Source organism: Equus przewalskii, chromosome 15 (genome assembly GCF_037783145.1).
Source record: "Equus przewalskii isolate Varuska chromosome 15, EquPr2, whole genome shotgun sequence".
NCBI lineage: Eukaryota > Metazoa > Chordata > Mammalia > Perissodactyla > Equidae > Equus > Equus przewalskii.
This window is the reverse complement of record NC_091845.1, coordinates 74,505,434-74,642,565: the sequence shown is the minus strand read 5'-3', so window position 1 is coordinate 74,642,565 and position 137,132 is coordinate 74,505,434. Positions and strand designations below refer to the sequence as shown.

The following is a 137,132-nucleotide window of genomic DNA, read 5'->3' as shown; positions in this document are numbered from 1 at the left end:
TAAATTGTCGTCGGCGTGTGGGAGCATGGGCCGAGCCAGCAGGCTCCATCGCATCCCTCCCCCATGGGGGTCCACTGCAGCACGGGATGGCAATGGAGGAGGACCCACGCTATGTGAGCTGCTGGGAGAATATGCATTGAGAAGGTTAAAGCAGAAACTTAGGTCACCCCGAACACCACCTCCACCGTGAAGCCTTCCCTGACCACTCCAGATGGAGCTGATTCTTGCCCCGATTCAAGTATCCCTATTAAAGCAATGGTCTTATTCCATTGGAATTGTTTCCCTGACATGACCACCTCTCTCCCCACTCACTCTCCATTCATTGAAGGTGGTGAGCAATTAGGTCTTTTCATGTTTGGTGTTTATATTCTGTGCCTCTGTCTGGGTGCTTGGTGTCGGAAGTGCTCGATAGACATCTGTTGAGTGACTAAGCCCTTTATCGGCCACACTTAGTCCCTCACAACCTAGCGTGTGCTGTTCCTCCCTTAACTGGTTCCCAATGCCCTGGAGGAAATTTTGAAAGGAGGGGCATGGGGTAGAAGGCAGAGAAGTGGCTGGAGGCTGTGGGCCTGGGGTGATGGCCTTAACCTTGGGCACACTCCTAAACAAAGCCCTTGAACACTCTCGTGTCTCTTGAGAGAGACTAATGTCGCGAAGAGGGGTCGGTGGTTTGCCCAGTACGTTGGTGCCGTGTTCTAGGGAGGAGAACTGGTGGCCGTGGTTCGCGGTGCAAACGCCCCCCTGCTGCAGAGAACCATCCTGGACCAGCTGGAGGCCGAAAAGAAGGTGCTGGCCGAAGGCAGAGAACGGAGGGTGGTAAGGAGGTCACTTCTGCAAGCAGCAAACCCACGAGGGTCCCCTCCACTTGCTCCACCCTTTTTCTGGCACCGTCGGTGGGAAGTGTGGTTAAATGCCCACCCCTGCATTGCACCCCACTGAGGCCTGGGAGGAGGGTGCCTGCTGACCATGACAAGTTTGCCCTTTGAAGCTTCTTTTAAGAAGTCGTCTCCTTCCTCCAGAGTATGTTAACTTCTTTTATCCATTTCCTTTTCATCCCCCCTTTCAACTCAACAGGCATTTTTGGAACCCTAACAATGAATTCCGAAATGGAAACACAGTTCTGAATCAAGTAGTGGGAAGGAGGCGTCAGCCTCAGGGTGACATCTCTCCTGGGTCACCTCTCATTCCTGACGGTTCTACTTGTGGATCCCAGAGGGTTCATTTCTTTCGTTTAGAAGTTAAGCTCTGTCATTACCAGGAGCAATCGGATCAGCATAGCTTGTGATTTTGATAAATTCTTTCCATGATCACACAGACTGCAAGTTTTTCACAAATAATTGGCTGCCTTTGGATATGGACACACCGTAGGTAGAGAGAGGTACTTCCTGGTTCTCTGAGCATCTGCCAAATGAGCCTTAACATTGTTCAAAGTTCATTGTTCAAGTTTGAAACGTTCCAAATAGTAAACCCTATTTTTATAGAATGGATTAGAATGAAATTTTATATTTCCCCCAGAAAACTGGCAATTTTCCCCCAAAAAAGAAAATCACAAATGCTTTTGCCTTCTCCAGGGAGCATCATCTCTCTCTTCACTACCTCCCTGCACTGGGTAGCCAATTGCTTCTATGTATTTCTATTTCAGCTCCTCCTCTGTGTTCTTGCCAACTCTCTATCACATTCTTCTCTTTCCTTAGTTTTGACTTGATGTTTGTGAAAACAGGCAGAATCTAAACCTTCAGATCAGCATGGATTTCCATGTCTTCAAATGCTCTTACCCCACTGTCATCTGACTACTAACAAGGGTCTTGTAAAGTTTCCAAGACTGATAATCTTTTTTTTTTTGAGGAAGATTAGCCCTGAGCTAACATCTGCCACGAATCCTCCTCTTTTTGCTGAGGAAGACTGGCCCTGAGCTAACATTCATGCCCATCTTCCTCTACTTTATATGTGGGGTGCCTGCCACAACATGGCGTGCCAAGCGGTGCCATGTCCGCACCCGGGATCCAAACTGGTGAACCCTGGACCGCTGAAGCGGAAGGTGTGAACTTAACCGCTCCGCTACTGGGCCGGCCCCAAGACTGATAATCTTGACGCTTTTTTTTCCTCTGTATTTTGGACCTTTATGTTTTTGGTTTCTGCAGGTTTTGGAAGGTCTTTGTGGTAATTTTAATTAGCTAATTACTTTCTGTTCACGACCAATCTGCACTAGATTAAAGATGAGGCTCTTTCTGATGAAGATGAACATTCTTCTCATGAAAAGGACGATGGTGAAGATGAGGATGTGGGTGAGTACAGAACCAACAAGGAAGGGAAAAGGGCAAAGCAGACTCAGATTTGGTGGGTTTTCCAAAAAATATGTGAGTAATCAGTTTATTGAACAATCTGAACTCTGGGAAGATTAATCATAAAACGTTTTGTCCCCAATCACCTGACTTCAAACACACTGTGTCAGTTCTCCCTTCTGCCCCTTAATGGCGTCTTGGGCACCATTCACAGCTTTCTGATCATGTTCAGACATAACCAGTGTGGCTTTCATGGCAATTACCGGGCATCAGGAGAAGCTCCATTCAATAAAGTGGAGGGTAGTGGCACTAATAATGTAGAGTCATGATGCTGGTGTTTCCTTAGACCTTATTTGAGCTGACAGCTCAAGTTTCTGTTTTCACCTTTTTTCTGAAGTGTCAGAAAGTCAGCTGTACTGAACACCTCCCTCCGACAGCCCTGCGCCCTCGTCCCGGGAGTCCCAAGCATCCCTCACCCCTGGGCGTCACAGTTCTTCCTGAAGCTTTAATAGGAAGAGAACAGCTTTATCTGACAGTGCGCAGAGACGCCGGAAGTCAGAAGGGCCCTTGCTGGGAAGGTGCTCTTGATGGTGGCTGAGACACCAGGGACAACCAGGGTTAAGTTCAGGAACGGAGCTGGAAAGAGAAGGAAGATTTTTATTATTGCACGAAGTAGAAAGGCTGTTTATTGGAGAGTGGATGAGGACTGTTAGAGTTGGATTCTAACAAGGAAAGAGGCTCAGTTTAGAGAGCAAGGAAACGTCAACTGTGAAAAGAAATCAGTGATTGGGCTTCTGCAGGAAACAACTTTTGCCTCCTTTTTGGGTTATCTCCTCTTTCTTCCCTCCCAATTATTCCCTCTCAAATCAAGTCTCTCCATCTAGAAAACATCACAAAGCCTGCCCTGCCCTTAGCCTTTCTCTCCTGCACAGCCAAGCTTCCTGAACTTCGTCCACACTCGTGGGGCCACCCCTTCCCTTTGAATCCTGTCCCCACCTGCCGTGTCTGGCCTCTGTGCCCGCTCCTCCCTGAGCAGATGCTCATGGGGGCACCAGAGACCTTCTTGGTGCCAAATCCACTAGGCAACTAGGCAGGTTCCAGTCGTATCCTGTGGCATCTTTCGGTGGACTTGGATGGTGTTCACAACGTCTCCCTTCTCAAACCCTCTGCTCTTTTGGTTTCGGAGACCTCACGACCTTTCTCGTTTTCCTTCTACATCTCTGGTCTCTCCTCAGCCTCCCCTCCATTGCCTTCTTTTCTTTCGCTCTTCTTTCAAGCTGGAGTTCTCTGGGCCCCTGCTCTGGCCTCTTCTCTTCTCCCTCCACATCTGTAGGTGATCTCATTAACTGGTCAGTTTATAACAGAATTTATTGTGAGTCTCTTTAAAGTCTAAGTGTACATGGGATGTTAGAAACAGTACTCACAGAAAAATGAACAGGTTTGTTGCTGAAAATGTTTCACATCTTTGCAGTACACGTTTTGAGATTTTTAGAGTAAGAAGCCCTCCTTAAATGCAGACATTGTCATATTTTATTGCAACCCAATAGATGTAAAAGCTGCGAACGGGAAAATAGGGGAATACAGAGTCAATGGAGAGTGCAGGTAGCGCCCCAAGGCCAAGTTCGTCCAAGCAGGACCACACCAGGCATGGCCTCCTGGGCTGGACACAGGGCTCTACAGCTTCCACTGGCCTGAGCAGTGGCAGCTCCCTTAACACCACTGCTAACGGGACCTGTGGACACTGGCCAATCAGTGCACTGGTCAGTGGGCTATGACTGGTGCCTTGGCTCCAAATAACGAGCTGGCCAGTCCGGTCTTCCCTCAGGAGAATCTGCACTGAGCCCTGGAAGATGGAAGCTGCAGTTTGTTGTAGGTGGTGGCACTGGAAAGTTGTGGGGACTCAGGGCCTGGCCAGCCATTCTTGGCCACACGCCAGGAAAGCTAAAAAGCAGCATTGGTAAAGGAGCCAGTGCCGTGAGAGAACACAGTAGACCGCGGGCAGAGGCCAAGAATCACAAGAGTGTGACAGGAAGGGACAATAGTGGCCAGGCCTGCACTGCCTCTGCTCCAGCTCTCCCCCATCCAGGCGACTCTTTCAGTTGCTTCCGGGTTTCTGCTCCTGAGTAGTCTCTGATCTTCTCCCCAGCCCCCCTCCCTCTCCTCAGCCCCTTCCTCCCAGGTTTATGTCCCCTGCATGTCAATGTCCCTTGCAGCCAGGTTGAGGTTGAGGTCTGGAGGCAGACCAGGGCATCCACTAGAGTCCAGGTCTGCAGGGGCACAGCCGGGAGGCCAGGCGAGGGAACCCCGGGAGCCGTGTGCAGAGGCTGCCTGGTCCCTGCGGGTGGCCTACCGAGAGCCTCAGAGACGCTGACAGCACTGCCCTCACTGACTGCAGTTTCAGCAGCGAAGACCTGCACCTTGGCCATCATTAAACCGGATGCGGTGGTCCACGGCAAGGCCGATGAGATTATTATGAAGGTGAGAGAGACCACACTTACCCTGCAGACTGTCCTCATGTCTTCCCGGTGGGAAAACAGGCGTGGGGGCTCATGCAGCAGTGTCCTAGTGGGAAAAGAAGGCTTCTAAGGACCTTTAGCCAAAATTCCATTTAAGTAACTTAAAAATTTTAAATCTAATTGGGAAAGATACCATGAGGATCAGGGTCGCCACAGCTTTTAATGTTGCCTTTTTTTTTTTTTTTTACTTTTTACTTTTTATTAAGATTATGATCGTTTACAACCTTGTGAAATTTCAGTTGTACGTTATCGTCAGTCATGTTGTAGGTACACCACTTCACCCTTTGTGCCCACCTCCCCACCCCCGCTTTCCCCTGGTAACCACCAATCAGTTCTCTTTGTCTATATGTTTAACTTCCACCTATGAGTGGAGTCATACAGAGTTCGTCTTTCTCTATCTGGCTTATTTCACTTAACATAATACCCTCAAGGTCCATCCATGTTGTTGTGAATGGGATGATTTTGTCCTTTTTTATGGCTGAGTAGTATTCCATTGTATATATATACCATATCTTCTTTATCCAGTCATCAGTTGATGGGCACTTAGTCGCTTCCACGTCTTGGCTATTGTAAATAATGCTGCAATGAACATAGGGGTGCATGGGACTTTTGGAGTTGCTGATTTCAAGTTCTTTGGATAAATACCCAGTATTGGGATGGCTGGGTCATATGGTATTTCTATTCTTAATTTTTTGAGAAATCTCCATACTGTTTTCCATAGTGGCTGCACCAGTTTGCATTCCCACCAACAGTGTATGAGGGTTCCTTTTTCTCCACAACCTCTCCAACATTTGTCACTTTTTATCTTATTTTTGCCATTCTAACAGGTGTAAGGTGATATCTTAGTGTAGTTTTGATGATTTCCCTGATGATTAGTGATGATGAGCATCTTTTCATGTGTCTATTGGCCATCCGTATATCTTCTTTGGAGAGATGTCTATTCATGTCCCCTGCCCATTTTTTGATCAGGTTGTTTGATTTTTTGTTGTTGAGTTGTGTGAATTCTTTATATATTGTGGAGATTAACCCTTTGTCAGATATATAACTTGTAAATATTTTTTCCCAATTAGTGGGTTGTTTTCTTGTTTCAATCCTGTTTTCCCTTGCCTTGAAGAAGCTCTTTAGTCTGTTGAAGTCCCATTTGTTTATTCTTTCTATTGTTTCCCTTGTCTGAGAAGACAGTGTGTCCGAAAAGATCCTTTTGATACTGATGTCAAAGAGTGTACTGCCTATATTTTCTTCTAGAAGCCTTATGGTTTCAAGTCTAATCTTTATGTCTTTGATCCATTTTGAGTTTATTTTTGTGAACGGTGAAAAAGAATGGTCAATTTTCATTCTTTTACACGTGGCTGTCCAGTTTTCCCAGCACCATTTGTTGAAGAGACTTTCTTTTCGCCATTGTAGGCCCTCAGCTCCTTTGTCGAAGATTAGCTGTCCATAGATGTGTGGTTTTATTTCTGGGCTTTCAATTCTGTTCCATTGATCTGTGCACCTGTTTTTGTACCAGTACCATGCTGTTTGATTACTGTTGCTTTGTAGTACATTTTGAAGTCAGGGATTGTGATGCCTCCAGCTGTGTTCTTTTTTCTCAGGATTGCTTTAGAAATTCGGGGTCTTTTGTTGCCCCATATGAATTTTAGGATTCTTTGTTCTATTTCTGTAAAGAATGTCATTGGGATTCTGATTGGGATAGTGCTGAATCTGTAGATTGCTTTAGGTAGTATGGACATTTAAACTATGTTTATTCTTCCAATCCATGTGCATGGAACGTCTTTCCATCTCTTTATGTCGTCATCAATTTCTTTCAGGAAAGTCTTGTAGTTTTCATTGTATAAGTCTTTCACTTCCTTGGTTAAATTTACGCCAAGGTATTTTATTTTTTTTGTTGCAATTGTGAATGGGATTGTGTTCTTGAGATCTTTTTCTGTTAGTTCGTTGTTAGAGAATAGAAATGCTACTGATTTATATATGTTGATTTAATGTTGCCTTTTCCTTTATCGTTTATTTTTCAACTACGTTAAATGTAAATTTGGGGTTGATTTACCCTTTCAAAATATGCATATATATATTTTACAGATCCAGGAAGCCGGCTTCGACATTTTAACAGATGAAGAGAGAACCTTGACAGAGGCAGAAATGCGACTTTTCTACGACCGCACAGCTGGAGAGGTCCGCTCGTCCGCTTCCGCGTGTCCCACACACTCTCCTTTCTTTCTCTTCCTCTAACATCATGCTTACAGACTGACATTAGTTTGGGAGAAAATAGAATATGATGGAGAAGAAGGATGTGAACAGCAAGTGGGCCGTGAGTTTGCTCTCAGCATAATGGTTGCAAGGAAGAGATTGTGACTCTAACTTAAGTAATGAAACAAGGAATTTATTGGTACTCCATAACTTCCAGAATTGAAGGAAGAGAGCTGAAGGAGTTGAAAAGAAGGTCTTGGGGAGAAGAACTAAGACAGGTGCAGGGATCTAGGAGCAAAACCTCAAGGCCAGTCACTTGAGGTGCTGCTGTTGGATAAGTCAGATTCAACCACCCACCATTGCTTCTGCTAATGACTCACCTACTCAGGAGGGAGGGTCTAGTTGACCGAGCTTGGGTCAGAGCCCCACGTCTCAGGGGAGGTGTGTGCGGCGAGGTTGGGGGGTGACAGGCATCGTGGTGTCAGGCAGACCAGGACCAAGTGAACTGGGGAAGGGCTGCTCCCCAAAGGGAAAGCAGTGCTGCTACGGGAAGAAGGGGGAAGGGTTGCCAGGCTCTGCAAAAATGAAGTCTCAGCTCCATCCCACGCCGTGGTTGTCCAGCATCTGCATGATTGCCATGCATGTGGTCTTTTAGATGCCCCACCTAATTTATTATAATCTCACATTCAGTCCCAAACGAGTCACCTCCAAGTCTCATCTTCCTGCCTTTAATTTATATCTGGGTTCTCCGGGTGTGGTTGGGCACCCTCCCCGCCCCTCCACCCTGGGGCCCTCCATGGCATCCCTGGGCCCTCCACGGGCATGCTGGCTGGTGGCAAGACTGCCCACTGTCCCCCTTCCATCCTGTGGGGGGATGGGCCCGCTGACCCTCTGCAGGCCCCACGGCCCCTGCCCTGGGTCACTGTTTTCCCTCCCTGTGCTAGGAGGCATTTGAGAAACTGGTACATCACATGTGCAGTGGACCAAGCCACCTCCTGATCCTCACCAGGACTGAGGGTGTCGAGGACGTGGTTACTGCCTGGCGAACCCTCATGGGGCCCTGTGACCCTGAGGTGGCAAGGAGGGAGCAGCCTGACAGGTGATGTCGCAACTGTGGTCCTTTCATACATCTCAAAACCTGCACCCAGGGAAGCTGAGAGCCCCGCTCGATGTTGAGCCCAGAATCATGGGTAACACAGAGGCTCTCTGATGGTCATGAAGCCCCTCTTCGTTATATATTTGGAGAGACCCTGACCTCTTTGTTACGTATTTGAGGAGGCCCTGACATGCTCACCCTGTGATCCAGTCCCCAGCCATTCACTGAGTGCCTCTTGTCATCTGCCTCTTTGCTGCCTCCTCCCCCTCTGCCCTCTTCTGAAGGCTGCTGCTGGATCCAGTCCTCACTGCTCTTTCTGCAGCCAGAGGGGCCCATAGTGTGGTCCAGGAAATGCAGATTCCGGAGCCCCACCCAGGCCTGCCAAGTCAGAGACGCAGGGAGGGACCTAGGATCTGCACTGTAGACTTGTTGCCCACCCTCCCCAGCCCCAGGGTGTCCTGAGGCCCCCTAGGGTCTGAGCACCCTGTTCTGCACCCCACACTAGGCTGCAGTGGTCTGCTCCCTGGCCCTGTGCATATTTAGTCTGGCCCCGCCAACGCCAAACCCACTGTGTGTTGCCTTTGAAGCTGACAGAGTCCAGCCAACAGGAAAGAAATTAGCAAGAGACTAAGTAACTGCAGTTGTACCTGTAGTTGTAAGGGGCCGGGAACATTCGTGAATGAGGCAGCCTGGGCAGTGAAAGGCAGCCCGGGGTTCGATCTTAGGTTGGCGCATACTCAGGCAAGTCCCTTCTCTGAGCGTCTGTTCTAGTCTGTAAAGAGGCGATATGAGCACCTGTGATAGGAGGCGTAGAGTGTCACGGTTAAGAACACAGACTTCAGGATCTCTCTTCTCTCTTACTGACTGCCTGGCCCTGGGCCGTGCTTTAATCTCTCTGAGCCTCAGAGTCCTCATCTGAAAAATGCCTACTACAATAGGGCCTGCCTCCGCCGCTGATGAGAGGGTTAGAAGAGTATATATACGTTGAAGCACTTACGACAGTGCTTGACACGCGGGGAGCGTATTATCTTGTGGGGATCCTGGGGGATTAACTATGCAAACCTGTGCCAAGCCCCTGGCAGGGTGCCAGCCCCTGATAGTGACATCCACCAAGGGCAGCCCCTGGGCCTATGCTGTGCCTCACGCATATTTAAACTGGGGGTCAGGATGGAGGCTCCCTCGCAGGGCTGTGGCACACACGAAGCCCCAGGACACGTGCCCAGAACACTGCCATGACAGACGAGACGTCAACCACGGTCCTCCTTGCTGTGGTTCTTGGCTTTTTCAACAGAGAGAAAGCCAGTTCACAGAAATGCAGGGTGCTGAACGGTAGCTGGGGACCATGTTGCCAGAGAGAAAAACATTTCTTTTCAAATGAAACAACCGTTTCTTGTACATTTTGCTAATGTTCCCAGTCTCCGCGCTCAGTATGGCACAGAAATGCCCTTCAATGCGGTCCATGGAAGCCAGGACAGAGAAGACGCCAGCCGAGAACTGGCACTGCTCTTCCCCGGTTTTAAGTTTTCAGATGAAGTGCTGGAAGCCCCTCGGGGTAAGTCACCAAGGCGGACTGGCCTTCATGAAACCTGCAGGGAGTGAGCGGGGCTGACAATAACTCTGTGGTGACCCCGTCTTCAGATGAGTGAGGTCCTGTTTGGGAGACGGGCTCTTACATACCTGTAGCTGCAGTCCTCATCTGTTCTGTGTTTTTATAGACTAAGTGTTGCTTTTTAATATCGCCATTACATTTTTTGCTCCATTCTTACTCTGGAGCCGTATTTTCGTTGCAAAGTTACTTTGCATTTTCCTGTGGAAACCACTGGGAAATGTAACTAACTTTCTGGAAGCCTACTTCGAAGCCATTCAGAGGCCAGATGTCACCCCTCACTTCCTCTGCGCTCCGTGTGCCCCACACTAAGCCCTTGGTGGGGATGCTGAGAAGCGGAGGGACACAGAAGGGGCCTCTGCCGGAGCTTGCTGTGACTCTCGGATCAGCCCCCACAGTTTGGGAAAAGCGTGCTGGGTCCAGGCTCCAAATCTGGGTAAGACACCCAGGGCGGCCGGCGCGCGTGACTTACCGTGTTCCCCAAATCGGAGAACCAGGCCTCGGCCGGCTGCTCCTGCCGCCAGCCGCGGCGTCGGCTTGGAGCCCGAGGTGAGGTGGAGGGGCCAGGGCTGAACATCCTGGGAAGAGCAAAGGACGTGACGGTGGGATTCCTGGGAGATGGCTGCGTGCAGATCTGAAATGGTCATGACCCAGGTGTACCTAAATGTTTAGGTTTGAAGCAGTATGTTTACCCAAATATTTGATATCTTCATGGTCTCCTCCAGATTGGAATGTGGCCACTAAGAGCAGGGACAGGAGGGCGGGCTGACCTGCGCTGGCCCGCTGCCAGCTGAGGGCCAAGCTGAGAGCAAGCTGTGGTTCAGGGAGTTGAGAAATCAGGGAGTGTGGCTCTCTGTGGGTCAGAGACCCAAGTTTACACATCCGAGTGTGTGCTGTGGTCGTTCAAAGCCATTCCCCCGCCGGGAGGGACTCTCACTCTGGTCATGGTGGCATTGCTAGGGCCAGCTTTCCTCTGGGGACCTGCCCTCAGAGAGAGCCCACGATGCATGTCCTATGTGTGCAGGGCCATGGGCCGTCTTCGTGCTTTTGGAGTGATTGGAAAGAAGGGGGTTTAACTCAGGGCCGCAGCTGGGGAAGAGGAGGGCGGAGCAGCTGGGGAATACTCCCCGGTACTGGTGAGAGTGTAGGGACATCTGAGCCTGACTTTTTGGCCTCAGGTGATAATGAGCAAAGAGGACAATTCCAGATGCGTCTGAGCCCAGACCACATCCCGGGAATGTCACGGCCTCCTGCGGGCATGAACTTGCAGCGGCCTCGGTGCGATTGCTGATGCTCTGCCCATTTGTTTGAGGTGCCCGGTCTTCTCAGTTGTCAGGAGCAGAGTGTGTGTTCAATGTACCCGGCACTTTTCGTGCTAAGGGGCAGGGGTCAGGGCACTGGAGACACACAACCCTGGGTTTGAATCCTGGCTCCACTCTTTACCAGCCCAATAGCCTGGGGAAAGTTACTTACCTTTTTTGGGCCTCAGTTCCCTCATCTGTGAAACGGGGATAAGGATAGACCCGTTATAGCCCATAGTAATCATCTTCCTCCAGGGCTGTTGTGAAGATGGGAGGAGACGAGGGAGAGGTTCTCAGCCCGGTGCCTGGGGCTTAGTAAGTGCTCCACAAATGTTGCCCTTCTCCTCATTCTTTCATTCCTGGTCCCTGACACGCGTACTAGGACCTCTCTTTGCTGTCCCTTCCGCCCTGACCCCTCACTTCATCATCTGTGAGGTAGTTAGATGCCCTTTTCCTGTTTCTTTGTGGATGGTGTGTGGGACAGAGGACTGGGACAGGGCTGTGTTTCAGAAATCCTACAGAACATCTGTCATCCCACAGGCCACGGGGCCGAAGGAGCGAGTGGTGGGCCCCACGAGGCTCAGGTGCCCTGAGCATGTGGATGGACAAGGCCGTGACTGAGGTGGGGCCCGAGATGAAGTGCCAGTGCACAGAAGGAAACCTCCAGAACCAGAACTTATTCTTTGAGCACTGATACTTTTTTGGTTTACCTTTCATGAACAATAAAAATAACAGTGTGTACTTTCCTGACTTATTAAACAGTATATAGAACATATACTAACACTTTTTTTTTTTTTTGCTATCTCTGGGATTTTACAAAATAAATGGACATCAGTTATTGTCCTCCGCTGTGATATGATGTCATCCCAGGTCAGTGTTGCCCCAAGAATAAATCTACTTTATGATTTAAACAGTTTTCGAGCTGAACTTGGTAACTATGAACTTGAAAACAGTGCAACAAGATGGGACATGACGCTTCCAGGCAGAGTGACGTGGAGGCAGGTACAAATCGGCTTTACATCTTCATGCTGCCGCCCCAGCCAGGAGGACAGTCCTGTGACGCTGCCAGCTTTGCCATCTGTGGTCCTCCACGGAGCAGGGCACGTTCATAAAGCAACACCTGGGGTTTCATTTGGAACCAGGATCCATCTAATTTTCTTGACATGCCCCTTCCCTGTTTCTTTGGTTTCTGATTCTGGCTAAAGCCTGGTTTTAAAAGCTGCAAGCTCCTGGGAGCCAGGTTGCTGCGGCTTCCACTGAAGCGCCTGGTTTAGCCGCCCCTGCACGGTGTGCCCTTGAGGGATACAGGAGGTTTTCAGTACAAAGTAACTGTTATTAGCCCCGTGGGTATTAACGTGCACAGCCGCCCTCTCTTACCAGCCTGCTCTTGGGTTTATTTGTAAATTCGCTAAGCCCAGCATACTCCTTCCTCTCCGAGGGAAAGGCTGTGTTCTGCATCACAAGGCAAATGTCAGCCATTTCCTTCTCATTTGCTGGTTTTCTCCAGAGGACTCTGTCCTTATGACTTGAAGAAGTTTTTTTTTTAAAGATTGGCACCTGTGCTAACATCTGTTGCCAATCTTCTTTTGTCGTTGTTTTTCTTCTTCTCCCCAAAACCCCCTAGTACATCGTTGTATATTCTAGTTGTAGGTCCTTCTGGTTGTGGCATGTGGGACGCCACCTCAGCATGGCTTGATCAGTGGTGCCATGCCCGTGTCCAGGATCCGAACCAGCGAAACCTTGGGCTGCTGAAGCGGAGTGCACGAACTTAACCGCTCGGCCACGGGGCCGGCCCCAAAGAAGTTCTTTAAATGGGCAGTTAGCTCCCAGAAAACTGCTCTTCCTGGGCACGTTACTCTTCCTGCCAGCGTAGAGCATAAGGCACCCTGTGCTGGCCCTAGGGATAGAGGGATGAGTCAGGCTGTGTGAAGGTGGGGACCAAGGCCTGTGACACTGGGTGGATGGCTGCGTTTCCCATGACTTTGTGTCACCTCTGGAGGGAAACATGCAAGCCTACTGTGCTCGTCAGTATCTGTACAGTCCCCGTGAGAAACAATGTGCTCAATGGAGCTCTCCCTGACAAGATCGGTTAGAAGTTGAATCCACTGTTTCAGACCCCGAGACGTGCAGCCCACCATGGGGCTATGTTCTTCCCTTTGTGAGTGGGCTCAAGAGGGGGGACTCAAGTGGTCTGTGCCCACCTCTGGCAAATGCCTTGGAGGAGCACTAGGGCCCTATGCCTGGCCTTCCACACCACAGGTGCTGTGTGGCTCTGAATGAGCTGCTCGGGGGTGCGCCCAGCTGACAGATCTCCCCAGAAGCTGGGGCCCAAGGATCTTCCATCACTGGAGAGAAGAGAAATGGAGCGACCAAGGCCTCTGAAAGCAGCAGAACAAGGGGAGAAGGTGGGAGAACTGGACCTGCAGGGGGAGACGTGCGCTGGTGTCTGGGAATGAATGACCTTGAAGCCTTCCCAGGAAGTAGCTGGAGCGGCAGGGCTGGGAGGGGGAAGCAGGAGGGGCACTGAGTGATGGGGCTAGAGTGGCAGGGGTGGTGACACACCCCCTTCTTCCATTACTTGCTTGGGCATATCTTGTCTCAGAGTCCAGAAGGTTCACGGCAGAAGGAATGGAGGTGGGCGGGGGAGGGTGGTGGTGGAAAGAAGGCTCCTAAGAGTGGCCAAAATGTCAGCCCACGCTCTGAGGATGGAACTCCTCGGCGGAGAACCTGGGCCTGGCTTCCTCTGACAGGAGCAAACCCAGGACTGCAGGATGGGTGCCATTTTGGGTGTTAAAGCCTCTCAGCTCCTGGGTGTCAGGGCCTGAAAGGGTGGAGAGCAGGCCAGCCCCATGAAGTCAAGGAGGGTGGCTCCCTCCTAAGGACTGGCTCTGGCCCTCCACTCAGCGAGAGGGCTGACTGCCTGGCAGAGCCAAGGCCAGGAGCCAGGCGCTGCAGAGCTGGAGGGTGGGGAGGCGGCTCAGTAGGTCATGACGTGGCCCTTGAGGGGGCTTCCCTCAGCTTTCTCAGAAGCCAGGTCATAGACCAAAACTCCCCTTGTGCTGGGAACTGACACGTGCCTCTCCGCCCAGCAGCGAGGGAAAGTCAGTGCGAAGGGGCAGGACTTGGTGTTGGGACCTCTCTCTGCTGGCTCTCCATCAGGATCTGGGGTCAGTCCTCCTTTCCTCTCCTTTCTCGGGCCTCATTTCCCAGTTTCCCCTGTGGCAGGGGAGTTCCCTCCCCTGTCAAGCACCTCCCTACCCTCCCCCAACACTCTGGGGCAGGTGTCCTTGGCTTTCTCTCTTTCTATATTTTCGGGATGGGGAAAGGAAGGCAGCACACAGTGAGCAGGTGAAGAGTGCCCGTGCACCCCTGCGGAGGGAGAGCAGCCGCGTGTGCTGTGCAGCTGGCCGTTTGGCATCCTTGCCTCTTCCCTTTATGGATGCCGCACCTCTTCTGGGGGCAGACTGGATGGAGGGGGTGGACACAACTTTGGGAGGTCCTGGTGGCTGGGAGTAGCCACTTGTAAAGGGTCTTCTAGTCTTCAGGAGGCCAGGAAGAAAGGGGTCTTCAGACGGCTGCAGATGCCCCTGGAAGCCGGAGTAATCTTAGGGCCCCGGCCCCCAGCTGAAATGCAAAGTCGCTTCCTGGTTTCTCATTCACCAAGAACCATAGGTTCCAAAAGCCAGTACACATTACCTCCTAATGTTTCCTAATGTTCTAGACATTTGGAAAACAGACTCCTTTTTAGAAGTTGCCGTGATTTTTCTTGGCTTTTATTAGCATGTGTTAAAATCATATTATCCAAACACTACCAGAAGAACATGTATTGTTCCGCATAAAGTGCTTAAGGAAAAAAATGCAACTTATTAAATTGGACATTCTTTTCTAGTTTATAAATTTTGGGTTACAATCAGGGCACAAAAAGGAGAAACAGAATGCAGTATTAGAGAGAGCGAGAAGCTTGGTTAAGAGCTTGGGTGGAGACGCAAGACCACGCCCCCTTCCCCCCACTTCCTTGCTGACTGAACACTGCACCTGCGTAAAGCAGCAAACAGCTTTGTTTTAATAAATACATTTTCCTTCATTCAAATCAGAAAGGTTAATTATAGTAAAGCACTTTTTCTTCGACCAACTGTTTATAGCCAGAGGCAAGATTTACCCACAGAGTTTAAGTGTGAAAGTGTGATTTCATTGGGCCTTCAGCTTTCTGATGCTACCTGGGTTCAAGATTGTCTCAGCAATTCATTACTGGTTTCTTTATATTTACCTGGTACTTTTACATACCAACTCTATAGTGTTTTAGGATACAAATGCCGACCATGGATATTTTCTCAGGACTAGAAATGTCAATGAGTGGCCTGGATGAGGCTTCCCCAGTAAACTAGATTTCCCTTAAACTGGCTTCCTCACACGGGCACTCTGAGAGCTGCACGAAACCCAAGTCCCTGACGTGACAGACTTTAAGTCAGTGATGTTCTGAAAAAATAACAACTTGGAAATCTCTGTGTTTGAATCTTGGGTGGTCATGTTGAAAACAGGAAAAATTGCATTAAATACATTTTAAAACATTCATTTGCAATCAAACATATGTAAATCTTCCAACGAAGGTGCAGGTTGGTGACGGGGCGGCTGCAACGAAAGCACTCCCATCAGGAGTGGCTGGTGGGCGTGGGACCCTGTTGGTGGCACGCACTCACGGCAAGCCTCTGGGCCGCAGACCTCACTTCCTGGCCACAGTCCCTTTGACCTTTTAGCAAAAGGAAAAGGAAGGCTGGTTCTACCTTCAAACAGTCAAGAGCAGCCTCTGTTGAGTTCACCTTGAAGCTGACCCAGAAGTTGGAGCGGGCGCCAAGCTGAGGGCTGTAAGGGCCAAGCGGCAGTCGCTGTGAGAAGCCACCTTCGGTCCTCCTGGGGAGAGGCCCTTGCCTTCTCTCAAACTTCGGCGCTTTGGGCTTCATGCAGGAAAAGATCTTTGCTGTATCTCTCACTAAAATCTCGATTTCACTTTACAAAAGCACACTGAGCAGCAGTCCTGAGTGACTAGCATGGAATTTGCTGTGTATAGCCAAAGCAAAAACAAGCTTTCTAAACTATCCTGTTCTTTGCTTGTTTCTACAGATGGGCCTGTAGGACGTTCTTTAGTTTCACAGTGATAAATGCTGTTTCAGGAAGCACAAGGTGATCGACTTTGTTTCCAGGAAGCGGTGACCTACTTTAGTTTCAGCATAAGGTTCCGTGACTGGTTCTAAATCCTGCCAGATATTGCTACACCAGTGACAGGATTTAGGGCAGCCGGCAGGCTCTTGGTGCTCCGTTCCTGCCAAGGGTAGCCCACTGGAGTCACGGCTGGGCTTTCACTTCAGTAGTCCTATTTCCCTCTGATGTTTCAAAAAAACGTGTGGTGAGTCTGCTGCCTCCCTCCACTCCACCCTGTCCATCGGACCTGGAAGCCTGAGAGCTGACTGAGTTAGGCTGAGAAGAGGCCCTGCACTCGCTGACCTTGACGGCAGTAAGACGCTAGCTTACTATTTTGCACAGCACCATATATCATGCCTGTTATTCAGGCCAACTATAGCCAACCTTTTCTTTTTCTTTTTTTGTTTTTGTTTTTTTATAAAGAAAATCTATGTAAGTTGAGGTTCAGAAATGCATATATTTTTTACTTACAAATATTCATCTGACCAAAATTCAACATAACTTTTATGGAACACTTAACAATTGTTTTGTTTTTAAAATAACATTTCATTCAAACTGTATATAATTCAGTAAGGTTTTTTATACAGCAAGCAATGCTTAAACCCTGGAAAATCTGTAGAAAAGAGATTTTCACACAAAATAAGAAAAGAAAAATTTGAGGTATCCCTCACACACACACATCCATTCATTCTGACCCACATGCGCGCACACACATACACACACACTTGTGTGTGCACAGACACATTCATTCTCACTCACAAAGTGGCTGCAGCATAGGCAAAAAATTGTAGGTCCAAAGGAAAATGATTGATTGTTCTAATAAAGAGTCCAGGTAGCTCAGGAAAAACCAAACAAAACACAACAGTCCTCTGAGGAAATTACTACCTCAAAAAAACGTTCTCAAGATGAATTTGAGATCTAAGCCTACCAAATTGCTTTTGCAAAACAGCTCCCTGCAGTCCAAGGTGACTTGTGCAAATAGAAGGAATCCAATGAGGCTAGTTCCTGTACTTCCTGTAACAAGGACAGGGGATGCTCGCAGGTGCCAGGGCGCTCCCATCACGCCAGGTACTGCTGCAGTGCCATCTTTGCCCTGAAAGCACAAAGTCCCTGTTAGCCATCGTCTTGGCAGGCTGCAGTTACCGGGGGATTTGTCTTCTTTAACGCACTGCATGGCAAGCTTCATGGAGGCACGGGCCCTGCTCTGTGTGTTCCAGTCTGGCACAGCTACTCACTCGAGGACAGTTACCAAGTGCCTCTTCCCTTCAGAGGGGCAGACAAGCCACCTGCCATCATGACCCAGGATGGTATGCTCTGCGGGTGCTATGGGAGCAGAGGGGTCCCAGGCTAAGCCTGTGGAGTAGGGTGGAGAATGGATCAGGCAAGACTTTTTGGAGGAGGTGACAACCTGCTCTGAGTTTTGAAGGATGAATGGCCATTGTCCAGGCATTTTCTTCTCTTGCTTTCAGGACACCTTAAGTGCCTGGGTCTCAGCCTGCCTCGTTGATTGTTCCTTCTGCTCCTTTGCTGGGTCTTTCTCATTTTCCCTTAAATGCTGGAGGGCCTCAGAGCTTGGTCCTTAGCCCTCCTCTCTTCTCTCTTATTCTCCCTGGGTGACTTCATTCAGCTCCAGGGCTTTATATACCATCCACATTTACATCCTAAGCCCTCATCTCCCAAGTCCCGTGGCTATCTAATAGGCATCTGAAAGCTGGCACACCCACACAAGGACTCTGACTCTCCCTATCAACCACCTTCTCTTGTACTCCTCACCATCTTGGTAAATGGCAAGCCTCTATCCAGTCACTCTGGCTACAACTCTAGGCAGTTTTCCTTTCTCTCTTTAACATCCTACATCGAATCCTGAGCAAATCCTGTTGGCTCTACCTTTAGATTAAATCCTGAATCTGACTTCTCCTCCATACCTGTGCCACTACCACCTGCCGTCTCTTTCCTCCACGCCTGCAATGCCTTTAACTGGCCTCCCTGCTTCCATCCTTGCCCTCCTGCGGACGATTCCCTACAAGCCACCAGGGTAATCTTTCAAAATTCAAATCAGATGGCCTTCTGCTCAAAACTCTCCCACGACTTCCTACTAACCTCTGAATAAAATCCAGAGTCCTTACTATGGCCTGCAAGGCTTTTCACTTGCTCCCCCATCACCTCGCTGATTCCACTTCTTATTGCTCACCCCCATTTACTTCCCTCCAGCCCCACTGGTCTTCCTGCTGTCTTGTGAACGTGCCAAGCTCATTTCTGCCTCAGGGCCTTGAAGTCACTGTCCTCCCTGCCTAGAATACGCTTCCTCTGAACATCTGCCCGCAGACTCTCTCCCTGCATCCAGGTCTTTGATCAATGTCACGTCCTCAAAGAGGCCTTTACTGACTAACCTGGAAGACAAGAAACTCGCTTACTCTCCACTCCCTCACCTGGCTTTCTTTTTCTTCATAGTACCTCTTGTTACCTGCTCTCGTATTACACTTTCATTTGCTTACTGTCTGTCTTCTGTACTAGAATTTAACTTCCACAAGGGCAAGAACTTCATCAATTTTATTCACCAAGATAGCTCCAATGCCTAAAACAGTGCCTGATAGAGGTTAGTATTAAAAAATATATATCCACTGAATGAATGGGGATTGAGAGGAGAGAGGCTTGGGATGGCAAATCAGAACAGAATGTGTAAAGGCACAAAGGTGTGATACTGTAAGAGGGGAGGTGTGGCTGGGGTTTAGGGTGGCAGTGGGGGTGTGGGGGAACATGAGGGCTGAGAAAGGCAGAGTCAAAGCAGGAAGTGCTTCTGAGCCCCGCTCAAGAGTCCGGAGGATGAAAGAGGTGGCGTTCCCTGCTGCTGTTACTGTTAGGCAGGGAAGTGAGCTGGAAAGTGAAGGCTGTTATATGGGAGCGTTCACACCGAGGGAAAGCATTTTTGGCTATTCTGAGGTTAGAGGGCTCTCTGATGATGACTCTTGCCTCTCCCAGTAAATGGTGAGCTCCTTGAGGACAGGGACTCCTTAGTGGTCACTGCTACAGCCCCAGCAGCCAGGCCAGGCTGGCAAAAGGCAGGCACTCAGTGAAATTTTAACTTTATGAATGTTTTTGTTTTTGTTTGCAGGGGTTTGCCCTAAGCTGACATCTGTTGCCAATCTTCCTCCTTTTTCCCTTCCTTTCCCCCACCAAAGCCCCAGTACATAATTGTGTATAGTTGTAAGTTCTTCTGGTTCTTCTATGTGAGCTGCTGCCACAGCATGGCAACTGACAGACAAGTGGTGTGGTTCTGCGACCAAGAATCAAACCCGGGCTGCCAAAGCAGAGCGTGCTGAACTTTAACTGCTAGGCCATCAGGGCTGGCTCTAAGGAATGCTATTATTGGCCATCCTTTCTGCTTTCTAAAAGGCAACGTGCATTTCTATTCTAATGATCAAGGCAATATAAGGGAGTGGCCTCTGGATCCTGCCAGATACCCCGACCAAGATGGCCCAGGCTCATGTTCACTCAGAGTAAGATGAGACTCTTTAATAATTTGCTAATTATTAGTTTATCTCTTACTCAAATGTCACATAGTTGGCTCACAGAAAATTAAAAAGGAATTCAAGAATCTAAAAAAATTTTAAGTTTGGTCATGTGAATTATGAAGCAATTTGAACTCTTTCATAAAAAGATCCAATGTACCCCAAAGCAAGGCCCTTTTACTTTGATACTCACTTGTCACAAAGGTTTGAGTCTGGTGACTGACTCAGTTTGTGTAGAATGTCTACGATGCCCATGTCTCGTAATTTATCCTGGCGTTCTTGTGAGCCTAAGAGGTGAAAGCTAACAGTTACTGGGAACACGACCCAGGCAGTTGCTCTCCTTGATTACAATCAACTATCTAGAGCTCTACCAGTGCCCTTCGCTCCCCACCCCATCCACCCCCGCCGTCCTCCACTCTCCCCCAGTGTAGGTGGATCGCCCTCATGCTGGGATTCTCCAGCAGCATTTTAACAGGTCTCTCTGCCTCTTGATTCTCCTTCCTGTAGTCCATCCTGGGTTCTGCTCCTGGAATAATTTCTCCACGGACTATAGGGTCAAGGTCAGATTCTTCAGCCTGGCACAAGGCACTCTGCCACTGGGCCTCAGCTTCATCACTTCTTTCTGGACATACCAAGCGGGCTCTTCCTCCTCCAAACAGGTCTTGTTTCCCCCCTTCTATTCTCTTCCACCCTCCCCTGACCTTCCAGCACTACCTGCTGCCTCTTGGTTAGCATGTGGCAGTTCCAACTTCACGCCACTCTGTTCTATCTTCCAACTAGACTAGGACCTCCATGAGGGTGACTGTGTTTTCCTGGCTTCCGGAAAGTACTTGGTCTCTAGGCCTGTGTGCTGAGTCCAGTTTCTCCTCCCTCCACGTTGCTCTGAACACAGCTGCTGAGTAGAGTAATCCTCTTGGAGTCTTTCCTCCCCACTGATGAGCTACAGTGACTCACTCATGCAGTGACCTCGTCTAGACCCAGTGACCCAGCATCTCCAGGGGTGAAGACCAGAAGTCTGCATTTTAAAAAGTTCCACAAGGGATTTCTATGCAGCCGACCCAGCACTGAGACCCACTGCTCCCCTGCACCTGTTTGCTACCTTGGCTATACATTGGAATCACCTGGGGAGTTTTAAAACATACTTAAGCCTGGAGCCCACCCCCAGAGATTCTTATTTAATTGCCTTCGTGCAAAATTCCCAGGGAGATTCTAATATGCAGCCAAGGTAGAGAATCTTTGATCTACAGAGGCCTCCTGCCAGACTGGCCACTTCCCCAGTAAGTGTATTTCTCACTTTTCACCAGTGCATCCTCTTATCCATTAAGCTTGTATGCCTCCAGTCCTTATATGTACTTCCTCTGCACACAATGACAGGCCTGTCCTTCCACCTGCTCTCACCTCTCATCTCCTTCAAGTGCATCTTACCAGCCTCCTCCTCAGCTCTCTCAAGGGCAGGGACTGTCACTTACTTCTCTAGGGTCTCCTCCACCCACATCCCTAGTAATCTGGTAAGTGTTGACTTCAAGGTGGGGGCTCAGTGTTAACTGTCCAGCCGACTCAGGCTGGACCCACTGATTCTCATATCAAGGCAACTCTATTGGGTGCTTGGGGCCCAATGAGCAGTGCCTCTACCCAGGATCTCGGGTACCTGCTGTCTTCTCTGTGCAAGACTTTCTTCCCATAATTTTCTTCAGAACAAATCTCACCAATCTCTTACCTTCCTCTTCATTCCATACGAGGTTTGATATACAAAACATAGCGGCAAGCTGCAGTTTGACATGCGAATGACCCTATTGTTGCAGAAAAGGAAAAAAAATGGAGGTAATCTCATTTGAGATTATTTTTTGTGACATACCATAAGAAATCCCAATAGCCTAAAAGTTTGAAGCAGGGGCCTCAAACTCAAGTGTCTTGAAGGGCCACAAAGTTAATACTAATGGGTGAATGGGTTGGGCTAAAGACAACAGGGAATGGTGGGGAGTCTGGAAAACTAGGGGCTGAAGCTTTGCCAAAAGACATTTACATTCCAACTTTAGAAACCCTCTGGGGCTGGCCAAACAAAACACTTCTTGGGCCGTAGGTGTAGTTTGCAATTTATCATTCAACCCATGCACACAGAAATACTGGTATAAGACAATTCTATGCCTTTGACTTAGGCTGTGCTTTGTCTCTGTTAGGAAACTTTCAGGTCACTAGTAGCCAATAAGTTGGATGGATGTGCATTTGGTATTTATCTCTTCCGCTATTGATTATCTGGTTCAAATTACTCTTATTTTTATAAGAACATCCCCCAAAACTTGACTGAGTCTCTACTTGATTCATCTTGAATATCTCTACTACTGTTAAGGAGCCTCCTATTCTTCTGAAACACAATTCTTATTTATTTTTTTGTTTAACTTGGATCATTTATCCATATAGGGTGTCTTCTCTTAAACAAAAGAAGACCCAGTGGTAAAACAATCTTTACAGATGGTTTTCCTATTGGTCAAAAAAAAAAAAAGTCCCCAGAATATTTAAATAATTTATGTAAATCTGAGGAAATACCAGTGGTATGATACGCTCGACAGTTTCTTAAAGGCTAGGAAAGACTTATCTTGGCATGTAAGACTATGTCCTAACTAAGTAGAGACAAGGAAATGGATGTGGCTTCCTCCAACAGAATTCTATGGTTGGTGATTCTTTTTTCCTTCTACCTGCCAAGACCTGTTAGGAGATGTCCAGTTTGGATTCTATTAAGACAAAACAATACAAAACTTATTTGCTCCTAGCCTCAGGCCATCAATGAGTACTTACTGAATAAATGAACTTGTATACAGTACAACTATGTATAAGTCCACTTATTATTCACTCAATAAATATTTTTTGAGGAAACAAATTTCTGGGATAGAGAAAACTGGAGGGAGGAAACCTAATTTAGGTGGAATGTACAGAAAAGATCTCTTTGAAAGAGGCAACATTTAAGCAGAGACTTAAAGAATAGGAAGTTGCCAGTTGTGCAAAGCTAGGGGTTAGGGGTCCTGGGAGAGAGGAAAAGTTTCTGGAAAGATCTGAGGTAAGAAGGAGCTGTATGGCCTGTGCTTACTGAGAAGGAAAAGTGGAGTAACATTAGTTCAGAGAAGCAGGCATGGCTCAGTAGGCACTGTGGGCCCTTGTAGGCCAAATAAGGACTCTGGATTTCATTCTGAGTTGGTAGGAAGCCCCTGAAGGATTTAAGCAGTGGAGGGACATGACCAGATTTACACTTTTAGAAGATCACCCTAGCTGACAGTGCAGGGGTGTCTAGCAGGCTGTTATGGTCAATCAGGAAGGAAATGCTGTGGCCTGGACTAGGGTGAGGGCAGTGGTGACACAAAGAAGCAAACAGAATTCACATCAGCTTTGGAGGCAGGGCTAACAGGACTTGCTGCTAAATTGGATTAGTGAGGTGAGAGAGCTGGAGAAATCAGGACTGACTCGCAGGTTTGAGTAACTGGGTAGACGACAGAGGAACTATACTGAGACAGGAAAGCCCAGGAGAGCAGAAATTTAGGTTTGGGAGAGTTATTTAAGAACTCATTTTTAAAGATCAACTTCAAGAGGTTTCAGATGGCTACATGGAGATTGTGAGTAGGCAGGAGGATACACGAGTCCAGAGTTCAGAAGAGAGGTCTAGGTTGGAGGTACACATTTAGAAGTTACCAGCACAGAGAGGATAGTAAAAGCCACAGGAATGGACAAGACTCCCTAAACCAGTGGTTCTCAACTGTGGCTGTACATAAGAACCACCCAGGAAACTTAAAATAATCCTGATGCCCAGGCTACCTCCCAGACCTATTAAATCAGAATCTTGGGAGGAAGAGGACACGGTAACAGTCTTTGAAAGCTCCCTAGGAGATTCCATTGTGCAACAAAGCTTGCGAAGCACCGATCTCTGGAGAGCATGTAAGAGAGAACACAAGAGAGTCCTGAGCTAAGCAGGGAACTATGGTGTCATGGAAACCAAGAGAAAAGAATGTTTCCAAGAGGAGGAAACGGTCAGCTGTGTTGAAGTCTGCTGTAAGTGAGGTAAGATGAGGAGAGAAGACTATGCTTTGGATTTGGCATCACGGAGCTCATTGGTGGCCTTAACCAGAAGAGTTTCAGTAGAGCAACGGGGGGTGGAGGCCAGATGGAGTGGATTAAAAAGTGAATTTAGAGCTGAGGAAGGAGACAGCACATGCAGAAGATGCTTCTAAGAAGTCTGGCTTTGAACAGCAGCAGAGAAATAGGTATACCTTGATGGGCATGAGACATCAAGAGATACTTGTAAAAGATTAGAGATACTATATGGATCTGGTATTGGATAGATAAGGGGGTGCCTGGTTGAAGCAGCAAGGTTTTCATTCAACAAATATTTACTGAGCACATATTAAGGGTTGGCACTGTAAAAGGTGATAGATATATAATTGGATATATTATACTGGATGGATACAAAACTGATACAGTCCTTGTCATCACGGAACTTACACTCAGTAGGCACACAAGCAAACTATAATTGAGCTAAGTGTTCTAATAGGAAGACAATGCAGTAACAAAGAATAACACACACAGATAAAAGCCCACGAGGAAGTGTCAGTTGAACTGAGATCTGAAAGGTGAGAAGGCACACCATGAAGAAGTGGGGAGAAAGCGCTCTAGGCAGAGGGGTCAGCTTGTGTGGAGATCCTGAGGCAGGAAAGAACATGCATGTCCTTTTCAAGGAACTGAGAGAGAGCTCAGTGTAGTGAATGAAGGGAAGAGGGAATGAGTGGGGAACATAGATGAATCAGGTCATGCAGGACTTCACAGACCATCGTAAGGGGGAGGGGAGTATGGATTTTATTCAAGGTGTAACAGGGAGCCATTGAAGCATTTTGGCTTCTATTCTCTTAATAAAACAAAAAGGGAGGTCACCACGAAGTGTGAAAACGGAGAGAAGAGGTGAGGTCTAAAGAAGGAGGAGGTAAGAACCGACACTTGTAGAGAAGGGGGGCAGCAGCTCACTGGAGAAGCACAGGAGGGGACCAGGCAGTGTTGAGGGCCCACCTGAGTTCTATAAATGTGAATTTAACATGAAACCACTCAGCCTGGTTCTGTGCCTTTCTCTACAGTTGTTCACTCTGACATGTAGGCAAAGAGAAGACAGGTTCATCCATGGTTAGGGTTTTTCTAGAAGACACTGACCAACTGAAAAGAGGAGGGATGTTTGATATCCAGATTTTGGCAATGGGCAGTTTGGGTGATAAGATCCAGGGTATTATGGCAGTTGGTGGCTGAGGTTTTTGGAAGTAGGTGGCAGATGGTGTTTGAAAGCAAACAGGTCAAAGAACAGGTGCCAGAGAACTCGAGGGTTTATCCACATGGGATTGAAGACTTGAGAGAGAAGACAGGCTGGAGGGCGCTGAGAGAAAGCCAAGAGCCTAAGTCTTCCCTGAATAAGAGGAAGGCAATCAGGAGATGATGAGGGTGCTGAGCCAGGGGGCAGGTGGGAACACTGCCAAATGGCACAAGGCTCAAGGCCTTGTGTTGCTTCTTTCTCTTCAGAATGGAAGAGAGTTCCTTGAATCTGTTACAGAGTAGTCTCTTCTTTTTTTAATCTCTGCACAATTTGTTTTGAACTAACAATGCCACAGTCCCTGACTTCTAATGTTCGGCTAGCGGAGAGCCGGGAAAGGGGACAAAGGCCTACCATGTAGTACTTGATTTTCTGCAAGATGTCATCATTGGTCATAATAAGTTCTTTTGCCGTTGTCCCATCTGCTATGTTGGCTAGGATGCACAGTGTCTGGAAAAGAACAAAGGCCAGCAATCAGGAAAGCTCTGAAGTCCCCATACTCAAGCTCGCTTAAGAAATTGGGCAATTTCCACCTGAAGTGCATGGATTCTCACAGCTTCCACGATGAATGTCTTGATTTTTCACCTCCTGGCCTCACTGCCAACAAAAATACCCACACCTAAGGAAAGCCTACCTTAGGCAAAAAAGAACCCAAACATATCAGTGGTTTCTTTCTGGGCACACGCCATATGGGCAAAGGCAGCCATGTCTTAGAGTTCATGCTATCACATAAATCAAAGGGAAAGCGTAATTTATCATTTTCTTGAAAACTCCGTTTCTAAGAGAAGCTCTTGTTACTAACTCACAAGGTTTCTTTAAACAGGGGGAAACTTCATAGGTGATGCAACTTCCTTCCCTTCCTCTTCAAATGCTACTTGCTTCCAAGCACATAACCTTCTGGGTGAAGGCCTGGACCCTATCCACCAGCTACACTAGCCATGTGCAGTTAGGACCTCTTCACTTTTCTGAACCCTGTTAGAGGAACACAAAGGGAGCAAAATGTGTGAAGGAGCCTAGTTCAGCTTGGCCTAACGTGGGGACTGGAGGAGCCTGTGCCAGCTGGCAGGACAGGGCATCTTGCAGACAATCACCACACTGGTATGGAAGGAAGAGACTGTTCTTTCAGCTGTTATATTCTCACAGCCAGACCAGCAGAAGGCAAGAATTAAGGGAACGGTGGAAGGACTACTGTAGGGACACTGAGCCAGAGCCAGACTGAACAATTCAACAAACACTTCCTGAGCACCTATAATGTGTGTGCACTCTGCAGGGCATCAGGGTGACACAGGAGTAAGACACGCTCCCTGACACTGCTGTCACACAGTCACAGTTCACTGTGGTGTGACTGAGGTAAAAACAGAACTGAGAAAGCACAAAGTAAGCAAGCTTGTTCCATACTGCAAGGGTCAGGGAAGGCTTCCTGGAGGAAGTGACACTGAGTCCTGGTGCATCATTCAAAGAAAGTGATGAGAGATGGGAATGGGGTCTAAATTCAGATAATTTCCTCCATCTTTAATCTTTCCCTTTGCTAGACTTAAGTTAATTAAGCTTGCAGGTTATAGCTAATTGAGGAGATTGTTTTCTCACTTTGTCCAAACCCTCAGATATCTTAAAGGGTATGTGGTCTTATTTCTCCTAGATTAACACACTGTGGTAACTAGATTATTAGGGAATGAGTCCTGAGGTTTGAACCAAAAACAGCTGCCTCTGGGATACAGGAGACATGGAAAATGCAATTGATAATCCAAGTCCTGAGCAGGCCCTGGGAGACTATTTATTCCATAGCACTTAAATCATGATGAGGAGACCTCCACATGGCCCAGGAAGGGAAGAGAGATGACCTGGGGAAGATGTCATATTTCAAATGATCTGGTATGTGGTGAGCCATTCAGAAGTCTTGGCAGGTATTACACCCTTGAATTTCTCAGGACTGAGGGGACAGCAAGGGGGATAAACAGGTTTGGACTCTCACTATGGATAAGAATTTAAAAGGCTTTATGACCAAAGCATTCCTGGGAAGAGGAGGAAATGACAAACACCTTTATCTAGGGAAGAACCACCCTTCTTTCACCCACTAACACAGAATAAAAGGGGGGGTTTCAGGAAATATTCCTCAGAATAGACTAGGTCAGCAAGATAGGAAAGTGATTCCCTTTCTTGGAGTGTCAGAACACACCCACGCATCCTCCGGCTTGTACAGCATGGCAGAATGAGCTACAGTTCTGCTTGGAAGCCCATACAACCCCTACGTAAACATTCCTATGGAGACAAGAAGCCAAATCTTCAAGAGATCAATTAGTTTTTGGGCCAGGCCAGTCTAATATATGAGCTAGGGAGCAGAAATAAAAAGCTACACACACACACCCACCCACCCACACACACAGGGTCATGTGAACAACTGGAAATCAATGAGATAGAGTAGGGACTGGTAAATTATGGCCGGTGGGCCAAATCCAACCCACTGCCTGTTTTGGTAAATGAAGTCTTACTGGAAGACAGCCATGTCTCTTTGCTTACATATTGTCTATAGCTGTTTCCAGGCTGAACAGCACAGCTGAGTAGTTGCTACAGAGACCGTTTAGCCCACAAAACTTAAAATACCTATCTTGCCCTTTGTGGAAACAGTTTGCCGACCCCTGAAATAGAGAATAGAAAAATAATGGCGGGGGCGGGGGGGGGGGGCCGGTGCAGAATCAATGAAACCAAAAGCTGCTTCTTTGAGAAAATCAATAAAATTGATAAACCTCTAGCCAGGCTGATTAGGAAAAAAGGAACTACCAATATAAAGAATAAAAGAGAGGACACTCCAAAAATACTACAGATTTTTAAAAGAGAATACTATGAACCATGTTACGTTTATAAATATGAAAATACAGATGAAATGGACAAATTTCTTGAAAGACACATAATACCAAGCCTCACTCAAGAAGAAATAACTTGAAGAGTCCTATTTCTTTTTTTTTTTTTTTTTTTTTTTTTTTAAAGATTTTATTTTTTCCTTTTTCTCCCCAAAGCCCCCCGGTACATAGTTGTGTATTCTTCCTTGTGGGTTCTTCTAGTTGTGGCATGTGGGACGCTGCCTCAGCGTGGTCTGACGAGCAGTGCCATGTCCGCGCCCAGGATTCGAACTAACGAAACACTGGGCCGCCTGCAGCGGAGCGTGCGAACTTAACCACTCGGCCACGGGGCCAGCCCCTGAAGAGTCCTATTTCTATAAGAGAAATTGAATTTGTAGCTAAATACCTCTCCACAAAAGAAACACTAGGTCCAGATGGCTTCACTGGTACATTCTGCCAAAATTTAAGAAAGAAAGAATACCAATTCTTCACAAATTCTTGCAGAAAATCGAAGAAGAGGGAACATGTCTACCTCATTCCCTGAGGCAAGCAATACCCCAATATCAAAACCAGACAAAGACATCACAAGAAAACTATACACCAATCTCTCTCATGAATACAGATGTGAAACATTCCAGTAAATGTGTGAAAATTTCAGTAAATTGAACCCAACAACATATGCAGAGGATAAAACATAATGACATTTTAATATGGCATATCTCCCCATTTATTTAGGTCTTGGACTTCTTTCATTATCAACGTTTTGTAGTTTTCAGCATACAGATCCTGCACATATTTTGTGAGATTTATACATAAGCATTTCATTTTTTCTGAGCCACTGTAAACAGTACTGCTTTTAAAATCTCAATTTCTACTTATTCATCCTAGTATACGAAAATACAATTGATTCTTCTGTCTTGTGGCCTTGGTTAACTCATTGATTAGTTCTAGCTTTTTTGATGAGTTCATTCTCTACTTAGACATCCATGTTGTCTGGGAATAGTTTAATTTCTCCCTTTCCAATCTGTATGCTTTTGTTTCTTTTACTTGCCTTATTGTACTTGGTAGCAATTTCAGTACGATGTTGAATAGGAGTGGTAAGAATGGACATACTTGTCTTGTTCCCCATCTAAGGATGGTGATAGACATGTTCACTGTCTTGATCATGGTGACTGTTTCATGGTATAAACATATGTCAATTTGTATACTTTAAATATACATTATACATTTGTACACAATTAAATATATGCAGCTTATTGTATGTTAACATACATCAATAAAAAAGAAAGAAAAGAACAAAGAATTGATCAGATGCATTTGAGAACTGAACTTCCAGCTAATAACCAATTTAAGCCTCCCTATAGCTGCCTACTTCTGGACTATCACCAACATCTGTATGAGAGTACCATTTGTGTCCTGCCAAAACATGTTATTGTGTGTTGGTCTTTTGTTTTGCCCTCATCTAAATCTTGCTTCACCTTGCTACCTTGCTTCATTTTTCAAGTTGGTGGAATTCTATCTAGGTGAGCTGTCTTTATAGACAAAATTCATTCCTCTGCTCTCCAGGTAGAAGTCTATTTCGAACAATATGTCTTCATTGTTGTGTTCCAGTAGTGGATCTCATTCAACCTAATTTCAGTGATGCCTATGAGATTACAGTTTTTCTGTGTTAAATTTTTGTTCATCAAAAAACATAGTTGTTTATTATGAATTTTAAGAGAAATCACCTAAAAAGTCCATCTTAAAACCACTTTGTCAAATCTGTCACCTTTTTTGCTCACGAATTCAATCACAGCTCCTAGATCCTACCACTCTTACATCCTGGACTGTTGTTCTGAAGCCTGCTGAATTACTCTAACACAGGAGCACAGAGGATGAGGAGTATGGGCCCTCTAGTGAGACTCTGGGTCTAACTCTCCACTGATGACCTCAGGCAAGTTTCTTCCATGCATAGAAGTATAAAGCTCAATGAATTTTGAAATTGAATACACCCACATAGCCAATGTCTATGTCAGAAAGTTGAAGATTACCATTTTCTCAGATCTTGCATCAAAAATTTAAGTTCACAGGTGACGTTTCTTTTTGTAACAAAATATAATATACACTATGTTAAAAATCCTATAATAAACCTGAGGAAATATAGAAAAGTAATTCCCAAACTGTCCCCTCATGAATGCATAGCCTCTGTAATTTTTTTCTTTTTAAAGATTGGCACCTCAGCTAACAACTATTGCCAATCTTTTTTCTTCTTCTTCTTCTTCTCCCCAAAGCCCCTGAGTACATAGTTGTATATTCTAGTTATAGGTCCCGCTGGTTGTCCTATGTGGGATGCTGCCTCAGCACGGCTCAATGAGTGGTGCCATGTCTGCGCTCAGGATCCAAACTGGTGAAACCCTGGGCCGCCGAAGTGAAGCACGCGAACTTAACCACTTGGCCACAGGGCTGGCGCCTAGCCTCTGTATTTGTATGCCTACCCTAACCTTGCCCTACCAAAACACAACAGAAAGTAGGAGTATGGGATAGGAATAAAGAACAGGAATGTGTAAGAGTAAAGAAACAAAAAATGTCTCCAGCATAAGAGATTATTTTATTAGGGAGTTGCAGGAATTCGAGTTCAGAGCGTGGTAATACAGAGGGCTGGAAACAGTCCTGGAGAAAGGATTCACTCTAGAACAGGCACAGGTGGCTGTCACAGTGTATACAGTGCCTGACACAGAGGTTGAAATTATCATCTCTGGTCATGTTTTCTTCCACTCCAGGAGGAAGAATTCTTGAAGAGTTTAAGCGGTGGGGGAGGATCTTTCTCCTCAGACTTTTCTTGTCTCTATAGCACCTTCCATCTCAGCACCCTGTCTTTTGCAGATTTGACTATTTCAGGAGACTCCTAACTAGGATCTTTCTCAGGACTCACACTCAGAAGATATTCCTCAAAAAAAGGGAACACATACCTGCTCTTTGACCTCAATGTTATGCTCCCCTTCCAGAATAAGGGTGACGGCTTGCATAATTTGCTTTCCATGAGTACTCATTATTTTATCTATATGCTGCAAAACAATGGGAAATCCACAATTATCATCTGGGGAACAAAGAAAAAGACCATAGGAAAGAAAAGAAGGCTTCTAAAAGTTAAACAATACAATACACAATTGCTTCAAAGAGAACACCATAGCATACAGAAGTAGATGCCAAAGAACAGTGTTTATTATATTATGAAGCTGCATTTTGCCTTAAAAAAATTTTTTTTGATGACGAAGATAAAGAGAGCACAGACCTGGCCTGATAGAATACAGAATTGTCATCACTGGGTATCCTCAAGCCCAAAGATATTAAAGAAAAGGAAAGCACAAAAAATGGATGGGGGAGACAGGGAAGCCAGAGATATGGAAAATATGGTGCAGATTTACTAATACTATCTTGGGCCAAAAAGGTACAAAGAAGACTCACAAAACCTGAAGGCCACTGACACTGCTGCTCAGGGAAGATTAGAGAACAATGAGAGGGACCCCACAGCACGGCTCAGCCTCTCCTGCTCTGACATATACCCACTGTTCTCCACAGTGATATCTTCAGAGGTCAATCCAGTAAATGTGGGCAGGGAGGTGTCTATGGAATGGCACTGAGAAGGATTCTCTAAAGGGAAAGAAGCAGACGCCCCAGAGATAAGGGATTTAGGCAGATGTGACAACCCATCCTGGCCAGCAAACCAGGTAAGAATAAAGTAACAAATCAAAGCAGGTTCACATTTATCATGGAGGAAAGACAGGGAGACAGGACAGGCAGTGAAGGAGTGGAGGGGCAGGTGACTATATGGTGAAGAGTCAGAACACCTCCGAAGGTGACAGGTCTAGATATCAACTGCTTGCTTCTTCCAGGAAGGAGCAGTTTTTGAATTACACTTGTGGGCAGATGTTGATGGGAGCAGAGAGGGTGGGCACTGTTTTGCAGTGCATATGCAGGGGTAGCTAATCTGGAAACCTGGGTGATTTTACTTACAGGCCGAGTAGAGAGGAGATTTCTAAGAAGTCCCAATGTCTTCATCAGCACATTCAAATCTGAATCTGATAATAACCGGAATAGCTGTTCAGTACTCAAGCTTCGTAAAATATCTGCTTTTATTTTTTGTTCAGCCTGAAATGCCATATTCTGAAAGGATTAAAGAAGTTTCAAGAATCATGTCTACATTGGCTTTATTAAATTATATTTTAATAGTAACTCTGATAATTTCAAAGTATAAACAGAATCTGCAGAGTATCCTTAAGGATAAGTCATATTATTTTTCTGATTCCTGTTAAGCACCTATAATTCTGCCTGTCAAGAGAAAAACAACTGTCACTCCTACATATACTCCTTTACGAGGAATATGACCACTTCCTGCCATGGACATTTGAGAGTCTCAAGATTTTTCAAGTAAGTACAAAATCCACTATTACTTTTGAGAATATCCTTGTGGTGATTACCAAGTTGCCTTCTGTGCACTGTAATAACAAAATGACTACTAACGACTATACTATGCCATGCATTTTGAGAATGACTTAAAAGTACTCCGTTACCATGCATGAAAATAAGGAGTGGGTTTTGTTAACTTTACTGGCATGAAACACCTGATGTGTTCACAACACTATGCTAGATGTTGATATGGATGGTCCATATTATACAGGAAGCTCTCCACGGGGTAGGAGGTTTATACAAGCTACGAGCAATCCCAGAAGGCCAGTAGCTACTGTGCTCCTTTTTCTCCTTTCTGGACACATCATGGATTACCCCAGCTTAACCTGAAGCTATAATGACATGTCTAAAGAACAAAAAACCATGACAAATTCCAAATAACTCATAAATCAACTTTTAGTACAAAAATCACTTGTAAACTAGAGACTTATTATAATATGTGGCTATTGCCTTCCAGGCAATAATTAATTAAGGAGCTAAGACATATGAAAGATCAAGTAACCTAATGATGCAAAGTGGCATGGAAGAGCAAAGAGTCCTGGGCTAGGTGTCAGGAGACCCAGGCCAAAGATGATTCCAAGGTTTTATATTTTGTGGATAGAGAACATAGAAGCTGGTAGTATGGAGACTGATAGAATAAGATAGTTAATATGGATTTGAGAAGTGGGATAAGTTCAATTTTCTTTTCTTTTTTTTTTTTTTAAAGATTTTATTTTTTCCTTTTTCTCCCCAAAGCCCCCCCGGTACATAGTTGTGTATTCTTCGTTGTGGGTTCTTCTAGTTGTGGCATGTGGGACGCTGCCTCAGCGTGGTCCGATGAGCAGTGCCATGTCCGCGCCCAGGATTCGAACCAACGAAACACTGGGCCGCCTGCAGCGGAGCGCATGAACTTAACCACTCGGCCACGGGGCCAGCCCCGGGATAAGTTCAATTTTCAATGTCAAAACTGTACACGTCAGGGAGCTCTCAAATGAAGTCCCACAGGCTGTTTAAGTGATAGACCTGGGAAATAGGACAGTTATATGTGGATAAGTGTATTTCAAAGTAACCTCTTGTATGAGGGGGAGTTTAAACCATGAGTGTAGGTGAAGTCCCTAAAACTGAAGTATAAAGGGAATTAGAAACTGGGAACCGAAACTTGGGGAAATATCCCCTGAGAAGGGGATGGAAAAGGAGGCTACGTAGAAAGTGGTAAAAAAAAAAAAAAAAAGTCAAGTTCTGGGAAAGAGTTTCAGGAAAGAAAAGTGCTAAAACCTGGTGCAAAGTTAAGGAGAAAAACAAGTGTGAAACTGCTGAATTCAATGCTTTCTTAGAAGATGGTTATTTCTATCCCAAAGTTTGTGTGAAAAGACAGCAGATACAGCATGGAAAAGGGAGAAGAGTAGGCTTGGGACAGGTTCACAACCCATTTCCGTTGCTTCTTAACTGTGAGGCCTTGGACGATTCATTTACCATCCGAGTCTCAGCTTCCCAACTGTAAGGTGGATATATACCAACATAACTTAAAACAAGAATTAGAGATAACAAATATAAAACATCTAGCTTAGTGCGTGGTACATAGTAATTAAATTGTAACTATAATAATTATGTTTAAAAAAGTCCATGTAGGATTACTGTTTTCAATTTCAATAAATTTTATTTTAATAAATCTTAAGGAAAAATGGTTCTCTGACTTCATAGTTATAAAGTTTTAGAATTTAGATTATTATAAATTATTTACTAGAAACTGTTAAAAAATTATTAAGCATTTATGTACCAATTCTGTTTCCTTGGGCAAGTTATTTAATCACTCTGTGCCTTAGTTTACTCATCTGCAAAATATGAACACTCCCTAGCTTATTCCACAATTTTGTTACAAAGAGCAAAGGAGACATGGAAGTGCTCTGTCAAGTAGATAGCGTTAGACAGTTAGCAATATGTTCATGACGGGGAAAATGTTTTCCCAAAATTAGGTAAGTCAAATTTCAATACCTGTCTGCTTTTCTTAGCAATAAAATAGGAGAGGTGACGCACACAATGGCCAAGCAACTTGCTTATGGTCACATCTGAAAGCTGAATACAGAGTCTTCTAGGTCCTAGGTTATTAGAAAACTAGGCCAAACAGCAAGATTTTTTAAAAGAAAATTCCAGACATTTCAAATAATACATTCTTTAGTTTTAACTTTGATAATAGCTCTCTTTTCTTTGTAAATGATGATATATATAAAACAGTGAAACATACCATTAAAGCCCAAATTCCATTCACTCGTAAAGCAGGATTTTCACTTTGGGTTAATCCACAAAGCAGCTCCACAGCTCCTGATTCTAAAATTGGCTGTCATTGGGAAAGAAAAAAAGCCCCATAGCTTTAATGTCAGGTTTGTAAACTAAATGTGTATATATACCCTGGCATTCTGCCTATGATTTCTTTCCCACTCTTACCCAATTCCAAGCAACTTTCCCAAAGCAGGGAACGAGGCGGCCATAAAAATAATCTTGAGATGGGCAAGGACAAGTATTCTCTCACAAATCCCCAAAATAAAATAATCCCTATCATTTCCTTCTCCTTTGTAGTCCTGAAAGCCTCTCCTCAGCATCTGTACATTCCTCATAGAGCCTTATGATCCCATTATCTAGTTCCACACTCTCATTCTCACCATCCTGAGACTCCGTCACTCTGGGCTTACGCTGTGACTATGAAGCAATATGGCTGGTTTACAATGGAAGTTAGATAACCTAACTATCCTCCTTCCAAATTGTCCATCTTGTTCCAACCATGCTGTAGAATTCATCTTTTACAAATATTTTCAGGACTACTTATCAATCATACAAGCAAAGTAGCCTTGTACTTTTATAGTCCTACCACATTTGACACCTAAAATAGCATGCTTCAGCCTGACCACTTAAATTATTTATGATACTTGGCTGAAAATGGGTTTTGATAATTTCTAAAAAATTCAAGCCTTAGAGGATGGATTTACCATTACCAATGAATGCTGAAAAGACCATTTGTCAAGTAGAATCAAGAAATGTCTTAAGCAATTAAGATTTACATACCAAGAAAAAAACGGCAGTGCCTTTCAAGACCACATTTTCAAGAAGGGTACTCATTCCTTTACTTGTACTAATGGGTTTACTTTTTTCTTTACTTTTTATTTTGAAATAAGTTCAAACTTACAGAGCAGCAAGAATAACACAAGGGACTTCCATATATTCTTTTCCCAGACTTACCAATTTTTAACATTTTGTCATATTTGCTTTATCATTATGTTTCTCATTCTATATACCCACATCCACATTATTTATCTTTTCTGAACCATTTGAAAATAGAATGCATACATCATACCTCTTTACCCTTAATAATTCAAAGTCTATTTCCTAAGAACAAGGATATTCTCTTAGATAACCACAGAACAGTTACTCAATTCAGAAAAGTTAACATTAAAACAATATTTTTAATGAATCTATAGCTCATATTCCAATTTTGTCAATTGGCCCAATAATGCTCTTATAGCATTTCCTTCCTTTCCAGTTCAAGATCCAGTTTATTATTTATTTTTATTGAGATATAACTGACATATAACATCATATTAGCTTCAGGTGTAAAACATGATTCAATATATGTATATATTGCAAAATGATCACCACAAGAGTCTAGTTAACATCCATCACCACACAGTTAAAATTTTTTTCCCTGTGATGAGAACTTCTAAGATCTCCTCTTTTTGAAACTTTCAAATATACAATACAGTATTATTAATTATAGTCCAGTTTATTTATTTACTTATTTGTGAGGAAGACTGGCCCTGAGCTCACCTCTGTTGCCAATCTTCCTCTTTTTGTCTGAGGAAGATTGTCCCTGAGCTAACATCTGTGCCAGTCTTCCTCTATTTTTGTATGTGGGACGCCACCATAGCATGGTTTGAGCAGTGTGTAGGTCTGCGCCCGGGATCTGAACTCGTAAACCCCAGGCCGCTGAAGCAGAGCTTGTGAACTTAACCACTACACACCAGGCTGGCTCCTAGTCTAGTTTACTTTTAATACAAAAAAATCAATCATATTAATGATCTTATGGCTGAGCTTATCTACGTTACTTCCTAACTGAACCCTAAATATTCTGAAGGCCGGGCTGAGGCATCATAACAGCTGTTCAGGATGATGAATGGTGTTGCACTAACTGCAACTAGATCCTCATCAGACCAAGACCCCATCTCCCCACCAGAGGACAGAAGAACAGACGGAAGCTCTGGCGTCCTATCTGGCCTTTGCCTGCCTTCAGAATAGCTACCAGTCTCTCTCCTTTTGTTCCAAGATTTTCGCTTGTTGAACAACTGTCTCTGAACCCCTACCCTGTTATTAACACCTTTCTAATTACCAGTGAGAAGCCTGCGGGTGTTGCAATGTAGAAAAGAAATTCAATAAGAATGGGATGACCAAAAGCACACTAAAGGACAGTGTCTAAACCTCAGTTCTCGATTGGGCAGACCAGAGGTATTTTAACACGATAAAATTAACTCCATAAGGTTTCCCCCCCACTTTACTAAAGTTTATTTTAGTTTTCCCTATTATAAAAATAACACATGCTCACATAATTTATAAAATGCATAAAGGAAGGGAAAAAATACCTCCACATTTCTTTTCAGGAAGATTAGCCCTGAGCTAACATCCACCACCAATTCTCCTCTTTTTGCTGAGGAACATTGGCCCTGAGCTAACATCTCTGCCCATCTTCCTTTACTTTATATGTGTGATGCCTGCCACAGCATGGCTTGACAAACTGTGTGTAGGTCCACGCCCGGGATCTGAACTGGCAAACCCTGGGCTGCTGAAGCAGAGCACACGAACTTAACTGCGATGCCATTGGGCCAGCCCAAAATATCTCCACATTTAATCCTTCCCCAAACAACTACCATTAACACTAAATATTAAAAAGATTATTTTCCAATGCCAGCTGTTGTCTCCTTGAAATGACTCATAATCCTGGTTTACAAAACTGAGTCTCAATTTATTCTTTAGTAAACATAGTTTGAAAATAGTCTATTTCCTGTGTAATTATTTCTTAGATTTGCAGTTGCAGGCAATTTAGAGTACTGTAAGCTGTGATCTATTAAATGATTGGAACATGTCAGGCAGAATAAAAGGGATAACAGGAAAAGATAATCATATTTAAAAATCATTTATTTTGTCTACCCCTTCAAACAATTCAGAAGTAGTTTTTAAACCCAATCCCCAAATTTCAGTGTCAACTACTGTGAAAATTATTTGGCTAAGCTCTTGGTAGACTAGGCAAAGTCTAGGAAGAGAAAGTCAATACTAACCTCTTTGCTTGGAGAAAATTCAAGAAGAAGATTACATAGCATGGAAGATGCTACCACTAGGATTTCATCTGGTGCATTTTGTAAAACCTATGGAATTGAAAAAAGGGACACTTTTAATGGTTTGGAAACATGGAGGTGAGATCATAAGAATAAATGAGGACCAAAACAATTTATCTTTCAACCTGATTTCTCATATTGGAGAGACGATTAAGAAAGATCCACCTGATACCGTGTCAACTTTTACCTAGTGCTGTAACTATGACCGACTAAGGCCCTGACGTCTCTTGCTAGAGAAACTATAGCCCTGCTGCCAGGATGAGGGTTGCTGCACAGAAAAGCAGAGACACAAGTCAGGGAGGGGTGCTCTATGTGAAAAGTGTGAAGACCACCTGGGACAAGTTAGCTCATTCTACTCCATCAAATCAGGCCAATTGTGAAACCACAACATTGCCGTAGGGTGTGAGGCTTTCTGAGGTGTCTCTAGAAGGACTGTTTGACCAGAAGCATGGATGGATCAAGCTACTGCACAGGCAGGGTAATGTGGGGCACTGTTTCTCAGGACTGGAATCGCCCAGTGCTGGTTCCAACCCTCTCTCCTCCACTTCTAGACGCGTGCTCTTGAGCACATGTCTTTACTTCTCCGAGCCTGTGAATGAGGAATTAAGGAAACACTTGCTGGACAGGACTATCTACGATGAAATGTGGCACAATAATAAGAGAAGCAGTATAGCATGGTAGTTAAGAACACAGGCTGCCTGAGTGCAAATTTCAGCTGAACCACTAGATAGGTATATGAATTCCTGGGCTGAAAAAATGGAGATAACAATAGTACCTGCTTCATAGGGTTGCTGTGAGGATGTATAAAAAGATTGTAGAACAGTAACTGGCACATAGTAATGACTATATCAGTAAAGTTTTTAAAATTTACTTATTTATTATGGTCAACTTATTGCTATAATCACACACATAGTAGGTATACAGTAAACCAAAAGCCATGGACTCCTGCTGAGCTCAGAAGACAGCATGACGACAAATGTTAGTTGCCATTAGCTATTATCAGAGCCTGTTCTTTCTAGATTGTAAGAGAGAAGACTTCACAAATATTACCACTTACATGCAATAATCACTTCAACTAAATCCTCTGCATTTGGGATCAGATCAGCATCAAGCTCATGATCCCAAAAAGAGTCCTAAGGGGCTCTAGTTACACAAATTGGAAATAGATAATCACAAAAAAATTTAGAGAGTTAAATATATTATCTGCTTTCTTCAGCTAAATCAAGTCTGAAGTTCCCAAGTTAAGAATAAGCAAGAATTACAAAATAGACGCAGTTCTAAGATACTCCGTTTTAACTCTCCTGTGAGTTATTAGCTAGCTGATAAAGATCAAATCTCATACACTCTGCACGCTGATCTCTCTGTCTGCTACAACCCCCCTAAGACCCTCTTCACCCTCCCCTTGCCTTGCCCTTCCTATATCTCTCAGGTGTCCCCTCTACTCATGCTTTAAGGCTGTCCTATTCCAGAAGACTCCTTGGGGCCCTTCCAGTCAGAAGTCACTCTATCCTCCTCCAAGCACCCACTGCCACTGTTTCTGACCTCTCTCAGGATGCTTATTACTCTCCGTACTATTCAAATTCTATGTGCAGAAATGCCAATCTCCTTTTCTCTTAACAAATTTAAGCTTCTTGAAGGAATAATCTATATATCTATGGTCTAATTTATCCCGGCCTGTTTCAACCAAATGGCGATGCACAAAATGGGCTCAATGAATGTTTGTGAAATAGGAGAAATAATCATTTTCCAAAATTATCCTACTTGGAGTAGTAAGTAGTAAGTATACTACTATACTATTGGTTGAAATAAATAAGTGCCTACCAAGGCTTTAAAAAGTTGCTTTGTTTGATATGATTCATTTTTTAAAATATTATTTATTGTTTTATAGAGATTAATGTGCTCTTATCAAGTTTTGTTTTCAAATTACATAACAATTATAAACAAAAACAGAAGAGATTCTATGAAATTCTTAAAAGCATTTACTCAGCGCAGTGTAAGATATAACGTGAAATTCAGAAACTGACACCTAACACTGACCACATAGAATTTCACCAAAATAAGAACAAAAAATAACCACAAATAAAATCTTTAACTAAAATCAAATGGCTACTCTTCTGTGGTTTGCTAACCAACAGTTAAAAACATGGAAGAGCAAAAGAGGAAAAATCAACAGACATGCAAACAGTCTTTGAACTAAGAGGAACCTAAAAGTATCTGAAATAAATCATTGCTTACTTCCAAGCTTTTAAAACTATACTTTAAATGTGCAACAAAGTAGTAGTTTCATAGTAATTATACCCACGTGTACCCAAGTGCACAAAATTCTAAATTGCTCACCAAGTCTTTTCCCAGGTAGAACCAGTTAGAAACCAGACGCTGTTCCATTTCTGATTCATATGATAAAGAGGTACTGAGCTGAGCAATCAGAGAAATGGCTCCAGAGGAAATATTTGGAAGTTATTTTGGGGAACAGGGGAGCACTTTAAAAAAATCTTGAACGGACCAAATCAATAAATCAAGAGTAACATGCTATGAAAGAGGTGCAATCTAAGAACAAGAAAGAGTGACAAGAGTAAAATCTCTTAAGTGAAGAGAGCACTGGTCCAACTCCACAACCTGGTGCTCCTACCCCATCCGCCCTTACAGTCTCGAAGGCACCTCACGCTGCCCACACACCGGAACGTTTCTGTCCATACTGCTCCCATCCCTGGAAAATCCTCCTGCCTTCGAAGCCTACTCCAAATTCTCCCTGCCTGAAGCTCCCCCTGTTTCTTCCACATTGACGGCTCTACTGTAACCTCGAGCTTTAAGCTGAGGACAAGAGCACTGTAGCAAAAACTTTCGGCAGATTTATTGTGCCTGGAGGCTCTCACACTAGGTACTAAAAAACCAAAAACATAAACAAAAAAATTCTGCTGATTAAATGCAAGGTGTATGGTCACTCAAAAAAAAGAACCAGAGACCAAGTTGACCTGTGGTTCTGTAACATATTAGGGATGCTATTATTAGCAGCAACCTGATGCGTATTCTCAGCCTCAATTCAGATTTATTTGACCTGAACCACTTTTTTTTTTGGCCCTCAAGGGAAGACCTAAGATCAAAGAAGTTATTTTGGAGTAGAGAAGCAGGAGGTAAGAGTTGTGTTAAAAAATATCCAGGGATTGACAAAAGACTAAGAAGAGGCTATATCTGTAAGTGGCTGATTCCTTTCCTTCTTTTTTTAATTTGTTTTCAATTTTTGAAAATTGGCACCTGAGCTAACATCTGTTGCCAATCTTCTTTTTTTCCCTTCTTCTTCTCCCCAAAGTCCCCCAGTACACAGTCGAATATTCTAGTTGTGAGTGCCTCTGGTTGTGCTATGGGACGCTGCCCCAGCAGGGCCTGATGACTGGTGCTAGGTCCGCGCCCAGGATTCGAACCAGCGAAACCCCGGGCCACTGAAGCAGAGTACGCGAACTTAACCACTTGGCCACGGGGCTGCCCCTCCTTTCCTTCTTAAAACTAACAATTACAAAGATAACTCTGGACATAAGTCTAAAGTATAATACTAAACACACAGGAAGATCAGAAGAGTAACTGAAGTTTTATTTAAGAAAAGAAAACCAGGCATGTACTTCCCTGTCACAAATGAGATGCTGACCTCAGAAACATATTCTACAGATCTAAAGATGATTCTAACACCAGATTTGAGGAGATAACTGTTCAACACACTCCACACAAAAATCAGACAGACTCCTAGACCAGAGTGCTGTCAGCTCCCTCAGCTCACTAAAGGCTCTGTGGGAATGGGTGTTACTTGCTGACCCTTTCTTCTTACCTTCATTAAAGGTTTCCACACAGCATGATCCTGGAAACTGGTTCGAAGCTGCTGCACAGATCTAGATAAACTGTGCAAACATCTACAAAGAATAATCAAAATTAGCTTCACAAGAAGCCACAACTTTTACTTTTCAAATACACTGCTTGCCATTTCACAATTACTAATATACAATTCAAGTATATCTACAGACACTGTTAATTCAACTACTTAGAACATTTCATGGACTTTTCAGGCTAGCTTCTCTGTTAAATAAGGTTATACACGGAATTCACCTGAGCACACTCTGGAGTAACATTTGGATTCTGCGCTTACTCGGTGAAGGTCCAGAAAGGAACAGGTTAAACACACGGCAAAGGATTTTGTATTCAGACCATTTAAAGCTCATACCTGACGGCAGCTAACCGCACCTTGACACTAGACTCAGACAAGCCAGTCACAATTCGGTCCATCATATTTTCAGTCTCAATGATCTGGAGAAAAAGGTTAATGCTGCATAAATAACAACATGAAGATGACAAACTTCACTGCTCGTAAATGCAAGTATGCTAACGTCCTTTAAAAGTCTAATGTTTTTAGCAAGAGTTTTTATCTCTGGAACAATCATTTTGCGGCAGGCAGGGCAAGCAGCTCATCAGAAAGGTAGGGCCACCCCGCTAAGGACCTGTCAGGCTGAATGACAGGCTTAAGGGACAGCTTATGTTTGTTTTAAAAACATTTAAAACAATAATTACATGGCATAAGTATTGGAGAGGTGTTGCATAAAGAGTCTTGAGAAAAAGATATAACTGAACTACCAATGGGCAGGTTCCTGCCATGATGAGATTCTAGAAAAATCATGGCCCACACTCAGCCCTTATGAAATGAACTCTGTGGGGTTCTGACAGAGCTACCCTGTGGCTACAAGCAAATTGGAACTAAGTTAAATATTTAGAAAAGTAACACTCGCCACCTTTCCCTGTAGCATCAAGTCCTTCTATATGTCAATCATGAAACTTTATTAAAATTTAAAAACTAGATAGCCTACAATTTTACTTCATTAAGCAACGTATAGATACAAAATAGTGTGTGGAAGAAATTAAGTTTAATTTATGTGGTCCTATGGAAAAACAGTACATTAGAAAAAATGCTAATGCACCACAACACAAATATTAACAAAAACAATTAATACTTGTTGAGTATGTCTATGTGCGAGGCGTTGTGCTGATAAGTACATTACATTATCTGATTTAACCCTTTTGTGGGCATTACTATGATTATTCCCACCGGCATATTAGGAAACTGAGGATTCTAGATAATACAGATCTTGCTTGGGATCACAGAGCTGAGACTGGAACCCAAGCACCTGACTCCAGAGTCCTTATGCTGAGCCATGCTTGTATTACAGCCCTGGTTATAGGAGCAGTCCTTGCTCATCAGGTAGTTCCCTCTATGGACAACACATTAGGAGTCATTATTCCTTTGGGAAAATCATCTGTGGAGCTTTAAAAAAACCCCAGGCCAATTAATCAGATTTTCTGGGGTGGGGCCCAGGCATCTGTATTTTCTTTAAAAGCTCCTGAGGTAGAGTCCAATGTGCAGCCAAGGTTGAGGAACACTGACCTAGACTAAAATGAAGGGTGTTAGAAGGCTGACCTGAGAACAGGAGGGAGTGGGAAATCTCAGGATGTTCAATCCAAATGGGAAGAGAAGAAAATAGAGTTGAAATTAACAGTGATGGGCAGAAGAATATCAACTACTGAGAACAGAGAACCACACTTTAGCTATAGGGTAGGAACCATAACAATAGTGTTTGTAGGCTCCAAAGTGGTGGTGAAACTTACATACTGATCTACCCTCACCCTAGCCAAACATAATCTCACCCTACCTTTACACCAGCTACCCTTTGTTCCCATCATCACTTCGAGCCCCCAAATTCCTCCCTTTCTCCCTGCCTGCCTACTCCTTTTGACCCTCATCTGCCTTTCTCCCTGACCTGGATGCCCTGCTCAGACACTCCACTTAGAAGACAGATTCTCTTTTTCCACTGTCCTCCCACCACTCATTCCTGCTTCAGATCCCAAACTGCTGCGACTACAGTAGAAAAATCATCACACCTGGCTGCCTGGTCTTTCAGTGCATGCCGCCCACTTCAGTGGGACCCTCTCTGCTGCTCCACCAGCCTTGCACTCACCTTCACGAGACGCCCATATTCCCTGGGATGTTTACTTCCTACTTCAAATTCTTTCTACTTCCCTCATGTCCTCAGTCCCTCTGTGCCCACCTTATTTTTTGCAGAAACATGGTTTCTTTCTGGGATACAAATTGCCTCAACTTTCCTCTTCTTATTAAAATGTCTCCCTGGTTTTCATTTTCTTCACTCTTGTTACACTGAAGTTGGGTTCTTCAGGCTCACAGCCACCTTGATCCAGAAAGTACCTCCCACATCTCTTTCTTCTATCTTTATTTTGCCCCATCCCACTGGATCCTTTTCTTCAGCCTGCTCCACCTCCCACTTCCACTCCTATTTAAAAGATATAAATGCCCCAACTTTAACCTCTTTAAACTATAGTCCTCTCACCTCTTCTCTTTCTTAAATGGACATGTGTCGCAAGGCTCTGTTAATCTCTCACTCTACATATACGACAATGTGTCACTTCAAAATCAGCTTCATATGGGTAGTTGCCTAATCTAAAATTCTGTCCTACAGTTCTTTTCTGACCTCTTGCTCCACATTTCCAACTGCCTACTAAACACAATCTGGATGCTTGGTAGAACTTCTAACTCAGTATGTCCCATACTGAGTTTATCTGCCCTCCCCAAACCTGCTCTTTCCCTATGTCTGTTTCTCTCTCTCTGCTAATGGTGTTATCATCTTCCCAGTCACCCGAGCACTAAATTCTTGTTAACTTTGACTCCATCTCTTCCTGAATACCCAATCAAGTGACTTTGCACTACACCTTATATCCAATTCCATCACCATGCTCACTCCAATAAACTAGTTAGGACCTTATTACTATTTCCTTGGGGTAACAGTGATGTGTTTTCCAAGTTATCTATCTTCTGTGCTACATCAACTGTCAAAGACTGGTTGGCTGACAGCTGACTTCAATTAAGCACTAGTCAATGTTCTTGAAACAGAGAAGGCCAAATTAGGACCTTCAGCATGGGAAAGAAACTAAAACCTGGGGCAAAAGTCTCAGGCACCAGATGGTTAGATGCTGAAGCCTGAAAGCTCCTCTCTAGTGGCTTGGGAAATTATTACCTAGGAATTAGAAGTGACATTTACTTAGGAATGAGAATGACAACTTGGGAGAAACAGTTGTCTGTATTGAGTGTAATTACATTATCAGAGAATAAAGTGGTGGTGGCGGGGATGGGGAAACATAATTACTCTCCAAGAATTGAGAAATACTATTAGCACTGGCTCCAGGTGCTGAGGAAACCTGGACAAAGGCAAGACTTGAAAGAGGTTTCTGGACAATGTTTACTGGTCACATTCAACCAAAGATGTAAATCTGCCAAGGGACAGGACAGGTGTAGCAATCATGTAGGCATTCAGATTTGCTCTACAATCTTGAGCAACTTACTTGACCTCCTTGGGCCTTCAGTAAAGTGGGGGAATATTGCAATGATTATTTTACCTCCAATCCTTTGCAATCAACAGGTAAATAAAAATTGTGTTAGTCTGTTTGGGCAAAACTATCATGTTGTTCAAAAGCAACATGGGATGGGAGGTAAGTTAGAAGAGACTGGAGACAGTGCAGGGCTAGTTAGATAGGGGGCCAAAATCAGGGAGAAGGCAAGGAAGGGCAAATAGGGTACAGCTCCTATTTACATGCCCACATTTACTTATTAAGCAAATATCTGAGCACCCACTGAGTGCTAGGCAAGGTTTTAAAACTTGAAGCTACAGTGGTGGGGGAGAGAGCCCTTGCTCCCACCAAATTTACAGTTTTGAATAAGCAAGTGAAATTAACTGTTTAATGAGTGCTATGATTCTACAGCACTTGATTCTCTGTCAGCAAGAGCACTTCAGGAACGACAAAGGCCATGGGACTTAAGGGAGAGACTGAAATAAGCACCTACAAATGATAAGTAGAAAAAACATCTATTCTCAAGCATGGGAGTTTTAATATTGGTTGGGAAATAGCCATTAATGTCCTTACCAAAGAATATTCAGGCTCAGGCAAGAGGACAGTGGAGAACTACGTTAGTGGCCAATTACTGTAACATTAGAGGGTACCTTTGTGCTTTCTTCTAAGTTTTCTGGGGGTGTGGTGGCTGACACTTTGGGGATAGAGTACAGCTATAAGTGGCTGGTAAATCTTTCCCCTGAGTTAGCATATAAAGCAGTAGGACTACCTGGAGGCATCTTCCCCTCAGGCACAAGGTGACCCTTCTTAGGTCACAGTCTATCAAAATGTCTGCAGTAGGAGGCCTGGAATTTTAATTGACCTAGTTATGGAGGGACTTCAGTAACCCTGCTAGAGTTGCAGAAAGCACACTACAGTTATGCATACATAACAACGTTCTGGTCAACGATGAACTGGTGTATACAACAGTGATCTCAGAAGATTACTACCGTATGGCCCGCGTGTGTAGCAGGCAATACTATCTAGGTTTGTGTAAGTATACTCTATGATGTTCGCACAATGACAAAATCGCCTAAAGACACATTTCTCAGAACACGCCCCTGTTGTTAAGCGACACACAACTGTACTTGAGTGTCTGGTCTACCTTCTCCACCAAGATATCAGTCTACAAGCAAGAAGGAGAATATAATGGAAAATCAGAATATGAACCTAGGATTTCAACCCAAAAGGGATCTAACAGGGTTTTGTAGACTTGAGGGCATTGAGACCATCTGAGCAGGGATAAAGGAAGCATTATAGTGAATACATTGACCAAAATGAGGATAGAAATGTGATTACAAGACAGAGAAAAGTTTGGAATTGAATCCAGAGAAAAAATTTTCAGGTCAGCAGGGATGGAACTGGCAGTGGCTGCTGCCACAGTCCTTTGATTCACATGAAGATCTAACAGAGCACCAGATAAAGATCTGGAGTTGGAAAGCCAAGAGCAAGAAAACATTCTCCATGGCGCCTTTCAACGACCCCAGTACTGTACTATAAAGCCTGGATAGTGATGGAGGGTGCCGAGTCCTACCCCCTGCAAAGGATCTTAGGTCTTTCCTGAACATAAGAGCAATGCCAAATTGAGCTGTAAGTTGTTCTGCCTCAGGGTTCTTGTTGGGATTCCTTAGCCATAGCTCAGCAAATATGCCTGTGGTACAGCTTGTTGGATCAGCTTAAAAAAAAGAGACAGAAAGAGAGAGACAGTGCCCACTGTTACACAGACACTGTGCCCAGCCAGGAGTATTAGTGGTGGACTGAACCCTCAGAGTGGAGGAGACCATCTCTTTCTCTGCTCTTCTAGAGATGTGGGCTGTAAATTTAACTAAAGAATTAAATCACATAAAAAATGCTGCATCCCAAACTGACCCAGTTTTAGGTCATTGCACCAGGTGACGTGCACCTCTCTGCTGGTGTCTTTAGTCTTCATGACTACATGCTTTTGCTAAGCTTTTTGTCTCTGACATTGCAGCTCTTGCAGGGGTAGATGAGGATACACTGGAGCAGGATCTGAGGCCCCTGTCACTGAGACAGAAGATGGCCTGTGGGAGAAAGGGGCAGTCAGCTAGAGGGTCATGGAGAAAATGCAAAACCCAGATAATCCTAGGGCAGAAGTTCATTACACACATGGTAATGTTAACAAGAAGAAGATGGCCTTGGCTTATAAGTCAATTCCTCAGCCCTCCATGAGGTCTAGTGGACCCATAACTCAGTTGTGGTCAAGTCATGCATCACCTTTGCCTCAGAGCATATGAAGAACTGGAAGAGTCTGGAAGAACCGGAAGACATATGGTCTTCAAAAAAACAAGATCCAACTATTCTTCCAGCATGATCCAAGATGAAGCATTTTTTTAGGTACTAGAAATTTCAGCTTGGATTTTGAACAGTGATCAAACCAGGTCAAGCAGAGCATGTGGAAACTGGCACTAGGTAGATTCTTAGTGGTGTCACCAAACTTCTCAGACAATTCAAAGTGGGTGGGCACGGAGTCAAGGGAGTTGAATGGCAAAATGGGCATTCTGTTAACAAATTATGTATGCTAATGTGCATAATGGACAGGAAAATATAATTTAATTCCAAATGGGCTTTTGTGAAAGGTTCCCAGGAGTTCTAATAGAGGATAATAAGACAAAACTGGCCAAAAAGAGTGAACACTTGGAATTAGATGTCAGAAGAGGCAGCCATCTAAGATCTAAGTGGATAAGGTATCAAATCCAGAAAGTCTAGTTAAAGCAGCAGGGACTAAGCAGCCAAGCAGGGTGCAGCACAAGAAGGTCAGGAAAGAAAGAGTAGGTCTGGCAAGGAAAAAGGATCTACAATTGAGACAACCTGCGGGATGTGGGTGGCAATGCTTTAGTCTCATAAGTGTCAATGTAGATGAGTCCCAGGGCACACACTTGAGTCTTCCCCACTAGGGGCTACTTATTTAAGGTCTAGCCTCTTATCTAACTTATCTTTTTTTTAAGGAGATGAGCCCTATGAACACAAGGTCTGAGGTCAGTGCAGTCAAGAGACTGGTTTTAGAAATGGGGTAGAGGCTGGGGAGGAAGGAGGCAGGTTATGAGTGAATATGGTAGACACCAGAGTGAGACAAGCAAGTACAACCAGCTTCTCCAGTGGACTAAATAGAATCAGTAGGCCCTGGCAAGGGATCATTCTTAAAAATGGAAAACCAAACTTTTCCTAGGTTTCAGGAAGTGACATACTGATTTTGCCACAGAATACTTAACTAAAGGACATGAGACCATGCACATCATGGAAATTCTTGAGCACCTAATATTTATAATTCCTGAGTACATCCTTATGCCATTTCCCCTTTATTAAAACAAAGCAAAACAAAAAAACCTCAACAGCACATGGCCTTCCATGAACCAAGCAAGGACAGCTGCAGGGCTTGTTCCTAAACAGGTTTAATTGAGAAACCAATTCTCTTACTGTATTCTTCTTCATGTCATTAATGGTGGCAGATATAACTACCTGAAAGAATTAAACAAATTTATGACTTAATTTGGTTGAATAATGTCAAAATCTGAAGGGGTCTTGGAAGTAAACTCAACTAACTTCTTTAGGTGATCAGGGAAGTCTCTGAAGTTCAGAAAGACTAAGTCACCGGTCCTGGTTTTCTAGGTAAACTTGGGCAGACCTGGGGTTTCACTGCTTAAAATAGCTGCTTCCAGAGTGAGGTCCTTTCCACTCACTGTGCCGTAAGGATGAGTTTTTAGTTTAGCTTTAATAACTAAATGAGATCTGACTTTGGAAACTGGGAAAGAAGAGAAGAACTTTCAAAAGTTTTCAAAAGTTAGTGCTGTGGGAACTACAGACTACACACTGACATCCTAGACCAATAAAGATCAGTATAAGAGGCAAGAGAGGTCATCCTTAATAAACTGAACTGACAAGGAAAAAAAAGATGCAATTCGCAGGGCCTGCAAGAGAGAAAATGACAAATCAATGACTCAGCTTGGGTTGGGGTTACAAATGCCAAAGGCTAGAGGGGATGCAAGCCAATGAATAAAAGATAAGCCAAGAAAAAACTGTGAAGAAACCAAAAGAGTAAGTTCTGCTGACTTTTCAATTCAGTTCCCTGATGAATGATCTGATCTCCGTTCTAGAATCAGGATCTAGCTCCAGCAGATACTAACCAAATGGAACTAATATTCTACTGTTCTCAGGCCACAAGCTCCATCTGTTCTGAATGAGAACTGCAGACTTTCCCAACCACAGCCTATTTCTATGTAATATTTGCCCACTGCTCCAATATAAGATTTTCTGACATTTCCCTTATTTATTTTTTAAATACAGGGTAGTTTTTACCAAAGGCTCTTTTTTCCTGAAAGATACAGTTTCTCTTAGAATAGATCACTGATCAACATATTATTTTCTGGAGTCTCAGTAAACACTTTACAAAATATTTCTTCCCTTCTCTCACTCTTTCATTGTTATCCACTTACACAGTCATACCAAATTTCTCTAGCTCCACCATCCTGGGAGGCAGAGGGTAGGGGAAAACAGGGCATCTCCTCTCAACCAGAGAACCAAAAGGCAAAACTTCTTTAGAGTTGAGGCCTCTTTTTGGTCCTTTCTCTTGAAGGCACTGAACTAAATTAACATCTAGTCTCTCCTGGGCCTGACTGAGCCTGGGAGCAATATCATTTCACTTTAGGAGCGGAGCACAAAGAGGAGGCCTTCTTATTGTGGGCCCATTCTTAACCTTCTATATTTCATTCTTGCTTTTAAGCCTCTTTATTTTGCAATTTCTACCTCAGGACCTTTCAATCTTAATAAATGGGAAACTTCCACTTACATTAAATGTTTAAAAGAAATACTCAAAGTCCTAAACTTTTCTACGCTTTGGTAAAAAGTGGGAGCTCTCTCTTGGCCCAACTTCTCCTTCTCCTAAAACCAAAAACATAAACACACTGTGTCAGAAATACTTATAATGTCTAAAAATAGAATAACTCTTCCTCTATAAAAAAATATTTCTCTATATAAGAGTTCAATTTTTAAAGTTCAATCATTAGCTCAATGGCAGAATCGAACCTAAACAGCCACTGAATTAGACTCTTTTATTTTAACACATAAACAGAACCATTATAAAGGACTATTCAAACAAGAGAACTAGAACCATCCCCTCTATCTCTTACTGTTTTCCATCCCAGGGATCTGAACGATGCGCTTTCCCTGCAACACAGTGGTCCTGCTCAGCCCCTGCCCCTTTATAGTCATAGTCATGCATGCAACAGTCTTAATTATCCTACAGGTTAGCTGGCTGAATTTTAATGTCCAGACACACACAATTTACTCAATAAATACAAGCATAGCACCTACTGTATGCCAGGTACTGCTTTTACAGATTATATTCTAGTTACAAACATTATAGCCTGACAAGGGAATAACTATTAAAAGAAGGCCTCAGGATTTCAAAATGTTACCTCAAGTTTAAATCTACTCCATAAGGAAGCCGTCTACAAAATAAAACACAGAGATAGTACCTCTATGACATCATTAACTCTGGATGCTTCCTTTCTAGAATAATAGCTCACAATGGAATCACATCTAGACGGTGCCCTTAGAAAAACATTTTCAACTGATGTAAAAGAGACACAGATACAGAGATCCCTTATTCTGTGGGTCAAAACTTCTGAAATAACTGATTTTAACATTTTGGAAGAAAGTGAGAATTCTTTCAACTAAACTTTATAGGAGATGGACTTTTCCAGACTCATTCATAATAGGCTATTTCAATTACAATCACAACTTAATCATATCTGGGTGTATCTATCACGGCAAAACTGGATTTCAATGTAGATAAGACTTTTTATACACACGAGGCCCTAGAATTATTACCTAGCAAATTACTGTCTCATCTTCTTAACTACAATAAATTGTAAGCTCCCACAAGGTACACACCAGTTTTCTGCTTCGTCCCTGGGCACACAGGAGGTATATCACAAATGCCAGATGAATAAACTGATGTAATTAAAGCATCTCATGACCCAATTTGTACCAAGAACTATGTGAACGAAAAGACATGTTTTCTGAATCTGATGCTTTGCAACCAGCTAATACAAACTATTACGTTCTCTCAATTCATAGTTCTCTTTTGCAATCATTTCAGACTATCACACATTGTCCTGTGAAATCTCTTGCCATTCTATATCATAATTTGGCTCTAGTAATGGTATTTAATTCTACATGAGTAAAGCAATGTAATGGTTAACGGCATACACTTTGGAGTCAGAGACACTGGGATATGATGTAGGTGCTCTCACTCACTAGCTGGGTGGCTTTGGTCAAATTGCTTGTTTCCTGACCTGCAACAGCTATCTCACAGGGTTGAATGAGGTTTTAGGGAGACAATGTACTAATGCTTAGCACAGTGCCGAGCACATGGTTAAGTGCTCAATAAATGCTACTAGTTATGTTAAATTCAGTTTCCAAAACAGATTATCTCTTGATGTTAAGTGCCTGAATTATATGATTTTTGCATATTCCCCTACCATCTAACACAATGCTTTGTATGTAGCAAAGGCTGAATAGATATTTTCTTAATAAGTGAACTAATCTTAATTTTTCTCTTTGGCATGGTAAAGAATTTTATTCATGCAACTTTGCTAACCAATACACAGAATCTAGTAACATTTCCTACCATAACCAAAAGCCATAGTTAACATCCAATTTGTCTGGGGTCCAACACAGGCCAAAATCATTCAAATAAGGGAATCAGCATGTAGGAATGTATCCAGTAACAATGACAATGTCACTTGATAATGCCTCTTTCAGAAAGTCAGACAACTGACCTCTCCCTGCCCTGGCTTTGATAGTGCCCTATTTCTTTCTACAGTCCAGTACAAAGAGGCAAATGAGAAGTAGAGTTTTTCGCTAAACTGGCTTATGATCATTTCTATTTGGCTATGCAGAATTAGCACAGGGCGGGAAAACTTTTCTGTAAAGGGCTAGACGGTAAACAGTTTAGGCTTTGTGGGCCATACAATTCTGTCGCCAACTATTCCAGCTACCATTATTGTGCAGAACAACCATAGGCAACACATAAACAAATGAACATGGCTGTATTCCAATAAAACTTTATGGGCATTTTGTCTATTATATCTCAATAAAGCTGAAAAAATAAAGAAAAAACCTTCATGGACACAAATTTGAACTTACTTTTCACGTCAGGAAACATTTTTTTACTTTTTGTTTTTTTTCCCCATTTAAAAATGCAAAAACCATTCTTAGCTCATAGGGTAAAGAATTATTATACAGGTAATAAATAGCCAAAGGGTGTAGTTTTCTGACTCTCGTGCTAGCATTTTAATCACAGACGAGTGTAGCAATGGTCCTCAAACACAAACTCAATTTTCTCAAGGTCTAATACTTCACAAATATTCTATCATTCCAAACATTTCATTCATTCCCAGATAGAACATTCTTGAAAATCCAACTTAAGTCACTAATTTTAGCTCTACAGATCTAAATAAAGATTATATTTTAGCCCATTTCTTGGTTTATAAGACATCTGTATGAAATAGAGCATAAACAACTAACAAAATAACCAGTGTATACTTCATACTTTAAAAAAAAGAAAATGAATTGTAATGCAATGGTTTATGTAACTGTAATACCACAACTAATAGTGTAACACTCAATTTCATGTCTCCATTTAATGAAACTCTGAAACAACAATTCCTTACTTGATTATATAAATACCTCTATTGTGTATATGGCATTATCGCTCCCAGGTTTGCTTCTTTCAGTTTGCTGAAGCCAAGGGTCTCAATACTGTGGGCAAGTGGCAAAACCTGGTCCTGCCATGGTTAACTCTTGAATACTTACCATCATGAATGAATGTTGCAGAGTTCATTTAAAATTCTTTGGTAGATTAGCTTTAAGACGATAACTAACACTTTGACCACAGATTAAGTCAAGGAATTCTGAATTCCAAATGAATGTGTTGCCATTCAGTAGCAGAGCCAAATCCTGAAGGGTGCTACTTTTGTGGTACCATCGAAAACCTTCACAATGTTCAAGACGTTTGTTTCGGTACGTAGGCTAAGGCTTAGAAATAATTCCTCTGCCTCATATCATGACAGAGACAAATACAGAATTTTGACACTGTGCCTTTTAAATGACCATTTAGAATTACTGAACTTTTGCAAAATATTTAAAAACATAAATTCATGGTATACTTATACTGTTACCCAGAAGATCAACTAGCAATAAAAGCAAGCTACAACAAATGATGAAAATGTTCAAAGTGAAATGTTTAGCAAGATTTTGAGATAGCAAAAAGATATTTTTAAAAACTGACCTAAATTTACAAAGGTACTTTAAAGTCTTAGAACTTTAAAAATAAGAATTTACATTTGTCCAAATTTGAACATATATATTTGGGATATGGTTTCATATGAAGGATGTCCCTTTGGAGAAATGACGTCTATGGCAACCAAGGACGGTAACACTTAGAAGACCAAAGTTAGATAGAATTTCGCCTCCTTACTTTTCTCAAAACATCTATTACCTATGATTTTAACCAATTATTGATTTATATTCTATTTAACTCCAAGAAAAACAAAATTATATTTGGTGCTTCAGAGGGCATGCTACATCAACAAAAAGTCTGAAAACCAGTATTTTAAAACACAATTATAACAGTAAGAAGACATCTTGTCATTAATAAGAAAACTAAAGAAAAAGCCTATGCTTCTGAAGTATAAATTTACTTTTACCAGAATGAATAACTAACAATTCTGGAAATTTACAGCATAAAATCACTGTCTGCATTGCAAACCTTTTTAATTTACACCCCAACATTGTTCAGCTTTTCTCCCAATGCATGTAAAATCTATATTTATTTTTAATCTTCCAATGAAGTCACTTAACATATTCTAATATATGCTTCCATTTACGGAGCACCTACAGGCACCATGCTAAATATTTTAAATACATTCTATCTCATCTTAACAATGACCCTGCAGTTACAAATTCTTTTGCTAGGAAAGAGGGTAGAAGACAACTCCTCCTTCTTCTTTGTTTTCCTTTTCTTTTATTTTTCTGTGCCTATATTTCTCAAAAAAATTGTTCAATTAAAAAGCAAAAACATCCCACTCTCAGCTACGTTCTTCCTATATGTCATGTAAAACCACTGCGATTGGATGATTTTTTTTCCCCCACAACGAACAAAAACTTAAGATTTCATGTTTTCAATTTCTTTTTAATGAGGAAGCTTGGCCCCGAGCTAACATCTGTTGCCAATCTTCCTCTTTTTTTTTGCTTGAGGAAGATTGTTCCTGAGCTAACGTCTGTGCCAATCTTCCTCCATTTTGTATGTGGGATGCTGCCACAGCATGGCTTGACGAGTGGTGTGTAAGTCCGTGCTCAGGATCCGAACCTGCGAACCCTGGGCCGCCAGAGTGAAGCATGTGAACCCAACCACTATGTCGCCAGAACGGCCCCTCAATTCTTGAAAATATAAAAAGCCTTTAGAAAATGAAACATTAAACTATTAATTTCCAAATTGATACAAGGATAGCTCCACTAATATCACCTTGTTCATTTTAGTTGATTCCAAGTAATTCTTTGAATCCCTAGCAAATTCTTATTGGCCATTCCTTACTTTTCTCTGACTTACTGAAGTTTCGTTATAAATGCTGAGTTTTAAGGCTGTATCTTATTGCTCTTTACCTCCCCTCACTGCTTTCCCCACTCCCTCCACCCACTGGACAATGCTCACACATTGCAGGTAGTTTGATCAATCTATGTAGAATTGAATTAAATTACTGGCCTTAAAAATCTGACATTCATTAATTGGGAAGATAATATTTTATACAGGTGTATATCACTTTACAGAATAGGTTGATTCCTGAGGCTCAGGCTAATATCTATAAACCAACCATACTATTATCCCTAGGAAAAAAAATTGGTCCAGATTCAAACTTGTGAATGATACACATTTTTTTAAATCATACATTTAGAAAGGAAAAACACTAAGAAATAATGGTAAAAATTAACTCAAAATTAAACAAGTAACATACCATAAAACATGTTCTCTTTGATCTATATCAAAGTGAGTAGAAGACATGCCCTCGGGATTGTCTGCCTCTTGAAAAGTGGGAATTTCCTGTATTTTCTCTACGCTAAATATAATGAACCCTCTTGCCTATATGATCAGAGGTAGATTTCCCCTATTTTAAATTTCCTCTCTTCACATACCCACAGAATTGCTAGTAAAGTTACGAAAGTTCTCAATGTAGGGAGGCCCATATATAACTCAATTAAGGGTACTTAATAATGCAATTTTGCAATATGGTTCATTCATGCATTTGTTTGTCCATTCATTTTTTTCATTCATTCATTCTTCAAATATTTATTAAGTGCCATCTATGCACCTGGTAGTATTGAAGATACAAGGAATACAGTGATGAACAAAACATAAACAATTCCTGCCCTCATGGAGCTTACATTCTAGTTCCTTAAAAAGAGATCTCCAGCTAAAATATAAGCACTTGAAATCCAAGAGAAAAGCTTTCTGAAAGGCTCCATTAGTCAGATACCTCAAAGGAGCAAAGGCTACAATAAGTACTACATTTTAACATTTGTATTGTGTTTTATTTTTATCAAAAATAAAAACAACCTCTTGTTAAATTTATTAATTTCCTTCCATTTTAATTTATACTGACTACTTCTAATTTTCCTCAATTTACACTTTCTATTTCTGATAAATTCTACTAGAGTTCCTTGAAGAGAGTAAGAAAGAGACAACCCTTTTAAATTTCCAACCTAATTGATGATCAATAGGTACTAATCAAGCGATGGTCTCCATAAGAGCAATTCTTTGTTATAAAAGAATTGGCTTCACAGTCCCAGGATTGTTTGCCACTGCTGCCTCTGTTTGACTTAACCACTGACTGGGGCTTTGGCTGGGGATGCCAGGACTTGAAATTACTTGTTAGGTATCTTCTTTCTTTTTTACTATCTCATTAACTGAACTTACGCTTTGTAGGCAGCATTAATATATAGTAAAGGCCATCCTTAGAAACTGGACTTTCCCTGGGCAAAGAGAATAGCCAATTTTTACCTGGCATTGTTGTCAGTGCAGTTACTGCTAATGGACTCTGGACCCTTCTTCCACTGAGCTCTCAATTCCTGCCCCTGCCCTTGCTTTCCCTAACCAAAATCCTTGAATTATTCTAAGTTTATTATGGCTAGACCACATGTGGTCAAGTTCAGTGGTCCTTCATCTTTTCTTGGGCTTCTTCTGCCTCTTTGTGTCATAGCCAACGTTAACGTTTTCCACTCTCACCTGCAGAACTCTTTCTACCTTCTTTCACTCTATGACAGGACCCAACAGGAAATCAGGAAATTTATAAATACATCACACGGTGATAAAGGATGCAAAGTTAGGAATTAGGACACCAACTTTGCTCTGCACAAAAAGATACAGAAATATCCAGGTATATTAATGGAAATGTCACTCTGTGTATGATTTCTGCATTTTCATTTCTCTATTTTTCAACAAATATTTATTGAGTGCTTATTAGGTTCCACAGATTGTTAGACAGTTGGTTTCTTTTAATGGGAATAGACCAACACTGCTCCGAAGCAGGAGTGGGAAATCTCTTGACCTACAGATCATATTCAGTCTTCGGCTGAATTTTGTCTGGCCCAGAGAGAAGTATCAAGAAATGAAATACAGCAGGCCTTTAGAAGCAACGAGAGAGAGAGACAGACATAATTCTATGAAGAGAGAAGGCCTGTATCTTTCTCCTTTACTGCTGTGTATACCTCTCATCATCTCTACCTCTTTGCTCTGGTTTTCTCTTCTTCATTCTCCATTTCCTTAACTGGCCATAATAGGGTAATGTGATATATGTTATTTCCTGTATTTATTGAATTACATTCCCATTTTCAACTTAAAACGCAGACTAACTGAACATTTCACATTTTTATCCTGAAACAAAGAAAAAGCCATTTTGTTGCTGTTGTTTTGGTGGGAGGGGGAGATAAGTCTATAGTCCTTGAAATTTCTTTCAGAGATTCTCTACTCATTAACTCAGTAACCTGAAATTCCACCTGGGCAAGCATATATATTGCATTAAAAAAATAAAACAATAAACATTGTACTTCAAGAATCTACACAAAAAAAGGAATACAAAGTCCATAAGGCATAAATGTAAAAGGTAAATAAATATTTCATGCAGAAAGTAAATAAAAATCTATCCAAATATTATTTCAACAAAAGTGGAATAGAAATAAGCGCATTCAAAAGAAGAGTTATCGTTTATCATTTTTTATACACTGAAAATAAGGATTCTCCACTCCTAAGAACAATTTTCATGCAGATTTTATCACAAAATGACTTTATATTTTCCATTTTACAATTTCTCTCTTCAGTAGTTGCTATGAACTACAAATTATTCAAACACTTAATTTCCCAGAAATGAAATATCTTCCTAAAAACTCTATAAAAAATCCCCATTACATAAGAAAGTCACAGTATCTTTTCTTCACCACACAAAAAAACTATAATAATTATAACTTATTCTTTATTTGTCATCTTTCTACATAAATTATCAGGATTAAAAGCCTTACCAGGAAATTATACACATTATGAATACAAGTTTTAATAGACTGCTGATCATCAGACTCATGTTGCAAGTACTTCTAGAACATGATATCACAAATTAAGTCATTAATTCCAAAACAATAGTTTATTAACAAAAAAGTACAAATAAGTACAAATGGACATCCTATTTCCCCCCGTTATGGTCTATCTATCTATCTCCCTTTCGGTCCATGGCATGGCCTCCTTAAGCTAAAAGAATGGGTAAAATATTCCTTCTCTTTCCAATGGGCCCTAATAATCATCCAAAATCAAATCATTATGTATTTAAGTTTTACAGTCCATGTCAATTTTTAAAATGTTTTATCTATATAAGCTGCCATAAAAGTCTCCTCCCTTGCAATATACCATGTACCTAAATTTAATGAAACACATCGGCATCAACATCCATAAAGCATGCTTAGACATAGGGAATATCATATCACTAGCACGTTTGCCTTGAAGGAACAGTTTACAAATGAAAGCTTAGAGGTGTCAAAAAGGATTTTCATAGATATTTACTAAAAACACTTCAAGTCAAAAACATCTTGTTAACGGAACTAAATTGAGGTACACAGAAAACATTCAGCTTAGTTGTGTTCTTTGCACTAATTTTAAATCAAAGCTACTCATATATCTAATCTTACTGTTATTATTTCAATTTTCTTCAAGAATGGTTCCTTTTCAATTTATTTCAATAAACCTACAGTTACTCCATACTTCTCTCTCTACAAGCCCAAAGTAGTTCTCTGAATCTTGGTAAATTCCCATGTGATTTCTCTTACATGGTTCCTTAAAATACCAATATAGATGGGGAGATTTAGTAAATTGCCATGTTTAGTAAATAATGCCCAGTTTGCTCTTTCTGCTATGGCTCATTGAGACAGAACATGTGGATTAATTTACTGATGTTCCTAAAAGCTTTGTGTAAAATTTATTAGATTATATATTATTTGAGTGGTAAGCTCCATCTAGCCTTTTGGTTTGTGGAAGGAGCCAGGTCAGAGCTTACTCACTTTACTCCCTACTCAGAACTATTCTGATAAAGAACACGAACGAGTTCAGTGTTGGACTAGGCTGTAGTAACATAAGGTGCTATACCAGTGACACATTTTTCGGGAGCTGGAAAATTCAGATGACCACTCACTAAACATAAAATCATTATTCCACAAAGATTTTATTCACATCAAACTTGCACAGTAGCAAAAAAATCAAAACATAACTAGCCACATATCAAAGAACAATATACAATAGAGATTTGAATTTCTCAATGGCATTGGAAAGTATTTCCATAAATAACATTTACAATTCTAGTGTTAGGTCTTTCAAGGTGTCTGAAGCTTCACAGTGCTAGAATTGATTTTTATCAACACATGCAAAAATGTGCAACATAATAATCCATATTAATGACACAAAAAAGCACGCCAGTTATTTGTCATTCCAGCACGGCCATGCCACTCTATGTTCTAAAAACAAACAAACAACCCCCCAAATCCGGGTCCCATTCATTCTTCAATTATGCCTTTAGTCACTCTGCTTTATTATATTCAAACAGTCACTGTTAGTGCTCTTCACCACGACTTTCAGGTTGACGTCACTCCCTGCCTGCTGGCTGTCAGGACTGGGGGACGCCCCTCTCCCAGACTCACCTTCTTCCGGATGTCTTCATCATTTGCTCCGAGAGAGGCATAGAGCTTGAATGCAGCCTGGCGGAGTTCGTGAGCGTGTTTTAAGTCGTGATCAAGCTATGGGAGGGGAAAAAAGATATGTTCCAACTTAATCCACAAATTAAATCTTCAACAAAACTGAGAAGAGTTGAAGAAAAAAACTTAACTATAACATATTAGTGCTTTCACTGAATTCCTGATTATTTTTGGGTTCTGCTCACATTTGACTGAGACCTTGCTGTGCTTGTGTCAGAACGACCTGAAAGGCATGCAGTCTGCTTCTATCTAAAAGTGACCACCACAACATTTGACACTATAGTATAGGAAAAACCTTTGTGAACCCTTGACCCCTAAAAATTCAGTGTTCCTAGATGGTAGCTTTAGTGTTACTGACGCTTGCTTGCAGCAGCTCTTTGAAACGCTCTCTTCAAAACCAAGGCACACTCAGGCCTTTCTAGCCCCAGGATACAGCTGATAACTTGAGTGCTGCCGCAATGCAACAACGTCTTTAGGAGGTTCTCCTAAACATTGAGTAGTGCTAGCCTAATTTCAGCATTTATATAGCTTTCAGAAAAAGGGAAACCTTGTGAAAATCCCTATCAAACAATGCACTATCTATTACAATTACCTGAGATTTATGTTTGGGTTTTTTTTTGATAAATTTATTTAAATTACTTAGTGGTACGAAACAATTAATGCTATCTTTCCATATGCATAACTGGCTTTCTAGGTTATCAATTCTTCCATATACCTGATTTATCACCAGACTACCATAAAAATTAAATAGAAGCATGTTCTCAGGACACTTTCAATGACAGACTATGAACCAGTGAATATAAAAGCCCTATCAATAATGTAAATAATTTTATAACTAAGAGATATAACTTATTCATCCAAATGATTGCTACTTTCTCCAAATGAATTGCCTTGGAAAGGTTCCCCCTTAGGCAAAAATGTTGCTGTTGTTCACAACATTCTGAGATCCTCTTTTGAAATTTCCTAAAGAGCTAAGTGGCCTATTTCCTAAAGAGCTAAGTGGCCTATTAGCTAGAAAACCTGGACAACGATATATCTTCATGAACTAAGAGAGTCTTCAGTTAATTGTCACATTGTGTCAGATTGTGGTATGTGAATATGGGGAAATCCTGCTGGGTTGCAACATTTAGAGTAACAAAAACAACAACAACAACAAAAACACCATAATAAAAAACTGAAACTCATTTGGGGTGGTTCTCAAGGCAATTCTTAAGAGTAGCTACAAAAATATTTTGACCAAAGCAGGCACCGATGGATTATGGAAGGAACCTCTCAATATTCAACACTCATTTTGATGTGTGAGTTCTAAAATATCTATTATTAAAGTCTTAACTACTTTCTAGTCATAATATATATTAGAATACTGATTTGGACTAAGATACCATGAAAATCACACATTCATTAATATGTAAGAATTTCTCTCTACAGGTCTAGTATCTATACTTTCATGGTCAGAAATCAGTGGATAATCCATCATCAGACTTAAAGATGACAAAACAAATTAATATTCAAGTTTGGCATTAGGAGATAATTTTTGAAAATTATTATTATTCTAGTTTTACTGTGATGGAAATAAAATGGAAAATCCCAAACAGAAGGGATAATCTTCTACATACTAATTAAATGATTTGCACATGCATAGGCTAGAAGTTCCTATTAACTATGTTTGCTCACTCTCATGTCCATCAGAGCGTTCTATTTGCCTTGCTAGGATGGTTAGCTAAGGGTGTCCATGAGGCCATAGTTAGGACTTGCTCATGTATCTTTGTACCAATGAGATACTGTGTCCAGTGTGAGCAAGTAGCCAGAGAGAAAGCAGTTAGTTCAAAATAATCCATTGCCACTACTGGAAAAACACTACTACCGAAAAAAGAGCAGACACATAACTTTAATATGGAAAGGGTGGTGTACATTATTAATACAAATATCAGTAAAGGCTATTTTAGGCCCTTCCTAAGACAGAGAAAAGATAGCCTTAACAGTTTGTTTTATTTTCAATGTTAAATGTCAAATGAACAGTTGCCTGATAGATGAAATTTTCTGGAACTCAGGGGCATGGGAGAGGTCAAGAGAATAGTTTAAAAAAATTTTCCATTGGGACTACTGGCATCAAAAATAAAGTCACATTCATGGAACAGTACTGGTTACTAATTAGGAGGCAATGCTCTCTCTATCATGACCTCCTTGAAGCTTTCTCTAACATAATATTTATCTCTTATGCTTAGAAAAATGGATATGACAAACAGGCTGATAAGAACAAACTCAAAATATCTACCTATTCTAAGGAACTTCTATTTTGAGAAATAGTTAGCACAATTTGGTCCTCGGTGGTCTCAAACTAGAGGTTAAATAGCACTTTAGCTGTCACTAGCAGGCCCAAAGCACAGTATGAAACTGCAAAAAGGAAAGAGAAGAAGATGGCAGTAGTTGGAAGAAAAGGTAGCAGAAGAGAAAGACAGTGGTGGAGAGTGAAACAGGCTGCTCGAGGTGACCCTTGACCTAAAAAGGAGAATACAGCAACAGAGGTGATTCTGAGACCTTGAAGAGCATTAGATGATGTTGATATAATCCCACTATTTTAAAGTTTTAGTTGGGAATTCAAGGTGCAACTTTCTTTTTTCTCGATTATCTCCTTAGTAAAAAATTTGACAATAAACATGAAACAAATTGGATTCATAAAGCAACATCATCTATATTATCAGAGGAAAAAAATTCTTTTATTTAAAAAGGCTCTGAACTGTAGTTATCAATTGGTTCAAAGTTTTGAACAGTAGGAAAAACTTTTTAAAAATCCCCCTCTTGAACTGCTGAAAAGGAAAAGAGAACATACCCTTTTAATATCAGTGATGGCACTCACTGAGCTGGGATACTTGAAATAATCAGCAAGCATGGCAATGAGGTGATCAGTGATGCTAGCGATTCTCTGTAGCTCAACATCTGGTTCAATCAGATAGGCAAGGGTCTCAGCTCCTTCAACTCTCTCTTCTAGTAATCTCTCCTTACTGCACATTCGAACCAAACAAGGCAACGTCTAGAAGGCAGTGATATTAATTATTTGTTTTTTGGTAAAGGCAAAAGCTTGATGGAGAGCATACAGTGACTGAATCAACTCAATGGTTTTTCTTGAGAGTCATGTTTGTGATCAAATGTTTCAATAAAGACATTCAGAGAATGAAAGGTGTTTTTGGAATGTAAAAATAAAATTCAGTGCATATTAATCATTTATGCTGGCACACTAAATTCTAATCATACAATCAAAGCAGATTAATAGAAACTCTAATTAGCCTTTTGTGATCAATAAGACTGAAGCTTTATTGTACAACCTTATAAAAGACATTTAAGGATCCCTAAGAAATCACGTCTGATGCTTCTGCCCCATCTACATATTTATTTACCTAAAAGACATTCAGCAGTTTAATCAGGAATGATTCTGTCTTAGAAACAGTATGCTAACTTTTCCTTTGTGAGTAATATGGCTGGGATGACTTCTTTTGTTTGTACAGTTCCAAAAACAAAATACAGCTTTAAAAATTCAGTGATCTTACCATAACTCAGATTCCACCAGTTCTCCTTTAGTGTGGGTGAAATGCATCAATCAGAGTTCCTAGGTTTTCTGAAGAACTCCCTGGAATGACTGTGATACCTACTAGACCAATTTTACTTCTGAGGTCCCTCAAAAATCTTGGTATTGTCTTGGTAATTTATCCACATTAGGTTCTCAATAAAACTATCCCATTTATTTACTATTTCTAAGGCTGATGAATCCACTTTAAAAAGATAATGTGGAAGTAGAAATTGAAATGTTATAATTATAGGAAGCCTTCCTCAACTACTGTAGTCAACTGTGCTTTGCTCTTTTCCAAGTTCTTATTGTATCTTTACCAAAGACTTGCACTTTATTGTTCACTACTGATTTCCTATCAGGCTTGTTGAGCTTTACAATACAACCCTAGGCTTCTGAGAGGAAAGCTTTGTTCTTATTTTCCTTTGGACAGTTACTAACATTTATCAATACCATAAATTCATGGATTATTGAATTTAATGCTCACAACTACTACACGAAGAAGATACTGTTAACCTAGATTACCAATAGAGCAGTTGAGTTAATAAACCAAGGTCATGTGCATGGAAGCCCTCAGTATTCTATGCAGTGTTGTCTACTTAGGGGGTCCTCAGATCTCACTAAATTAACTGACTTGCTTCACCAAAGACTAAAGCAAACATTAGTCTTCTCAATGCTCTTTTATCCTTAGGTTCACTTTGAACACTGATAATGATAGCTCTCACATTCATAAAATGACACACAATCAATTTATATATATATTTTTATAGCTAATAAGATGTTAAATATATTTAATGTATTCTTATCCTCACAATAACACCGTGGAAGAGATGAGCAGGAATTACTGCCTGCATTTTCATAATTGAGAGTCTGAGGCACCAAAAGAATAAGGGATGTGCCTAAGGTTACCAAGTCAGTCAGTGGTGGGAGTGCTAAAACCAGAATCCAGGTCTTAGAACTTTTAGGTTACTTTTTTTTTTGAGGAAGATTAGCCCTGAGCTAACATCTGCTGCTAAACCTCCTCTTTTTGCTGAGGAAGACTGGCCTTGAGCTAACACAGTGCCCATCTTCCTCTACTTTACATGTGGGACACCTACCACAGCATAGCTTGCCAAGTGGTGCCATGTCCGCACCCGGGATCCGAACCCACAAACCCTGGGCCTCCGAAGCAGAACACACACACTTAACAGCTGGGCCACCAGGCCAGCCCCTAGGCTACTCTCTTATCTGGGTTTTTCTGTGTTCTAATTGCATTTGACATATCACAATGATCATGATTGTTTTCATGTTATTTACTTATTCTTTCTCAGTATGCCTTTCAATTATCTGCCATGAGGGTGATATAAAGTCTTCATCTGCAAAGATAGCGCACTGCTTGCCTACAAACACTGTGTTGCAAACTTAATGAAAATCAAGGATTAAAATATATTTTCTATTTCACTTGAATTTCACATAGTTTTACAATTTCTACATCCTCCCAATTACCATAAAAATGAAAAGGTGTGACAAGGAAAGAATTATTTCACTTTGACTTTCAAAACACATTGAAAACCAATTTTTTAAAACTATATGGCAACCCACTGAAAATAAAAGTATGGTGTTCTAATATTATTTTATCCTATGCACACATACCACAGTGATAAATGTATAAAAAGAAATAGGAATACCAACATTTCTATTCAACACTTATATGACTGGGTAATTTTCACAAGTTTTTAGAGAGAATTAGCTCACCTTTAACACAATACAGTTGTCATCTGTCCGAATTGCTCCAGCTCTACACATGTAAGTTAAACTGGAATAAGATGGCAGAAAGTAAATTTTTGCTTGTGTTTTAAAGCTTTAAAAGAAAAATTATCTCTCTTTAAGATTTTATGGGGAAAAAAGGACAACTACTCTTACTTATTTGGAGGGAGAAGGTTTTGACATTCCTTTATCTGAGGTTCTGTTAACTTAATAGTCAAAGACAACTAACTGATATATATATATAAGCCAGATATTTAAAAAGAAATACTGACAAAGTTGTTTTAAAAATAAATGGCCTAATGAGTAGATAAATTTTGAAGCTAGGTGCTATGCACCTTGGAGTCCTTTATACTTTTCTCTATACTTTTTTGTGTTTGAAATTTTCCATAATAAAAAGGAAAAAAACATTAAAAATAAAATATAAAGTATCTAAGTTTAAATGAAGTTAAATTGGGATATTCCAATTTGTTTTTGAAACCAGTTCCATGAGAGCATTACCTTACTAACAAAGAGGCAAACACTCAGTTTTGAAGTTAAGACAAAAAGCAAACAAAAAATACAATATAAACAAATAAAAAACAATTAATGGTGTGTTGAGTAATTCACTTGAAATTCCTCATTCTTGCCAAAATATCAGAGAGCCACAGCTTCCTAAATCCTGAAACTAACCAATCCATTTAGCACAGAACCCTACACAACAGGAGCTCACCCCATCTGCTAATGTATTGATAATTACAGAACTAACGTGTGTTGAATGCTTGTATGAGCCAGGAACTGTGCTAATAAGAACTTTACATAACTCTCTTATAAGCTGTCACATCTCTGCGGGGATTCTGTTTTGTTTTTCTAAAAGATGAGGAAGTCACATTCTCTGAAATCATGGTTTGGTTATCAACTTCAGCTAATTCTCATTCTATGTTTCTATATCTTTATATTTTCCTGGCTTAATATTTAGCATATTAGATGTGGGTTAAATCTGATCTAATTCGGTATAATTTCAACTGAAATATAACACGAAGGGAATGTAATAAAATAATTTTCTACAGACAGTCTTAGATGTTATATGAGAGTTCCTGTTCTGCATGCTACTAGTAGTAAACTGAGTAAAAAACTCACATTCATTTAAGAAAATGTGAGTCAATCATGACTTTTGAATTTCAAAATCACAAAACAAGATGGGGGTTGGAAGTGAGCTAATTGGGCTGTCCAAAAATACTCTAAGATACTGATCAAGCACTGTCTTCCCACATTGTCTTGACTTTTACCATTTTGCTGATGTGAGCTGCATCTCAATAGGCTTATCTCTCTGCAACATCTTCACAAAAATTTGTGGTAACAATTCTCCATCAACCAAAACTAGAAATAAAACAAACAACAAGAATTAAGGAATTCTTTAAATCTACAAAGTTCATAAATTAAATCATGTAGGTGCCACTGAAAGTTCCAGCCTACCATTTACCAGGGTCATTGATACCTGGGGGTTTTCAAAAGCTAAAACTGAGAAGCATTTCAGTGCTTGCATTCGAACCTGTAAAAATAAATGAACAAATGAACAAAGCATTTATTTTAACTTTGCAAATATGAATTTTAACATCTCAGAATCTAAGCTCTTCTGAAGAAATAACTATTTAAATCTGCTTAAAGTACTAAAGGAAGGACTCAAGGGAATACAAATAATACTTGTTTATGTGAAAAGTACAGAAGTTAAAATCATAAAAAGTTAAAATTAATTTTGAAGTAGCAGAAAAGAAACACCATGAAGTAGCAACTAAAGTTGAAATAGAAAAATCTCTAATCAAATTTAAAAGAACACTGTACAAAATATAATGTTGGTAAGGCAAAGGGAACTTAATTAATTACCAACTGCCTTTCAAGCGGGGCACTTCTTCCCAAACCACAAACCAGAGAACTGAAGGGAAGACCAAAAAAAAAAAAGAGACCACTCTTGCAGTTGTGTATGGGATGGTGATGCCGGGCAAAGAGAACAGAAGGAAAGGAGACAAAGTTACAACGAAAGTTTGAAAAGGACTAAACTAATTTCACTTTTTTTTTCTAATTTCACTTTTAAAACACCCATGAATTGTGCCACTAATTCTCAAAACTGGTTGACTGGTCCAGGATGATACCAAGGGCCCAAACGCTTGACCACATACAACATATTTTACAATCTGCAGGAGCTCCTATGAGAGCTGTGATTCTCCGTTCTTTCTGCTCAGTTTTCACTTCCAAGCCTGAGTCTGTAGATGATGTCATGTGGACCTGAGACTGGCCCAATAGGTAGCTGAGGTGTGGAGCAGCCCTGTCCCTCACCTGGGCAACGGTCTGCAGCACTAGCGTGTGCCCACAGGCAGAACTTAGAATATGTTAATGACACTCTGACAATGGAGCAAACCTTGACAAAGAGTAATGTTACCAAAAACTTTTTCCTTCTTATAGTAGATAAGGAAGTCTAGCGCTGAAATGAAAAGGAAAAATAGTAGAACAGCAGGGGAAATTAATGAAGCTAGAGGACAGAGAAGAAGGACAGTATATAGCCATCCCAACAACTGTTTGTTGATGTGCAAGTACTGACTGGTTCCAGCCTCTGCGTGGTACAGAGCAGAGGGAGTGGCTCTCAGTACATGATTCCTTCCCTTGCCTCTGGCTTGTTTCAAGCTGGTTCCATTCCCCGTTCCTATCCTTGTGAGCTCTTTACCACAACTGAACTTTCGACGTCTAAGGTAGGGAAAACATAAATATTAGGAGGCCCTACCTGCAATAAAGCTAAGGACCAAAAGAGTACACTGGGATCAGTGCAAGAGGATAGAAGACAAAAATCACTGCTTCTCTGCTCTACAGGAAACGCCCAGCATACCCAGCTCTAATGTTACACAAGAACAACAATATCCCAATATTTGCTACAACTTGCTAGTTGGACAATAATGAAATGACAGAAGTTTTAGCTAAATGCCTGATAATATACTATGACGCTACTTACCTATACATAAAAGATAGTAAATTTAATTAACAAGTCTGAAAACCCTTGACTTTTAAACTTAAAATACAAAAGCATTTTTTTTCCTGAGGAAGATTAGCCCTGAGCTAACACCTGTGCCAATCTTCCTCCAATTTATATGTGGGTTGATGCCATAGCATGGCTGACAAGTGGTGTAGGTCCATGCCTGGAATCTGAACCCATAAACCCAGGCTGCTGAAGCAGAGCATGCTGAACTTAACCACTACGCCATGGAGCTGGCCCCAAGAACACATTTTAAGTGTTGTTGTACATGTGGGTATATGCTGTAAGCTGGAGTCACTGTGGCTAAATAAAGGTTTCAAATATGAAATCCAAAGTCTTTCCTGATACAGCAAGCCCTTGCTCCAACATACTTCAAAGCATCACCTCGCCTACAGCTTTGGCACTGAGACCTAACCAGAAGAGACTGTTGACAATAACAGGTGAAAAGCAATAGCAATTCATGCCACAACCATATCCTGAAAAAATGGAAAGGCAAAGGTAGCTTTTTTTTTTTTTAAAAAAGAGCATTCTGTAGATAAAACAATGCCCCACAACATTTTACTGATAAAATACTAGTCTTGATTGTAATACTTATCAGAGAAGCAATAAAATATGTGGGCCTCTTTCTAGAGCAAGATGCTAGAAACCAAAAATAAAGTATAAAAATCTGGCCATAATTTTTAATATCTTACTTTGTAAGATACTGAGGTTAGTAGGTGAGCAATATTCTGAACTGCACCATGGTTAAATAAAATTGTTTGATGATCTGGACCCTGGAAGAAAAGAGAATATAATAATGCATTAAGAAGAGTAAGGATTCATTCCAATAAAACACTTACTTAAATGTAGAAAATCACATTCACTACAAGGTAGAATTCTCAGTTACCCTTCTCTCACATAAACCCATCATAAAAAAGCAGGGTAGACTGTTTTCAGTCCTGTAAGGGGCTACCATATCTTACTTCATCCCAGTTCTGTAGAACTGCTGCCTCTTTACCTCCCCAAAACAAGAAAGGGGGCACAGAAGCTATCTGGACACAGGCTCTTTGCAATCTTAAACAGCACACCATCACAGCAACAGAACCACTATGAATTCTGCATTTCATGTGCATGCCCTTACCCTGTGCCCACAGCAAAGAGTGGAGTCATTCTTACAACTTAAGACTGATGAGCTAGCCAGAAGAACTCTAAAACTAATTAACTGCAAGGGGACCTGGACCAGAGCCTAGGCTATCTCAACACATCAGAGAAGTCTGAGCAACGGATGGTGGGAACCACAACACTCCGTAACTGACAAGTGAACAGGGTGTTCTTTTTTGTTTTTTTGTTTTTTTTGTGAGGAAGATTGTTGCTGAGCTAACATCTGTGCCAATCTTCCTCCATTTTGTATGTGGGACGCCACCACAGCATGGCTTGATGAGTGGTGTGTAGGACCATGCCCAAGATCCAAAGCTGTGAACCCCAGGCCGCCAAAACAGAGCACATGAACTTAACCACTATACCACTAGGCTGGCCCCTGAACAATCTGTTTTCATTTCTATCTCGCTTTTCCTCTTAAAATTATCACTTCTTAGAGGAGGAAGGTAAAGAAATAGGAAAATTCAGGTGTTTTATTTTTCATCAACTGTTTTCTACTAATCAATTTACTGAAGATCTTCAAAGTAGCAGAAGCTCAAGGTAAATGCAAGGCTTCAAATTTGCCACAGTTCTTATTCATTTTATGTCCCACCCATCCACTTAAATAATGGAAAGTCAATTAAAACCAGGACAAGGATGGTATCTCATGCTTATCATTATTCAGAAGAGAAAACTGTAGCACCGAAAGGTAGGCTACCTGTCTAGGTTCACCAGCCCATTAATAGTCTAGAAAAAGAGCTCTCAAACCAATTTTTCCAACCCACTATTTAGCCAAGTAACAACTATCTTGCAGAGGCTTATTCTTTCTTGGACCAAAATATCATTTGAAGTGCGGAGATTAGCACTGACACTTCTGAATAATAAAACAGCCAATATTCTATTTTATGGGTAAAAATCCCCTAAACATTTTATATACTATTAAAAAGGTCCTTTAAAAAAAACTTCAGCAATTTCTCTCTTAATTTCTACACTTTTTAAACTAACTTCTAATTTCTTATTTTTGATCACTATATAATATTCCACAGTTGACTCAGGCAAATCCTCATTACATATTTTACGTTGTTTCTAATGGTTCACTATTATAAACAATGTTTTGTTGAACATTATTAAGGCTGCATCTCAGTGTAGTAACTTAGGGTATGAGGATAAATTCCGAGTATAACTGCTTGACATATTTATCACTACATATCCATCCAGAACAGTATAAACTTGGTTTTATAACTGAAAATACTGACATTCTCAGGACACAGGCTTAAGTGTGCTGTCTTCCTATCTCATCCTCATCCATGCATCTGCAGTTATAGTTACAGGTCCTACTGACTGGGTCCTTGCTATTTGCTGGCATTGCTCTAAATGCTGTACTCCAATTGTCTCATTTGAAACATAGGCATCTCTGGCGTATTCATTATGAAGATAATGGTGGAGACCGTAATGGGGGAGTCAAGGAAAAGAAGGGTCTCCTAAGAATCTGATCCATTTTTTTCTTACCTAGTAACAAGTAGGTAACTAGAATAAATTGTGAAGATAAGCCTAAATTAGCCTCAGCAGACACGTCACCATACTAAGGGTTTTTGCCCTCCTTATGAATTTTAACATCCCAATTTAAATACCAGCAGTGCTCAGTGGGAATAACTGAGTAGGCAGGGTGCTGCCTCCATTCCTTGTACCTCACTGTTCTTCCTTCTCTGCATTCAAGCAATTTGCTCCCTGGCTTTGAGGTAATCTAATACTAATAGACTATTTTATATTCTTCAAAATATTTTATACATACACAAATATATAAGTATATTCTTTCCCTTATTTTAACACAAATGGCAGAATATTATATATATACACACAAAAGGTTTATATATACAAATACTGTATACATATAAAATACTATATATAAATACTACATATACTATAAATGCATTTTACATGTATGCATATATACGTATGTGTGTGTGTGTATATACATATTGCTCTAAACCTTTTATTTCCTTTATAATGTATCTCAGAGATCATTCCTATCAGTACATAAGGAGCTTTCTCATTTCTTCTTTGGTCTTATTCCATTGTATCAATGTCCATACTTTAACCAGTACCCTATAGACATTTAGACTGTTTTCAGCCTTTTACAATTACAAACATCACTTCAATGAATATCCATGTGCATACATCTTTTTTCCCCTAAGAGCTAGATCACTTATGGAATGTCTTTACTGATGCTGTAAAGATCAATATATAAATAATGGTGAAAAGATCAACAACTTTCCAAACTTAACTATTCCCCACTGCTTACCAATGTTGTACTTTTTAATCCCTCAAATTCTTTGCCCCAAAGATTGCAGTAAACATTTGTTACAAAAGAAGCTCTTCTTCCTGTCTGTGGTCACATACAGGATTGTGTAAAAACAATTGCAAGAAAGGAATCAGTGGCTGAACCAACTAGAGAGAAGGAGCTGTCATTTAATTATCACATCTCTCTTTAGTCTCTCCAAACTGACCTGCATGGACCTGGGGTTAGTGAGGCTACATCCACAGAGTGGAAGCCCTCATGATCTTGAACTCCAAAATACAGGTCTCAGAAATCTGAGTCACTGCTGGAGAAGTGGCAACAATTTAGAAGCTAGAATTCCAATTAACTTTATTACTAGCCTTTTTTGCTGCTTACTAAGTCAGGGAGAGATTTTAAAGATATAATTCTGATTAGCTTATAACACAAATGCTTTAGTAATCTCTCCTCTTTTTGTCTCCCCTCCTGAAACTATGTAAATTTACTTAACAGTGATACCAGTATATGCAAATTTGTGAATGAGTTTTAAAATTCTATTATGAATCTTATTTTGGGCCTATACGTAAAAGTGAACAACATGAAAATAAAAGGTTTTTATAATTAATCACAATACAGAGACCATCAGATCAGTTATTTTCAAAGATACATGATGTTTGAGTATCAGCAGAGAAATAAATATTGTATTTTAGGTTATTACTATTGTCACTGGGGTTTATAAATGCTATAATGTTTCCTGAAGTCTAGTTATATCTCAGAACACTTAAATTTAATCATTTAATTACAATAGTAAATGCTAATTATCAGGCTAAAAGAAAGCTGAGTTAAGGTGATTTTCTCTGATAAGATCTTCGGTTCTGTTACTGGCACGAGGGTGACTGCACATTCTTGCTCAGCAAAGTTTCCCTCCAGCAAAAGAACTAGTGATTTAATGGTATTCCTTTATCTATGATTTCAGCTAAAACAGCACTGAGAAGTTTCAGATGAGCAAGCCTAAAAGGGTTGAGAAGTTTCTATGAGTAATTCTAAAAGCTATTTGGGTAACTTCAGGAATGGGATAATTCAAACTTCTCATAATTTGACATGAAGTAGTTATACTTGCAGGTCCAACTTTCAGTGCCCTTTGGGGATTACTGTGGTTATGACCAGCAGATGCTGTGTTCTCAAGAACTCAGGTATAGATGCTAAAAGATTTTTAATGAGACATAAAGTTCTGGAGTATCCTTCTCTACCCATCTGCCAGGGCTGGCCATAAGACATCATTTCATTGTTGGAAAATTCTAGATCCTATTGGTTCAGCTCATTTTTAGCGAATGCATTGCAACAAAGTTGTCATTTTCTCAAAGCCTTTCTTTGCCCATCTCAAAAGATTAAGGGATTGTTTGACATCCCTGGTCCTGTGAGCTGGTTTACACGCTTGTCAAAGCAATGCAGGAAGAGAAACTTCAAGGATTTTTGAGAAAAATCTTAAATTATAAATGTCTTAAATAGAATTGAATAGGCTGTGGTAATCAGCTAGGATGTGAGGGGTTTAAACTTTTAAATTATAATCTATAGATACTTTTCCTGGAACCAAGTGACAATTTTCATTTATTTGGGAAACTGTTCTAATCTCATAGATCTGTGATCTTCCTAGTTTAGTACGTAGGTGTTCACTTCTCTTTCCCTTCTGTTCTGTAGTTCCCCAAACTCCTCACTTTGTATTCGTATTATACACGATAGGTAGTTCAGTAACGCTGTCCTGAAAAAGCTACAGAATCATCAGAAGATAAACAATAATTTGGTCAGAAGTTAGCAAATGTGTAGCAATTCTGAAAGACCTCAAATAATCACCCGTGGTTACCAAAAGAGTACACTAATACGTAAACTATGAAGCAAAATAAATAGTACTTCATGGCACTCTTCAGTTTAAGTTCGGGCCCTTTTAATAACAGAATTATTACAAAGATTACATCTTTGCAACAAAGAGCAAAGACAAATCTCTCATTTCTCCTTATAGGAGATCACTTAAAGCAATTTCCAGCAACGTGGAAACTGAGGGTGTGGGGAAAGAGTCATGATCACACACTGCTGGTAGCAGGATAAAATGGTACAACCCCTATAGGGACAAGATGTGGTCACATTACAAATGCACACTCTGACTCAGCAATTCTGTTTCTTATAAAATGTCTTACATATGAGGTATTTGTTGCAGCATTGTTTTGTAATATAAGACTGGAAACAAGCTAAATGTCCAACAATAGAGGACTGGTTAAATAAATTATTGTACATCTATACAGTAAAATACTATACGGCTGTTTATAAAAAAAGGAATGATGGAGCTCCTTATGTTCTGATACGGAATACCCTTCAAGATATGTTAAGTGAAAAATCCAAGGTGCAAAACAGTATGTAGGGTGAGTTACCATTTGTGTCAAAAAAAAAAGGGCAGGGGAAATATATATATAGGACTGCTTATATATTTATAGATTATCTCTATGAGGATACACAAAGAAGGCACATTTCCCAAGGGCATATAAAATTTTACATTATAGAGAACATTTATTCTGGTTCTTACTTTACAGCAGTGTGAGAAGATCTGACAGATGTACTCCTGGGTGTAGCGGGACCTGCTGAGGAGCGCCATGAGGTGCGGTATCACCGTGGCATCCTGGAGTCCAAGGGAAGGAGAACACAGCAGTAAGGAACTCAGGTACAGTAAGGACATCTAACAAACTGTTTCCATGAGTAGGTATATATGCAAGCCTCTTATCTTAATGACAGTAAATCAAGTCTCTTTAAGGAACACAGCAAAACAAAAGCAACATGGCCATCAAAACTGTCCAGGTGAAGGACAAGGAGAGGGGGTTCAATGTTCATCCTCGATAAAACACAACAACAGAAAATTCTCAATTTCTCTCCCATAAACAGGCTATATCCTCACCACAAAACAAAATCACTCAATAAAACCTGACAGAAATCTGTTCTGAAACCAAAACGTGAGGAAACTAATAAGATACACAATAATATAGTCGTGTGTCGCTTAATGATGGGGTTATGTTCTAAGAAATGCGTCATTAAGCGATTTCATGGGTATGCTAACATCATAGAGTGTACTTCCACAAACCTAGATGGTTATAGCCTGCTACATACCTAGGCTGTATGGTACTAATCTTATGGGACCACAGTTGTATATGTGATCCGTCGTCGACCAAAATGTTGTTATAAGGAGGAATTATTGTATAAAAATAAAACTTGACAATTCTGATCTCTGAGACGTTATTGTAAACATCAGTAACTAGTAAAAATCTCTCATAATGACTGTGGTTAGCTAATTTCAATCTTGACCAGACAATTCATATAGTAACAACTTCTCACTTGTAGTGTACTGCCTATTGCTGACACTTAGCAACATACATCATGGTACAGAAGAGAGAAGAATCTACCCAACATGCTGCAGGGCTCTCCAAGAACCTCCTTTTTCTTAGAGTGCAAAAGGAATTAAAAGTCGAAAGAAGATTTGGCCTGAACCACAGACGGAAAAGGAAACTTAGCTCAAGCCTCCTAGCCTAACGCTGTCACGAGTCCTAGAGCTATGATTCTCAAGTTTGAATGTGCACGTAAATTCGCAGAGGATATTCTTTATGTACCGATTCTGATTCTGTAGGTTTGGAGTAGGACCTAAGACTCTGCATTCTAAGTAGCTCCCAAATGAGGCTGATGCTGCTGGTCCATAGACCACACTTCGACAAAAGACAACAGAGGGCAAGGAAGGAAACTTAAAAGAATACCACTGTTGGGATGAACAAGATTCGGGGTTTCCCTTAGAAAGAGAAGAATGTCCAAGATATAAAAAAGCTAAGTAGGAAAAGAGAAGGCTGTTGATTCCCTACATACAGAATCTTTTCCTCCTGCTTGTTAATATAACCCTCTGTGTTGTCACAAGCAGTTTAAAAACAAAATGAAAAACTTAGAAAACCTCAAAGAAAGTCAGGTACTATATGCCTAGAAAGAAAAGGAGGAGAGAAGATGAGAATATCAAGTACAGATGTGTTTTACGGGGTTGGGGGGACAGTGGTTCCATTGGCAGAAGACGGAAGTAGGTAGCAGCTCAGAGAGACCAAGCAATCGAGAGGAAGATAAATAAGCCTATTAGGCTCCTAAAGCTACTTTCACCTCTTTCCTTTCCTCATTGCTCTCTCACTCTGTTTTCCTGTCACAACAGACCCTGTCCCTTTTCTTCACACCTGCCCACTTTCTGCCAATTGTGTTATATATCTGCAGTTTACAATTGATTAAAGAAGGCAAAGAACAGTTACATAATTTGCCCAAAGCCACCCATCTGATAAACAGGATTTCAGCTACACATCTTGCCTTCTTCCAACTCGACTGCCCTGTCTTTGGTTTAGTGCCTGAGCTGCGATGGCAGCTGGCCTCTATACAATCCAACTCACAGCCGTCAGGTAATTACACTGAAATGCTACTCTCTGTCGTTATCCTGTCCAACACCTTTCACGGATTCTCCATTGTCTCTGAGGCATAAAATTGAGATGTTTCATAATTTACACATTCTCACTGTGAAAGTCACTTAATGTCCCTGGGTCTTAATTTTTCTCATGTAAAAAAGTTAAGTTGGCATAGATCAGAGTTTTCCAAATTTTGCACCATGATCCATTAGTGAGTGATGAAATCAGTTTAGAGTGAGAAGAAGGAGTTAAAACAGCTAGCCAAGATCAATTTCTCCCCCTATTACTGGGCTAGGGGTTGGGGAGAGACTTCTAGAGTAAAGAAGACAAGTGAGTGGCTTAATCTCTTTTAAACATAACAACAGGATCTTCAGGAAACAGACTGATATTTACTAGGAGGAGAGTCCTTCTCTGTGGAATGCTTTGAGGAGGATGTTCACCATTTAGGACTGCTTACCGTAAACTGGTGGCTCTCAAAGAGTGGTCCATGGACCAGTAGCATCTGAGTTACCTGGAAACTTATTAGAAATGCAAATTCTCAGGCCCCACCCTAGACTTACTGCATCAGAAACTCTGGAGGTAAGGTCCAGCAATCTGTGTTTAACAAACCCTCCAGGTATTTCTGGTGCATGCTCAAGTTTGAGAACCACTGTAGTAAACAATCTAGGAATGTATGAGGCATGGCTCCCTGAAGAATATCGCTGAGATGTAAAGAATGTCCCTGAGGTATAACATTGAGACGTTTCCTAATTTAGAGCCTCCTTGCTGTGTGAGGTGACCCATAGACCTCACTTACAGACCTTCTGTATCATTATGTGCCAGAGGAGTGTGTGTCTGATTTGGGAAGGATGGACTACAGAGCCACATGACATGTCCGCTCTCCCTGCTTGCTTTGCCTACACCTCTTGATTGCTTATATTCTTGAAATATTTATAAAGCATGATTCTGGACAAGATCCCTGATTCAGATGTGTCCAATTTGACATTCTGATTCTTTGCGTTAGCTCAGAGAATCACTACCAGAATTTCTTTTTCTTAATGAAAAAGGATAGAATAGAAACCAGAGGGCATAACATTTGTGGAACTGTTTTGTGAAGACTGTCTCAGGATTCTCTCTCTCTCACAAACACACACACACAAATTCACATATACTCATAGTGTGGCAACGGAAAATATATTTCTTACTGTGGACTGTGGATAAGAGTGTTTGAAAATATTGGCCTGGATAATTTTCATTAAGGAAGTGCCAAGCAATCAATAGATAATAATATCCCCTTCTAATCCCTGAGGTTTTTGAAAACCACTGAATGACTCCAAAGATCTTTGGATTCTCTCACATGTATTTTCTGCTTGCAGCCTGACAAGTAAGCCTCTTGCAAACTGGTTCTCATTCATCTTTCCCGTTGAAACTAACACTGATACCCTTCCTATAACAGATTATTCTGCCAACTGTCCTGCATATTTTCTCTTACATAAATCTTTCCTAGACTGGTCTCTTTTGTTTCCACTTCTCTAAATCTTATCCGTTATTCAAGAACCAGGTCAAATTCTAGCCTCTCTAGAAAGCTTTCTCTGCTGGATTTAACCCAGAGTGAGTGGAACTCTCTATCACTCATTTGGCAGTAAATATACTGGCTTAATTTGTATATATTAAGAGATCAAAATGGGTCTTTTTTTTAAAAAAAAAAAAAAAAACAGCTTATAAATTCCTCAAGATCTGAGACTTTCACTTCTTTACAAAGCCTAGAACATGTGATATTTGCCAATCAGCAAGAACTCAAATACTTCTTGAGACTTTTCTATAACATAACACAGTTATGATGAGTTTCGAGATGCTAATAAGCAAATTAGAAGTACGCTGTTAGTGAACTGTAAGTGATGACTCAAAAACATCTAAAACTCACTGTATACAGTAGCTCCTCTGGAGTGACGGGGCTGGTGAAGATGGTACGCAGGCATCGGAGGCAAGCTTCAATGAACTTCAGGTCTGGGGATAGTAGTCCTATTAATAGAAAACAGATTTGAGACTCATCCTTTCAACTAGTATTTAAAACACTGCAAACTGATTCTAATTTTTACTTGTACAAAAATGACATCCCTACATACCTTGCAGTAAGGCAGGGATAATATGGCAATCTAGTAGAGACTTGACATTGTTTTCAGTACCCATAGCAAGACTTCCCAATACCACTGCACATTCAGTTTTCAGCTCTGTGCTTGAGGTTTCTTGCTGAAGCAAGTACAATAATCTAAAAAGAAGGAACTTGATAAACAGAAGAGACTAAAAAACTTAACCAAAGTAAATTAGCTAAAATTAATGTGATAGAAAAAGGCTACCAGTACATTCCACATACTAAAAATATGGTTGGTGAGCTTATGGAGTGCTAGGAAATGGTCATTTGTTTATATCAGCTGCTAATTTAATAAAAGAATATGTAAATATTTATAAAGCATGATTCTGGACAAGATCCCTGATTCGGATGTGTCCAATTTGACATTCTGCTTCTTTGTGTTAGCTCAGAGAATCACTACCAGAAAATCTAGAAGAGATATTCTCCATTTTGAGCAAAAGAACTATCATATCATCTCAGAGTTTATCAGAACTGTATATCTGAACGTTGTCCACAAGTGGTCTCTGTAGAAACAGCACCACAGTTCATGCGATCTACCACTTCAGGATATGAAGACTCCCAATGCCAAGTGCTGCTGGATCTTAAATTCAGACCAGAAATGGACCTTGAACATCCAGAGCCGTAATTCAGAGATCACAGAGGTCTAGCCTAGAGGGAGTACTCAAAGTCCTATGCAGCTCTTCAAGCATGGGAAGCTCTCTTCTTTCTCCAGCTCTCCCATTCGGGGAATCAGGAGCTCCTTCATTTCCACTCCAGTCCAGCCTGCCAAACGACTACTCCCCAAACTCTAACCACCCACCACCAGTGACCATCTCCCTCATGTTCCCTAAAGCATATTTATATAACACTAATCTCCTAAGAAAGGTGGCTGAGAGCTTTACGGTTACCAAAGTATAAATTTGAGGTCGGTTATGATAAAAACTATAAAACCATTAATCTTGTATCAGATAGAAAAGAAGAAAGAGAAGAGAAAAAAACAAAACATTAAAAAAATTCTAAGTGAAAAACATAGCAATTTCACATAAAACTTAGCTCTGAGTAGCAAAGGCAGAGAGAAAGTTATACAACTGCCACTCTTCCAAAAGGAAGCTTATTAGGTCATCAGAAGAAATCTAACTTCTATGTTAACTTAAAAAACAACAAATTTTAAAAATTAGAAATTAAAAAAAGAAAAGCAGAATTAAAAACCAAGCAGGTTTTTTTTTTTTTTAATTCAAAAGGGTTTTAAGAATCCTAAGAAATTATAATCCAATCATTTAAAAACTGTCAGGGGTCTAAGGAGATAGGGAAGAAAGAACCAGGCTGGTGCACACAGCCTGTCCACCCAAGATATTCTTTTACTGCAGGGTCAAGGATCTTCCTGAATTTATAAAAAGTATTAATGCATTCACTTCATATTTCATCCTCTGGTACTTCAATTTTTTTTTAGAGACGCATCATATAAGTCAAAGTATTTATTTAAAAAATTAAGAGGCTTTTCAAAAATAGGATAGACCATATAGAAAAAAGATGAGTCTTAAGGTTAAGAATGAGAAGTACATTAGAAACTTAGTATGAATAGCAGAAAGGAGATGATAGCAAACATACCTTGGAACAGCTCCTAAAACAATGAGGTTGGCTTTCTGCTTGTTGTTTCCAATTACAGCATTTTTCATGTCTCTGAATTCAGGGGAAGAGAAAAGAGTAAGGTATGTTGAGACATCACAGAAAAATCAAAGATCAAGTCATTCCACTTCATCTTTATTATGCAACATCTTGGATTGGCAAGTGCAGAAACCAGTGAGTAACCAGTGACCCTTTCTCACCCGGAGTGCCAAGGAGAAGGGAGAGCAATAGGTGCTGAGTGAGCCCGGGGGCTGTAAAACAGGAGAGTATTGGATTGGGCGAAGTGGGAGATATCCTGAGTACTGGTAAAAGACTGCCAATACAAAGAAAGTTGAGTTCTTCAAAAAAGGCCACTAATCCTTTGAACATAAAGAAATATAGGCCACCTTCTCACTCACAGCTCTGGGAGTGGGGAGTGAAAGAAACTAGCTGACAGAATGGATCTGAACTTTGTTTCAGGGACTATGACTTTGTTCACTTTTTCCTCTTTTTCTGACTTCTTTTGGACCGAATATTTCTCATGATTCCATTTTATCTCCTTTATTGTCTTATCAGCTGTATTTCTTTGGGTTTTGTTTTGTTGTTTTTTAGAGGCTGCTTTACAATCTACAATATGCATCTTTTAACTTATCACAGTCAATCTTCAAGGGATGCTATCCTATTTCAAGTATATTGTAAGAGCCTTGCAAGTATATACTTCCATTTCTCCAACCATTCTTTGTGCTGCTACTGTCATACATCTTATTTTTAAATTAGTTAGAAACAACATAATATATTGTTACTATTTTTGCTTAAGCAGCCAATTATCTTTTAAGGAGATTAAAAAATAAGAAAAAATAGTTTATATTTCTCATATTTTCCAGTATTTTTTATTCTAGCTACACTCAGACCTTTGCTTCATCAGGAATAAAACTCTACTCCATAATAAGAGTATCTCTATCAATGACCAATTGGTTCACAAACACGTGGTTGGTCCCAAAGGGCAGGTAGAGAAAATAAATAGCTCAAAATAAACCTAGTGCTACTAAGAAAATCTTTAATAAAAGATACTTACCCAAATAGGTCAGTAGTGCTATCTCAATAGAGAACACTAGAACCCTATGTGATTCTACATAGCAGTGGTTCTCAAAGTGGGGAAGAAGGTATTACAGCCCCCCAGGGGCATTTCAGAAGTTTATGAGAGTGTTTGGAAATTTCTGACCATAGCTTTACAAATAGACGGCATTTCTTGCATAGTTTCAAAGAAAAGCATGTTTTTCAGTATTGTATCTGCCCTGTAAATAAAAGGGAGGTTATACTTTTTATTAAAAGTTATTTCATTTTGGAAAATCAGATTGCCAGCACTGTGGCACTCATGGTATTTGAGTCACTGATACCAGACACCATGAGCCCCCATCTGCAGCTCCCTGCACGCATACTACTTCATTACGTTTTCCAATGTAGTCACATCTAAGCATTTACATATTATAAATTATCTTCTTTTTAAAAATTTTCTCCTTTATATTATAAGCAGGGAAGACATTATATTATTTTTGGAGTTATCTATGTGAGTAGGTTATATTATTATGGATTTAATTTCAGCAGGGGGCGTTTCAAAATATTTATAAGGGGAAGTCATGTCTGACAGCATTAAGACCACGGCCATAGAAGCTCAAAGTTCTTAGCACCCATTTCTTTCCTACCCCAGAGTAAATTCCCCTAGATACTCATCCAGCAACTCTTTTGACTTCCCCTTTTTAGGTGTCAGAGCTCTACAATATACAGGAATTTTTTGCCAACCTTCAAAGTTACAATCCTGAAAAAGTTCTATAGTTGGCAAACCACAATCTTGTAGAAAGTGGAGTGGAAAACAGAGGGGGGAAAAGTTACTTAAAAAATCAACAACTACATGTTATAGTCAGCATGTATTTCCAATACCAACCAAATTCACTGGCAATAACTATAATACCCTTCTCTTCAATTATCTTCTTCAATGAGTGCAGAAAAATATGGCTATGATGTAGTAGTGACCTGCTGAAAGCTGATTCTCCTCACAAGTTTCTGAATAGCATTTTCACAAGTCTTGAGCCAAACACTGTACCTGACTAGTCTTCTTCCATTAGCTCAGTGCCTGAGGGTAGGTCTATTCTTCAAGGCCTGACTTCTCTCTGCAACCTATCTCTCAGATCTTCCACATAGTTTACGGGGGTAAGTAGGAGTATTTTTTATGGGGACTAAACAGAATGAAGTTTACTAAGGTTTTTACCAAGTTCTGATACATGATTATAAAATTATGTGATATCAAAGCCTCATTTAGCAACGCATAGTTGGTGAGGGGCTGTACATCTAGCTCCTGCCTCCTTATGGATGCCTGCTGTTTTCTTAGAGACTCACTTCCCAATCATCAGCTTATAGACCCTAACCTAGCAGTGTGTCATTTACTTTCATCTTATTCCCTTCTCTTACTGTGTTCTGCCTACAAATGTGCACATTCATTTGTCCAGCAGCTATGTATTGAGAGTCTGTTTTGTGCCAGGTGCCATTCTAGATGCTATCTCTATTCTGGAACTCTCAACCATAATATTTTCCCAGATTTCTCCTCATTCTTCCTAAACTAAGCAGAAATGAGGTGTACCCATGTTACCTTACAAATACATTTCAAATATCCAAAACCATGCCAAAGTAAATGTTTTTATAGACAAAAGCAAATAAAAACCCCTCCAAAACCAACTGTCCAGTTCTCTTAATGGTTCATAAAAAGGACATGAAGGAGGCAGCCAGTAGTTATAGAGTAGATGCAGACTAAAGAGAACACAATTAATAAAATGGACCAATGTCTAAAGAAAACAATTCTTGCGCTAGCTCTAATAAGTAAAATATATCTATGCTAGATAAGGAAGAAGAGATGTTAATGACCAGCAAATAAATTCTATTCAGCTGTTACTAGAAAGGGATACTATAAGATCATTTCCAGGAAAGAGTTGAAGCCTAAAGAGATGATAACCGCATACAGCGATCTTTAGTAGATCTAAGTACAGTGTAGGATTCAATTTCAGAGGCAACCAGATGAAGCTTCTTTCAGTTCCCAGAGTGTAGCCATTCTCTCATCTCCTTATCCCCTCCTCCATACTTTTCCCTGGCTAACTTTATTCATCTTTCAGGTCTGAGCTTAGAGGCCAACGTCACTTCTTCCAGGAAGCATGCCCTGACAACGCCCAGGTCTGGGTAGGTGTCCTTCCTAGGTGCCCTCTAGCATAGCACACTCATTACTTTGTTAGGCTAGAAGTCTGTCCTCCTCTTGAGAGGCAAGAAAGCCAGTCTGACCTGAACTTTCAGAGAAGTTACTATTAATAGATCGCAAAACGTACCATATAGAAATCCAGATCTTTGTAAAATGCAAACTCACAACTATCATACAAGATGGGAGCACAGTAAAACTATGCAAGGTTTATATATTGCCTTAAAGTTTACAAAGCACTCCATATCCATGATTTCATTTAATCTTCATCACAACCTTGAGTAATATTAACCCCATTTTACAGAAAAGGAAGCTAAGACTCAGGTTTGGGGCTTTCTCAGAGGCTCACATTAAATGACAGATCCAGTCTCAATCTATGTCTTTTATGCCAAGTATTTTTTCCATTACTTCCAGCATATCAGGCATTCAGAACAATCAATCAAAAAGACAAAAGAATTCAGGAAATGTATTTCCTTTTTCCTTCTGTGTTTCAATTTTACATTTTTATACAAAATAAAAGTATTTCTAACTTTCAGTCAAAGACATCCTTTTTCCAGTAGATCAAAGGACTTTTAATGTTGGGGCTGGTGGGGGGGGAATGCCCTACTTATATACTACTGAAATTCAACAATTAGTTTTTGAGTTCAGCACTGTGCTAGACTCTATGAAGGATATAAAAGCATCACATAATGGGATATCTGACCTGAAGAGTTTACAATCTCCTTAGGGAGACAAAAATAACACTAACAAGGTAAAGCAGTGCTATATTATAAACTGAGTGCTTCTAGGACTGAGAAAAGTAGACAATAAGACAAGCTTAACAAGTTCTAAGGCAATGGGAGGAATTAAGATGAACCTTAGAAAATGCCCAGGATTTGGCTAAGTAGATGGGGAGGGCAAAAAGAAAAGCCATTCATAGAAGACCATACTGGAAATGAATATGGCATGTTTCTGAGGCGGCACCAGGAGCCTGGACTGAAAAGAAGTTTTCCTTTACGGTGGCATAGGACATAAAGTCAGGAAAGCGATAGGGAGAAGAGACAAACTAAAGGGGGATGGATTAAGGAGCAATCATGTTTTTGATGAGAAAAAGGACATGAAGGAAGCAGGGCTAAGGAAAATAAATTGAGAGCAGAATGGATTGGAATGCAGATAATACTAAGGTCAAGAGAGGCAACTAAATGGCTGATGTCCTTCCTTTGTGGTCCCAACACCCACTGTGCTTATCATTAGCATAGCCGTACCAATCAAACTGTAACGGGCTGTCTCTTCTCTTATCTGTCTCCTCCATTAGACTTTCAGATCCTCTAGAGCAGTGACTACATTATTCATCCTCCCACACTAGCACTGTGCCTAGCACCTGGTAGGCACTCAATAAATGTTTGTTGAAGGAATTAATCATTCCATTCAGGTATCTGGTTATGTGAGACAGATTAGGGTGGCAGCCATAGGAATCATTAATACAAAGGACATTTTGAGGAAGCAGTTCACGAGATGATTTGATAGGTACAGGAAATGTGGTATGTGACATATCTTGAGTGACTACTTCAAATCTGGGTGCCTGGGTACAGAGAACACTAAGAAGCTTGGAGAATAAATCCCTCAGTAAGACAAAGACCTATCTTAATTTTAGATACACTGAATTATCTTGGAGGTAACAATATCCAGAGAGAAGAGCTAAACAGCAAGCCTGGGGGATAACCCACTCTTTGAGGATGAGAGAAGAGGAGCCAATATTAAGATGTTACCAACATGCATTTGTCAGGGAACATTTTCAGCTAAAATCTAGCTAGAATCTTAAATTTGCCCACTAATAAATGGACTCAAGAGGCACCTACTTTTACATGGAGGTTAACCTTTCTTTGCCCTGAAAGAGATTAATTTTTAGTGTGGTAGGGAAAAAGGGCTCAGGTACTAAAACAACAAGTACAGTGCCTACCACAGGATATGTCTAAATCAGAGTGTTATGACGGTGATCAAAACCAAAAGAGAAAGTAAATACTGCACTTTGCCATTAAAACAGTAGGAAAAGTAAAAAAAAAAAAAAGAAAGAAAGAAAGAAAAAGAATTGGGATCTAGACCTACTAGAGAAACAAAGTTTCAGGCAATCAGGCATGAGCATATTTATTCCTAAACAAGATAGCATAAGTTTTAACTGAAAACCTAGTATCATCTAAAAACAGAAAATTATTCATTTTAAACCAGTATTACTTTTCACTTACCTGAAGAAGCTCTTGTTTGAAACTTGGTCTAATTGGTGTGAAGTAGCCAAAAAGTACACTGGATATTGAAAACTATAATCTGAGTATAAAGTTTGACCTACTTATGAAAACTCACTGTTTATAAGACATCCACAAAATAAGGAGAAAAATACATATTTGTGGGTAGCTAGAATAAGGCAACATGGTAAACAACTTACAATATTACTTGGACTTGGAAAATTACAAACATACTCACTGCACTGTCCCTGTAATTATAATTATTACAATGTTCTTTTTGGAGAATGTAGCATCCAAACATTGAAGCACAATAAGCTTTCTATTATCCGGCATGGATGGGGGATTGAGATCTACTCATATTCCACTTAAAGTTACCATTGCCATATGTAAACTGCCTTTAAAAGAACTGGATGATGATGAGCTATTATTCAAACTAAAGCTATCTTTAACATAAAGCTTTGATTCAGAAGGCACTTGAGAAACTTATAGTGAGCTTCATTTGAGGTCAACTTAGGCATTTATTGTGCACCTTCTATATGTATAAATTGAACAGAACTGAGAATTGGCAATAATTTAGTTCATTCTTATAAACAAATTACCCCATGGTGTGGATTTTTGGAATGTATGTAGTGTCAGATACAGTTCCAATTTCTATAGATACTGGCTCAGAAATTAGAAGCTATCGCATTTAACTCTTTGTTTTATCAATATATGATTATAAACCACCTTACATTCTCCAAAAATGAAGAGTGCAATTTAATAATTGCATAATAAATGTCAAAATATTTTTATAGCATATTAATAAATATTTTTAATGTATGTAATAATTCTAAAGAACATCAAAAATGTGTTAGAACATGATGGAATAACGCGTTAGCATACAGTTGAGTGGTTTATTAACATGAAAAGATATACACACATATACATACACATACACAGCTATTCTTGACGTTCAAAGTTAATAACATACAAACAGCTTCTCTATCTAAATGTAAAGACTATGTCAATTTGATCTAATAATTTCTGGAGAATCTTACTACCCTTTTAGCCATAATTCTCTGACTGAATTGTCTCAGAATATCTAGTTTTAAATAAGTAAGACTCAGAATCACTCCATTTCATTTTGTATGAAGCTCATCTTTGTTTACGTTTACCTATCAACACTTTTAAAAGTAACCAATAAAAAGTATTAAGGGGAAAAATAAAAATATATATTTTTTGGGGGATGTTTCTTTTGAATTATCCTAAAATTTATCCTTTAGTTTAAAATTTCTCAAAACCCAAAGGCTTCATTTAATGGGAGATCATATCTTTAGTTCATGCAAGAAAATGGAACCTGTCTATACTCTACTGAAACCAGAGGTACGTAATTTTCTGGAACCAGAAAATCAAGACGTCATTACCAGAATAAACTTATTTCATCAATACATTAAAATACTTCAGAAGACACTTTTTAGAAATGGATACCTGGTGAAAACCACACAACAATTCTACAGTTATCCACAACTGCCTGAGTTTACCAGAGAGGTGAGGTCTAGTTTTCTGGTTCTATTCAACTTTGAAACAACAAAGCCAGCCACATTTGCTTACAACATCTTTTGTCTTTCAAACATAGGGCCACATAGGGATACCTGCTGTGATCTTTCCCTGGAGAATCACTAATGTAAAAACCAGATCAGGTGCTCTAATTTAGATATGCTAAAAAACCACAGTGTTTAAGCAGCTTTCACTCACGTTCTACAAAAACATTTGAGCAGTTAATCTTCTCCAACTATGAGATTTAACATGGTTGACCTAATACCATAGTAACTTCACCAAAAAATATCCCATAATGGTTTTTTAAAGTCATACACAGATCTCCACACTAGAGAAAGCTCGGAATGTGCTATGCAGTAGTTTACCTGATATACCTACTGTTTGTTGTAGTTGCAAAGGCTACTGATGTCCTTGTTCTCTTTGCTCATCTCTTACTCCAAATCTAATGGTCTTCTATTCAAATATGCATTTGAAACTTTGCTCTTTTAGGACCTGATCCCAAAACTTTGATGCAATAGGATCATTCAAATTTCTGCTAAACATTGTACTACTAACAAAAAAATTATCTCTAGATAACTTCTCATTCTTCAACAATTGAAATTAAGCTGTTCTGATGCTTAATAGTATTTTTCAACAAGGGCATACTCACTGACTGGGTAAAAGAGTCTTTTATGACATGGGTTATTGACAAAGAAGTTCCCTACGGAACCATGGTAGGGCTATGTCTCTAACTCAGCTGAGTAGATTTATTTATATAGACCACGATGAAAACTCATTATTCACCTTTAATTTCTTCAATTCTGTTTTTCCTGATAGTATATTATGTTTTATATGTTCACAATCTTTATTGAGAAAACTCAAGCTTCATATAGCTAGAAAAATGATTAAACTCCGGCTGTCTTGTAGTTAAAACTAGTTGGTTGGTTCTTTTACGTCTTTCCAATTGGATATTTTGGATACAAAACTGATTACTTCAGCCTCTGTCTCGTCCTTCCCTAAAATTAGGAGGCTGCCTTTGGTTGTTTACACTCTGTGGCCACCAGCTCCCTTCTACCTACCTATTTTTGTCTAGTAATGGTCTCTGTGTGACTCAATGATGGTTGTGTAATGTGTATAAGAAGCAAAGAATTGGTCAGCTCTCTTCCTAAACATTATTTTGGTACCCCCTTTCTTCTATCAATACTGTATTATTCCACTACTAGAGAAGGTTACTTAAACTTAATAAAATGTTAAAAATATAATTCACTTTTCATTGTCTTGACTATGTATAATTAATTTGCAGACAGTGACAAAGTTCAGGAAAGAATTAAGTCAGAAAGAATAAATATTTCTGAGGAAAAGGAAGATTTAAAAAATTAGACTACACACACCCCTATAAGGCCAGCTCTATTCTGACATACAGTGGAAAGATTTTGGGTGATCTGTCCCTTGAACCTGTAACAGATTTTAGTATCATAGCAGCAATCGCACTCACTGGCATGTGTTATAACTCTCATTCTCTTGTCTGAGTCAAGAATTCTAGCCCCTTTCCCTCTTCTCCTTCAGTTTGAGTTGTTTTATCTGTTTGATATTTCTTATTTGAGTTTTCCTTTCTCTTCTTTGAAAAGAATCATCCTATTTTTGAAGTTGTTTTAAATTAGGACCAATAATGACAAGTGCCAATTTGCAGGGATCCACAACATACCAGGCACTGAATTTCATATTTCTGACTTAATTCTTACAACAACTTTACAGATGATGAAGTTGAAGCTCACATAAATTAAGTAACTTGCCTATACACAGCTAGGAAAGGACTTCACTAGGAAATGTCCGAACCAGGACTTCAGCCTCCTGCTGTCTAGCCCCAAAGCCCAGGCCCTTTCCCCTCCACCCCCTTCAAAAGCCTTTCTTATCCATCTCAGCAGACAGCTAAGTGTCTGAGACTTGATAATTTTTTAAGAAGCGTAAGGCTATCAAACCACACCTTAGCTGGTTTGTTATAACACATTCTTCCCGATTTTTTTAATGGTTTTTTGTATATTTTACCAACTTTCAAGAAGCTAGTGTTCTTTGGTAAACAAAAAATTTCAAAAGTGACAAGCAACACTCGAATTAGCTGTTCATATCAGATATAACTCAAGATACAAGTTTTTCACACAGAATTCTTTTTTTTTTAAAGATTTTATTTTTCCTTTTTCTCCCCATAGCCCCCCAGTACATTGTTGTGTATTTCTAGTTGTGGGTCCTTCTAGTTCACACAGAATTCTTGACTGACAAATTTAGCTTTTCTCCTAAACAACCATAGTAGCAGTAATAATAAAAATAATAATAACACCATCTTCTACTATCATTCAATGAATACTTAATGAGCCTGACATTTTCAACTATTTATTGAGGAATCTTAAGTGATTTTTAATCTAGGTGATTACATTAAATCACCTAAGGATTTCTGGGATTATAAACACAGAAAGCTGTCTGGCTGTGTGCGGGAACTGTCTGCTCGTCTAAGGAAGAGTGTTAAGTTAAACCTATCCCCTCAACTAATTTGTGTGTGTAGGCACAACCCAAACTGACGTATTTAACCGATGTATTTAACATAGCTTTTCTTGGTAATAACCAAACTAGTCTAAAAGTGGGGCTAATTAAATCATTATAAAGTCTCCTGGTGATAGGGACAAAAACAAAGTTAACATAATGGAAAAAATAAGAACACCTCCTATTTCTCTAAACTGAGAAGATGTGAAGACAAGGTGTCAAGTATTCCAGGTGGGTCTCCATCCAGCTCCTCACCTTCCCTTCCAGTTCAATTTCAATAATCAAGCAGCCTTACTCCCTTTTAGCTTGCCTCCACTTTACTAATCCACATCCCCAAGACATCCGGTCTACAATGCCTTTTTTCGGGGGGAAGGGGGTGGCCAGCAAAAGAGGGTTGGGGTTTGAATAAGAATTGTAGTCAGTAGAAACTTCCATAAACAAAGCATCTCAGCCTTGCCATAGTTGAGCGAGAGTTAAACTAAAGGTACTATTTGGCTGATAACACTAACAGGGTAAGAGAAGAAGAAAGGGACTCATTCGCGCTTCACTGCTTTCCCAGATGTATCTCATCCTGACCCTTTTTTGTGTCCTCCTTCCCCTGGACACAGTTCAGGCCTGTGGGCCCTGTGTGTTTCCCAATCCTCTGAGGAGTCTTAGGCTAGACTTTATTCCTTAGAACTAATGTGTCAAGAGCATGATAATCTGCTCTTTGAAGAATTCATCTTTCAATCTCTTGCAACCTTATCATACTTGTCCCACTTAATTTATTCAAAGCATAATCACCTCAGGTATGTTGCTTAAAAATATGTCCTCTCACCAAACACAAGGAAATTTTGGAAAAAAGAAAGGCATTTAGGTTATCAAGAGTTTACTTAAATTTTCTAATGACTGCTTTCTAAATTCTGATATTTAAAACATCACTCAGACATTCAAACCTTAGAGACAGTCTACGAATTAACCAAAAACAGAACAAAAAAACCTTCTGACCTATTCTCCCACCCCTTTCCAATTATAAAAGATCATCAATTTTATTGTCTTGCTTTTGCTGGATATTAAAGTCACAAAAGCATTCTCCAAAAGAAACATTCTTTAAAACGAAAAACAAGCATTCTACAAAAAAATGAAGCTGACCAAGTCAGTAAACAACTACCCAACAGACAATTCTTTACAGTACAATATTAAAGTCATGAATGTCAAGGAGTCTTTCCAAAACAAAAGAAAAAAGTTATAAGCCTGCATTTTCAGAATTATAATATTTGGCAGATTCAAACACGAAAACAAACAAGACTTTTTGATAGACTCTTAAATACATACTACTTACATGACACCTTGTAGAACTTTCTGGGGATCAGGGTCAAATAGCCTGTCAACATAGTGGCGACTGCTAGCTGTTACTTCCTAGAAAGTGGGGGAAAAATTATGACATCTGAAGCCATGCAAATCACAAATTCACAGCATCACCCACAACATCAAATAGCTATTTAATCTAACTTAAGGTAGATGCATTAGAATTTCTATAAAATACTTATTATATTAAATCATTCTGAGAAAAGCTTGTGACAAGATAAATAATAAGATGGGGACGAAAGAAGATATCTGGTCTCACTAAAAACATAACTAGACAGTGGGACCTTGGTGGTGAGCCCTGCAAGGTTTGCCAACAAAAGCACTGGGAGTAAGTGTTAAGAAGCAAGCTGAGTTTCTTAATTAACTTAATCACCTACATGTGAATAGCAGATAGGACTGTTGCTTCTGTTCAGTATCCACGAAAGGCAGAAAAGCTGGCTCTCGGCAAGGAAAAAGGCTAAGGAGCTCAGGAACAGTCTCCGAGGGGCAGTCTAGGTCAAGAGGAAGATCCTCGGATTGGTGCAGAGGATGTGCACTGCTAGGAGGCAGGCACGTGCAAAATGTAAAAACCAAAATAAAGCAGTTGTCACGCTTTCTGTGAGGGAAAAACAACTAAGAATAAGAGTGGTTTATCAGGTCCAACAGGATTCTCTAGTCTCAACTGGCTGAGGCTCGGCAGAAGGGGGAGAGTTAGTGCATAAGGAACAAGGGCACTTACCTCCTTTTATTTGTGTTGTGGGGCTTGTCCGCTATGTTATTTCTTGTAATACTTATTTCTGGGGGGTTATGTTTATCTTTTATGTTTAATTTTCAATACTTAACATTATTTAAAACAAAGAATGTATGTCTAAGAACCAGAGAAAAAGAATTTTTGTCCCTTGCTGTTTCTTCCTGAAGTCTGCTGGAATATGCTTATGTACTGCCACTCATTAGCAGTAAATTATTATAGAGGGGAGGAAATACTTTTCCAATCTACCCAGAACTCTTGATCAGAAAAAGAGTTAACTGCCAAGACACAATGCCAGCTTAAGCTTCTGAGTCACCAAAAACAACTCTGGAGAAAAACTGCACAAATTCTAATTTCCTGACAATATAGTTAATCCAAAATCAAAGCATATTTTCACATTATGAGCTTGCTACCAGTATATCCTCATAGGCAAATCAAATTCCCACATTTAGTACGTACTCCATTTATAAAGAACAAACCATGGCAGCAAACAAACAAAACTGATGAAAATTCTTGTGCCCACCATCGTACCATTACAATACCTAATGGGTACCAACAGGGTCTGGTTTCCTCAACATAACAGAATCATAGGGTTAGAAGGACTCAATAATTATCTGTCCCAATCCCTTGGTTAACAAATGAGGGATGATCTTTACCCAGATTGTCAAATGTCAAGTAGGGATGTAAACAACTACACAAATATATCAACAAACAACATAGGAAGAGCAAAATCCAGAGTAAAACTGAAAACAACACTCCTGTAATAAAAACAGATGAGTTTTGTCACTCTATTTGAGCACATGGCTTTCCTGGCTCTCCAATACGGTAAATGCTTCTGAGCATCTCACCCCCTTAGTCTCTATCTAGGGACTGATCTTTGATTTCACTCTTTCTCTCCACACTCTCCCACAGCTCTACATCTCTTGCCTCTCAATGAGGTTTAAAAAAGGGTACTTGGGGTTAAGACTTGTATCTTTGTTTTTTTTTTTTAAGATTTTGTTTTTTTTCCTTTTTCTCCCCAAAGCACCCCCCCAGTACATAGTTGCATATTTTTAGTTGTGGGTCCTTGTAGTTGTGGCATGTGGGACGCCACCTCAGCATGGCTTGATGAGCGGTGCCATGTCCACACCCAGGATTCAAACTGGCAAAACCCTGGGGCGCCGAAGCAGAGTGCATGAACTTAACCACTCAGCCACGGGGCCAGCCCTCAAAACTTGTATCTTAAACAACATAAATTTCACCTATTAACAGCAATGTTCTTTACTGTTCTGTTCCTGGTTCATTCAATTTAACAAGCACTGAGTACCTATTATATGCAAGGCACTGAGGAAGGCATTAAAGACCAAAAAAAAAAAAAAAAAGAATTTAGTAAGGCATGGCCCCTGCCCACAGGAATTCATGCTCTATTGTAATTGTGTTTACATATTTATACTCCCTACTAGAATACAAAATAGAAGTATACACACATAAAGGCAGCACTGAGGAGGGGTTAATGAACTGGGAGAATCAGTGAAAGCTTCTTAGAGGAGTTGGTTTTGGAAAATGAACAAGGAAAGAAAGAAGGAATTAGTGTCATAAACACAGCCATAGGGCATGTGAAGCCAACACACACACACCACCTGCAAGTATACCAGTTGCTGGACTGAAAAGTCTGGAAAGTACAGAGGCAACCACAGAACGTAAAATACAAAAGGCTAACCAATAGGTGGCCCATGACTGGAGAGTTCAGACTGCCTCTTGGTCAAAGTTCTTTGCCAGGTGCCAAAGAAGGTACAAGAGGATGTTAAGAAAGAGCCTTGCATTCAAGGAGCTTCAGTCTATAAGGAGGGTCAGTCATGTACACAAAAAAATGATCCTCTGAGCTGCCTAGGTAGTAGCAAGCTAAGGGGATATAGTAATTTATTCCATCTTATTTTACTCTGTGCATTCGCCCAACATATTTATTTTTCTGTCTGCGTGGGACAACTCTCATTATTTCACTGCTTTCCTTTGCAGATCAGGTCACTTTCCCCCTCTTATCTCTCCACTCTTCTTTTAAAACGCAGCCTGGAAAATGTAAGAACTTGAGAGAGAAGGTAATTGGTGCAGATATAAATAGGTTGGTCAGGGAAAGCTTCTCCAAGGTGACATTTGAGCAAAGATCTGAAGAAGGTGAAGGAGTAAGTCATGTGCCTATCTGGGGGCAAAGCTTTTTAGGCAAAGAGAACTGCAAATGCAAAAGTTCTGAAATGGGAAGCGCCTGCTGTGATACAAGAACAGGAGGCCATCATAGCTGGAGCAGAACGAGCAAAGGAGAAAGCAGCAGGAGATGAGGTCAGTGAAGAGGGGCCAGATGGTAAAGAGCTGTTTTGTCCAATATGATAGCCACTAGCCTCAGATGGCGACTGAGCATTTGAAATGTGGCTAGGAATTACATTTTAAATTTTTTAACTTTAATTAAAATTTAAACTTAAAAACCAATACTGGATTCAGTTATCAGGAAATGTTTAAGAATGTTTAGAACTACTTGGGTATGTAAATCTACTTTTTCAACTGTAAATTTTATGAAACCTAAATGCCAATCAAGTATTTCTGATCAAAATTTAGCATCCAAATTGTGCAAAATACACACCAGATTTTGAAGACTTGATATAAAAAAGTAAAATAATTTGATGTTAATTCCTTATATTGATCACATGTTGAAATAATATTTTGATATATTGGTTACATTAAAATTAATTTCATCTATTTTCTTTTTACTTTTACAGCATGGCTGCTAGAAAAACTACAAGTACATATGTAGCTTACATTATTTTTCCACTGGACAGTGCTGGAGTAGAGCTTTGTTGATGACTGTAAGGATTTTGATCTTATGGCATGAGTTGGAAAGCCATTAGACAGGTTTGGGAAAACAGACAGGTTCTGACTTGTTTTAAAAGGATCACTCTGGTTGCAATTTTAGGAACAGACAAAAGTATGGAGTGGGCTAGAGGACGAAAGCAGGGAGGCTAGGTAGGAGGCCATTTCAGTAGTGTGAAATGCTGTTATTTCAGAGAGACGATGGTAGCCTGAACAAGAGCAAGAGTTTAAGAGTAGTAAGACTTATTCAGATTCCAGATAAATGCTGAAATTGAAATGACTGTCAAATTGGATATGCTGTCAGACTGGATTCGGGGTGTGAAGGAAAGGAGGAGCCAAGGATAACACTTAAGATTTTTGCCTGCACACCTAGGAAGACTGGGTCACCAGTTAATGAGATAAGGAAGACTGTGGGAGATGCCGGTTTGAGAGAGAAGATCAAAAGTTCACTTTGGGACATGTTAGGGACAGTTGATCTGGGCACTTCTTATTTACTCCAGAAATATGAGAAGCACTGGGGTTCCTTCTTCCCTCCTGCCCACAGAGGCAAGGTTAGGAGGGTTTCTGATGTTCTGTCCTTTCAAGATCTGGCTTCACTCTGACCTCAAAACAACAAGGGCCTTTTAAATTACTTTCTGTAGCCTCCAGCAGCTAGAAGGGATTGTACACATGGTGAGTCCTCCATCCTCCCAACCAATAGAGTGAATGTGCCAAGCAGCCAGCCTAAAGCTCAAGGTACAGTCTGTGCCTATGAAGGAGAGGAGAGCTAGCCAGGGTCAGACTACGATCTCCACTTTTTGGCACAAGGCTTCAAACAAACGACCTAGCAAGACCTCAAAACCCAGCTCTGAACTCATTTTACACATTCAAAGCTGCAATAAAGTCACCACAAATGTACACATTAAAAACCTGTTAGAGTTTATGCTTAATAGTACTCCCCCCAAAATTATATTATGTGAAAAATGCACATGGATCCCTTCAGCAGAAAGTTTGTAGACACCAAATTTGTGACTAGAGAAGAGCTGAATCTACTGTGTGTAGAAATGGGTACTGGTCATTAAAAAAAGAAGAGAAGCTTGAAGCAAACTTCTTGCAGGAAAACAAAGACAGAAACGGGTAATGAGTCGCCTTCTATTGTGGAGAAGTATTATGTGGAAGCAAGTTCCCTTTTATTAGGTGAGCATCTATGATAGGCAGCTTCTAAGACGGCCCCCAGGGATGCCCACCTCCTGCTAGTCAAGCCCTGTGCAATGTCTCCCTTGAGTGAAGACTGGACTTAGTGACTTGATTCTAGCAAACAGAATGCAGCAGAGGTGAAGAGATGTCATTTCACAGTTCTGTCTGTCTGTCTGTCTCTGTCAAAAGCCAGCTGCCATGCTGTGAGTTGCCCTGCAAAGTGGCCCACCTGGCATGGAACTGAGGCCCTTAGTCCAAGAGCCCACATAGAACTAAATCCTGCCAATAACCATGTGAGCGAGCCTGGAAATAGATTCTCCCTCAGTTGAGTCTTCTGGTGAGACATGACTCCTGCTGACATCCTGACTGCCACCTCAGGAGAGACTTTCCGGCAGAGGCATCAGCTAAGCCACACCTGAATTCCTGACCTACAGAAACTGTGAGATAGTAAACATTGTTTTAAGCAGCCAAGTTTTAGGGTAATTGGTTACATAACAATATAATAGATGACTAACAGACCTTCAAATTTGTCACCAAACTAAGGTAATTTTAAGATTGAAAGAGGGAACTATTAGTAACTGTTACAGAATATTACACATAAACCAAGAGGTTGGAGACAAACTGAGCCATATAATCCACCTACCTTTTATTCGTCTTTTATAGTACAGTAGACCCCCTTATCCAGAGGGATACGTTCCAAGACCCCCAATGGGTGCCTAAAACCATGGAGAACAGAACCCCATACACACTATGTTTTTTTGCCTATACATACATAACCATGATAAAGTTTAATTTATAAGTAGGCACAGTAATAAATTAACAATAACTAACAACAAAATAGAGCAATTATAACAATATGCTGTAATAAAAGTTACTTTAGATCTTATCAACCTCAGCATATGATTATTTTTCTTTCCTTATTAAGTCGAGAACTTTCACCTTTTCACTTCTAGGAAGGACTTCATGGCTTCTCTTTGACATATCTGAATTACCAGCATCACTACTCTTGTGCTTTGGGGCCATTATTACGTAAAATAAGGGTGACTTGAACACAAGCCACAACTGATCTGATAACTGAGAAGGCTACTAAGTGACTAACTGGTGGATAGCACGTACAGCATGGATACACTAGACAAAGGGATGATTTCCATCCCAGGCAAGAGGGAGTGGGGCAGTGTGGGATTTCATCACACTACTCAGAATGGTAGGCAATTTAAAACTTATGAACTGTTTATTTCTGGAATTTTCCATTTAATATTTTCAGACCACAGTTGACCACAGGTAACTGAAACCGCAAAATGTGAAACTGTGGATAAGGGAGGACTACTGTATATACAGGGTTCGATACTATCCATGGCTTCAGACTTCCACTGGGGATCGTGGAACGCATCCCCTGCGGATAAGGGGAGACCACTGTACAAAAGAAAAGAGGAAAAACTTAAGGGCACACTAGAATAGTCTCTAATTGCCCTCCTGAATAAACTACCCATGAGTGGGGTGAATTAAAATTCTGCCTTTTGAAAAAAAATTCTTTAGGAAGGATTTTGAATGTCAAATTACTACGTCTTAGACTTGCCATGAACAGGACTTAACTCAAAAATTAGGAGAACTAAATGTGTTCAACTGAAGTTTTTGAGTGAAATGGTGAGTTTATTAGACAATGAAGAATGGTAGTTTAAGGGTTAATAAGGAGACATCAAACTATTTTATTTCTTTCATTAAAGTCTTGCTCTACGTATATTTCACTATAATACAGTATTCTTTACTTCTAACATACTCAGGCACCGGGTGGTAGAAAGAACAAATGATGTGGCATTTGAAGACTTGAGTTTGAGTCCTAGTTCTAACACTCACTAGCTTTGTGATTTAGGGCAAAAATAAAATTTTGAGACTGCTTCTTCAACTATAAAATGGTGATATTACCACATAGCTTGGAGTGTGGATCAAATGAGATAATATACAGGAAAATCCCTCATAAACTGCAAAAGTACCACACAAATACTGATTTCAGGGAAATTCAATTTCTGTACAAAAAAGTTAATTGCTTTAACAAGTGTACTAATGTGCACTAATGCTCCTCTTGGTTATTTATATTCACGGTTAAAGCCTAATTATTCAAAGATTCTTTTCCTCACCTGATAGTAGCTTTCTCTCAGAGCAAGCTAAGTACTTAGCAAGAAATAAATATGCACTTAAGGGCTGAACTTAAAAATCTAACTTTCATTACTAGAGATTTTTAAAGCTGCTAAAAGATGTATAAACATTTGTAGAGTTTTTATCACTAACTTTAGGTATTGCCATGGACTCAGAGAATATAAGATCACAGTTTAGAATACCAATGTATAGTTCAAGGAAGAATCAATTTACAGTGTTCTCTTTCCCATACAACCAACCCAGAAAGAAAAGGTAGAGAGATAATATTTCTATGATACCTGACACTTATTTAGTATGTTACAGTTTACAAAGCGTTTTCATATCTATTTACTCATTTAAATTCATGTGCTCTTTAGAAATTAAAATGTTACAGTTCTCAAAGGAGAATTCTGACCCCTAAGAAATGAATGTTTAAACTAGTGATTGCCAACCAAAATTTAATGCTGATTATTCCACAAACTACTAGGAACCTCAAGATAAAATTGTTCATAATGTTCATCATTCAGCAGTGTCAGGGAAAATCTTGGTTTTGGGGAGAGATAAAAGAAACACGCAAAAAAACAGGACGCTTGAACTTTATAAAGATTTAGTTTAAAACCTATTTCAGGCTGAAATTCAACAGGTGAATATCTTTAATTTACCAGGTATCATTCTAGGTGGTGGTAACAGAGAGAGAAGATAAGAGTCTCTTACCCTCAAGGTGTTCACAGCACAGAAAGGAAACAGATAGAGAAGCAAGTAAGTTACAAGTGTAACTTGAAACACAAGATAAGTGTAACCATGAAAGTGGATACAAGATAAAAAGAAGCTGATACAGTTAACTGAAGTACTGAAGTTAGGGGTGGAATGGGCTATGATGCCTAAACAGTGAGGATGAGTAATCTGAAAGACTAATATTAACTTGCCAGGTGAAAAAGGGAGGAAAAAAAGACAAGGACTCCAGGTGGAGAGCCCAGCACACACAAAACAAAGTTCTGAAGCCATGTGATGTGTTTGAGAAACAGAATTTAGTATTATAATGATATAGTACACACTTGGGAATACAAAACAAGCTGAAGTTGTACTCAATTCAGTCAGCCAACAAATATTTAAACAGCTATGCAGGCCCTGTTCTAGGCAATGACTAAAGACCCCCCCCCCCCAAACAAAAAAGAAAAGAAAAGAAAAGAAAAGCCTATCTCCGCAGAGCTTATGTTTCAGCAAGGGGAGAAAGATAAAAAGCAATAAACATAATAATTAAGTGATACAGAATATTAGGGGGCTATACATGCTACAAGGGGAAATGTTTACTAGCATATTTCCATGTCCTTATACTAAAAACTGTCACAAGCTGGGGGGAGGGAGAAGTACAGGAGAGAAAGGGAGGTAACTAGGATACATCTACCATTCAGAAAGTCCCATGCTCTCGGCCTCTCAGCAGTTCTAAATAGGGACAGCAATACTCCCTAAGATACATTTTATAAATCCACGGAAGTGATTTTGGCTGTCAAAATGACAACAGGTGTTACTGATTTCTAGTGGGCAAGGACCAAGGATGCTAGACGTTCTGCAATGCATAGGATGACAGGCCCACATCCCCAAAGACTTTCCACTATGCAGTCACACAGGCAAGAAACCCATTTTTAATTATCTGAGCCTAGACTCTAACTCTATTTTATATATAAACAGAAACTATGTTTTGAATCACTCTGCTATACAATCAATTTTCCAAGAATGCAATTAATTCTCATATGAATAAAGAAAAGGTTGTACTTTGTCTTGTTAGGAACTTTACCACAAGTTGTTCATTTTAGCAAGTCATGTCAGGGCCGGCCCCGTGGTCGAGTGGTTAAGTCCACATACTCCGCTTCAGCGACCCAGGGTTTCACGGGTTCCGATCTGGACGCGGACATGGCACTGCTCATCAAGCCATGCTGAGGTGGTGTCCCACATGGTACAACCAGAAGGACCTACAACTAAAATATACAACTATGTACTGGGGGGCTTTGGGGAGAAGAAGAAGAAAAAAAAAAGATTGGCAACAGATGTTAGCTCAGGTGCCAATCTTCAAAAAAAAAAAAAGAAAGAAAGAAAGTCACATCAAAAACAATACCACTTACTGTATTTAAGTAACCATTCCATCATACCTATATCAGTCTGTAGCGAAGTGGTCACATTCACAGCCAAACTACGGACCTTTGCAAATATATGACTACTTTATTACTTCTTTCTAGTACAGAAGTACCTGAGTATTTGTTCATTTAAATGATATAAATTAGTTTCCTGCTCTTTCTTTCTTAATACAGCCAGGGCATTATGCCAACTCTTAAAGTTACCTGTGAGGATAGTTAACTTATCTATGAACTTCACTTCAGGACAGCCAAGGAGGCTCCACAAAACACATTTTAAGAGGAAGGTGTTAAGTCTGGTAGAGGTAGAGACCACTACCTGAAACAGCTACCACTCCAGTCAGCTGGAGCCCCAGAACCTCTTCCTCATTCCAAAAACTATTTGAAACCAAAATCTGGTTTTCTGATGCCTCCAAAACTTTCAGTCCAAAAAAAAAAAAAAAAGACTTCTTTTGTCACTTTCACAATTTTCTGAAATCCCAAATAAGTCTACTGCTTAGATCAGTCACAAATTCACATTATTCATTTTAAAGCTCAGGGACACGACATGTTTGCAGTTGTCCCTAAAGAGATTAGGGCTGCCAGTGTCCAGAATATCAGAAATCAATACTTTAAAATCAGTATCTTACTAAATTGTGCCTTAGTTTAAAATCATATGTTTCCCCCTTTGTTCTGGTAAGATAACCTCACAAAATCCTAAATACTGCCTCACTCTTGCTTGAAGAGTTCTGGTGATGCAAAGCATTTCTCTGCCAGAGTTTATTTCACTCTGACACTAACTGCTAGACAATTCTTTCCTAATTTTGAGGGGGAAAAAATCTGCCTCCCTCTGGAACAATACCAAAAGGATAATATCATCAACAAAAAAGACTAACCTTTTCCTTGCAGAAAGCTATCATGACCTTCCTACGTAGTATTCCAAAATCCCCACTTGCCTCCAAAACGAAGAAAAATTGAAAGAAAATGCCCCAATGCTACTTAAAACCCAAGAGTTTGGAGGATTCCGCCCCCCTTTTTTTTTACTTTTTGTATTCTGGTAAACTTTTGGCCCTGTTAGGACTCAGATTCTCATTCAATTCTTTCAAATCCTTTATACTTTCACATAGCATTTTTGCAACTATTTTTATCCTTAAATTTTTTTTGTCATGGGATTCATTCTTCAGTGTTTGCAGAGGCTCACATCATCCTCCCTCCGAAGATTAACCAAAGCCTTGATAAACTGCAGCCTCTGCAGCTAAACTGCAGCTTTAAAGTTCATAAAATGGCGCTTCACAGTTTGGCTGGATCCCATCAGTGTAGAATGTAACATACTTATGACAACTGAGATTGTCATATAATAGAATATAATATGCTTTAATTTCACAAACACAATCAAGAAATACTTAAATATATCATTTTTAACTTAACCTACTTGGATAAGAGGCAATCCTGACCTCTCAATAAATAAAGGCTGAAAAATCAGACTTTAACATGTTGAGAGAACATATTTTAAAATAAACAGTAAATAAATCAGTGCTTATAGAGTTTGAAAATGAAATTCTCACATGTAAGGCAGTGCACATATGTTTTAAAATTTAGATGTTTGGAAATCTGACTCTGACACTTTATATAACAGCATATGACAGTGGGCAAGTCAGCCTCTTTGGTGCTCAGTTTTCCCCAATAAAAAAATGGCAAGGATGAACTCAAGATTATCTGCAAGTTTCTTCCAGGCAAAGATTCCATAATTTTACATTGACACAAAGGAGGATTTTTATTTCATAATAGAAAAACCAGGGCACAGTTAGATTAAAAGGGATATGAAGAGTAGCCTTTACTTTTTCTGTAGTGAGTCTTTAATGTAGTAAAATATTATTACAGCCCTTGTATAATATCAACAATTGCTATTAACATGCTTTGGTAGTCACAAGAACTGGGAGCAATTTAGCATTCATGCTTCTTTCTAATCAAGCACTGCAATGTTTAGCCTTTTAAAGTATAGTACAAATCACAAAGAGTTATTTGGGTCTAGACGATCTTTAAGGTTCCTTCTCACTATTAAATTCTATTTGTTTACTCTTCAATGTGGACGGGACTGTCTGAAGACTGAGGGCCAAGAAGAGATCCCTCCAGAGAGAGTAAATAAACTAAGTAAGGACCTATGGTGCAAAACAGCATAATCTGAAAGTCCAAGGGAGCAAGAACCATCTTTGCGGCGTAGGAATGACAAGGGTTGTGAGGAGTTTTACCAACATTGAGATACTCTCTAGGTTGGCTGAGGTTCATTTAGATGCCTCCCAAGATGATAAGACAGCCCAGGAAACCCACTAGGATGCATTCAAATGCCTAGTTCTCAATCCTGACACAACAGAGTGTGGCTATTTAGACATGGGTATGGTGCTGTCCTGGGCCAAAAGAATAGTTCAAATTATTATTCACGACTGCAATCATGAATTTTAAGATCGCAATGACTTAGAGATCCTAGGTACCATCTTTTATGGTACACATCAAAAGCAGTATTGTCCAGATAGACTAGCTGCCTCCTGATTTAAAAAAAAAAGGCCTTATTTGCTTCAGATTCTTAGAGGCAGTAAACACCCTTGCCTCGGAGCTATCCATGGTGCTTGACTCAGACTCAGCCCACCACTTCCAGCAATTGGTGCATTAGCTAGCTTTCCTATTAAAGTACAACTCAGGATCTGTCTGACCCATTATCCACACTGCAACCTGTGACAATCATGCCAATATTATGGGCCACTTGTGATCTCTGTCTATTCCACTTTGCCTGTGCCCAGATCCACAACTGCCTTACTTTGTCCTAGCTTGGATCTCTAGCTAACCTAGGTCTGCCTCCCGGGCCTGCTACACCATGTGCTACACAAAGCTCTTTCTGTAGATATGGAACACTTTGTGGAAGATCACTGGCATACTCTGGGCAAAAGATTATGATTCTTCAGAGCCAAGTCCCCTACATGACACCTTACGTGAGTTTTAAAACCTTATTGGCACAATTTTTACCATTCCAAAATGATTTTAAAATTTTGCTACATATGTTTTTGTGGCTGACTTTGGGATGAGTAAAGAACAGCACTGTTAACTCAAGACTGTTGTGTGGGTTTCAGGGATTCCATCAACCCCTTGAGATTATGCGATTCTTTAGGCAGATGCATATTTTTCTGGGGAAGAGGGTGTTGAGACTCTTATCATTAAAAGGTTTAAAACCACTGATCAATATGCTGATGACTCCCAAATGATGATCTTCACCCAGGTTTAAGCACTAGACCTTTTTATCTATGGTGTAATAAACACATTTAGTCTTTGTCCCAGTTCCTGGCACAGAGCTCCTAAAACCCTTGGCATTTCCTGAGTGATATGAGTGTCTCTGCTTATTCATAAGGAGTTTTGAGCACACCTGAGTTTATGCTAATGAATGATTAGGCCAAGGTGTCCCTAGAAATTCTAACCTCAGGATGGGACCGGTTACCAGAAAGACCAAGTGATTAGAAGGTTGGAATTTTCAGTCCCACTCACCAACCTCTGGGAAGGCAGAGAGTTGGAGGTTGGAGACTAAAGCTCTATAAAAATTCTTAAATAAAATCTGATGAGCTTCCAGGTTGGTGAATGCATCCATGTGCTGGGAGGGTGGCACACCCCAGTTCTACAGGGACAGAAGTTCCAGCACTTGGGACTCTTCCAGATATTGCCTTATGTACCTTCATCTGGCTGTTCATCTGTATCCTTTATAATATCCTTTACAATAAACTGGTAAACAGAAGTAAATGTTTTCCTGAGCTTTGTGAACTGTTCTAACAAATGATTGAACCCAAGGAGGGAGGCATGGGAATCTTTGATTTATAGCTGGTTAGTCAGAGGCACAGAAGAACAACCTGGACTTACAACTGGGATCCAAAGTGGGGGAAGTCTTGTTAGAATGGAGCCCTTAATCTATGAGATCTGACACTATCTCCAGGTAGATAGTGGCAGAATTGAGTTAAATTGTAAGACATCCAGCCAGTGTCCACAGTAAACTGGAGAATTGCTTGGTGGTATAGAAAACACTCCAGAATTTCCAACTGCCTATTGGACACCTCTAAATGGATGTCCAGAAAACACTTCCAACTCAGCATGCCCCAAGTGAAACCCATTTTTCCTCCTTACTCCCCTAACATGTTCCTCTCCTAATCCTCATCACCTCAGTAGATGATACCACCTAGTTGTAAAGGTAAAAATCTTACGAATCACGCTTGATCATGATGACAACTTTCCCTTTTCTCCTTCCCCTTATCCAATCAGTCACCACTTACAACTTTTTGAAAGTCTAATAAGTTCTTAAAACACTGCTGAAGCAAAAGAATCATATGTTCTATAATCATTTCCCAGGTGGTAAAGATCTCCAAATATTAATAAGTCTTAGAGGCGGGAAACTCTTCCCACTGGGCCACAACTGTTCCTTTTTAATAGAAAGCATGACACTGTCTCATCATTCCCCCTTCCCCAATAACTGAATTACGAATTTACTAAAGGCTGTAGCTAACTCTTCATTCTTCTGATTTTATGGAATGAGGTCAAAACAGTTTTCTTTTACCAAAGTGACAAGTGGGAGCTGTTTCTGCAAAACAGCTCTTATTTGGAATACCTTTCATTCCTATCTAAACAATCCCAGGGATCACAGCACCACTGCTCAGTGAAGGCAGATGTTCTCCAATTTCCAGAAAGTAACAGGAATTTTCCTTTGTCAATAATTCCATATCTTTAGGCAGAAGCCAACATGACAGATGGCACTGCAAAACAACTGCCAAATCAGAAATCAAAAAGACACAAGCCAAAAATCACTGAAATTCCTGGCCCCTGGCACTATTTTAAAATTTGTAATGAGAACGGGAGGAGATAGGAAGCTTAGATCTCCAAGTGAAATCAGAAGACCCCACATGAAGGTGTCTCTAATTCGTGGTAAAGCTTAAAAGACTTCTTGAGCATTTATTGTCTGAATTCAGATGGCAATCTTTCCTTAAAGAGACAGCAAGATGTCTGAAAACATCTCCCATTCTTTACACACTGCCAGTAAAGATTAGGAAGTTCATATTGATTAATTTCTTTTAGGACCACCTCCTGACATACTGTGTGCTTATTAGTGCTTTGTAGAGTAAACCAATGGCAAACCTTAAAATACAGTGACCAGATTTTACTTTGCATTTATTACTAAAAACCAAGAGAAGCCAAATTCATGCTTATAGGATTAGTTGGGCTTAACTTCACAAAAAATTTTTTTCTAACTATTGTCAGTTGTCCATGTAAAAGAGCAAATCAATACACAGCTTAAGGCCAAGAAAATGCTTATAATTATCAAGAACAGAACAAAATCAAGGGACATCCAGATTTGGAATATCCTACACAATTTTAACACCTGCTTGTCAAAAAGGCCTAACGGCACTGAGAAAAGATTGTAATGGAGGCAATTAAAATTAATAAGTGTCTTAGTGTCTATATCAGCCTACAATATGATTCAAAAGTGTTTTATTACCTTGCCTCTCTCAAATCATAACAAAGTGACCAAAGTAAAACGCAATCATCCTCTTAACAGGGTCTCTCACAAAGCATAAATTTTCATTTTGATTAAGTACAATTATCAATTTTTTAAAAACAGGTCGTGCTTTTGGTGTTATGTCTAATTCTTCACCAAGCCCAAGATTCTGCAGATTTTCTTCTGTTTTTTCTAAAAGTTTTATTTTGTTTTACAATTAAATCTATGATCCATTTTGAATGACTTTTGTGTAAGATAGGAAGTTGAGATCAAAGTTCATTTTTTAACCTATGGTTAAGAGGATGAAAAAATAAACTACATACCAGGATAAAATATTTGCAAAGCATCTATCTGACAAAAGACTCATATCCAGATCATATAAAGAGTTTTCAAAACTCAACAGTCAAAAAACAAATAGTCCTACTAACAAGTGGGCAAAAGGATATGAAGAAATATTTCATGAAAATATTTCATTCATATTTCAATAAAATGTGGATGGTAAATAAGTAATGAAAATATTTTTGACATTACTAATCCTTAGGGAAATGCAAATTAATACCATGATGAGATATCACTATACATCTGTTAGAATGCCTAAAAGAAAAAATAATGACAATATTAAATGCTGGTGAGGGTGCAGAGAAACTGGATCTCTCATATATTACTGGCGGGAATGTAAAATGGTACAACCACTCCAGAAAAGTCTGTCAGTTTCTTTAAGAACTAATCATACATTTACCACACAACCTAGCAATAGCATTCCTGGGTATTTATCTCAGAGATAAGAGAAGTTATGTCCACAAAAAACGTGTACATAATCATTCACAGCAGGCTGTAATAGCCAAAAACTGGAAACAAGCAAAACCTCTAATAGGTGAATGGTTCAACAACCTGCGGTACATCCATACCATGGAATACTACTTAGCAATAAAAAGGAATAAACTATTGATACACAAAACAACTTGGATGGCTCTCTCAAGGGCATTATGTTGAGTGACAAAAGCCAATCTCAAAAGGTCACATACTGTATGACTCCATTTACATAACATTATAGAAAATGACAAAATTATAAAGATGTAGAAGAGATTAGTGGCTGCGAAGGGCTAGAGATAGTACAGGAGGGGGAGTAGGTAGCTGCGACTATAAAGAGGTAGCATGAGAGAGATCTTTGTGGTGACAGACTAGTTCTGTATTTTGACTGTGGTAGTGGTTACACAAATGATACAGAACTATACACATACTTATACCAATATCAATTTCCTGGTTTTGATATTGTACTATAGTTATATAAAATGTAACCAATGGGGGGAACTGGCTGAACTGTACACTGGGATCTCTCTGTACTATCTTTGCAACTTCTTATGAATCTATAATTATTCCAAAATATAAGTTTTTAAAAAATGAAATCAATGTAAAATCATCCAAAAGTTGGGGAAATATGGGAGAATTTATAAATTTGTTGAAAGGGTGACATAATGCTAAATGCAAACCAAAGAGGGATAGGGGTGATCATGGTGGAGCCTAGAAAGATAGTTGGAGAGTTTGTCCAAGTCCCCAAAATAGATAGTTCAAGCATTTACTGAGTACCTAGTATATGCAAGACACAGTGCTATAAATAGTAGTGAGATTAAGAAGAAAAGGGCAAGCGCTTACCTCTGAATTAATTTACTCTCTAAAAAAGTAAGACAGAATAATTATTAAAGGCCTCAGGACCTCTGCAAATGCAGTTCCCTTTGCCTGGAATGCTCTTCTGTTTTTCTAGCTAGGTCTTACTCTCATCCTTGAATCCTCAGATCGTTGTCACTTCTTCATCCTCCATATCATCCTCACCATCCTCCATATTAGATCACGTTCCCTTATTACATGCTTGTATAGCACTCTGTATTTTTCACTCATAACACCAATCATCATTCACAAAGAACTGTGTGAAGATTTGATATCTATTTTCCCTATTATACTAAAATCTCCAAAAGGTCAGAGACAGGTCTGTGTAGCTACCACTGTATTCCCAAACCCAGTGCTATGCCTGGCAAATGACGGAAGCTCAAAGAACATTACATAAATAAATCCATACAAAGCCTATAATTTATACGTACAAATGAGTGGGCAGATAATATGAGTTATGGGGTTTGGAAGAACCCAAGAGCTTGAGAAACTTAGTTTATATGGCATAGAAGGTTCACGCAGCGGATAAAGAATCTTATATCCAAAGCTGAACATAAATGTCAGCCCTTTGGTAATAGGAACCCACTAAAGAACTGAACCAGGGAAGCAGTGTGTCCAATGTGTTCTATGGAAAAATTAAAGTGGAGAACAGACTTGAACTGAGAGGCTAAGACACCAGGGGCAGTAAAAACTGCAAGGACACTGTGGTAATGCAGGCACAAAATGATAAGGTCCTGAATGAGAGGGTGGCCATGGGAACAGACAGATGTGAGAAACGTTAAGAATGAAGAGCCAACAGAACTTCAAGACTGATTAGATATAGGGTCACGAAAAGAGGGAAGAGTCAAGAGATGATTCAAGAGGTTTAACAGTGAGCGATCAGTGAAAGATAGCACCTTTAATAAAAATGGGAAGTCATGACTAAGTCCTTCTATTAAGAGAAGGAATGCGCTTTGTTGGAAGTGATGGGTAACATTAACACAATTAGATGGAGAAAAGTCAAGGCTGGCAAAGTAATGTGTACATTAAGTCACAGTTAAGGTTATAAGAGTAGATGAGATCTCTCAGAGGGGAGAAGGTATAAGGGGCCTTAAATGGAAATCCTTTAAAACCTTTTGATTTGCCTCTTGCTTGAATTATGTTTATCAAGCTATGGAGTCCTTCAGACTGCGAGCTCGCTGAGGGCATGTCTGATCTCATCTTCGCATTCCCTGAAGCATACATTACAGGGTGTTGTGCTACTGGGGCACAATAAGTAGCCTATTAAAGGAATCAATTATTTTCAAGATAACTTCTGATTAATATTTCCTGTTCCACTTGGACTTTGTATTTGGAAAAGTGGTGTTGTGAGTAGTACTTTGACAGGTACAGGCTTCACTTTAAATTAGCAGAATCAGTGAATTTAAACAGTTTAAATCATTTATCCAAAGCTCTGGTTTCCCAAGGCTCTAGAACTGAAGAACTGACAGACCAGACTTTGGGACTGTGAAAACTTAAAAAAAAAAATGCAAGCCCCCAATGAGACTAAAGCTAAAACAAATCCCCACCAGAAGTAGGAAATACTTTAGTTTTTTGAACAAAATTAAACAGGAAATATTATTTACTGAGGGAGTAAGATAAATGAAAATTTCAATTGTATGCACTATACTAGTGGACAATGTACAGAAAGCAAAGAAGCTTCAGGTGAAACGAAGGATAAACTAGATAATTAAAGGGAACTGAGAACAGTCAACACATACTTTAAAAAAAAAAAACATAATGAGGGAAAAGTCACTGGCCTGCTCTCCCACCAAACTTTCCTGGGTACTACACTCAGAGGTGGAGTAATGGGGTAATCGGATTCAATACTTATGTCAACAGTATTTCCCCATTTGCAGTTTAGAATAAGAAAAAGGACTACTCGAGTGGATCAGGGGACAAGTTCGTTGACAGCCCCCCCCCCCCCCAAGTTAAATTATCAAGGTTGCAGTACGCCACAACGCTCTAACCCTGAGTCTTAAGGAATTGTCCTAGGTGCTTCCAGATAGGTGTGTTTGCGGAAGAAGCCAGGGAAGAGAAAAGAAACCAACTGAAGTCCGACTCCAGGAACCTGACAAGTCATTTATAATCCAACTGCCCTCTCAACATCAGTGACTCTCACAACAAGTCTAAAAGATCGTCACCCAGTCTTTGTCTGCTTGTTTCCAACAACAGTAAACAGATCATCGGTAAACTGACTATTCTCAGAGTTGGACAGCTCTAATTGGTAGCAAAACCCTTTGAAGTTCTCTCTCAGTAACTTTCACGCCTGGTCCTGGTTCTCTAAAGAGCAACACAGGGAAGGTGGAAGTCGTGCTTTTATTTTTTAAAATCTCTTAAAACAAACAACAAAAAACCTAGGTATTACTTGCCGGCACGTCAATACGTTCCCTCCTTTCAATAGTAGGAAAATCTGATCTTTTTTTTTTCCCCCCAACGTTTGACTCTCCTTTAAAGGAAAAAAGAAGGCCAGGCAGAGGTTCCTTTAGCCTCAGAGCTGCGACCTCCAGAGCCGAACGGAGAAAGGGGCTTAAATAGCTACACACACTCAGAGACGCTGCAGCTGATACGAAAGCCCCGCTGCCAAGAAGCAAGCAGCTCTCGCCAAGGCCAGCCCGTAGCCGGTGCTGGGACGCGACAGAAGCCGCACAGACCTGGCCCGGCCGCCGCGATGCCGTGGGGGCCGAAGACCCCGCAGCTCTTCTCGCCACAGCCGCGGGGGCCGAGCGGGCGCTGCCCCCAGGCCGGCGGCTGCCCTCCGCGGGCGCAGCGCTCGGCCGCGGAAAGCGGCAGCGCTCAGAGGAAGGCTCAGGGAAGCGCCCGGCGAGGCTCGAGCCGCGCCGCCGGGCCAGCTGCCCGGACGCCGTCCTGAGCCCCGGCAGCGGCGGCAGCGCCGGAGTTGGAGACGTCTCTGGCTCGGCCGGGATCCCGTCTATCCCGCCTGCCCACCCTCTCTCACACCCCGGCCCAAAGGTGAGCCGGGGGCCACCCCAAGGGGTGGGGCCCAGGAGGTACGCCGCGTTTGGGTGAGCGCTGCGGGCCGGACCCGAGCTCCCGGGCGGGCGGGCGGCTGCGGCGGGTCACTCACCGAGAGGACGCTCATTCGGATTGGGGTCTCCAACAGGCACGCCATCTTGAGCCTTCCCACCGGCCGCCGCCGGCGCCGGCGCGGGGGCCGACACTTTCGACAGCGAACTGTCGGGCCAACGACAGACACCTCTGCAGAAAGTCAGGCAGGGGGACGAGAACAGACCACGCTCTAGACACCGCTGAAGTACGGCCAGGGCCCGCAGGAGGGAGCAGAGGGAAACCGCGCCAGGGGCCTCCTTACGAATCGTCCTCTCAGAAACAGCAGCTACTCCCAGTCTGGATCAGAGGTGGGAGCGGGCAGCAGTTTCCGCATGCGCAGAGAAGATCTGTCGGCCCCACCTGCCGCTCGCGGTGGGCGGACCCACACGGGCCGGGTCTCGCTCCGACGCTGCTAGTTTCACCGATTGATTCATTGCAATTTATGAGTTAGCTTATTCATGTTCCGAAAAACGAGTATGTGGCGTCACATACATAATTTGAAGTTCACTTTCACATTCATTACCTCACGCCTTCTTTGCATCAAAGTCCTAGCGTCATTATCTCCATTTTACAGATGGAGAAACTAGCATCTCAGAACCAGGTCTTCTGCCGCCAATAAGAGCGTTTCACGATGCAACGCTGAAGTGTGACCTGCATCAGCATTATCTGCCCGACTCATTTATTCTGGTGTAGTGTTAAGAATAGATACTCAGGAGCCAGAAGGCTCCTTTAATTCTTGCTACTTCAGTTATGAGCTGTATTACTTCCGGCAAGTTACTTAACCTCCTTACGCTTCCGTTTTCTCTTCTGTAAAATAAGGGTCTTGAGGATGGAGAATGTAAAGCTGTTAGAACATTCCTGGAACGTAGACGGCGTTATATATGTGCTAGCGTTTCTCCAGCCTCTGAGTCAAGTAGAAAAAAATGGGGGCAAATATCTGAATAATTTACACTAAAACGCCCTGATAACTGAAGCCGTATAGAACTATGCTTCTAATTATATTTTCTGACTGATTAATTCAGTTTTCCCACTCCATTTGTATGTGTGTATGTGGACAAAACTGCCCCAACTTGGCTAGACAGCTTTCATTTTCTTGCTGCTCGCAACAAGTAAGTTTTCACAGGATTGTTGCAATGAGCCTATGACATTACTTATCTTCCTTCTGTTTCTACAGCCACTCCCTATTCAGGCTATTCCCTCTCCCCTGGACTACAGCAATAGCCTTCTGACTGATCTTGTAGCCTGTGGCCTCTCTTCACTTTGCTCCTCACTGCTTTCCTATCTTCCCCCTGTGCTTGGTTTCTAAATTTATTGTAGCACTAATCATCCTTCCTTATGGGTCTGTGTTCCCTAACAAACTGTTGAGTTTCTGGAAAGTAGGAATTTCATTTTAGGTTTTCCTTCTGTTATAACACACTTTCCCAAATTTCAGTAGTCCTCGTGCCACCCACACAATCTTTGCCAATCTGCACCCAGGTATTATTATTTACTCAATATTTTTCTTTAAAGCCAATTTCAACTCATTAGATAATTTTAGCCTCATCCTAAACCATAACACTGTAAAATCAAGTTTATTATGCTCCTTATTTTTATTCTAGTGCCTATTAACATAACTACAAAAAGTTAAATGTCCGTGCATGTATCACCTAAAATAGTGTCATGTACTGCGTACCAGAACAGAGCAGAGCAGAGCACTTACACGGAACATACAGAGATATCAATTGAATTTTCAGTTGACATTTGTATGATCTAGAGTTGTTATAGCTGCATTTGATCCGCACTTTGTCCGTTAGCTCAAGCAACCCAACCTCCAGGAAGCCCCTCCCCCAAGTATAGGTTAGGTGACCTCTGCCCCACATCTTCATGCATCACTCTGTCCTTGCCACTAACATAGCATCTCCAACAATATATTGTAATTTTTTTTGTAATTGTTTACTTGTTTGTCTCCCCATTATATACCTCAGGGCAAACCTAAGAATTTTATCTTCTAGGTCTTTTATCTCATTGCCTAGCATAGAATAGTCACTTAGTGAATGTTTGTTGAATGAATTTTTGGCTTAGTTTGGCTACCCCCAAAGGCAGATCCTGGGACAATGATTTGTGTGCAGGTAGTTTATTTGGACGATGTTTGCAAGAAACAGAACTGATGCATCAGGGAGAGTGAGAAAAGAAAGAAGAAAAAGTCAATATAGGGTCCATTATTGAAATCACTGCTTATTCCTTGAGGACCTTGTAGAAACATACAGAATGCCCCCCTGGATATCCATCTTGAGGTTGGAGCATTTAGCCACCTAAGTTGAGGGTTTGTATTTGTTGAGGGTTTCCCAGGGGGCTGTTAACTCTCCACCCTCCTGGATTGTTCTTGTGCATGGAACAGAGAGGGCTTCCTTAACCTGATGTAGAAAAGCAGAATCCATAGGCTCACTTTTGGGGTGGGATAAAGGAATACAGGCAGCAGGAATCTGAGCTTGCAGCAGAACCATCATTACAGCTGTGGCTGAAATTAGAGTGGGAGGGGCTGGGGAATGTGACTCAGGGCACCCAGCACCTCTGCTACCCAGGCTTTCCTGTTTTATTTCCAGAAGACTGACATGGCCATTTTACAGGAAGGAAGCATTGATCAGCAAACCCCTAAGCCTGGGGATCAAGGATCTCATTTCTAGTTCAAATTTTGCTGCTAAATAACCTTGGGTACCCTCCCAAATCTAAGTAATGAGTAGAAATTGAGAGGTAATAAGAAATTTTGATTCAGCCTCCACGGAACAGCAACAATAAAACTGTTAACTTTGGCGCTGTGTTAGGGAGAGGGAAGTACCCACTGACTCCCTGCAAACAGGAAAGAAATTTCTCTTCATCCTCCCTTGACTCTTATCTCAGAGGAGTATTAATTTCTGAAAAAATAATGACAACAAAGTGTGAGTTTAATAAAAGAAAAAGTAGAAATGCATAAATGCATAATAGAAACTGAGTAGCCAAAAAGAAATCTGAGAAGTATTTGTAAATATGTCAGTGGAATTGCCAGGATAGACAAACAAAGCTGTATTTTTGAAAGTTGAAACATACCTAGGTACAAAGAGGGAAGCTTAAAGTGTAGAAAGATGTAAACCAAGAACTGAACAGCCCCAAAAGGAATTTAGAAGAATCTTTAAAAATATTTGAAAACAAATGAGATTCTTTAAATAAAACATAAAGGGAAAATGGACTAATAATGGTGCAGAAGAGAGAGAGTTCAGTTCGACAGACACTAACTGCGGATTTACTTGGGCACACATCGTACAAGGGATTCAAAGCAGAATAAAGGTGTGGCTCCTGCCTTTAAGTAGACAGGAATAAAAGTGAGACTCTGAGAGGCTCAATAATTTGCTTAAGGTTGCTCAGGGAGTAAGAGGCTAAAACAATTTGCGCTCAGTCTTCCCTGTTTGAAAGTCCTTCTCAGAGCTCTCAGTCCTCTGGGACCTGACAGACTCTCCCACATGGGACTACTGAGCAGTCATTTAAGCAATCAGCCATTTAAGGAAAGTCTACGAGGGCAATGCGATGAAATAATGCATCATTAATTCATCAGGCATTTGGAGGGTGTAAAATAGGTATATGCATAAAGTGGAAGTAGTAAGATGTTGAAAAAGTCTTTTATTAGAAACTACAGTAAAAAAAGAAAATGCTCTTTGTATATCTCAATTACTGTTATGATGGAATCCTAACTTACAGATATAGAAGAAATGATGGAATTTGAAAGCCACCGCTTGACAACCATGTAAATTATAATTGTTTGGGGCAAGAATCATCAATGAGTGTTAAAACTAATGGATGAAAATATGATGAGAAACATGATATTTATGCAGTCTTAAAGCATCTCCCCACAAGTTACTAATGATAGTAGAAACTTGGTAGACATCACTTTATTCAAGTGATTATAGTTAATATCACCACGAATGGGATAATTAGATGCCACAATATGATGCACTGAGAAGCACACAACATCACTTCTGTAGTATTCTTGCCAAAAATGCAGGAGTATAATCATGAGGAAACATCAAACAAACCCTGAGAGACAGTCTACAAAATAACACACCTACATCTTTCTAAATTGTCACGAAAGACAAAGAAAAGCTGAAGAAGTGCCCTAGATTAAAGGAAACTAAAGTGACATGACAACTAAATGCAGTTTGTTATCTAGGATTGAATCTTGGACAAGGAAAAAAAAATTTCTCCCTCTTGCTACAAAGGACTACAGTGGGAAAGTTGGCAAAATTTGAACAAAATCTATTGATGAGGTGCCATTGTTATTGTCCTGCTTTTGATAATTGTACTGTTGTTATGAAGAGAATGCCCTTGTTCTTAGGAAATACACAGTGAAGAATTTAAATGTAAAAATTGAGTCACTGTGGATTAAGCAATTGTTTTTTCCTTTCCTTTTTTTTTTAAAAAGATTGGCACCTGAGCTAACATCTGTTGCCAATCTTCTTTTTTTTTTCCTTCTCCCCAAAGCCCCCCACTACATAGTTGTATATTCTAGTTGTGAGTGCCTGTGGTTGTGCTATGTGGGACGCTGCCTCAGCATGGCCTGATGAGCGGTGCCATGTCCACGCCCAGGATCCAAACCGGTGAAACCCTGGGCCGCTGAAGCTGAGCCCACAAACTTAACCACTCGGTCACGGGGCCGGCCCCTGTTTTTTCTTTAATAGTGAAAAAGGAACTCGTTTAGAGAATAATAATAAAAAAAGAGGACCAAGAATTCTGGAAATTTATTCATTCAACAAAATATATATACTAAGTACCTACTATGTGCCAGGCACTGTGCCCAGGAGTGGTATTACAATTGTGAACCAGATAGATACATTCCGTGCTCTTGCAGAGTTTTCCAGAAAAGGGTGAAGACAGACAAGAGAACAAGTCATTAGAATGCAGGATGCTAAGTGACAGGGTATGGGGCTAAAGGAGCATCTAGGAGGGGAACCTCACCAGGACTGAAGTCATAGGAAGTCCTGCTGGTGGAGGTGGCACCCAAGCTCTGACCTGAAGTGTCGACAGGAATGGACCAGGCAAAGCCCTGTGTGCTACTCCACAAGAGCCTGGCTTGTCTGTAAACATTTGTCTAATTGAACAATTAAGGCACCATTTCTCTGTATTTTGATGTAAAACCCTGTCAGATCCTCCAAAATCAATCAATGCTAGGACAAGAGCCCCAATTATTTATAGGAAAAGAGACACAAGAAAATCAGAAGGTCTTCAGATGGATACCATCTTCTGGATTGCCTGGGTAATAACAAGAAACCACTCCCCCCCCGCCCCCCCCCCCCCCCCCCGCCGCAACAATGGTGACCACGTTAGGCAGATGGGTTTGAAAATAGAGAAGTGAAGGTAAAAAGTTAGGCAAAGTAAATCCAAACTTTTCACCATTTGCAATACAGGAATGGAATCTGGAAGTCATCAAATCTATAAACAAGAGATGTTGCTTTTTTTTTTTCTGATGAAATCAGAAAGTCCAATGATATGTCTGACAAGTTTAAGATTCAGAGGCTAGAGACACGACACAACTCTTTTATCCTTCAGAACTCTTTTATGCCTCTGAGATGGTTGCCTCTCTTTGACTTAGTTTTACCTCCACAGACTGCTCTCTCCTTAAAGTTTCCCTGTGGTTAAGAGTGTGCTGCCATCAGGTGGTGTAGGTGCCCTAATGACCTAGTTCAATGATAAAATACAGATCGCAAGGATAGATGTTTTTCCTGATGTTTATAACATTTTATTTATAAACTGACTTGAAACTTGTTGCCCAGACATCTCCATAGCTCATTCCCTTATTTCATGAAGGTTTCTGCTCAATATGTCACCCTATCAACATGGTCTTCCAGCCACGGTATATGCACTAAGTACCTTTCCCCACCACACCCATTCCCATCCCCTTACTCTGCTCTCTTTTTAACTACCCATCTTTTAAACACAGTCCTTCCTTCCTGTGTCCTTTATTTTTATTCCCGAGCTAAATACCACCAATCCTCCTCTTTTTGCTGAGGAAGGCTGGCCCTGAGCTAACATCCATGTCCATCTTCCTCCACTTTATATGTGGGACGCCTACCACAGCATGGCTTGTCAAGAGGTGCCATGTCCGCCCCAGGGATCCGAACTGGCGAACTCAGGGCTGCCAAAGCAGAATGTGCACACTTAACCGCTGTGCCACCGGGCTGGACCCTCCCTGGAGTTCTTTTAGGGTTGAAAACATCTGCTTGTTGCCTTTTACTTGCATGACATCTTGGCTGGTACAACATCCAAGAAAACAAAACCCATTCTAGGTATTTTAAGCAAAAAGACTACAAAATTGTTGAAAGGACTAAAGATGCAAACAGGGAGAGAGTATTTTCCTTGAGATCAGGAACAACAGGAAGTTCACCACCACCAAAGGAGCCTGGGGTGCTGAGCTGCCACCCCCACTGCCAGAGTCCGAAGAGAAGAGAAATAGCTTTTACCTTTCTTTTACCTTCTAATCTCACACAGGTGTTTCTCATTCAGAAAACCTAATTCAGACCTCAGCTGGCAAGGGAGTCTAAGAAATGTAGTTTCTTGGTTTTTAGCCCCTGCAATACATGGATGGGCAGAAAATAAAGATCTATCTATATATTTTTTGAGAGTAAGTTGTAGAAATGATCCTTCTTTACCCCTAACTATTTCAGTGTATGTTTCCTAAAAACAAGGAATTCCCTTATCTAACCATAGTAAAATTATCAAAATCAGGAAATTAACACTGATACAATACTAATTTGCAGACCTTATTCGGATTTTGCCAATTGCCCTAACTATGTTTTTTATGGCACTACATTGCATTCATTTATCATGAATCTTCATTCTCCTTTAATTTTTAATCTTTCTCAGTCTGTTCTTGTATTTCATGACCATCATATTCTTTAAAAAAGACAGGCCAGTTATTTTTCAAAATCTTTCTCAATTTCAACTTGTCTGCTGTGCTGTTTTTCAAGATTAGATTCAGGTTATTCACTTTTGGCAGGCAGACCATGGAAGTAACGTATGTCATATCAGGAGGTACATGATGTGAATTTGTCCATTCCTAATGAGATTAACTTTGATTACTCTGTTAAACTGGTGTCTGCCAGGTTTCTCTGTTATAGTAAGTATATAGTAAGTATCTTTATAGTAAGTATATAGCAAGTATCTTTTGGAAAGATACTTTGAGAGTATATAAGTAGTCTCAAATAATAGATATATTGATGTAAGTCAGCAAAAGTGAGGCCATCTTGTTTCGATAAATGGCCCCAGCCCCTCCTCTGTGTGACTACTCACTGCTCTGCACACATGTACTCTAAAAAATTCACATGCTCTCCTAATTGATGGCCTCCCGATTACATATGTACTCCCCCAATAACTTGATAAATTAAAACTTTGTTCTATGAGTTTCTCTCCAGGAACAGGCTGACCACAGGCAGGAAACACACCTACAAGGTATTCCATCACAGCTGACAGAAGAATGGAACAATAAAAGACCCTGGAGTTGGTCATGACTGAAGGAAACCCCCTCCTTACTACCCATTTTCCCTATATAACTGCCTCAAGATTCTGTAATCCTTGAAGATGGGTTTTTGAGACATTAGTCACCTGTCTTCCGATTTGCTGGCTAATCTAAACTTCCTTTCTCGATCTCTAACTCATTGTGATTAACTGGCTCAGATCTCAGTGAGCAGAGCAAGCCCATTGCTCAGTACCACTGAGACTGTGTAACTATCTTATTAGTCTTCAATGTTTTACCCAATAGTTTTAGCATTTATTGAAGACTCTTGCTTGATACAATTATGATGATGATGGTGGTAAAATGGTAATTTCTAACTCCAACTTTCTTTCTATATTTATCAGTCGGCATTCTTGTGTAAATACGAGCTCTCTCTTTCCCCATTATTTATTTATTTATATCAGTATGGAATAATAGATTCCTACTTAATTCAATGGGCTATAATCTGTTACTATGATTATGCATTTTGATGCTGAAATTGTTTCAGAGTTGGCCAGTGGAAAAACCTTCACTTGGCATTCTTTTGATGTCCCAGATTCTTTGAGCACTTCCTAGCTTTCTGGCACAAAATGATCCAGGCTCATTTTGTACTTTCTCTGCCCTGGAATTAACCACTTCAATAAGCAGACTTGATTTCTTTTAGAGGAGGATAGTATTTAGAAAACAAGGTCTGGTCATACCTAACAAGTTTTGATTAACAGCTGCTCAGCCTCATCCCAGATTATGCTCTTTTTAGCATGTTTCCATAGTTGACACGTGGTTTCTTTTTTCATCTTGCTCATTATTGGGTGCCTTTATCTGAATACTATCTTTTCTCTGATAGAATCAGGGAAGTTCTTTCCCACTAGATCTGAGAGCTGTTTGTTTTCCCCATGGGACCACACACACACATTTTAAGAGCACCTACGTGTTCAGTGTGTGGCCCTTCATATTTGCAAAGAGAATTCTCTTCATTGTTCACACAATCCATTTGTCTCCAACAACCTTCCCATTTCTCCTCATTCAGAATGGGAAAGAAGGTGAGGCTTTCTATTTAGTTTGATTCTCTCTGGATTTGAGAAAGTCAGTGAGAATTCTCAAGTTTGTTGACTCACTAGTATGGCCTTGGGAAATGGGGTGTGGGCTGGGAATAGAGTTAGGAGCTAGCCATGACGCACTTGTTCATCTCTATTCATAATCTTCCATTTCCTTCTTTGACCACTAGTTTTTGAATGTAATGGCATTAAGCTATTGTTTCCTGTCAACCACAAAAGACGAAAATTCAAATTGACTGATATATTAAAATTTTGTTGTAAAATCTACATGGAAATCACAAAGAGATAGCTCTGCACACCTAAGAAAATGACTAAAATTTAACAGACAGATAATATCGAGGGTTGTTGAGCGTATGAAATAATAGGAATGCTCCTATGTTACTTAGAAAAGTGTAAATTAGCACAACCACTTTGGAAACTGACACTATCAATTAAAGCTAAGCATATACCTACTCTATTACCGAGAGATTCCATTCCTGGGCATAAGCCAAGGGAAGTAAGTGCTATGTCCACCAAAAGATTTTACAAGAATGTACATGGTGGTTTTATTCATAATAGTCCCTAATTAGAAATAATCCAAATGTCCGTCAACAGGAAAATAGATCAATAAACTGTAGTATGTTCACACAATGGAATGCCACACAGCACAATGAAACAGCATGGATGGATCTCACAGACATTAAGTGAAAGAAGCCAGACACAAAAGAGTACATAATATATACTGACATTTATATGAAGTTTAAAAACAACCAAAGCTGATCTATGGTGATAGAGCTTAGAACAATGCTTTTCTTTTGGGGTCAGGGGCTAGGGAGGAAGCACAAAGGAGTCTTTTGGAATGCTGGAAATATTTTATATCTTCATATGGGTGGTGGTTAGATGGGTGATTACAAATGTAAAAATGCATCAAAATGTGCACGTAAGATTTGATTTCTTCATGTTACTTTAAGTTAGACCTCAATTAAAAAAATTTTTTTTAAAAGATTGGCACCTGAGCTAACTTCTGTTGCCAGTCTTCTTTTTTTTCCCTCTTCTTTTTCTCCCCAGGCCCCCCAGTGCATAGTTGTATATTCTAGTTTTCTAGTTGTAGGTCTTTCTGGTTGTGCTATGTGGGACACCGCCTTAGCATGGCTTGATGAGCGATGCCATGTCCACACCCAGAACCCTGGGCCATGGAAGCAGAGCACAAGAATTTAACCATTCAGCCAGGGGGCTGGCCCCTCAATTAAAATTTTTTACATGGAGGGAAAAAAAGATCCAGAGAAAGACAACTGCTGTAGATTAAAAATCAAGTGGAAAAAGTCAAATTTAGCAATGTTGTAAAAAGCATCTGTTCTTATATATTTCAAAAATCCAATGCAGAAGGAAAATAAAATATTAAAAAATAACTGAAAATTTAGATTTCCATCTTTTTCTACCCTCTTGATATCTATCTTCCTTGTAAATTTGAAAGGAATTGCCCATAAATCACTCTGGGTAAAATGTCTTTCAATGGATTTATGTCTTTGACAACTTTTTCTGTGTCTTCTTATTGTCATTGTTCCGTTCACATCTTCTGTTTCATTTCGAATTAATTTTGGTGTCTTTGCTCCTAGAATATTTTTTATCTAGTTTTTTAAAAAATGAGGAGAGATGGATTTATTATTCTCTGCATTATTTAGATTAGATTACTTTCCTTGATTAAATTATCCGGAGGTGTTTTATTTACTGGTTCGTTTCTGTCTCGGCCACTCATTCTTCAACCGTCATTTTGGTCCTTTTCCCTCAGGACGTTTTCGAGACATTCATCTACTTTCATTGAGCCTGCAGTCTAGTTATGCAAACAACCGTTTGGCAGGAAAATGAAGAGTTCCGGCCCCTTTAAAAAATATACCTGATAATTTTAGAAACTCTTCGGGGGGCATAGTTTTAAAAATCCTCAGTGAGTTTTAAAGCTGTATTTTAAAATTATTTTTATCTTGGGGTGTCTTTTAAAAAATCTTTTGTTTAATTTCTAACCCACTACCAGGCAATTATCTTTGCTGTGAGAGGTTCCTCCTAGGGAATTAGCCAATCGCACCTGCTCACTTGTTTAGCTTGGTTTAACTTTACCAAAACAAACTCCAATTCTTGGGGATTTTATTCACTGTTCTGGTTTTGATTTTTATCATTTGTCAGGCTGCGAGGACTCAGCCGTGAAAACAGGCAGAGCCCACGAGTCCATGGGAAAGCTCCCCGGAATCCTAGTGAATCCTTGCCCTTCCTGATCCCTCTCTCGCGAGACTTGGGAACCGGAAGTGAGTTATATTGCGGGAGTCTGAACGAGGCCGTGGCTCTGTTAATGTTGGCGGGAGCTGAGATCTGTCTGGTGTTCGCTGTCCGGCCTGGGCTGGCTCTGGTCTGGGGCTCGCGGGCAGCTCTCCCCGCCTCGGGCCGGCAGGATGCGGGTGGCCGTGGCCGGCTGCTGCCACGGCGAGCTGGACAAGATCTACGAGACGCTGGCGCTGGCGGAGCGGCGCGGCCCGGGGCAGATAGACCTTCTGCTGTGCTGCGGCGACTTCCAGGCTGTGCGCAACGAGGCCGACCTGCGCTGCATGGCCGTGCCGGCCAAGTACCGCCACATGCAGACCTTCTACAGGTGAGGGGCGCGGCCCGGGCCCCGGACCCGGCGGTGCGGAGAGAACCCGGACTAGGTTCGAATCCCCCCTGCCACGGACGAGCTGTCTCCCTTAGTTCCTGTCTTTGTTCAGCTTGTGTCTCTAGGAACTGACCCTTAGTAGATGTCACTTTCCTTCTTTCCACTCTTATCTGTTTCGGAAGAGATCGGAGCCTGAGGGGAAAACCTGGAGGAAGAAACTGACAGGTTAATCTGCCTTGTGCTTGATAGGTCTCTGGGACTAGTTCATTTCATGATCCAGGAGTTTTATTGGACGCCTGCCGTGTGCTAGTCCTGGTTCTAGAAGCTGAGGTTACATATAGCCGTGAACTCGACGAAGTTCTCGACCTCATTGAACGTACACTCTCTTGAAACTCAAGGTGGCAGCTCTTCATTCTTAAAGACAAGGATGGATCCTGGGCAATCCGTTTAGAAAGAGCTTTTTAACTTTTTAGGATGAGCTCGGATTTTGCCTGCGGACCTTATTTTGCTTTTCGGCTATGCCTTATTGTCTAGGCGCGCCTAATTGCTTTTCTCTCTTCCTAATTACTGTTATGCCAGCTGACAACTTTTCTTTTATGTTCTAGATATTATTCTGGAGAGAAAAAGGCCCCAGTTCTCACAATCTTCATTGGAGGAAACCATGAAGCCTCGAATCATTTGCAAGAGTTACCTTATGGTGGCTGGGTGGCGCCAAACATTTATTATTTAGGTATGTGTTCCTGGATGATTTCTTGGTTTGATGGGATGGAAGAGCCTGTCAGGATTTGTATACCAGTTGGGCAGGGTCTTGAGATGTATGATGTTTTTGTAATGTCTCTTCATTAGTTAATCATGAAAATGTAATTAAAATAGTTAATTTAGGTAATTACTCATGAAAATATGTCCATGGTTCATCTTGTGTTTTCAGCAAAAGTTAATATAACTGCAAAGACCTTGTACACTGTATTGCAATGCCTTTATTTTTTCCTACTCTTTTTATTAACTTAGAAAACAAAACTTAAATTTTTGTAATGGAAATTGTCAAACATACAGAAAAGTAGAGAATAGTATAATGAATCCCTAGACCTATGAAGTGTCTTCAACAAGTATTATTATTCTACCATCCCGACTTCAACTCACTCTCTCCTAAACTTTTTTGTGGAAGAAGGTGAATAATATTTTAAAGCAAATCCCTGTCTTCAGATTATTTTGCCTGTAAATACTTAAGTACATATTTTTAAGTGATGAGGATTTTTAAAAATACCGCAATTGTAGTACCATTATTGTCTCTAACTAAAGTAACAGTAATTCCTTATTATCTGTTGCATAGTTCATGTTCAGGTTTCTCTGATTATTACAAAGATGTCTGTTTTACAAATGATTTGTTCACATGGGATCCAGACAAGGTCGACACATTTCATTTGATTGTCATGAATCTGAAGCCTATTAGACTATCACCATCCCCTTTCTTTCTTTTTTCCTCATTGTGTTTATTTGGTGAAGAAAATGGGAAAATTTGTCTTGTAGAATTTCTTGCATTCTGAATTTTGCTCATTGGAATTTCTTGTGTTATTTAACATGTTCCTTACATGCTCTGCATTTCTTATAATATACATTTAGATTTATAGACCTGATTAGATTTAGGTTGTATTTTAGGCCCTTTAAACTATACAGTCCCTTCATCTCTTTATTTAAGTGTATATTTTTTTCTAGAACGTTTTACAAGTTTTTCTTTCTTTTTTTCTTAAAGATTGGTAACAACTGTTGCCAATCTTCTTTATTTCTTTCTTCTTCTCCCCAAAGCCCCCCAGTACATAGTTGTATATTCTAGTTGTGAGTGCCTCTGGTTGTGCTATGTGGGACGCCGCCTCAGCATGGCTTGATGAGCCGTGCCATGTCTGTGCTCAGGATCTGAACTGGAGAAACCCTGGGCCTCCAAAGCAGAGTGTGCAAACTTAACCACTCGGCCACGGAGCCAGCCCCTACAAGTTTTCCTGATGATGAAATCATAACTTTAGAAATTTAATTTCTTTATGTCATTACTGATGGATCATCTTTTGACAACTGCAGTGTTGTGAAAAGATGAAATGGTCTGAAAATGATCAGTCAGAAATGAAATATAGAAACTGCAGATTCTTTATATCTTATGCTTCTTGACTTACAGATTTATGACACATAAATCCATCATAGGACATTTTCCCTTATGTGCCCCCTCCCCATATTCCATTAGGTACCAAATGATATCTCTTTCCCTCTTAATACACTCTGTCTCATTGGTTCCTTCCTTTTTGCTTAGTCTCTTGGCTGATCTGCTCCGAGGCCTTCCTCCCCTAGTCTACCTTAGATGTTGTTGGCATGTTACTATGTAAAAGAGTAACCTTCATCATGATAGTTAATTTTCAGATAATTTTAGGACTGCATGGAATTCCAGTCCTCTAAACTGCTCATTCAGTTAGTAAAGAGATGACTTTTGCCTGTAGTAATTTTATATAACTGTGTAATTTTTCAGGTTTGGCTGGTGTGGTAAAATACCGAGGCGTAAGAATTGGTGGAATCTCTGGTATTTTTAAATCTCATGACTATCGAAAAGGTATTGTTGTTCTGAGAATTGTTTTTAAACTTTAGAACTTGCGTGCCGCAGAGTCACTTAAAGCATAATATAAAATTTGACTTTTCGTTGGATTTTTTCTATGAAATATTTTATTCTTAATTTTTTATTGTAAAATATTTTATACCTATGAAAATACAGAGAACACTAGAGCTTGTTATCTGTGTATCCGCCATCTGGTTTTATGGAATTTTGCCATTTTTAGTTTTGATTTTTAAGAAATAAAACAGTGTAGATATAATGGAAGCTTAATGTTTATCTGTCCTGAATCCCAGTCCTCCCCTTTATCTCTCCCTTTCCTCACCACGAAATCACTGTTTTGAATTTGGTGTTTATCATTCACTTAATTATTTTATATCACTACCATGTATGTAAGAGCTTTGAACAACGTATTATGTAGCATGTCTTAAACTTCATATAAATGTATCATTTTGCCTGTATCTTTCTGCAACTTGCTTCTTTGTTTAACATGTTTTTGAAATCCGAGTTGATACTTGTACCTCTAATCTATTCATTTAAATTTGTGAATAGTATTTTATTGTATAAGTATACCACACTGTACTTATTCATTCCAGTATAGCTGAATGAATTATACCTTGATTTTCAAGTTAAAGGAATAGCTTGGATTAACATTGATTTCAAAATTTCATAAATTAAATTGGCAGCTAAAACTTATATCCTCAATGTAACTCTTAAGTCAGGGGTCTGTCCCCTGCTGCCCCGCTCCCCGTGATTCTAGACTGTTGGCGTGGGGAGCAAAAATAGGCTGTGTCCTACATGACAGACGTGGGCACAAATGAAACCACTCTTTGTGGGACAGTTGGTAATATCTGTGGATACTATCAAGATACTCGGACCCAGGAGTTCTGCTTCCAGGAATTTACAAGTGCAAAATGATATATACAACTTTATTTATTTCAGCCTTGTTTGTAATAGCAAAAAGTAGGAACTAGTTAAAGATATCATGATATGACTATACAATGAAATCCTTTGAAGCCGTTAAAAAAGAGAAAAAAAGAAAAAAGAGGAAGCTCTATGTGTAACTAATATGAAAAGAACTCCACAGTAAGTTAAGTGAAAAAAAAAGACAGGACATATATGAAGTATACTGCCATTTGTGTAAAAAAAGAGAGGATAAAGAAATACATGTTTTGTGTGCATAGCTGTATCCCTGGAATCAAATACTGAAGCCTGGTTAATGGCGGTTGCCCCTAGGCAAGGTCCTGAGGGCTGGGGGACAGGAGTAGGAGGACTCCCTTCCTTTACTGAGTTGAATTTATATACCATTGTAAGTACACAATTCAGAGATTTTAGTAAACTTGTAGAGTTATGCACCCTTTCCCACCATTCAAATTTAGGACATTTCTGTCACCCTTGAAAGTTTTATGCCTATTTGCAGTTAACGCCTGCTCCCCGCCAGCCCTGGGCGTCCACTGGTCTACTTGACAGGAGGAACACTTGTTACTCTGTACCTTTCTGATGGTATCTTTTAAGTTTTAAACCAAGTGAATAAATAATGTACTCCAAATTAAATGTAATTTATTTTTAAAAAGCATAAGTCCCCCAATTATTTAGATTTATAGGTTGTGATCACTTATTAGTAGAAAATACCAGCATATTCATAGCAGTGTTTTTTAATAAAATTTTTAATAACCAAAAGCATTGCTGACAAACATTGGTCTTGGAGAAGTGTGTGTATGTATTTGTATTTGCAGTATTTAAGAGTTGAATATAGCTTATTTCTCTTCTTCAATTCAAGGTCATTTTGAGTGCCCCCCTTATACTCCAGCTACAATAAGGAGTATATATCATGTGAGAAATATTGAAGTCTATAAATTAAAACAGGTATGTAAAAAGTACATTACAGCACACTGGAGAAAAGTTTTAAGTAATTCTATACCAAAATGATCAAGAGCTTAATTCAGTATTTCTGAAATTTGGATCTCAAGTTGGTTTTAGGAAGTTTGTAGATGAATTTTTCTTTATTTTAATGGTTGTAAATTTATTTCAGTAAGTAATGATAAAATAAAACATTTAATCCATGATTTCAGATATTATTATTTAGGGTAAAGTTAAAGAATATATACTGGAATAAAGTGATACTTTAAAGAAAATATTAAAATATTTTAAATAATGGTAATTAAGTAGAAAATAAACAACGGTAATGATGGTGGAGGATATGGGAAAATTGTGAAGGTGGTATTGAAAACACTGGCTTAATTGGAGAGTGGATGAAATTAGGTTTTGGTTTGAGAGCCCACCACTCATGCTTGACACTCGGCTAAGCAATTTTCACACACGATAATTCATAGAATCGCCACTCAGATTCTGTGGGGTAAGTATTACTCTAACTTCATCACATTAAAGATGAGAGGCCAAGGCTCAGGTAGGTCAGTAACCTGCCCTGGACTTCCCAGGTAGTTGATTGTAGAGCCTGCCTGCCTGGACCCAGGCCCTTCCCACTGTGCTGTACAGCCTCTCCAGGAGCATCAGGATGCTCTTGGGCATTTCTTTCGTGCCTTATTCATAAGAGTTCCTTACCTGGAAGGCTTTTTCCCTCTCGCCCGTCAAAGTCTTACCCAGCTTACATACCAGCTTCCTCCTCTGAAGACCCAGTTTAGAGTCCACTTCCCAACCAGTATTCTAGTTTAAAGTCATAACTCTTCTCTGAATTTGCCTTGCACCTATTGCCCATACCAGTTATTCAGTGGTTAGTCGTATCTATCTTCTGTTTTCTATTGTTTTGAACAGTTATTTTATTTTGCTGTAGTTTTCCAAGTATTTGTTCCAGATTACTTAAAGGTGCTGAGGATGACCAAAGTATGGAGTATATTTTGTGTCCTCTCCATGAGGACACCCGTCACTTTAAATACCTCTGATATAATTTATGTAGTAAACAGAAGGTTTTTTGGTGTATACTGTATGAGTCCATTAGGAAAAAAAATGGAATATATCTTTGAGTTTACTGTGTTAATCACGTTAGAAGTCTCACGAAATCTGGTGTCTTTGGATCTTAAAATAGTAGTTTCTTTACCAAAAGGGAAGAGAACAATGGTTATTATATATATTAGAAACCCAGTGCCAAAGACCGTACCTGACTGACAGTCTTAATCAAAATGTTTCTCTGTGCACCTGCCTTGCCACAGAAAACAAGGATAATTTGTGAGGCAGAGAGAAAGCAGTTTCTCTTTGCCTAGGTGAGTGAGTAGCTTGGTATTTCTGTGACTTCCTTAAATAAAGTGTTCTTAGAGTGAATTACACAGAAATCTAGAGACCTCAATGGGTAAATGGTTGTGTGGTGGTGGAGAGAAGGGAGGGGATTGCTTTCGGTTAATCTGTTTTAGGAGTTTTCTTTCTTTTCTTTCTCCATTAAAGCTGAAGCAGCCTATGGACATATTCTTATCTCATGATTGGCCAAGAAGTATATATCATTATGGAAATAAGAAGCAACTTCTTAAGACTAAATCTTTTTTCCGACAAGAAGTGGAAAATAACACATTAGGAAGTCCTGCAGCCTCAGAACTTTTAGAGCACTTAAAACCTGCTTATTGGTTTTCTGCACACCTTCATGTGAAATTTGCAGCCTTGATGCAGCATCAGGTAGAAAACAAAATATTTGTTCTTCGCTTAACACTTACTGAACATCTGTGGGCTAGGCAATGTTGGCAGAGTTGTAAAGTTAGAGAAAGAAACCAAAGATAACTTTCCATTTTTGAGTGGCTCAATATCCAATGCAGGGAAAGGACAAGCAATCAATTATAAAATAATGCAATAAGTTTGTGATAAAAAGTGGTAGGATACCGTGGGAGCGCGTAAGCCAGACTATGGTGAGATGGGGATGTGGACAGGGAGAAGAAGCGATAGAGAATGTTTTCCAAAGGAATTGATGGTGCCAGGAAGAAGTGGATTATAAGGCTAATCTAGGTGGAAGGACCACTGTGTGCAAAGGCTGGAGGTCTGGGAGCGTGTTGTGTTTGGGGAACTGCAGCTAGTCCTGTGGCTGAGGCGTGGGGAACGGTGAAGCTGGAACAAGATCATACTGCCTTCTGCGCCACGCTCTGGGGTTTGGGTTTTAACCAGAAGGTGATGGGGAAGTTGGAGAGTGATGAAATTGGATTTTCCTTTTAGAAAGGTTAGGTTGGCAGCAGTTTCGTGTGTGGACTGGAGTCATGTAGAAATGGGAGGTAGAGGAGGCTGTTTGAGCAAAAGATGAGGTTCTAACTAAGGGAAAGAGGGAACACAGAACAAAGCAGGTTCTAGGGAGATTTTGGGAGCAGGATCATCAGGATTTGGTGACAGAGGGAGGAGAGTGTCTAGGATGACGCCCAGAGTTTTCCTTGTAACTGCATGGATGATGGTGCTTGATGGAAGGTAGAGAATAAATGTATATTTATAATTAGGCTTTTATGGAAATACGCAGTTCTTCCTTTCACTTCTGATTCTGACTGACCTCTTACTTTCCCATAAAGCATTCCAAAGGGAGAACGTTCGGAAAATGCTGGGTTAACAAAGTTAGAGATTTTTTCCCAGAGGCTTCTGTAGAATTTCTGAGAGTCTTTAATGTGCTGAAGGGCAGCGCCTCCCTCCAAGAGTGGGATGTGGTGTGCAGTGCTTCCCAAACTTACTTGACCGAACAGTCTTCTGTGGTAGAGGTACGCTGGAACGATGGTCCTCAAACACGGTTTGCAAGGTTCCGTGTGAAAACATTCCTGCAGGCCCTTTCTGTTGTGGCCTTGTTCTCACTCCCCAGTTGCACTGGGAGAAGGAGGTGAAGCTACTCTCTTCCTTTTCCTCTGGGCCACTGCTGAAGTGCAAGTCATCTGTTTGTATCAGTCCCCTTTTCCGCAGCTGTGTTACTCTCTTCTGTCTCTTGGGGCCTATTGTGCTCTTGGATTTTATTGAAACATCTGATTCGCTACTTTTCTCCCAGTCCATCTTCTGCTGTCAACCTCAGGGGCCTGTACTTCTGCATTGATGATATATTTGCTCCCCTTTTTTTGGCTCCTCAACCTCCTCTGACTTTGCTCGTGTTCTCTTTCAGCCCTTCAGCAACACCAAAGATCACCTTTCCTCAGATCTTGGCCCTGTTGCCAAGATCTGCCTGTAATCTCTGTGCCTCCATCTCTCCTGGTACCTCACCCGCACTGAACTGGTACCTGGTCCTCAGCAGGACGTCCCATAGCTTGCTTCCTTGTCTTTTTTCCTCCATGTGCTGTACTGTTTTCAGCGAGTCACATTTTTACTGCTTCCAGTGTGACTTTCATGTTTGTGACACCCTTCACCCCAGTGAATTTCTTTCTGCCAATTCACTTTTTAAAAAATAGCTTTATTGGTGTATAAGTTACATAAAATTCATCCGTTTAAGTGTACAATTCAGTGATTTTCAGTAAATTTCCAGAGTTGTCAAGCATCACATAATCCATTTTTAGAACGTTTCCATCACCCCACAAGATCCTTTGTGTGGGTTTGTTGTCAACGCTTGTTCCCACCCTCAGCTCAAGGCAACTACTCGTCTGCTTCGTGTCTCCATGGACTTGCCTTTTCTGAACACGTCATATAAATGGAATCATAAAACATAGTCTTTGGCATCTGGTTTCTTTCATTTTCTTGTTTTTGAGGTTCATTCATGTTGTAGCATGTATCAGCATTTCTTTCATTTTTATTGTTGAATAGTATTTCATTCTATGGATATAGTGCATCTACGTTTGGTGCTGTATCTAAGAAATCTTTGCCTAACCCAAGGTTATGAAGATTTTCTTCTATAATTTCTTCCAAAAGTTGTCTAATTTTAGCTCTGCCAACTTACTTGAGAACTATTTAGGACTTTTAAGCTCTTCTGTTATCTTTAATCCTTGTGTTTTATGCTAGGATTCATGTGTGCTATATGCTTTGATATAGTGATCATTGTTAGTTTCTGCTTTGACTTTTGTAAGGAAATTGAAGCCCAGAGAGTTTAAGTGCCTTGCCTGTCATTGCACAAGTGGTTATAGAACTAACTTGTTTTGGAAAAGTAACAGTTGTCCCTTTGACACACAACTTAGGGGTATGTGTAACAAAGATCACTTCCATCCTATTCAGTGTATGAATTAACTGTGATGTTTTAACATTCTTTCTTAAATCATGGTTCATATTGTCTAGGCCAAGGATAAAGGACAGACTGGCAAAAAAACCAAATTTTTAGCCTTGGACAAATGTCTACCACATAGAGACTTTCTTCAGGTAAAAAGAAAACGAAATAACTTTGCAATGTAGTTTTACTCTTCCAATGATTAAAAACAATTATTAATTTTCCTTTCCTAAATTATTAATTTGTGCTTTTTGTAATTTATGTATTCTGAGAACTCTTTGAGAATATTTAAGTTACATTAATGTTTTTAGGCTACTAAATTAAATTCCTTTTAAATTTTATTGTTATATTGAAATTCTTAGAATATTAAAAGTAGATATGTATTTCTTAAAATGCCCAATTTCTTCTGTAGGTAATAGAGATAGAGCACGACCCAAGTGCTCCTGATTACTTGGAGTATGATATTGAATGGCTCACTATTCTCAGGGCTACCAACGATCTTATTAATGTGACTGGGCGCCTGTGGAATATGCCTGAAAATAATGGCCTGCATACAAGGTAAGTCTGACCTTATTTAGGACTTGTCCCCCCATTGCATGCAGTTTTTGTTCCCCCCACTTTTTAAAAAGTTTTGTATCAAAAGAATTAGTGTTAAATGAGTGTAAGAACAATTCAAGATCTATAAGAAAATGGACCGTTGAGCACCAACCCAAATAAGTGTATACATAAATAAGTGTGCCTAAAACTATAACATGGTGGAGATTTGGTTCACACATTAAAATAGTTTATACTTGTTTTAGGGTGTGAGTTAAGGACAGCTTTTTCTAAGAATTTTTTTTATTTCAAAGTGGTCCTTTACTAAATTAACTATTATTTTACTAAATGGAATTTTGATGTATGGTCTATTTTTTATCCTTGTCCCTGAAGTCCATAGTTAGATTTCATCATTTGTTGTCTGAGGCTGATAAAATATAAAAGGCTGGTGTTTTCGACTTTTATAGGTGGGATTATACTGCCACAGAAGAAGCTATGAACGAAGTGTTGGAAAAACTGAATCATGACCTCAAAGTTCCATGTAACTTTAGTGTGACGGCTGCTTGTTATGACCCAAGCAAGCCACAGACACAAGTGCAGTTGGTTCATAGAATCAATCCTCAGACTACTGAATTTTGTGCCCAACTTGGCATCACTGACATTAATGTCAGGCTTCAGAAGGCTAAGGAAGAACAGCAGTTGTGTGGTGAATACGAAGAGCAGGATGACGTGGAGAGTAATAACTCTGGAGAAGACCCTAGTGAATACAACACAGACACGTCTGCCCTGTCCTCTATTAATCCAGATGAGATAATGTTGGATGAAGAAGAGGAAGATGAAGACAGTCTTGTAAGTGCACATAGTGACATGAATACACCATCTGTGGAACCTTCTTCTGATCAAGCTTCTGACTTTTCTGGAAGCTTCTCTGATGTCAGGATCTTGCCAGGTTCCATGGCTGTATCTTCTGATGATACGTTGGGTTCCCCACTTGGCAGAGAGGGGAAACCTGGTGAGGCTGTGGACTCAGGAGATGGAAAGGACTTACCAGAGGTGACACTGAAGAGGCTGAGTGATGAACATGAACCTGAACCAAGAAAGAAAATTAAGAGGAGGAATCAAGCCATCTATGCTGCAGTGGATGATGATGACGCAGCATGAGGCAGTTTCCTTGTCTTTGTATGTAGATATGTGATTTTTAAGACTATATTTTTTACAGTTAGATTTTTGACTCAAGACTTACCTTTGTAATAATGAAGTTACGTAAGAGAATTTTAGTTAGGTATGGACTTTGTCTTTAGGCCTTTGTATGTTTCAGGTGTGAACATATTAAAATTTCATATAGTTACTTGATTGAGTACCTTTTTTGGGAAGACATATTACTTTCATTTTTTCAGCAAACATTGAACACCTACTTTGTGCCAGGCACTTTTCTATAAGGTGGCACTGTAAAGATGAGTAAGACAGGGATTTTTGCCTTTGGGAAGTTACTACTACTGTAAATATTTTGGTGAATAAAATATGGTATATTTATATTTGTTTTAAAAAGTTAAGTCATTATTGTATATATAATTATGTATGTGTTCTTTACATTCATTATAAATACTTTTCACAGTCAGCTCTTAATGTCTGTCAAACATAATTGAAATTGAAGATGGTACATAAGATTTCAGTAAGTAAATTACTTTAAAAACTAACATTGGTAAACTTAAAATTTTATGCTTAATTGCTGAGATTAATATAACCCTGTTGACTTTGGCTTATTATATTTTAGGTTTAGCTTTAATTTTAATGTGGTTATAGTAACTGTGTACAGGTCATTTTTGACATAGTTCCTGTTAGTATTGGTCACTAGCCTGCGTTGAGTTGCACAAATTCTGCCCCTCGTGCTGCATAATGGGTTGCTAATCTTAAAGTACATTTGAAGGCCCATGTAGGAAAACTACACCTCTGTTCTGTCTCTGGTTAAAATGCCCGTGCCACCCAAGGGGATCATTGCCTTGTAGTTTGGATCAGGAGTCATGGAATCCGAGGGCTGTTCCGGGATCTCATCATCCCACAGCAGTCCAGATCCAGGAGCCAGTCGAGGATGATGTAGCAGTTGGCTTCCATCTTGTCTGCATTTGATTTGAAAAAGGTCTAGGACTTTGGGTTTTTATCTTTATTGCCTTCTATTTTTTGCTTACTTTCTTTTTTGGGTTGAATATTTAATTCACTTATTTTTATTCTCATTATTTATGTAAAGTATTTAAAAGCTATGGATTTCCCTCATTCCTGATTTAATTGAATCTCATAGTTTCTGACATTTAGTGTCTTTTCCTAGAAATTCTTGATAAAGATAAAAGCAGAAAGTAATTAGATATAAAATACATAATAGAGTTAATAAATGCTGGTTCTCAAAAAAGCAAATCCTCTAGTTTACCCAATCAAGAAAGAAAGCACAAATACCAAGGAATGAATAAAAGAGAGAAATAGTCACTGAAATGGGTTATTCAAACAAACAAACATAAGATTACTCTACATAACTTGGTATAAATAAATTTGATAAATGGAGGATTAATTTCCTAGGAAAATAGAATTTACTGAAATTCTTCCTAGTAGAGATGGAAAGTAAAAACAATTTCTGTAGAAAGAATAGAGAAAGTTGTCAAATGATTATTCCCACAAGGGACTAGCCCAGTGGCATAGTGGCTAAGTTTGCGCGCTCCACTTTGGTGACCCATGGTTCACAGGTTTGGAGCTTGGGTGTGGACCTAGCACCGTTCATCAGGTCACACTGTGGCAGCGTCCCACATAAGATAGAGGAAGATTGGCACAGATGTTAGCTCAGTGACAATCTTCCTCAAGCAAAAGAAGGAGACTACCAAACATTTTAAAGGCCAGACAATCCTTAATGTTACATAAACTGTTCCAAAACGTAGAAAATAAAGGAAAGTTTACAAGTTCTTTTTATGAAGCAAGTATAGCATTGATTCCTAAAGCTGATAAAGATTGCAAAAAAACCTACAAACCAATCTCACGTATGAATATTGATGCAGAAGTTCTAAATGAAATATTAGCGAACAATCTATAGCACATTTTTAGATGATATAGCATGACTGATTCAAAGTTGGGTCAATATTAGGAAGTCTGTTCAAATAATTCACGTATTAATAGATCTAAGGACAAACATTATGATTTTCTCCATGGATGATGAAAAGACCTGTGGCAAAATTCAGTGTCCAATTCTGATTAAAAGAATGAAATCTAGCATCTTGTTTAACAGGGAAACACTATAAGCATTCCCGTCAAAGCCAAGAAATGACGATACCCACTACTTCCATTACATTTTAATGTTTTATTGGTGGAAAGAGCAAAACAATCAGACAAAAGAAAACAATGAGGGGAGTCAGAACTGCAAAGGAAGATGCATCTGTCAACAGATGACCTGATAGTTTAGGTGGAAAATACAAGGAAATCAAAATTAAAACTAATACAGTAAAGTAAGTACATAAGTAATGTAGTAAATGAGAAGATATAAAATTAATATACAAACCAGTAGTTTTCACATACACCATTACTAGTGAGTGACATGATATAAACAACACCAAAAGAAATACCTAACAAGAAATGTGCAAACCCATTATAGGTTAAAATACACCTAAAAATACAAAAGTAGACTTGAACGAATGGAAAAACATCTCTTATTCTTGGATAGATAGACTCAACATTTTAAAGCTGCAATTCTTCCCAAGTTAATATATAACTTTAACATGATCCCAATCAAAATGTCAATACATTTGTCTTTCTGGAGCTATATAAGTTGATTTTAAAGTTCATGTGGAGAAATAAGTTAGTACAGACAGGAAAGTCCCCAAAATGAACAATGGAGGTATGCTGGCCATATTAACTATCAAAACGTACTATATAGCCTCTATAATTACAACAATGTAGGATTGGTGCATGAATGGACAGACCAATGGAGCAGAAAGACCAGAAATAGGCCCAAACATGAAATTTTCATATATGATTTAAGTGGTATCTCAAACCACTCAAGAAAAAGAGGACATTTTTAATAAACAGGGTTGGACCTCTGGATATCCAAATAGAAAGAAACAAGTTTTAAATATATATTTATATACATATATATATATATATACACACACACACAGAAAAATTAACTCCAAATAGATCAGAAATCTAAATGTGAAGGATGAAACCATATAAATACCAGATGAAAACATGGGTACGTTTCCTTATAACCAGGAAGTGAGCAAAGCCTTTGTAACCATCTCAAAATCCAGACACAGTAAAAGACTGATGCATTTTGACTATATATAAAAGTTAGATAACTTTTGCATGGCAAAACAAAACACCATAAAGAATATTAAGAGAAACAATAAACTGGAAGAATATTTTGCAACTTGTCACAATCAATGGGCTCGTTCTTTGCAAAAGATGAAGAACTCATTATACAGACCCAGTAGTTCCACTTCTAGGGATAGGTCCTAAGAAACATCTCCAGGAATAAAAGAAAGCATAAGCACAAGAATACTCATTGTAGCTTTACTTGTAATAGCAAAAGATTAAAAAAGATCTAGATTTCTACCAGGAGAGGATTAGTTGACAAACACCCAATGGAGTAATACGCAGCGTTAAAAAAGAACATGGGACACAAAAACTTTTACATGCATGTTTATAGGAGCATTATTCATGATAGCCAAAAAGTAGAAATAAATGTCCATCAACCAACGAATGGATAGATAAGATGTAGATTCACACAATGGAATGTTATTCAGCAATAAAAAGGAATGAAGTACTGACACATGCTACAACATGGATCGACCTTAAAAACATCACGCTAAGAGAAAGAAGCCAGACACAGAAAACCATATGTATGATTCCCATTTAAATGAAATGTTCAAAAACAGACAAATCCATAGAGACAGAAAGTAGATAATTGGTTGCCTAGGGCCGGGAGAAGGGAGTGGGCACAATGAAGATAATGACTGGTCATGGATACAGAGTTTCTTTTTGGGGTGATGAAATGTTCTAAAAGTAGATTATAGTGATGGTTACACCACTCTGTGACTGTGCTAACAACCATTGAGTTCTACCCTTAAAAAAAGAATAGGAGATTCCCATGAACTGATACGGAGTGAGTTTCAGGTTATAGTCAGTAAAAAAAGCAAGGTAGAGAGCAGTATATATTTTATGTGTAAGAAACAAGTTTGCTTCCTTGTCTTGCTTTTTTTTCTTTTAATTTTGAATGTGTATAGCACATGTTTCGAAAGGCAGAACTATGTACAAAGGTACTCTCAGAGATGTCTGGCTCCCATTTGAAACTCTTCACCCTGTTACTCCCTCCCCAAGTCTTTTCATTCGTTTCTAGTTTATCCTAGTGTCTGAAATGGTGATATTGCAGGTAAACCTTTAAAATGGTGGAAACCCAAAATTATGAATTGTAGAGGTGATTGAGTTTTGGCCTGCAAGCATCCATTCCTTTTTCTGGTACTAGATTCTTTAGGAATCACCTCCACTACACGGGTGTCCCGCTCTCACCTGTCCGAGGGCAGTCATGAGACTTAGGTTATACCACTTGGCTGCCCCTTCCCTGGAATACGAATCCTGATCAGAGAGATAAAAAGATGAAAATGACTGGTGCTCCTTAGTTCCAGTGGCAGTATCCTGACAAAACTGGTGAGGAATTTCTACTATCTATTCTACACCCTCAGAATTGCTCTTTTCTTAGCCTAATATTTCAGCTTTCCTTTCATCTTCTAATCCCCAACTCCCCATCTCCTTATCTCCTTTCAGTTAATACCCCTCTTGTTTAATTTACCCAGCGTGAGTTTTGGTTCTTGCAACCAAAATACCCTGACTGAGACACAAGCCCCCGAGTGTTAAGGAGCTTGTAGTTAGGATAGGAGAAGAAAAAGCAGGGTAAGAGAGGTAGAGCCCTCGTCTATGATTTTCTTTAATACTTCTTCATCAGCTTAGGGCACTCACTTATTCATTCAAGAAATAGTTATTGAGGGGCCGGCCCATGGCCAAGTGGTTAAGTTCGCATGCTCCGCTACAAGCGGCCCAGTGTTTCGACAGTTCGAATCCTGGGCGTGGACATGGTACGGCTCATCAAGCCACGATGAGGCGGCATCCCACATGCCACAACTAGAAGGACCCACAGCTAAGAATATACAACTATGTACTGGGGGGCTTTGGAGAGAAAAAGGAAAAAAAATAAAATCTTAAAAAAAAAAAGAAATAGTTATTGAGATGACTAGGTCTCAGGCACTATTCCAGGGATCGAATTGTGAGAAAAACCAGGTATAATCCTAGTCTTCATGGAGTTTATAGTACAAGGAGGGAAATTAATGAAAAAATCACATCAATGACTGTGAAATTCCAACTATAACAGTGTGACAAATGAGATGAATGTGGTAATATAAGAGAAAATAAAGGGACATTTGATTCACAGGTATTATTTCATGTAATGCTTACTGGAGGTCTTGGGCAAAGCTATAAAATAAGAAAAGAAAATAAGAGATAGAAGGGTTGGAAAGGAATCATCATTATTTGCAGACCATTTATATGTAGATCATCTATATAAAAAGGGAAAAAGCAAAATAAAAAGATTTGTACAAATAAACAAGATCAACAAAAGTTTACCAGATACAAAAAGATCTTTAAAAGTCAGTAGCATTTTTTCTAAAACAGTAATAACCAGTAAGAAAAAATGATAGAAGGCAATGACAAAAATGATAGCATTTCTGGAAATCAACTTACTAGAGAATGCATAAGACTTCAATGGAGAAAATTTAAAACTGTATTAAAGGAAAGAATTTAATATTTAAATAAATGAGGAAATAGCCCACGATTCTGGATGTGATAGGTTAACATTGTAAAGGTGTTAATTCTTGCCAAATCAACAACTACAAATTACCTCAAACCTCCTGAGAGAGAACATTGACTCCATCCTGGTAATTTAACAAATCTGGAAAGTTAAATTTTAATATAAATTATAGTAGTGAAACTACAAAGTAGATTCAAAATCAATCTTTAAAAGTGTGGTAACAAGAAAGAACATTGTGAAATATTGATGTCACCACAATCTTTATTTATTTATTTAGAAGATCTAATTGGCTTTATTCAGAGATTCATGAACTGGGCAGCATCCCATCTAGTAAGTAGAGAGACATGCCCACCGCTATCTTTATTTTTAACACGGAGAATGTGGAGAGGAAAGGCGAGGGAAAAATATCACAGGATTCCAAAGGATTTCCATCGCTTTCCTCTGTCCATTTTGGACTTCCCTACATATTGACTTCTTGAATCCAAAGTGGGAAGTTCCTGGTGATTTCTTGAATTCTTCATTAGTAATTTTATCAAACTTCTGAAC

General features: G+C 40.2%; 3 protein-coding genes across 43 annotated transcripts in view; 2 read left to right on the top strand and 1 right to left on the bottom strand.

The window, feature by feature from the left end:
• NME9 (NME/NM23 family member 9) overlaps positions 1-11,760 on the top strand; it is a 31,892-nt gene extending 20,132 nt beyond the window's left edge. For 12 of the 32 annotated variants that reach the window (XM_070576164.1, XM_070576178.1, XM_070576176.1 and 9 more), the window contains 8 exons: positions 700-816; positions 2,210-2,285; positions 4,678-4,760; positions 6,875-6,967; positions 7,927-8,081; positions 9,494-9,630; positions 10,863-10,962; positions 11,526-11,760. In XM_070576164.1, coding sequence (XP_070432265.1) covers positions 700-816; positions 2,210-2,285; positions 4,678-4,760; positions 6,875-6,967; positions 7,927-8,081; positions 9,494-9,630; positions 10,863-10,962; positions 11,526-11,679 — 915 coding nt within the window. In that variant the 3' untranslated portion in view covers positions 11,680-11,760. Of the gene's footprint in view, positions 1-699; positions 817-2,209; positions 2,286-4,677; positions 4,761-6,874; positions 6,968-7,926; positions 8,082-9,493; positions 10,121-10,862; positions 10,963-11,240 lie in introns of all 32 variants that reach the window. The other 20 variants (XM_070576171.1, XM_070576169.1, XM_070576185.1 and 17 more) reach the window with 10 other exon arrangements.
• Positions 11,761-16,618: 4,858 nt separating this feature from the next.
• Positions 16,619-109,678, bottom strand: ARMC8 (armadillo repeat containing 8). 10 transcript variants are annotated; one of them, XM_070576154.1, is made up of 23 exons: positions 109,398-109,677; positions 98,793-98,973; positions 90,098-90,174; positions 79,273-79,344; positions 77,660-77,802; positions 77,458-77,555; positions 73,667-73,759; positions 68,393-68,473; positions 66,155-66,230; positions 65,968-66,058; positions 64,691-64,751; positions 62,225-62,425; positions 59,341-59,436; positions 41,867-41,949; positions 41,477-41,558; positions 37,603-37,689; positions 34,527-34,619; positions 31,853-32,002; positions 30,808-30,903; positions 25,377-25,472; positions 21,408-21,480; positions 19,884-19,977; positions 16,619-17,274 (listed from the first exon to the last, which is right to left on the bottom strand). In XM_070576154.1, exons 4-23 carry the CDS (start codon positions 79,338-79,340, stop codon positions 17,241-17,243), a joined length of 1,896 nt encoding a protein of 631 aa, XP_070432255.1. In that variant the 5' UTR covers positions 79,341-79,344; positions 90,098-90,174; positions 98,793-98,973; positions 109,398-109,677; the 3' UTR covers positions 16,619-17,240. The 10 variants fall into 10 exon arrangements, with proteins under 10 accessions (XP_070432255.1, XP_008517769.1, XP_070432257.1 ...); XM_008519547.2 differs by lacking the exon at positions 98,793-98,973 and having other exon boundaries at positions 109,398-109,678; XM_070576156.1 differs by lacking the exon at positions 30,808-30,903 and having other exon boundaries at positions 109,398-109,531.
• DBR1 (debranching RNA lariats 1) lies at positions 109,557-131,287 on the top strand. Its single transcript, XM_008519545.2, has 9 exons — positions 109,557-109,686; positions 120,086-120,545; positions 121,151-121,275; positions 123,055-123,135; positions 124,913-124,998; positions 126,529-126,753; positions 129,292-129,372; positions 129,633-129,778; positions 130,222-131,287. Exons 2-9 carry the CDS (start codon positions 120,349-120,351, stop codon positions 130,913-130,915), a joined length of 1,635 nt encoding a protein of 544 aa, XP_008517767.1. The 5' UTR covers positions 109,557-109,686; positions 120,086-120,348; the 3' UTR covers positions 130,916-131,287.
• Positions 131,288-137,132: the final 5,845 nt, after the last annotated feature.

What these genes read in the sequence shown, in the direction of transcription:
- DBR1 (XM_008519545.2), top strand. Translation starts at nt 120,349, where the DNA reads ATGCGGGTGGCCGTGGCCGGCTGCTGCCACGGCGAGCTGGACAAGATC. An exon ending in AAGTCTATAAATTAAAACAG is followed by an intron (nt 124,999 to 126,528) that starts GTATGTAAAAAG and finishes TCTCCATTAAAG; the next exon opens with CTGAAGCAGCCTATGGACAT. An exon ending in CAGCCTTGATGCAGCATCAG is followed by an intron (nt 126,754 to 129,291) that starts GTAGAAAACAAA and finishes CATATTGTCTAG; the next exon opens with GCCAAGGATAAAGGACAGAC.
- ARMC8 (XM_008519547.2), bottom strand. Translation starts at nt 109,442, where the DNA reads ATGGCGTGCCTGTTGGAGACCCCAATCCGAATGAGCGTCCTCTCG. An exon ending in CAGAGGAGCTACTGTATACA is followed by an intron (nt 73,760 to 77,457) that starts GTGAGTTTTAGA and finishes CTTGGACTCCAG; the next exon opens with GATGCCACGGTGATACCGCA. An exon ending in TGTGGAAACCTTTAATGAAG is followed by an intron (nt 37,690 to 41,476) that starts GTAAGAAGAAAG and finishes TCAATTCCATAG; the next exon opens with GTTTTACAAAATGCACCAGA.